Below are 144179 nucleotides of genomic sequence, written 5' to 3' on the forward strand. Positions count from 1 at the left end.
TATCATGTGCTATAAGGTAATAGTTACATTTTTTCTTTAGGCCTGTAAAAATGTTTGTTCTGAAACTGTGAACCCAGTCAGGAGGGATTATCTTGTAACCATCAAGAAGGCCTATCAAAACTAACTGGGCCATTGTCGGACAACACAATACAAAGACTTTGTTAATTGCCTCTTCACATGCATGAAGACGGTAGGTTTCAGAGTAGCAGCCGTGTTAGTCTGTATTCGCAAAAAGAAAAGGAGTACTTGTGGCACCTTAGAGACTAACCAATTTATTTGAGCGTAAGCTTTCGTGAGCTACAGCAAATAAATTGGTGAGTCTCTAAGGTGCCACTAGTACTCCTTTTCTTTTTATGAAGAGGGTAGTACAACAGGCATTGTCCCACTATCTTGAATTCTGGACAAAGGAAATAAAAACATCCGACGAGAAAATTTTTCATCTCTTTTTGCTGTTTGGACTGTCATAAGGCCAGAGCTATGAAACAAAATCAGCGCTCCCCAGGGTCAACCTGGGTTAGTCCTAAAGCCATTCAGAGCTGACAGATTACTAGAACTCTGTCACCTTTTAAAACCATAGACCAGTGTTTCCCAAACTTTTTTGGCCATGGAACACTTTTTAGCCTATTACGGAATACTGAAATATATTTTTGTAGTCGTTTGGTTTTCAGATAAAAAATTGCGTTATTTATGCTCGAATATATTTTATTTTATAAAACAAAGCAAAAACACAAATTTAAAATAAATTGAACTAACAATTTCTAACTGGAAAGCACATATAAAGTAGTACAAAAATCAAGTGCAAGAGTCAAAATTTAATTCTAGATTCTTTCACGGAACACCTATTCACATTGTGTGGAACACCAGCCTTCTGCAGAACACAGTTTGGGAAACGCTGCCATAGACTATAACTCATTTGTGTATATGTGTTTTCTTGCTTTCACTTTATAATACTCCTCTCATTTATTTTTCCTAGTTAATAAATCTTTAGTTAGTTTATTACAGGATTCGCTACAAGCATTGTCTTTGGTGAGAGCTGGGGTATAAATTGACAATGACGTTGGTTAAGTGACTTGTCCCTTGAGATAGGAAGCAACCAACTATAACTAAGTCCAGCTTGCTTGGGTGGCAAGATAGACTGGAGTGTCCAAAGGGACTGACTGTGACGCTGTGGTAAGACTGTTATAGGGCTTCAGGAGTTCACATCTCTTGATGGGTTGGCAAAATCTAATTATAGAACATACAACCAGTCTGGGGGTCTCTGCCCTGCTTCTTGACAGCCTGCCCTGAGGTTGGCACTCACGGTTGAGTGCATGCCACTCGCTAAATGTATTGATTTTTATGCTGTTGTACTAAATGGAAGTTTGAATTTGTTACACACCAAAGATTTTCAGTATAAATAATCCAGGCTGTCTACAGAATATATGGCTGGGATGTGTTCCACATGGATTAAGGCTGCTGAGATAAGTTACATTTTCCCCTGCTGAGATAAGTTACATTCTCCCAGCTGGCACTGGATTCCCTTACCAGAGCACATCACTGAGTTGCACAGATTGTAAGTGTCTCTGGTAGGGAGATATGGTGCGGTGCAGCATGTCTTCGTCATGGCTGATGATATCCCTTTCTGAGGGCAGCAGGCTGTGGCAGACTCGAAAGCTCTCTTGTTTCAGTCCTTGTGATTCAGGAAGCTACTACGAAGCTATACAACAAAATTCACTTGAAATCACCCTGATGAGAGGGCGGTTTTTCTTCATGTGAGAGATGATTCTATGGGAAATTGCGCAGCTACAGCTTTAAGGCTAACCCAAGGGGTGGTGGGTGAGAGTCTGCCTCATTTTACTTCCCGGAAGCAAAGCCTCAGCCCGAGTGGAGGCTCTGCTGTCAGTTTCCAGATGGAGGGAGATGCCTGGAGATGACAATCCAGACAGCCGTTGGTCCTGCTGAAGCTGGGTGTACATTGAGGAATTACCCATATCCAGTGTGCACCAGAGCAGCACTCTGGATAAGCTGGAACAAAGTGTGGGTGCAGGAGGTTGTGACAGGAATTCAGGGGATCCACAGGATCTATGATTATATAGATCCAATAGCCAAAACCTCCATGAAGGGGGTACAGAGGGGCATGGGCACTAGTTGTTATTCCAGCCCATGAGCTTGCAGAGGCGCTGTGCCGTATTGGGGAATTCCATTCCCTTGATGTCTGCCTAGTTCCTTGCCTGAAGTCTGATTACCTGGGCTTTGTGAGGGGAAGAGATTAATTTCACCCTTTGGGACTGTAGTTCCTTGATAAATAATTGGGCTATTGTTTAAAGGTCCTGGGATGCTAGATTCTCCTCTCACATCAGTTTTACCCCAGTGTAACTCCACTGAATTAAATGGAGTTAAATTGGTTTTACATCACTGCAAGTGAGACATGAATCAGGCCTAATATCTTCATGCTCACTGCTTTAGAAAGATTAAATCTTAGGGCTGAGTTTAGTAGTAGCAATCCAGGATTTTATGTTCTCCAAGAGCATGGTGGGGTAGATTGTTTCCCTTGGGTCTATTGTGATTATACTGCCTAGATACCATGGTGAGTGACTCAAAAATATCATAGATAGATGATAAACAAAAGGGTAATTATTCCCTTGTGATCTTAACTATTCATCTAGATTCCTTTCTGTCCTCCTCTGCCCCACAGGATTAATACAGGCATCAGTTGTGTAAAATCACACAGCATCTCTTAGATAATATGGGGAAGAAATAGACAGCTACGGCAATAAAATGTTGTTTTAATTATGGCAATTTTCTGGCCCATATTAATTTATCACACGCTCCAGAGGGCACTTTGTTATGAAGCTATTGCATCCAGCACTTGCCTGCTTTATTGAAAGGTGAAGAAGAAAAAAAGCTCTGAGAGCTGGCAGAGGAATTTTATACCTGTTCTCACAATCTTGATAACTTGCTATCTGTATTGAATGGATACGGAAGCAGCCACTAAAGATCACCAATAGGAGCGTCAGGAGGAGTAACTCTGGCCCATTCCAAAAACAAGGAAAGGGCTCAAACCTCCGCTTCCTGAAAGGGCCCAGGAGCTGAGGTAAGTGAAGAGGGGACCTGAGCCTCTTGATCCCAGCCGCTTCACCCCCACCCCCCATCAGTTTGTCCAGCTCAGCAACATAACGAGTTCCTTCCCAGTGTTATTTCCCTCACAAAGACATCCCTGTTTCTATTCCAGTCATGTTCACCTGCTCCCCAGAATCCTTTGCATTGGCTTTAAGGAACTCCAAAAATTATTCTTAGATGTAGCTGAGAATCAAGGCCTCAGATGCACATGACGCCATGTTGGGCAAGCAGAAGCTCTACAGCTGAAGAAGGGAGGTTTGGGCCTGCATGACTCTGGTGGTCCCAGTACTACATCGCTCAGATGGACAACCCTACTTAACTTATGCCTAAAGCCATCTGCATAAGTATCTTCTCCTCAGTAGTGGTGCCCTTGGGTAAAAATGTCCAATTTTCAGAATCTGCAGTCAGAAAATTACAGGTATAATCTTTCCCACTGATACCCATTAACATCCATAGGAGTCCCCTGTAGCATTTGTTTGAACAATTATGCCTCACTCACCCCTTGTAAGCAATGCTGGCTCATAAGGCTGCATCACCAAAACAGAGTCAAATGATGTTCCATCCCAGTCTGCCTTCTGGCCCTGGGTCTAGTTTGAGGAAGGCTTAAGAAGTAATGAAAGCTTAGCTCACTCCACACTATTAGGTCACATTTACATATCTGACTTCTGGAAATTATTCACTGACCCCTGGAGAGCCCAAGGAAGCTGTAGGGCTGGAGTCACAATTCAAAGGGAAAATTTCACATAACAATTATCCTGAATCATAAAACTACAACACAGTACCAGGGGAGACTAAAACTCTTAGCACACAGAAAATGTAAGATCAGTCACCACCATTTTGTTACCTCTGTTTACAGTCAGCACCTTCCTTACAGCATTTCCCTCCTTCTATTGGGAATGCACTGACACAGAAATCACAGTGCTTCTCAAGGTTCCATTTGGGAACCTTATGGTGTGGAAAAAAAAATCCAGATGTTTACACTATTATTGTCATCCGTTGCTGAGGTCAAAATTAAAAGAGGAAACGGAGACAGAAGAAAGTGACGGAGGAAACGTTCACATTGATTTTATCTGCTTTTCCAACTGTAAATGTTTTTACAAGCAAATCTGTCACACTGTGGGAGTGGGAGATGGTCTGAAAGGAGCCATCAAAGTGAATTGTGTATGGAGAAAAGCAGACAAAAGACCCATTCAAAGAGACTGAGGAACAGAAGAGGAGCCAAGAGACACAGTTTGGGATGGAACAAGGACGTACAAACTTTTGATGCTTATCTAAAACTCCAAAGCTGTTGAGGTTCACTCTCTTCTATTGTGAGCCAGAGAAGTGGCATTGCTATGTAATTCTAGCATGTGACTTGGAGTCAGGCTTCAAATCTCACCTTTGTCTTGATGGGTGTGTCTATAGTGCACGCTATGTCCAGGCTCTGACTCAGGTCTGAGCCCAAGCCTGTGCTTCCATCCACACACAAATCAATCCGACTCAGGTCAGCAAGCACTCAGGACCTGGGTCCTAGAACCCCGCTAGGAGGGTGGATCACAGCTTGAGTCCTGCTATAACTCGGGTCCAAGTCCTGTCATTTTGCAGTGTGGATGCAGATCAAGCTGCAGACCCGTATCAGAAGGTCTTCGTAGTGCAGTATGGCCGTGATAGCCTGTCTGTGATACCCAAGTCCAGCAATTGTAAGCCCAGGTTTACCATGCAATGTGGACATATCCTGGGTGTCTTTGTGCAGGGCATTTTAATCTCTGTTTACTTCATTTTCTCCATCTGTAAAATGGGGCTAATAATTATTTCTAAATTGCTTCACGATCCTCAGCTGAAAGGTGCTATGTTAGTTCAACACATTATTATATGCTTCATAATAAGGAACAATAATGGGAATGCAACCCTGACATCCCAGCCGTACTTCATGTTATGCTGATAGAATATTATCATTTAAAAGGTCAGCACTCTAATCCATGATCGCTATGGTTGCAATGTGCACTCTTCACAAGCTCTTTTGGCAAGCACATTTCTCATGGCAGGGGCTTTTTATTTGCACCCTTTGTGCTATTTAAAGAGCCATGTTTTGCTCCCGAGGTATCTTTATTCCTAGAGAAGAAAAAAAGTGAACAAAGGAATAAAGGTCACAGCACATTTCAGACAATGGCTTAGTACATCTCACTCTCGTGCCCATCTGCACTGTCAATCCACACAGGATACATGTAGCAGCTGGATAATAATTAGGCATTCTGGCTTGGAGGGCAACTTGTAAGTCTGATGGATAGTTCATGGCACTGATTTTCTTCCTTGCTGACACTAACAAAACACGACAGGGAAATAATCAAATGAAGTCAAGAATAAAATCAACGCAACAAGCTGCCGGCAGAGGAGACTCTTCAGCCCTGGACTCCCCTTCAATTACTGAAACACAGAGGTGTCTCCCAAGTACTCAAGGTTGGGTCCCCATCCTGTGAGGAGCTGCGCATTCTCAACTCGCCAAGGCAGTTGAGGGTATTCAGCACCTTCCAGGAGGTGCTCAGCACTGGTAAGGATGGGGCCTTTCCTGGGGAGCACATAACTCTCTCGCTCTCCCCACCACATGCATCTGTGCTTTAGCAGTGAACTCACACCCAGTTCTAGTCATTAGCTTTTTTCAGTTACCTTTAAGTGAACAAATTAAAGGGACATCATGAGAACAGAAATTACAGTGTAAATCAGGGCAAATTCTAGACCTAGAAATGTAACAGAAAAAGCTTTATCTGTGATACCAGTAACAGAAAGATGAAAGAATTTTAAAAATTCTAATTTGTTTTCTTCACTGTTATTGTTTCCTTCCTGCACCTCCCCCACTTACACTTCATTTAACTTGGACAGTAAAACTAAGTGGATCAATTTCATTTCCCAGTCATAATCGGTTTCACTTTTAGGTTTTTCAGCAGCCCTAAGGCAATTCTGATACTCTTTTGAGTTGCAAATGATGTGTGCGAATGTTTAAATGAAACAGAAATGTTCTAAGCAGATTAGGTCTTAGTATACTACATTAGATAATATTTACAACTTACACAGTTCTTCAGAGATATCCAAATTGCTGTATGTTAGCCAATTTGTATAAAACACTGTTTAAAAATCCAAAATCTGAATTGTGGTAATGTCCCTTTAAATATAATGACAGATGTCCTTAATGGTCGACAGAAAAATGTTACACTAAAAAATGTGATGAAAGAAAGAAATACTGAAATACTCTGTACGGGTGTATGAATGAATGAGAAATATTGATCTCCAGTGTCTGCCTCAGAGACAAGGTAAGAGTTCTGCTACTACTGCTAGCTGAAGGAGATTTCAAGTGGCAGAGGGCCGTGTTTTTTGGCACTAAGGCTGAGGCTCTGGGCTCAATTCCCCACATGGGTGGGTGTACAGTTTATACAGAAATTGTCTGTCTGCAGCACATGCATTCACTGCAAGATGATTTTCAATTTTTGCTATTCAGCTAGGTTCATTAATCAAACTGACCCAAAGGTACAATATCTGTTCAAGACTTCTGAAATCTAAATCCCTTAGCTTATGAAAATCTTAACCTCTTTTACTTTTCTTACAATTAGACAGTGATCATGTTCATTTTGTTTCACCCATTCCTTCTTTTAAAGTAGAGGTGCCTCCCACTGCTTGAGGATACCCTCTTACTCCTTTGGCTCCTAGACAAATGGACAATAGTTGGGAGCCCTGAAGGGATACTTTAATACAAGAGGAAAATCCAAATCTGTGTAATTGGTGATGACCTACTAGACAATTCAAGTTCAATAAGACAAGAGCTCATGGGATGGCAAAGAGAGATGGACACCCCTAAAAATATGTATCATCTCAAAAGGATGTGAGAGGATGAGATGAGGGTGGATTTTTTTTTATACATATACAAAGCCAATTGCTGAAGTACATGCCAGATTATGTGCTTAAATTAAAGAGCCAAGATTTTTCTACCACTCATTGTCTGGACAGATGTTGATAACAAATGTATCAATCAAAAGCAAACAACAAATATTGCTAAAGAAACATTGGCATCTACAGCTATTGCAGTGGCTGACTCTGAACTGGCTTCTTTGAGACTGCTGTGCCCCTGGAAGCCAAGTGAGTTTGTTTAAATATGCTGGAGAAAAGCCTACCTATACGTTCTGATGAGGAAAGAAGCCTGCCTTAAATACCACTGCAGTTGTGTTGTAGCTGGGTCTGTCCCAGGATATTAGAGAGACTCTTCTTCAGGTTCATATAAGCTCAGAAGCTTGTCTCCCTGACTAACAGAAGTTGGTCCAGTGAAAGATATTACCTCACCCACCTTTTCTCGTTAAATGTCATTGGTAGGTAGCTCTCCATATGTATTTAAAAACAAGGGCATTATGCCAGTGCAGTTTTGTTATGTGTTTAATGTTAGATAAACTCCACCTCCAATCAGCTGGGAGCTCTTCCCTGATGTCCTTCCTCTTTTATCTGCAGACAATGGGGCAGATTCACTCCTGCTGGCAAAGGGATGTGAAGTGTCCTCCTGACAGACACAGGGGCTGTTGCACTGGATTGGAATCCTATTTCAGGGGGTGGGTGGCAGCTTTAAATTCTGACCAGAGCACCACATGGCAGGAGCCCACTGGTTGGGGTTGCCTGGAGATGCACTGAAGTATCTTTGCCAATATGCCTTCATCCTGACCTGTATCAGTTCTTTTCCAATTGTAGGGTCACCCCCACAGCTCTGTCAAAATTCCTCTATCCCGACCTGCTTTACTCCTAGTTATTTCGGAGAGCCCCCTTCTCACAACTCTGCCAGGGCACCTCAGTACTGCTCGCCAGCATCTCTTGTTTATCCCAGTCCTGGGCCGCTCCAGTCATATAGAACTGAGTGTACTATCATACTGGTTGCCAGAGTATTATCTAAACAGGCTGTTATCCTCCCTTTTTTGCTTCTTGCACATTTATGGCAAGCTCTCGAAAATGCAGATACTCCAACAAGCTTACTGCAGAGATTCCTCTATGTTCCTGGCTCACCTGGACTTGTTCAGTGTTAGCTTATTCCCCTACCTCCATTGCAAAGACATTCTAGGATGTCTTTGGACACTTGTTAAAGCAGACACTTAGTTCACATGAATCCTCAATGATTTGGTTTCTCTCTGGTTCTTCTGTCGAGCTCGAATTCTCCAGGCATTGTGCAAGCACTGGGGTCAGTGTACATGGGGAGGAACCTTCTTTAAGTGAGGAAAACAAGACCAAGCAAACCAAGAAGCATTTGCTGACTGCAATTTTATATTGAGATTTTAAAAGTAAATATTTCCTGTTACTAACAATCAAAATATAACAGATTGGACAAAATGGCAGAGTAGGTTTAGAAAGATGTAGCTATGGACAGGTATCTCTCTGTGAAGTAGATGCCTGGGGTGTCTATTTTCTAGCCTCACTGGTTCTTCTGCTGTCTTTTGCTTGTGCTATTTGAGGTTTTTGGTTTTTCTTCTGCTTCTGCTGCTGCTGCATTGAAAAGATGCACTTCATGGCTGTCAAAGTCTTTAATCTAGTAAGGAAAATACAGAGAGGGTAAAGGGGGTTGAGTTGTCTTGTAGTTTGAGGGAAGGTATCTATAAATCAGATCCTAAATATTTCATATGGGAAAAATAAAGCCCTGTTAGGAAAAGCACAGTTCAGCAATATAAAGATATGATACCTATTAAAACAGCCTCCTCAGAAATGGGCTAACTCATTTAAATGCCCAAGACAGTCCTAATTATGTCTTATTTGACCTGACCCCACACTCCTACTCCACCCATTGGGGCTCTGATTAGAAAACAGGAGAGGACTAGATTAGTCTTAACTGTGGGGGTTGGAGCAAAGTGCAACAAACCAAACCAAAGCGGCAACATAAGGTTGAATTTAGCCCTCTGTTACACCAAAGAAACTCCTGTCAAATCAATTAGTCCCAACTGAGGAGAAGGACATTAGCGTGAACTAGGGATATGTATATTTGAGCCCACAGCATCCACATGGGGGAGTTACAGTGCAGCATTTTGGTGCATGCTGCTATTCACACCTTCACAGTCCAAACTGCAGGGCAGTGTAGCCATGGCCTTAGAGCAGAATTCAGCCTCTATCTAAGGTCTCATTTTACGCTTTGATAGGTTCTTTGGGCTACATTCTGTCCTTTTTATGTATATTCATGGGCAGATTCCCATTGTGTCCAGTGGGAGATTCACAGGCATATGTCAGAGTGGAATCTGACCCACAGAAATTTAGAGTTGGGAGTGGCCTACTGTGTGATAATATTCACCTGTCCATCCAGAACCATTTTCTGGAGTGTACAGTCAATTGCTTTGTCTAGGCTAGTTCTAAACAACTTGAGGGATGGAGTTTCTATCCCAGGCATATTATCCTACAGCCTGAGACCTCACTGTGAAGATACTTTTACTAATAATCACCCTACATGTTATTTTTTCAGTTTCCTCCCACTGCTCCTCGTTAAATCCTATGGGCCACTCTAAACAATTTCTCGCCCTTACCAAGGATTGTGATGATTGCAAAAAGTTCTACATATTTAGGGTGCCTAAAAGTTTAGACAGCACTCCTCTAAAACTTGAACTCTACAGATGAGGGGGATGTTTCTCTAGACACATCACTTAACTTATTAAGGGCTTCAGAGGCACAAAATCAGATTCCCTTCTCCCCCTTATTGTGGAAGTACTAAAAAACTGTGTCATTAATTTAAAAAGAATTAATTTGCAAGTGGCTTTCCACAAGACAATGCTATTTTATTCCTTTTAGAAAAGCATGCTTTTAAATTCCCCGGGAGTGAATGTCCAGTCTGTTGGTCAGTCCTATTTTAATACTGACTACAGTAACTTGACTGATGTAATCAGTACTGACTCATCAGAACAAGAAAATCTAAGAGTCCAACATCTAAGAGGTGATGTCCTGGTCATCTGAAGTACAGGACCAAGGGGCCTCCTCCACTTCTGCGCAGGCTCTCCTCACCCACCCATAGCTCGGTAAATGCATCTCAGCATCATGGCATATAGCCCCACATATCCCCTGTTGCAATCTTCAGAACTCTACACCGGTCTGCCAGTGTGCCTCACACCTGACCTGTTTTACCCCTTGTTAACTCCACTGCTGGGCTTCTCCTAAGCAGAACATATCATTTATGCTAAATGCTGAGGCAGCTGAGTGATGGACAGGTATGGAAATTATGTTGAGACTGCAAATAAAACAAATTTTGGGTTGACTTGAATTTGGGCAATCATAGTTATGGAAGCCACTGATGGAAAATTAATTTGGAACACCAAGATAGCTTGTCAGAGCATTCAGCACCTTTGAAATAGTGGGAAAAACTTCATCAGCCATAACTGATCCCCACATCCACCCTGTCATCAGTACCAGCCATCACAATTCTAGGGTGCACATCATCATAGTATCTGAGATAATTCACTGGCCTAATGCACGAGATAATGTCTCACTCCACTGGTTAGTTCTAGTGATTATGGAACCTCCTACTATTTCACAACTAGAAGGGTTCTCCTTTAGGTAACATGGTTGAAGCCCATGTTTAGGTGCTGAAAGTACCATGAAATCAATGAACTCAGTTCTTCATGCAACGCAACCCCATTGACTTCAATGAGAGCAAGTGAGGGCATAACTGAGCCCAGTGGCAGAATACAGCTTTGTCCTTCCAAAACTCTCATATGTATATGATGCCTCTCACAAGCAAATCTTCTACTGACTTGAGCTCAGTTCCATGGTCACTGTGCTAAAGTCAGCAGCTACCAAGAGGTATCACACTGTGGCATGAGATCCAAATGGAATCAGTGGGTGAAGGGTGAGGCAGAGGAGAGACCCCCATCTAGTCCCTCCTCAGTCCAAACAAGGAGTGTTTAAAAGTTCCTCTTCACTAACATAGGGGTGAAGGCACAAAAACAAATGACATGTTTTCCTGAGGATCTCTGTGCATCACCACATTCCCTACAGCACTTTTAAGGAAAGGTCAGATTACACAGAGTCACCTTTTCCATTAAACTCGCCACTCCCGCTGCAGCAAGTTGTCTCCTGAGTGGAGGGAGAGAAATGGCATCCTAAGCTAAAAAGACACCAATCCTTTCCTTAGCTTCTCTCTGCACCAATTTTAAAAAAAGATGTCGTTTACAATCAGGGTTAGAGAGGAGCTAGCAGAAAGCCCAGGAGGCCTGCAAAATAAGTCACTCCCATGCCTCTTCTTTCTCTAAAGACCAAACCCTTGATTTAAAAAAAGTCTTTAACCGAGGGCAGCTAATAGGGAACACCAGCAGATGTTTCAGCTAATTCCTGGCTTTTTCAGGGGCAGCCTTCCCTGGGACAGCCTTCCCTGGACTTACATCTTTAGCTTTGAGCGGGGAGTATCTTTCCCCTTGGGCACTAAAGAAGGCTCTTCACTAGTTGTCTCCACTGAATCTTGTTGGCTATTCAATTTGTCCTGGTCAGGGTCCTCCACAGGGATAGAACTGCAAAGACAAAAAGAATTGCATTCGGTAATGCCGACTAGCATTTCAAGAGCATCTGTTCAGCATTGCCAGTGGAGAGCCAGAACCACACGTCCAGACCTGAACACAGGAAGTCTAGGGCAAAGCCAGGAGCAGAATCCAGAGTCTGCTGCCTTGACCACAAGATCATCATCTTACATCCTGAAGAATGAGTTTTTATAACTGTTATTACCTAAGCCTAAACAGCCACTAAATATTGGATCTAAAATTATCTAGCCCTTTTCTGAATTCCATCAATAGCCAAATGGAGAAGGGCAACATGGTCTGGTAGACAGAACACTGGACTGGGAATCAGGAGAGCTGAATTTTATTCCCAGCTCTACCACTGACTAGCTGTGTGATCTCAGGTAAGTCACGTCACCTCTCTCTGACCCTGTTTCCCATCCTACCCTTTGTCTGTCTTGTATATTTGGACTGTAAGCAATTTGGGACAGGGATTATGTCTTACTCTGTGTTTGTACTGCACTTACCACAATGGGACCTTGATCTCAGTTGGGGCCTGCAGATGCTACTGTCATATAAATGGTAGCAGTAAAATTCAGAGTTAGTGTGTCCACGTATACACCATTTACTCCAGCATTGTTCTTGTTGCACCCAGTTACACCAGTTCTGAATCTTGCCCACTCTCTATCTGGTTTCTATAAAAGTGAGGGAGATTAAATCTCTGCCAATTTGTTAAACAAAACTGGGCTTCACCATGGAAAATGGCAAAAATTTGCTGCGTGGAATCGAAAGGGAAAAAAGAAAGCTTTCGCCCAAGTTGATATGTTGCCTTGTTCCCAGTGAAGCAACATATTCACTGGTGGAAATGATCCAAAGTTTGTCCTGAATGCTCACAGAGCTGTAGGTGGAATCATGCCCCAGAATAAGCGAATGGTCTTTAAATGCGACATTATTTAAAATGAAACAAACGCACTGTTCCTTATAACCGCTCCTTGCAAGCTGGAACTAAAACCTTACCACCCATTTTGAATTCCCCCTAGACGCTCACAGTGGCTTGTGTGGGAGACACCATTGTTCTGTGGTGCCTGAAGATTTGGGTCCTGTTCCCAGCTGTGCCACTATCTCACCGTATTAGCAAAGGTAAACCTCTCTGAACACCTGAAAAATGGAGACAATTATGTTTATTCGTCCTTGTAAATCACTTTCAGATCTGTGCTGATACGGAGGGCTGCTTATAAGTGCTAGACTTTAGTTCATTTTTGCAGTGTGACTCATGAGAACTAAGCCAGGGCCAGTAGTTTGTGGTCCTAGGGTTACTGTGGTGGTGTGATAGATTTTAGGACGGGGTAGCTGGCACTGTTTATAGAAAAGAGAGCATGGGGGGGAGGGGAATCACATGTAAGAATCAAAGAGAACAAAATGAGACAAAAGTCAAGTTTGGGGCTCATTAAGCTTAACAATTTCCCTTTAAAATGCATTTTTCCTAACTACTTCTTTATACCCTTGCTAGCCCCCAGATAAAGCACACGGCTTTACAAGAAACCGAATTTCCAGAGGGCTGCTAAAGGGTGAAGTGAATAGTGAAACTTCATTACACTAAATGGGGCTGATAGCTTTTGTGTAATGAAGTGATGAGCAGAGTCCATTATGAAATACACCTGTGATCGCATTCTCTTGTTAAGGGAGAATGCATACCTGCAATTCCCTTCTAATAGGTTCTTACTTTGCGTCGTTTATTTTTTCCTAGCTAAATTAATTCATAAGCCTGATTACTCACAATCCCAGCAGGTTCCTGATGTACAGTTTAGCACTAGTACTTGAAACAGACCATCTGGATCATAGGCATCAAACTTTGCCCAAGTAAAGACTGCACTGACAACTCCTCGTAGGCAGCACCCTGTATCAGCAATTAGGCTGGCTGCGTTACAGGACTTCATGGGTCTTAGCTCTGTTGTCCATGATCTGGACACTCGCTGTAGCTTACCCAAACCATTTGTAGCTAAACACAAACCATTAAAAAATTATATGCTATGGTAAATATGGACAGTCACAGACCCATGCACACGTGAACCCTCTTTATAGGGTGAAATCATCAGGAATTTTAAATGGGCACATAAGGGCCTAAAACAGTGGAAGTGATGTGTTTCTATGGGCTTGGGGAGGGAAGGGGAGCAAAGCAGCAGAGAACCTATCTGGGAAACAGTACACCCACTCTGCATGCTGGGAAAGTGATAGCCATGCTGTCTCCTTCCAGGGAAATGGAGCGGGGAGAAATGAATGAGAAATGGCCATGAATGAGAAATGGCCACGTGGTCCAAAGACAATATGGATCTACCTTATGGAGGGGACAGACGAGAACTGCACCCATGCCTATGTAGAGTATAATCTTCACAGGGCAGGACATTTAGTCATTTGCCTCTCTAAAGTATCACGCACTCAGTATTAGACTCCCATAGCCTAACACCCAGCACTAGCCATCAGCGAGCTGGCTGGACACGTATACCAGGCCCTATGATTGACATTGGGATGACGATCCGTCCCTTCAGCTCTGCTGTGCTTTAGCACATTTTCATGCTACTCCTTTAACTGGGGTTTGCTCACTTTTTCAGGACAGGGCTCACACAGAAGACTTACATGGCAGGCGGAGGTCTCATCCAGTTATAAGTAGATGTCTGCACACTATAATGCATTGAAATAAGTCAGGGCTTTCATTCTACTTTGCCACAAGTGGAGTTTCGCTATACCCAAGGTCACTGTGACCCATCTAGCTAAGGTTTTTCTAAGGCACCTTCCACTGTGGTATCATCTCAGCATGTATATAGACAGATTCTGGTGTATGGGGCAAGAGAGAGGGACTGCAGAGTTGCAACTGAAATTGATGAGGAACACATGTCAAAGGAGACTCTGTACCACATTTGGAGAGCTAGACGCTAGCAAAGTGCCCTCAGTATATAACATCATATCAATGGCCTCAGCTATGTAATACAATGGCAGTGCCAAGGGAGGCACATTCATTGAGAGGTGTCCCAATCAGCCTGCTTTATGAGATCCCTGGAAGGAAGATATTGAAAGTTTAGTCCCATTTTTCAGTGAGCTGATATAGTTATCACATGCTGTTTTGCAGGATAGATTGTGGAAAATCACAGCTTGATGGAGGATCTCTGACATTAAGGGTGGAAATGCTTTGGGCTTTATTTTTCACTACTTGCCTCATTTTATCTTGGATTGTTCCTGATAAAACAAAATGAGATTTCTCGTTGAAGTATCCATAAAGGGACTTGCCGCTCAAGCAACAGAAATTGCTTCTATCCAAGGAGAGCCAGCCGTCCACAGGTGAGACCATGCCTTGGAGCTGCTGCCCTTTCCAATTAAGAGGTAACAGCTTCAATTTCCAGTGCTCCAGCTGCCGTGGCCTGTTATTTAGATACTGATGGTATCTTGGGCGTAGTGTAATGAGATGCTTAGCCATGGCGATTCCTGTCAATATGGGCACGGTTAAACTGAGTCCCAGGTTGGGGAAAATGTATTCACATAGGCTTTAGGGTTTTGCTGTTGTCTTCCTGTGCAACATGGGTGTAGGTGGGTATACGTCATGGATACCACCATAGAATAAAACCTTTAATTTCCCGAAGAGCAATATTTTGTATTGCAACTGGCAGGTTTTTCATTATTCTTGTCAGAATTTTTATTAACATTAGTACTGGGTCTTTCCAGCTAACTGCACTGACTGTGTCAATGATCATATTGTGTGCGAGGGTGACTGTACCTCAGGAGACTTATGGGGATACTGCAAAAAGGAGGCTGATGGATCAGCAAGTCTGATACACATTTTAAATGGTCAGCTGTAACCCTGCTTTCAGAGCAGTGGGCAGAGGCTGCCCATTTGGCTCAGATAGGCACATTCTATATGACCTGTTTATTACCAATGCCAGAGTGTGGGGAGCAATTAGCAGTCTTTTACATCTTCTTTTTCTGTTCCTTCTAACAATGTCCACATTATTCAGAAGTTGGAGGCACTGTGATTGAGAGGCGAAGACAAAGGACTGGGAGACAGGAGATCTAGGCTTTGTTCAGAGATTTGCCCCTGACTGGGTTTGGGAAAGTCACTTGGTAATAGAACTGGTTGGAACTATTGGAGGAGGTTGGAGCAGAACTGTTTCAGTTCTGCTGAAAATTCTGACTTTTTGGCCAAAAATCAAAATCTTTCAGATGGAAAATGAAATATTCAGTGTGGAAATGCAGGGGCTGTGCCTCATGAGAGTTACAGTTTGGGTGTCCCATGCTCCCATTCTCCTCTATAGGCCAGGCTCCCTGATCCGACTACATTTCTCATGATGAATCACACCCTTTGCTCGAGGGAAGGCAGTACATCAGGTAAGGCCCATGGCCACAGTGCATCACAGAAGATGAAGTTTAGCTGAAGAGCCCAGCCCAGGGAGGAGAATGGGGACATGTTGCAACTAAACTCCATTCAGTTTTCAGCCAAAAACAACACACTTTTCAGTTTTGGGGTACCTGTTTGATGAAAAAAATCAAACATTTCCAGAGAAAGGTGACACTTCACCAAAAGGTTCATTCTGTCAAAAAACAAATTTTCCATTGAAAAACAGTTTTGACAGAACATTTTTGGCCAACCGTACTAAATCTCTTTACACTGCAGTTTCCCTGAAGAATGGAGATGACACTTTCTCAGTGGAGTAAAGTGCTTTGAAAGCCATGAATGAAAAGCATCCTATAAAGTGTTATAAAGCTGAGGAAATCCTTCATGCCAGCATGGACTCTTGCCATCTGGTATTTGCCTGAGCAAGAAATTGCTCTGTGGTTGCATACTATAGGAGAGGATTTCCTGTGGTTTTAAGCACTAAGATCAGTCAGAACTCAAGTTCTCTAAAGACCTGGATTCAGTTTTCAGTGGGCTGTGCTTTTCAGGGAATATTCCCACAAAATTAATGCTTGAAGTAACATCATTCTCAGGATTCTCCTGTATGGTGCTTTGAAAGTTTCCTCCAGAACACTGAAGAATGGAAGCAACAGTAAAGAAATGCAATACGAAAATGAATGTCAGAAGAAAAGAAAAGCTGGGATCAAATCAACATTGGCTTTATCCAAGAGCCTTTACAAAGCAGAAGTTGTTTTGGTTTGATTTTGGGGGATGTCAGAAAGTTGGGGAACGTATATGGAGGGCTATTCGAACTTCCAGCAACAGGAATAAAGCTCCAAATGACCCACCTATGGACATGGTTTGCGGTCAGTCTTCTTTGTTCCCTCCATTACTCGCTTTAATTTGAAAGCATTTTAACTATTAGCAAAGTTCCAGCCTATGTCACTGCACTCAATTATTCACAGCAATGGACAGAGACATTGACGGACTGCACAAGCATTAATGCAGTTTAGGACTGGGGGCGGCTGGCTCTTTGATAATTTATTACAGCTGATTATGCAGACCAGCAAAAACTCAGGGACTTTACTTACGATAAATGTGCAATGCATAATCCATCACTACCTGAAACATTAACTGGATAACCCAGTTCCTTAGTCTCTGTGGGGTTTAAGGCACCTGTGTTTGCCCGAGACACAGTCTTGTATTGTTTTCTGCATACCCTGTCCTGGGATAAATTTCACTGTAGGTGCATTCAATGCAATAGCAACACTATTGCAATATTCTTAGTGCTAATAAAAACTAATAGGAATAGCACTGAGAAACAGCAGGGACCTCAGACTCTTAAAGCAGCTGAGCAAATCTTATGACTTCTGCATATTTTGCTGCTGTCATGCTGAGCCTTTAAAATAATTACTACTAAATGGCCAGTACTCTAGGAAGCGCGATTCTGTCTTAGATTGTCTATTTGTCTTATGACAAAGCCATGATGTATTCACCATCTTCTTACTCCCACTCTCTGACTTGTTTCAACAAGACAAATATTGATCGCTTGCTATGACTTCTTAGGAATCCAAGCAGGGAGGGTGGGATATGGACCTGTCTTGAAACGTTTCATAAACATTCCATTACCTTTGACCTTTCCTGAAAACTCAGTGCCAGAGATTTGTCTCACTGTCCTTCAGACTGATAGGTTTTCCTTTTTTTTGCCACTTTCTAGCATTCCTTTTCTATGTTGAATGCATCCTATTACACAAGCCTTTGGCTTATTTTCTTGCCCACACCCCAGGCAGTTCACAATGGCACGCCCAGAAGAGAACACAGCTGTGGTGTTTTCCTGTTACTGGCTGAACTTGGTAGCACGGTTCTGTTTTCTTGTTTGTTTTGTAAAAACACACCACCACTGACCTGTGTTAAATCCTTGGGAGACTCCAGCCATTGACTGCGGCCCTTGTTCTTGTCTTGTCTATGACAAGCCATGTTCTAATTATTGGGTTCATGTACAACTTGATGGCCCTGACCTCTCCCCTTCTGCATGGTCCCACATCTCCAATTACTCCCACTACCAAGTCAACTTCAGCACAACTGGAACTGAACTCCTCCACTGTCTCCTTTCTCCATCACCAGATGTGCCATCCTCCATCCCATTACCCATGTTTGGAAGGGCACTGCTATCAGATTTAGCCCTGTTCATATCACTCGCACCTCTAGGCTGTCACCAAACCCTATTCGTTCTTCCACCGCAGCATCTAGCCAATCTGTGCTTTCTTCTCCAGTCTGACAGCTAAAAGACTCGCCATTGGCTGAGCCCTCTTCCCTGTCTCACCTACGTCTGCTGTAGTCTCTACACCATGCTGCAGATCAGGTGTCCACAGCTGAGGCAGGAGGGAAAATTTTGCCTTACATTTCTACATTTTCCACACTACAAACTCCTGGCTTCAGACCAGCAGAAGGGAAGGTGGAAGCCCTTAGGAACAAACAGTTGATCCTCACTCTCGTTTTTGTGAGCCAATCTGACCATGGGAGAGGTTGGGTAAGGAGGAGCCACATTCCACCTCACTATCCCACCCGTCCTTCCTCCCCATTCGTCACATTCTGCAGGGAGAATGAATGCTTGCAGCCACGATGCAATGTTTCTCTGCTTCCTCCCTTATCTCAGCCTCATCCGTCAGTCCGAGTGTAAGATCACGGACAAGCCCCGGTGACGTAAAATGGCTTCCTGATTCCTACAGCTCTGCCGTCCCCATCGCACGGAGACATCTTGTTATCAGCATGCTAATGCCCCACTCCAAGGGGATGCAGTACTGCAACATGGGACTGTCTGGGGCTCTTTAGTGTTCTGCCCTGGGGCTGTGTGAAACATGGTATGGTCTGAAATACAGCAAACAACGCTACTGCGGATCACTCCCTGGGATACAACAGCCCCCAGATATACCTGAGTCTTGTGCCATCATTGTGCCTTCTGCACAGACACCCTCCCCCCCCCAGACATCTGAGCCTCATTGCACTGGGTTAGTGCCTGGCTGTGATTGAAAAGTCCATCCAGATGAGGTTCCTCTACTGTCTTTTTAATGTAATTTAATCTATCCTGTGCCTTTATTTTAAGACTATCGGGCTGGCCCCCCATTTCCCTCCACAGTGCACACAGCCTCACATGTAAGCTCCCAAATCCATTCCAAATGCCAAGGGCTGGGAGCACACTCAGACCCAGAGGACAAATGGGGCCAAATCTACCCCAGGTTTAGGCCCGTTGACATGAATGGACATGGAGCAGGGCCGGATTTGGACCCGAGCGCTTTGTGTTACTCTTGACTGACCATCACCCCCACCCCCAAGTCATACAGTCAAGCAGCACTGACTGGCTCCAGAGTTGGCTGCACTGAGCTCTCCTCCTTTAGAGAGGGGGTTTGCAGAATGTGCATGCTTTGGGTCAGCAGCTTTCCTCACGGCTCTGAGAATGCATTTTATTAAACCTTTATACACAAACACACAGTGAGAATTGCTGTGAAAGTATGATGGTCCCCAGACAAAACTTGATAACTTGCTCTGTCTGCCTTGAGGTCATGCAAAGTCGTGCCACTTTGTGGTGACTCCTACTACATGTAAGCAGCCTGGAAAATGTCTATGGTCCTGGGTTTAAAAGGGCTGGTCAGTTTAGCCCTATACAATATAGAACAGAGGTCTCAAACTTAGTTTACCTTAGGGTCAGTGCCAGTCCTCAAATCCTCCCAGCGGGCCAATAAGGTCACTTCGCTCCCTTGGCCTCACGCAGTCCTGGCTGACTCTGCCCGGCGACTAGTGATGCTGCCTCCATGGCTGACTCTGCCCAGCGACTAGTTATGATACCTCTGTCCCTCTCCCCCGGCCGATGGGAGCTGTGGTGGGGGAAGGGGGAGCAGCACCTGCAGCAGACAGAGCCAGCAGCATGGCTGCATGGGTCTCTCCTCCGGGCGGAGGGGCATGCAAATCTCTCCTGCCCGCTCCCCTCCCGCCCCTCCTCCCCCCAGCTGGCAGCCATGGGGGCCGGATGAAATAACTTTTTAAAAAGTTTCCGTGGGCTGCAGTACGGAGGTTCTTGGGCCGCAGATGGCCCACGGGCTGGGACTTTGAGACCCCAATATAGAACCTGCAGGATTTTCTATGTTATATTCACAGTAACATAGGAACTGCCATATCACATCAGACCCAAGGTCCATCTAATCCAATATTATGTCTCCGGTGATGGGCAACATCAGATGGTTTGGAGGAAGGTGCAGGAAACCTCATAGAAAACAGTTATGGAATAACCTGCCCAAAGAGAAAATGTCTTCCTAAACCTGATGTCCTTACTCAGACAAACATCCGTTGAAGTCAATGGGAATTTTGCTTGGAGCAAGGACTGAATAAAATATCTGGCCCTCAAATTTTAGTACAGATCAGAAATATAAGATGCCAAGAAAGAAGATGAACAACAAAGAAAGAGAAAGAAAGAGAGTGTGTGCACTGACCTTTTCAGTGTTTCAAAGGGAACCTGCAGTTACAGAGGTTTCAATTACCTTAGTCCTTCAAAGGCATAAAAGCTCCTGCAAACAAACCATTAGTGCCCAGCAGTGAAAGGGTCAATCACCCTTGCTGTATCAGTCTACTACACTCGGGAGACAGGTTCCCGTACACAGCGTAGTCTGTGTTTCCTGTCCAAGAGCAGCAAGATTAAAGTGAAAAAGAAAACAAGTTAACACTGTTCCTGGATATTTTTGCTACCCATATTACAGCTGCATTAAAAATAACTTCGGCCTCCATGAACATGACGGTAGAGAACATTACATACCGCAGGAACGAACAGGCATTAGTCAGCGGTGGGGAAGGGTTACTGTAAGAGACTGCAAATGAGTTCAAACCCTTCCTATAGCATACGTGCAGCTAAGGATTTTCTCATCTGGCCTAATAAACTCCCCACACGCAGCACCAATTAACCCTTTGAATGCTAGATGTGCTCTTTGGGGCATCCAGTTTGGCATAGTGCAGCGATTGTGGATGGAATCTTGGCATGTACCTCTCATTGCTAGTTTACAGACCAATGCCCGCGGCATGCACAGCATGAGATATCCCCTTAAAGCACTGGAAAGGCGTTTATTTGGAGTTACCCATTTTAAATAGCAGCTAATGTTTAATGCTTTTCCTCTGGAATCTGTAAGTGCTTTACAAAGGTGATTCAGCATTATTGTCATCATTTTACACATGGGGATTTTATGGAGCAGACATCTCACTGAAAGTAATTGGGCGCCTAAATGCATTAGCTGCTTTTGAAAAGCTACCTTGTGACTTGCCCAGGGTCACACATTAAGAGAGTGGCAGAGTGGGAACTAGTATTGAGATCTCTGCATTAGCAGTACAGGTCCTATCCATTGGGCCATGATGCCTCCCAGTTCAAGTAGGCTGTTACCTCTTGAATATTGCGTTTATTTGATTCATTTGTATATTTATTTCTTTATCGTAGATTTCATTTATTTTATTTTAGTTATAGCCGAGCTGTGGTTTTGATTTGCCTTGCGCACCTTTTGTGCAGCCATTTAATTGGATTTAGAATGGGATTTTCAAAAGTAGACATGTGCCCACTGTAACCAGAGGTGTGACTGCAGCATGTGTGGACATTCGGTTTGGAAGTGAATTAAGATAAACTGAATTAAGGCCACTTTAATTCTGAATAACAGCATCTGTACAAGATCTTAATGCGGTTTGACTAGCCCACTTCAAATTCACACCTTTCGTTGATTTGGATTAACTTTCCTGGTTGTCCCCTGTAGACAAACCCTGACTCAGGAGCACAAATCTCATTGAAAATCAGATTGATAGCTGCTTGAGTACATAGCCAGGGTCCTAGGCAGGCTTGTGCAGCCTATGCTGCCCTGGCTTCGCTGCTATTGTTTGCTAGATCAAAATGACCTCTGGATTTTTCTATGCCTGTGGGGTGGGAGAAGGGGAGCAGGATTTGCCTCTTAAATCAAAGGGGCTCAGAGTAGGGAAATCCTTCCATGCGTCTGGATTGTAGACACTGAAGTCAGGATACTCAATAGCACAACCCAAACCTTTGAGTCAGGTCCCGGAGCTCAGACTCCAGCCTTGCTATAAAACAGAGAGGAGAAGAGTGTTGATACTGAAGCACCCTCAAAGGCCTGGGCTGTGCTTGAGGGAACTAGGTTCCCATCCTGCCTGTATATCTGGCTTTGAATTAAGTGATAAAACTGCCATTTCCTTGGCATCTAATATGTCATGTAAATTGGGCAAACAAGCACACACCTAATGCAGCTTGCATGTGCCAAGCAGTTCCCTTGGGACCTCCGTGGATCACTAAAATACCATGGCTAGAGCACAGAGGCCAGAGTGGTGCAGTGAAGTAGATAACTGCCTGCTGGTTACAATTTAAGGGCTACATTTAAAATATATATATATATATTCTTCAGATATACAGGGGGAAAAACCTGCGAAATGAATGTGAAAATATACACATAGTAGTAAATGTCTCAAGGTGAGTCCAATAAATGCATCTCCCTACCTAAGAGATACACCCTGAAGTATGGGAGAGTTTAAGGGCTTGTCTACACAGGGAATTATTTTGGAATATCTATACCTGATAAACTCCTTGTGTGGATGCTCTTATTCTGGAATGAAAGTGCCTTATTCCAAATCAGTTTAATTCAGAATTCTTCTGGAATAAGAGCATCCACACATGGAGTTAATACGGAATAATTATTTTGCGTTAAATTCACACCCTACCTTAATGTGAATTAAATTCTCACTGGAGACATGCCCTACCTGTCGTATAGTTCAGCTATGTCTCTGAACTACAAGGGGGATAGATCTCAGTTAAGATATAGCTCCCCGCAGAATAGTGGCGGGCCATTAAAAACTGCAGTTTGACTCCCAGCAGTAACTAAATTGAACAGATTCCCATTCCAAAGATAAGGAAACCCTCAAATACCAGAATACAGGTGAACACCTCAGTGTGGCAAAATATCTGTGTCTTGATGGCAGGCTTAGTTGGCAGGAGTAAGGGGTTGTTGAAATGAAATCTCAGGCAATCAAGATGGAGATGTTCAGTTGTGATTAAATCCAATTGGCTTTGAAAAGCTCACCACAAATTTGTAAGGCAGCCCACTGACTTTGTTAACTGAAATGTAACAGCATGGCTACATCTCCTCCACATCCCTCCTAGTACATGCTAGGCCAGATCTTAGGGAGTTGTGTCTGTGCTCTGGGCATGCCCACATAGTAGGGGTGATTGATCAAGCTCTTAGTTATGCCTCTGTCTATCGAGTCACAGTGCTCTGAATTAAGGAGCTTCCAGAAACACGTGAGGGAAGAATATTCCACTTGATCCTACTTTTTTTCTTCCATTATTTTTTCCGTTCATGCTGTTTATTAACTGGAATGGCCGATAATGACCTTATCAATGCCCCCACGCTCTTTATCACAGCCCCCACGATTTCGCCTAGTTAGCCAGGTTCATGTCACAAACAGACCTCAGTGTGACATGGGGCCCTCTTCCCCGCATTTCCTGCTTTACCTAAATTTGAAACTCTCTGGCAGGAAGTGACCCATCTTGCAGTCGAGGCGAGCTTGGCTGATCTGTTTCAGCAGGTCCTTCTTGCTGCAGCCATATCCGTTGAAAACACAGCCCCCGAAGAGCAGCTTCCCTCCAGCGTACATCTGTTGACAAACAGGCAGGAAGAAGAAAGAGGAAAAAAAAAAAACGCTTTACCATAAAAAAAAAATAAAACCAAGCGTGAAAGCTTGGGCCAAATGGCTTCCTTTTCCTGTTTTGCACAGGACTCTTAGATGTTTTCACCCAGTGGTTAGGGCCTCTGAGTGCTGCAAACACACTTTCTGCCTTCAGAGCAGTTAACACCATCAGTGCTGACTGGAATTCAACTTACTTTTGGAGTGGAAAAGTATGGGACTGTCCTCCACACTGTGAAAGCCCTTTTGCCGGCAATGTTTCTATGAACCCGCTGGACATTAGTGACAACTAGACGCTACACTGTGCTTTAGGAATAGAGTAGGGTAGATTGATCGAGAGCAGGACCAGCTCTAGGCACCAGCAAAGCAAGCACGTGCTTGGGGTGGCACAATTCCAGGGGCGGCATTCTGGCCATCCCTTTTTTTTTTTTTGCTTGAGGTGGCAAAAAACCTAGAGCCTGCCCTGGATGTGAGCGTAACATACGTATGGCTGCATGAATTCTGGAGCTATTCAAGGTCGTAAAGCTGGGCAGAGTTTGGTGGTTTCCTGGTCAGGAGTTTTTTTTGGGGGAAACATTGTAGGTTCTGATTTGTGGTGGGTTTACACCCAATGAGTTTTGTTTGAGCCAACCTCAAATCTCAAAACATTCCCTCTTCTTCCTCTGGAACAGCGGTTGTAAGCATCACAGAGGCTGGAGGAGAGGATGGCTGAGCAATTAATAGACGTGTACATGGGACTAATGTGAAGCTGGTGATGTGAGTGTGTCAATACATGACAACTTTTTTCCATTTGCATGCCTCACTTTACTTATAAGTGCTGGCTAGGAATAGAAACAGAAGCATGAACATTCAAGATGGATGCTGTTTATATTATATCAGGTACCTCCTGGGCCCTGTTTTCTTGAGACCTCAAGCCTAATCTTGCAGATCAGAGGATCAAGGAAGCACTAGAGTTTGTGCAAAAATTAAGGGTTATTTACATTTTCTTTTGATCATTTGTTTCAGTCTGTGTGGGTTTATTAACCCCTTCCCCTGGAATTTAAGGCCAAATGAACCCAAATGCTCAAACTGATACCCACTGGAAACAGCTGTGTTTTTCCTGGGTTGGGATGAAAATGCAGCCAACTGAAAAATAGCAAGATTTTGTAGAAAAACTTTTGCAAAAATTCATCAATTTAACTGGGGAAAAAATCAAAATGTGAATGTTTTCAAGCAGCTCTAGAGCTAGATGAAAAATGGGATGTATTTTTCACAAAAAATATACATGAACATTTCACCCTTTTTAATCAATGACAAGTTAACTCTGAAACGTAACTGTTTCACTGCTGACCATTTTAACTGAAACCTCCAGGTAACCGGGGATTGTGGGTAACCTTTTTAGTAATGGGTACCTCTGCTTACATTGCATGGTCTGATCCCTAGTTAGAAACCATGTGAATCCAGAGCTTCCTGGTTTTTCTACTCTAGCTCAGAAATCAGTCCAAAGCTGGGCCCAGATTTGCAACTTTCTGCAAATCTGGGTTCTAAATTCTTCGGTATAAACCCAAGCTGAACCTCTGAGTCTGCTGAGGTTCATCAGTCTCTACTACAGGGAGTCTTCTGGCCCTCTCTGCCGTTTCTTCATGCCACTCCTGTGATGTATATGTGTCAAAAAGGGGTGAAATGGGCCTGTGGAGAATTCCCCCAGGAAGGGGGTGACATAGGTAGTCCTAGAGCACTCCTGTGCAGCCCCCAGCACAAGGGGCTGGCTGAGGGCAGGAAGGGAGAAGTGCCTAGAGTATGGAGTACTTCATTTGTTGTGGAATACAGAACAGCCTAGCGGTGGCTGATGGCAACTACCATCAGTTAGAGCAGCCTTAGGATCCGCTCTAGCTTACATTGGGGGCCAAATCCCTATCCTCAAAGTAGCCTGGAATATCAGAGGTGAAGAGTTATCACAAAGCTACCTTTGCACCCACCTCTCCTGGGCTGAGCCTCCTGCTAGGCACAGCACGGTCCTTCAACTTCCACCTTCTACTTACAGCAGGATACATTCTGCAGCAGCTTTTGTGTCGTTCAGGATTTGCAATGAATAGATATATACCTGATCCATATGAAATCTTAATATAGCCTTGACAGCCCTAAAAACTCTGTTCCCTGATTGGGGCAGTGCAGAAGAAGATGCATTACCATTCAATACTGTGCATTCTATTTTTTCCATAGTGTCATTTGCACATAGAATCATAAGGGAAAGAGATGATTTCAAGCCAAGACTTAATGGAGGAGAAGTGATTCAGTGGAACACAGCCCAGGGGTAGCACAAATGAAGGAGCCACCCTGCTCCAGCTGTAGACCACCGTGGGGAGGAGATCTGGAATGAAGGTGGCAAAGACAGGTGGAGAAGTGAGATGGCAAGTGGATGTGGGGGACAACATGTGTGGAGACCTGTGGAGTAGAGTGAGTCAGTGGATATGAGATCAGAGCAGCAGGGTGGAGACTGAAGGAGCATAACGATTAGGGGAGTGATAATTAGGGGGAACAGGGTGGGATAGGAAGACGTGAGGTCAGAGCAATAGGATGGAGACAGAGAGTAGGTGGATATATGCAGGGTGTGACAAAAGGAGTGGAGTGAATGGGTGGAGGGCCGGGAAAGGGGAGTAGAAGGATGAGAGATCAGGATGGTGGGGCACAGAATGCAGGGAGATATGGAAAGTGCATGGTCAATTGTCAGTGGTGGTTACTGGATCACACACTTGCTCTATTTGTACATCTGTGTGAGGAAGAAAAGGGTTGTTTCAAAGCTGAAGCTCACTGATTGCCTCACAAGTTACTCTCTCTTCTAGTCAAAGTGCCGTGTGTGGGCAACTGGCCTGAGTTCTGAACGCCAGCAGCTCCCTCTGGTGTTATCTGATTAATCTCTCTGAACTGCGAGGAGCAGCAGCAGAGGGTGTAGAAAGGCACTGAAAGCCAGCACTGGTGTTAGGATTGCTACCAGCACTTTCATATCTTCTCACAAAAGGAAAGCCAGAAGGGCTGCGTGTTTAGAAGACCAAATACATCAGGCATCTAACTACAGGATCTGGAAAAGGAGCAGGTGTGTCTGAAACCAAAGTGCAATATACCCATTTACTTGAAAAACTTTCAAGCTGAATTGCTGTGTTCCTATCCTGCCTACCCACACTTTACAATTGGGTAGATGTTTCCATGTTCATTTGAACAAAGCTAATGCGCCACTCGATGTCTCCTGACATAGTTATAGATACATATCCTGATTTCTCCCATTAGATCTACCCTCTGTGTGAAAGAGGTGGGAGACATAGGGGGGTTGGGAGTTGAAATATCTTCCACATTGCAGGGTGGCCTTTCTAAATTGGAATCAGTCTCAATGTGCCCAAGTATTTTGCATCTCTGGCTGCTGTATTCATCAACTTCTGGAGCACAGGGGACTGCAGGCACTGAGGGAATGCAGTAGTGTTGAATGAATTAGCTTATTACCTTGAGGCTGGAGCAACTCTGTCTAATTTGGCCTGTCCCCAGTGACCACCTGCAAGCTACAGATGAGTGAACATGTAGCAGCCTGTCTGCTAAAAGGAGCAAGCCAACCAGAGTGCTTAATGTCCCCAATGTATGATCTATGTTGGCTGCCCATCAGACCCTGCACAATGTTCCAGAGTCTGTTTCTTAGCTTCTAAGCCCTGGAAAGGGGAAGGACCATGTTATCCCCAGCACCATCTCCTTTTCCACTTTTAATTGCAACAACTGCGTTCCACAGGAATGTTACGGATGATAGAGTTCAGGTTCACCATCGAAGGAGGCAACAGCAGGGCCTCGTTGTTGGAAGGCTCATAGCAAACAACGTCATTTTCACCAGTTATCAGGTTAAGTCCAACTCTTTGCATCTACAGATCCCGCAGCAAACCTCAGCTAGTTTAGCAGACATTCAATTAACAGCTGTGTTGAAGCAGCCCCAACAACAGTCTGGTAGCTTCAACAGGGGATGGAGGATGAGGACTCCTGGATTCTATTCCTAGCTCATTCGGTGACATTGTGTGTGCTTCTGGCAGAAGGGACTTAGCAGGAAAAACAACTAATAGGAAGGTGCTAAGAAAAATAATCAAGATTCCCTACTTAATTTTATATGTTATGGGACAATTCCTCAGCAGGTGTAAATCTGGGTAGCTCCATGTAAACCAAAGGAGGCAATGAAGCTACACCAATGGACACCTGCTGAGGATCTGACCCTATCAATCTATTTACTCATAAGCCCCTTTCAGGGCAATATTTAATTTCCCAGCCCACCTGCAGGCAAAGCAACAGTTCAGTAAAATGACTGCAGCTATTAGACATTTAAAAGTCCCTTCCACTTCTGTGGAGACAGCACGATCTGAGGAAGGTTTGTCTGGTCTTTTGGAGCCACACTCTTATTGTCCAGCCAGGACTGCATTCCTTACAAGTGTGTTGGCTATTCACAAACAAAATGCCAACATACCGTTTGTTCAGGAAGTCTTCAGTGTAAGAATTCTTCTAAGTACGGGATAGTCACAATATGATAATCACACTACAGAATTGGTCACCTAAGTTGCAGGGGCCTGTTTCTAGCCCTGACAGACATTTCAAGATGGCCACCTGAGCACTCCTATAGTGAACCTTCATGCAAACACAGTCACACAGGTGTCCGCAGATAAACCCTCTCTACCCCCAAATCTGTACTCAGGGCATTACCTGAGTGCTTTTGCTGTGCACAAACAGGAAAAGAAATGGCTTGCATGCATGTAGGAGTGTTTGTGGGAAAGGGATGTGCATGATGTGGAATGGAACTTAATTTAGATGTCACCAAATTATTTACAATAACCTCAGGGCAGTGTTTGTCCAGCTCTGCTCCAACTGATATTTCTTTGCTGTGGGGCTAGGCAGGAGAATTCTTCAAGTGATTAACGAACTATTAAGCTCAGTGCTAATTACACTGGGGGTACAAGCAGTGCTTAATTTATGCCAAGGCTTGCCAGGGCTGAGCCCCGGCATCTCTGGGCTTGGCTGTTCATAGCCCCGGCACCTCCGGGCTCAGCTGTTCATAGCCCCGGCACCTCTGGGCTTGCTGTGTCAGTTTTGAAAGTAAAAAAAAAATTGCTTGAGCCTCAAGTACCTAATTGCTTGAATCCCGACACCTCTTTCATTACACATTAAGCACTAGGTACAAGGGTCAGGAGGCCTACCCTAAGGAGAATGAAGGAGATGTCAGGCAGTAACAGCATCTCAGGACCAATCTCATTTCTGCAAACATCACAAAAGACAATTGGGTGGTTTCCATCACACTAGTACCTAGTAGAGCACAGATCAACAAGCAGCACTGTGCAAGAGGTTCGGTAAGGTAAAGCGCCATTATCAGTCCGTAAGAGTCAGTCTCTCTGTAACTGTCATGGAAGAGGAAGGGGAATCAGGAAGGGTCATTTGGAGTGGAATGGCCAACGTCAGCTTCATCTGTTGAAATCTCCTCGACAAAGAACTCCTCCCTGGGCGAGAGCCTTACAATTTTGCTTTCTACTCCAGCTCTCTGCATTAGCTCAGCTCAGTTATTCAGCAGAGCACATAATACACACCAACGCAGTGGCTGTTAAGAGGCATTTACACATTTTCAAACAGTGGCATTTGTCCAGGAAGAAATCACAACATGCAGCCCAGCCGAGCAGACCAATGGACCTTTCCTAGACACTCCTCTCCCCGCTCCTGCCACCACCCACACAGGGCTTTTTAAATCCTCCCAAGGGATTTGGTGCATTTCATGGGGTCAGACATGGGCATGTGCGGGATCTGTTTACTGCTGGCAGCAAAGATAAAAAAATGTGTGGGGCAGGGACAAGGGTGTGGGAGCTGGGCTTAGTGGCATGATGAGAATTGGTGCAATGTGTCACATGGAGGGGAGATTAAACAGGCATAGCAAGAGCTATTGTACATCTGCCTACTCAAGCACAATTGGAATAACTGGCACTTATTCAGCAGCTGTCATTCCGGGCTATCAAAGCACTTTACAAAACGGCAAATTAATATTATCGTGTCCATTTTACAGATGGAGAAGCTGAGGCACAGAGAAGTTAAGTGACTTGCCCAAAGACATACAGTGAGTCAGTAGCAAAGCTGCAGTGAGACTCCAGGTTGCCTTATTTTCATGCTGTTTCCTTGGCGAGGCTCAGTTTTTCTATATTTCTGTCTCCCTCAGCTATCCCTAGTTTTCTTTTCAAAACTGTAATCCTCCCCCCTCCCTTGTGCTTTAAAGTTACTCATGTCAAACAATGATCAAAATCTTATTTTAATAACTACACTTAAACAAATCTGTCATTAAAATTTCATCCCTTCATCTAGGTCCTTCCTTTGGAAAAACTTTAGCAGTAAATTCTTGGTTCCACAAATCAAAGTCCTTTCAAACAAAACCATTTCATGAAGTTCAAATGCTTCTGCAATGACCTCTGTTTTGACCATAACATCTTATTTGCCTGTACATCCAGACTGTATGTTAACAATAAGCTTAAGTGTGTTGCAGAGGTCAGCCGATGGATTCTGGTTGCTAAATGGAATGAATAATAGCCTTATAACCATTCCAATCCCTGGTCTTGTCTGTCCAGTGAGACAAGAGTGTTACACTTCCACAGTCAGAGATTTACAGGGCTGTAAAAGAGCCATTCTAGAACACAGTAGGGCATTCATTAAAAGGCTCTCTTATACAGCCTTATCTGACTTGGCGCCTCTTTCAATGAACCCAAATAAAAACCTGTGTGAGCCAGGACTCCCAAGAAGGGAACTGTACTTCCATGGAAATAGCCCTTCCCAAAGCAGTGGAATGTCTAGCCGTTCAATAGCACGGTATTTCTTCTGTACAAAACGTGGGCCTTTGGCAAGTGGGTTCTAGTCCCAGCTCTGCCACTGACTCAGTGTGCAGTATGGGAAAAGCCCTTAATGCCTTCCTGCCTCTGTTTCCCAAGCTGTTAAATGGAGATGGTGCTTATTTCACAGAGCAGCTTGAAAGACTGGATTCATTGTAAATTGTGTGATCTTTGGATAGACAGTGCCATGTACCAGCAGAGACTGGGTGAGGACAGGGTTTTGGCTGGATATCAGAGAGGGCTGGTGAAATTATTCAGTCATCAGATGATTAGGAATAGCCAACATACTGACACTGACTGGCATATTTTTGGAGTAGAACAGCTGAAGAGTCTATACTAATAGAAATTCATTGAGTGCTTACATATTGAAGGCAAAATCCTGAAGTCCTTATTTGGTTAAAACTCTCATTGAAGTGAACAAGAGGTTTGACCCACAGGGATTATCTAGAATATCTGATGAATACTTATTTATTCAGTGAGGTAGCTGTTACTGTTAGGGTTGAGATGGCTGTGTCTATTATTTGTAGGGTGTTTTAATCATAAGTGAGTGCTCATTAGGGTTACTTATTTCACTTTAGACATGTGCTTAAATGTTAGGCTAGATGGGGGCTATATAGGCACAATATTACCACATAGACAGCTTGACCCTGCAACACTAGATGGGAGTTTTGCCATTGACTTCAGTGGGAGCAGAATCAGAGTGAGTATTTCACAATAAAATCCATTACTCGGGTGAGACAGGGCCACTTGTGGTCACTAAAAGCCCTTTAGAAACTTTTCATAATATAAGGGTGCCAACCCCAGCGTCCTAGCCAAATTCCAGTGTGGGTAACATTCTGCCACCCTAAACTGCTACTGCGGTTTCATCCAGATATGTTATTCTTCAGTTCCTATCCTAAAGTGTTCAGTAGTCTTGCTGGGCTGGGTAGTCTTGCTCTGATGCACACCACCCCAGAAGTGGCTTCATTTCAGGGAGGGGTAAAGTGAGTCCTGACATAGATTGTACGTCACTGTAAGTTTGTGCTCAGACAGCCTAAGACAAAAGGTGCTGGATGAAGCTGAATAGCTATTGTATTGGTAAAAACAAAATAAGGAAGACTTCTACAGCCAAACAGGAATATGACTGGTGACCAAACCGAAAAGTGCCTTCTGTTCTTCAGTTGTAGACACTCTCCTGTCACACATTCACCTCCTGATTTGGTAATGCATATGGATAATGAACGGAGACAAGATGTGCACTGGAGGAACATATACAGCATGGCCTTGGGTTTCTCTTAGAGGCATTGGATTCAGCCTTCTTCAAATTTTGGGGGAAATTCATGGTTTGGGCCCACCTTTATAAGATGGATTTGAACTGTATGACATTAGATCTGAATCCACCCAAATGTGGGGAAGTTTGGATCAGGATCCATATCGAAATATTGCAACTTCGGCCCATCTCAACTTTTTGTAAAGGAACTTCTCTCCTGCCTTAAACCACCATCCTTCCTAGAGGTAATGTGATTCATAATCAACAAATAGATGTTTTAATGAGTCAGTGACTCTTTCTCCTTCAGATCAGGCTGGTACTCAGCCTCAATTACAATGGAGCTGGCTGGCAGGCAGCACTATGTATAATGTAGTCACCCATGAGTACCATACATCATAGAGACATAGTGTTCTGACTGAGTCACTGAGCCAAAGGTTCAGGGTCCTTCCAAGTGGCAAAACTTCCAGACTTACCAGCACCATTCCCGGAGTGACAGCATGCTTCCGCACAAGCAGAGGTGGCAGGGGGGGCTTTTTTCTCATGACACTGTCCATACTGTACCTCAGCAAGCGGTAAGGGTCACACCTGCACTAGAGATGGACAAACACATTCATTCTTTCTAGGTAACAGATGTGTAGCCACATGGCTTAATGCACTAATGGAAGGGGCTAATACCACAGTGATGAGCACAGTATAAAAACTTGAATAGAATAAAATAGGTCTTTGGGAACTCTAGTGGGGGGTCTCAGCTAAAAAATAAAGCCCTAATGTTGGTTGTTATAATTTTAAAATGGAATGTGTTAGAATCACTGAAATTGACGATGGAGAAGAATGTAAGTGATTTTTGTCAATCCCAACGAGGAAAAGCTATTGCTCCTTAGCAATATTTGTGAGGGACATATCCAGTCTAGTTTTAGATGATACAAGTGACATAGCACTAGTTAACAGGGGTCACCAAAATATTTTATCTGTGAAGGTTTCGATAGAAATGAGTTGCTGCACTGCATTTGTTGGAGCAGAAGAGGTTGACATCTGTCTATTTTAGGGTTTTCTACTGCTGCACATCACCATAGTATTTGAGCGCCTTCCATATAAAATCAATAGGAACAATCAAAGTCCCAGCTGGACTTCCTGGAGTCTCTGGCACTTCTCCCTTTTCAAGGTGTGGGGAGGAGTTGGGGTTTTGATTTTTTGTGGGGGTTGGTGTTTAGGAGTACAGTGTTATGAAATTACAGTCTAATTACTCTGCCACATTTGTGGCCAGATGCAAGGTTGTTTTGGATCAGGCCCTTGAAGCACTGCAGCAAGAGGTATGTCATTTATATAGCCTTAGCGGTACACAAAATGCTCTTTGATTGTTTCATTTATTTCTTCTCACTGACTGTGACACTTTGCCAGATAAGCTAAAGAATGCTGGGAGTTGCAGACTTGACACAGAGTCGTGTATATACAGGACTGTAACCACGTCTGGAACTCAGGCCAGCATTTAATTGTAGGACTGTGTATAAAAATGGTTGGAAATACAATTCTCAAATTCTTACATATATGCTGGCTCTGAGCTCTGACACTGCTATACCATTTCACTGTCACTGTTGAGTGAAACTTGCTTGGTTTTATTATTAATCCAGTCTGGAAAGACTTTCACCACAAAGTGTTAACTCAGTAATTAATCTGATACTCTCATTTGAGTAGAACCTATCTTCTGAATATGTATAATACGGATGTAGCAACATCCTCAATATTTGAACTGGACTGGAGACACTGATGTATAGTTTGAGTCTCTCTCTTTAAGGGCTGTTTTTCTTATAATTGCCATATAATTGCACATGCAGCTGGTTCTGAGACATCAATAGTGACCCCTAGTGAGATTAAAATAATTGCACTTGCAGTTGTTTCTACTAGAACAGCAGCACATCCTGGTGGCTAGTTTGCAAAATGTGGGTGCAGTCATTATTAAGCTTTATCTTTTAAATAAAGATAACAAAGATAAAGGTAGCAATCAGAATGACATCTTGTGTTGGATAGACATCTTTTCTGCCTGGTCTATGCATGTTATCACACCAGTGACATTCTGTAGCTCAGTGGTAAGCAGAAAGCCTCATATTTATCATTTCAAGGGGAAATGATCAAGTAGTTTAGGGACAAATTTTATAACTTAACAGTGACTTAATGAACGTGGAGTCTGAACTCCCCCACTCATCGCTAGTAATGGTTCCTCAGCGCCCAAGGTCAAAGTTGGAGCACATTAGTGGACAGCATGAGAAAACTTGAACTGCTGCTGCTGTGTGTTGTAGCTGCTCCATGAAGAGTTCTTCCGTCTCAGATTCATAGATTGCAAGGCCAGAAGGGGCCACTGTGACCATCTCGTCTGACCTCCTGCATAACACAGGCCATAGATCTTCCCCAAAATAATCCCCAAGACTGTCAGTCTAATACTATTCACTAGTGCACTCACTCTCTGATTAAGTGAGCTGTAGCTCACAAAAGCTTATGCTCATCTCTAAGGTGCCACAAGTCCTCCTTTTCTTTTTGCGGATACAGACTAACGCGGCTGCTACTCTGAAATCTGAACGTTATGTTTCTTGAAAAGCACGAGGCAGTCCCCCTATGCTGTGGGTCGCCTACGTGTGTTTTCTGTCCTCCGATCCTTCTCCCCAACCACAATTTACCTGAACACAAGGGGATGGGCGGCCATGCTGTTTTTCCATGTACAGGCTTTGTAACATCCATTCCAAGAAGGGAGAATAGGAAGGGTTTTGGGATGACAAGACAAAGATCACCAGGATCTGATCGGACTTTCTGGGGGCTGAAATAAACTTGTCAAACTCCAAGTCAGTAACAAATGGAATTTTCACGACGCACTTGCAGCCCAGGCCAGTGTCCTGTTTGGAGAGCAGCCTCCGGAGCACAACTGGGCAGTCAGCAATAGATGATGCCCAGGTACTGGCAGGGCGTGCCCCTGCAGCTGAAATAGTTTTAACTCTGCAAGGCATATAAAGTTCAGTTTAGATACATACATACCAGAAGTACATAATATACAGTAGCTATTTATTGTAATCCAAGAACGTAGTTAAATACAGGTCACTTTGTTACCATGATTTCAGGCAGAGGCTCCAGTATGCCTAAGACATGGAAATCTGACCCTTTAAAAAGTTGAGTCGGCTTGCATGTATGTCATAAATATAAAGGGAAGGGTAAACCCCTTTAAAATACCTCCTGGCCAGAGGAAAAATCCTCTCACCTGTAAAGGGTTAAGAAGCTAAAGGTAACCTCGCTGGCACCTGACCAAAATGACCAATGAGGAGACAAGATACTTTCAAAAGCTGGGAGGAGGGAGAAAAACAAAGGGTCTGTGTCTCTCTGTATGCTGCTTTGCCGGGGATAGACCAGGAATGGAGTCTTAGAACTTTTAGTAAGTAATCTAGCTAGGCATGCGTTAGATTATGATTTCTTTAAATGGCTGAGAAAAGAATTGTGCTGAATAGAATAACTATTTCTGTCTGTGTGTTTTTTTTGTAACTTAAGGTTTTGCCTAGAGGGATTCTCTATGTTTTGAATCTAATTACCCTGTAAGGTACCTACCATCCTGATTTTACAGGGGTGATTCCTTTACTCCTATTTACTTCTATTTCTATTAAAAGTCTTCTTGTAAAAAAACTGAATGCTTTTTCATTGTTCTCCGATCCAAGGGTTTGGGTCTGTGGTCACCTATGCAAATTGGTGAGGATTTTTACCAAACCTTTCCCAGGAAGTGGGGTGCAAGGGTTGGGAGGATTTTGGGGGGAAAGATGTGTCCAAACTACGTTTCCCAGTAAACCCAGTTAGAGTTTGGTGGTGGCAGTGGTTATTCCAAGGACAAAAGATAAAATTAATTTGTATCTTGGGGAAGTTTTAACCTAAGCTGGTAAAAGTAAGCTTAGGAGGTTTTCATGCAGGTCCCCACATCTGTACCTTAGAGTTCAGAGTGGGGGAGGAACCTTGACAATGTAAAATAGAGAAAGGCTTAAAAAAACCCACCAAAAAACCCATTCAGTTGAACCTCCCAAATTTTGCAGAAGGCTTTGAACCTGCATCCAGACCCTGATTTTGCAACTTGGGGCTGTCTCAACTTAAAAAGCATCATATTCCCTAACATCAAAGGAAAGTGGCTCTTTGAGAGGCAGAAGATGCAAAACTTCTCTCCCACTAACAGTTGTGTTCATTCAGGAATGTATGACAGAGGGGAAGAATCCTCCAACAGATGCAGACAAACCCTTGGAAACTAATACTCGGGCATCAGGTCAGATTGAGCTGGTTCACAAAGGCTTGATCCTACACTCTTTGAAGTCAGTGGTGAAGCTCCCATTGATTCTACTAATGCAGGATCAGGGCCTATACCAGCACTCTTTTGATGGCCCTTTACCAGTTCTTGTGGAACCTAAGCTTTATCTTACAGGAATATTCAATTTCTAGGGCTTGTGGTGGTGCAGATATTCTGACCCATCAAACAAACTGGGCAAATGTTAAATGTTCTCTGTAGGATGTGATCATAAAACTCTCTTCAGTCTTCCTGTGTATAGAGATTTATGGAGATTTCATCTACCCACTGAGGAATAAATGTACTACGCACTTAGGAATTCTAGTGGGAACTGCAGCAGGAATAGTGGAGCAGGTTGAAAAAGAAGGCAAGATGATGCCATTATATTATGTAAAAGGCCAGCTCCTCGGGTAGTGTATGTCAGCAGAGTTCCATTGAACCCATTAGAGCTATGCTGATGAACACCAACTAAGGATCTGGATCAAAGAATCCAGTTTAATCCTGCCAGCTGCCTGCTTACCTCATTCACCACACAACTATTTCCTTTATGATCAAAATAAACTGTGAACCCAAAATTTCAGTGACACTGTGTCCTCTCCCCAACCAGGAAGAGTGTAGGCATCACCAAGCAAACCTTGGTGCAGGCTTTGGTTGGGTCACGGTATCCAAGTGACTGAAAGGTTTCCTTTGATCCACGGGTCTGCGAGAAGGCTTGGGAGGAATCCTTTGGTCAATTGGTCTGCTAGGAGGTTTTTGAGGCCTTTTAATTTCTGAAGCTATTGGAGCACGTTCGTTCACTCTTTTAGCCCAGGCTTGAGATGACGGTTCCTTCCTTTTAAATTTGACATACTTTGCTCCTTCTAGAATTGGATATTCTATAGGAATCATACCTGCCAAATAAAAAACAACACTTAAGGATGTGCTTGTTTAGAGAATTTTCTTTAGCTCAAGTTGAAGGGGATGGTTTGGGCTTTTGGTTTGAAAGGCCCCAAGAGTTTTATGCCTGCAAAAATTCATACAACCAGAGTGACTGTTTAGCTGTTGACCTATGAAATCTAACCAGCCCTGGAAGCACTATGCCTGCACTCCCCTCTTTCTGACAGGTTGTGCATGATTGGCCTTGCCCTGGCTGCACATATTGGATGCTCTTAAGTCACTTTTTAAAATTAGTGCATCTTGTTCACTCAGCCTTGAGTTCCATGATAGTTTGATGAAGCAAAAATGGGATATGTTCACCTGGGACTGGAAGACAACTTGAACAAGGTTCCCAAAGGTGAATGGGACACTGAGTAACTTGTTGATTCATGTACCTTTCCAAGTGTATGTAGGTATTCTGGAGTTACTCAGTCTACCTCTAACTTGTATGGCTTTATTCAAATTTTCTATTAGGTCTTCTAGTTCACCCCCTTCAAATCTGCTGTTCAACATATCCATTGATATTTCAGTATTAAATGACTTCAAATATTTTAATCAAAGTAACTTCAGCTCTAGTGCTGGGTGAAATTTTCTGGATGAAAAAAATCATTCCTTGCAAAATTCAGTGTCAGTCAAATGTATTCACGAATTCAGGTCAGATAGGGATAATAGTTTTGGCTCCAAAAAAGAAAAGATGTTCAAAAAATCAAAACATTTTGATACGTTCCATTTTGGAAATGTAACTTTTAGTTTTGAAACAATATTTTGTTTCGAAATTTAACAAATTAAAAAAAGGATAAAGACACCCAAAAACAGAACCAAAGAACTGGGGGCGGGAGGGGGAATCATTTCAGGTCTAACAAAACGTTTCATTTGACCCAAAAAAAGATTTTTTCAGGTTTTTTCTTTCAGCAAAAACCTCCAAAACATTTCCATTTGGGGTCAATCCAAGTTGATTTTTTTTGGTTCAGCCACTAAACCAGAAATCAATTATTTGCTCTGCTTTATTCAGTACCCACATCGTTCTTTCCCTTCAACTCATTCCTTTGAGCCCATCTCTTCCAGAAAACCTTTCTGCAATTCTCTCTCCCAACCTCTCCAGTACTTTGACCTTACATCATCATCCTTGCATTAATATGTGTTGGAGCTAAACTGTAAATCCCTTGGCGGAGACATCAGAACTTATTATACATATGTACAGGAGTAACCACTCTGTTGACACTCAGCAAAAAATACGATACCTGAAGCTATCAAAATGGCATTTATAAATTGTTTCACTGTCTTCTGAAATCGCTTCTTAATCTCTTCCAAGGCTCTCTCCAGTTGTTCCTTCTCTTCACCATCACTTGCCTTTGCACGTATCTTTAAAGAGTGAAAGGAGAAACCCAACCATTGTTAGTTAAGATTAGAATCACGTTTCCAGCACTGCAAACTTTGAATGACATTATGATTGAGGGGAGGCTGGTGCAGTCCTGTTAGAGACCTGTTCCGTTGATAACAGTCTTACTTCCTAGTTATGATCCAAGGTCCTGTGTTCAAGTCTCACAGAAAGAGTGGATCTTTTACCCACTTAACTGGTAGCCCATCCCAGGATGAGGATGAGTAGGTGATGATTTCACTTTCCCTTGTCTTCTCTTTTAATCCCTGTCCTCTGTTGATAATAGTTCAGTATTAGGTAGCAGAAATATGATATCGGAGCTAAATCACCTAATGACATCCCTCCTGTGTTGTTCCTCTTTCCTTTCCAATGGAAACGTGACATCAAAAATAAGTTAGCCAAATAATCAATCTCCCTCTTTTCTCCAATGCCTTTGCATCTTGAAACCCTATGGATGGAAATGCCTTAAAATTCTCACAGCTCTTTAGAATTTATAAACTAAATTTTTGATTCAGTTTTATTTTAGGGCCATGAACAGCTAGAGAAAAATGCAGTTTGAAAGGCCACTCTCTCCTGCAGATTGGTTGAGAATGGTAGAAGGACCTTTATACACACAAGTGCAGACAGATAGGGAGGTTGTGGAATCTACATCACTGGAGGTTTTTAAGAACAGGTCAGATAGACACCTATCAGGGATGGTCTAGATAATACTTAGTCCTGCCTCAGTGAAGGGGGCTGGACTAGATGACCTATTGAGGTCCCTTCCAGTCCTACATTTCTATGTTTCTATGAAATGAAAAGGACAAATCCAACATCAAGGTTTCAGTGTTGAGCAAATGGTGTCATGAGGCTGTGAAGGCTCCTCCTGGCTACTGCTGTTCTCGATCTCAGAGGTGAGGAGGCCCTGGTTTATCACTTCACACCTGACTGTATCTCATACTCACTGCTTTGAGGAAGGAGCCTTGAAAGTCTGGGGATTTCTGTAGTCTTCCTGTCTGAGCTTCTCCTGGCTTCTACTACTGTTTCCTACATGGGAAGGAAACTGGCATCTACAGGGCCTGGTGTTACATGTGCATCCTCTGGGTACACAGTAAGAGGGATGAGCTGTACCTGATGCTGGGTGCTTTGGGGAAGGAGCCCTTAGCATCTAGGATTTCCATAATTCACCCCTATGAACACTTTCTGGTTGTTTCCATGTGAAGGAGGGAAAGGGTGGTCTCTGGGTCTAGTGGGAAGAGAGTTTGGTTTATTGTTGGATTTTATTAATTAATATATATTGGTTAAGACATATAAAGATGTAGGTCTGATATTGTTACTTATTACTGTTTTTCATAAAATAGTTTATTTAGAACAATAAACCAAAAACTCTTAAAAAAATAGAGGCACTATGCATACGGCATAAATGTGTATATACTTTCTTTCCTACCGAGTATTAAGCACTACAGTGAGAGGTGAAATAGAAAAATTTGACAGAGTTGGATACAGAGAAAAGGAAAGTGATGTACAGAACTGAAAGAGTGATCTTGTTTTAAATGGAAATTTAAATGGGATAAAAGATGGAGGTAAATATTCCTACAGGCTGATTATTGTATTTATTTGTAGTGAGAGACGTCTTGAAGGATATAATTATGGAAAGGGAAAGTGGAGTAGAAATGTGTCCATTTTAAACAAAGTAAATTGAAGTTTTCAGGTGAACTTTAGAGAGGATTTAACTCAGACAGAGGGCAATGAAGTTACCCTACAGTGCTGTACAAAGTGAGAATGACCACTAACTATGAAGAGTTTGTGGTATGTAAAAGAAGAGACCAAGTCCACAGAGAATCAAATAAGTGGAGGGATTATTTTTGAGAGAGAGCTGGACAAATGTAAGAGTGGGATTGTATGACAGCGTCGCTTGTGATGGTGGAGGGCAGGGCTTGGCAGCCGTGAGGGTCCCTTCTGGTTCATGTGGGATATTCCTAAAATTTCCTGCTTCAAGCCTTCAGCCAGTCACCTGCAGAGATCAGGAATGGATCTTGCCCTCCTGTCCCCCCGCCCCCCGCAATGTGTTCTGGGTTTTTTGTCTCCTTCCTACAAAGCATCAGAGATGATCACAGCTGGAGATGAGAACTTGGACAGGATGAACCAGTGCTCTGAGGTGGCACCGTGCATTCTCTCTCTCTATCTCTCTCTCTCATGCTTCACTGGCTTGTTCTTGCTCACATGCTCAGGGTCTAATCATAGAATCATAGAATATCAGGATTGGAAGGGACCTCAGGAGGTCATCTAGTCCAAGGCCCTGCTCAAAAGCAGGACCAATCTCCAATTAAATCATCCCAGCCAGGCCTTTGTCAAGCCTGACCTTAAAAACTTCTAAGGAAGAAGATTCCACTACCTCCCTAGGCAACGCATTCCAGTGTTTCACCACCCTCCTAGTGAAAAAGTTTTTCCTAATATCCAACCTAAATCTCCCCCACTGCAACTTGAGACCATTACTCCTTGTCCTGTCCTCTTCTACCACTGAGAATAGTCTAGAACCATCCTCTCTGGAACCACCTCTCAGGTAGTTGAAAGCAGCTATCAAATCCCCCCTCATTCTTCTCTTCTGCAGACTAAACAATCCCAGTTCCCTCAGCCTCTCCTCATAACTCATGTGTTCCAGACCCCTAATCATTTTTGTTGCCCTTCGCTGGACTCTCTCCAATTTATCCACATCCTTCTTGTAGTGTGGGGCCCAAAACTGGACACAGTACTCCAGATGAGGCCTCACCAATGTCGAATAGAGGGGGACGATCACGTCCCTCGATCTGCTCGCTATGCCCCTACTTATACATCCCAAAATGCCATTGGCCTTCTTGGCAACAAGGGCACACTGCTGACTCATATCCAGCTTCTCGTCCACTGTCACCCCTAGGTCCTTTTCCGCAGAACTGCTGCCTAGCCATTCGGTCCCTACTCTGTAGCTGTGCATTGGGTTCTTCCGTCCTAAGTGCAGGACCCTGCACATATCCTTATTGAACCTCATCAGATTTCTTTTGGCCCAATCCTCCAATTTGTCTAGGTCCCTCTGTATCCTATCCCTGCCCTCCAGCGTATCTACCACTCCTCCCAGTTTAGTATCATCCGCAAATTTGCTAATGATTGTCATATACGCATTTGGGAAGGGATTTTCCCCCCAGGTCAGATTGGCAGTGACATTGAGGGTTTTTTTGGCCTTCCCCTGCAGTGTGTGGATGTTGCTTGCTTGCCAGGATCCTTTGGGTACATCTCATCTAAACAATTTGCTGCCATTGAGGGGCCTCAGGCATTGGTGCACCTGTCCTTCCTGTTCTCTGTCTGTGACACATAATAGTCTAGTCTTCTGTGGGCTGTAATATTTTGAGCTAATTTCAGTTGTTGGGTTTAGTAAGCAGGTGCTGGGTGGTGTTGGTGGCCTGTGATATACAGGAGGTCAGACTAGATGATCTGGTGGTCCCTTCTGGCCTTAAATTCTATGACCTCCTACAGCATAACAGTTCCATATTGACTCAGCACTGACCTATGAAGAATGTTTCCTACTGAATGCAAACTCTCCTTGACAATAGTGAGAATAGATTTTTAAATATTTCATAGAAATTTATATATTTCAGTGAAACTTGCATTTTCAAACATGGAGAGCAAGAACATTTTGAAAGCTATCCAGAATGTCTAGCATCTACATATATGTGATTTAAATTGGCCAGATCCCTAATTAGTGTAAACTGAAGTCACTGGAGCAACACTAATTTACACCTGAAGATCTGGCCCGTTCTCAGATACTAGAAAAATGAAGCTAGCATTCCACACCAAATCTAAAGTTCTTAAAGGACACTACAATCAGGCCCAAAATTTAGACAAGCTTTTACAAATCTATCACCACTAAAAAATGCTTCCAAGATTTTACCCTCTCTTAATTCAATGGTAACATTCATTTTCCCATCATTTTCCCCTGCAGTCCTGCCTTTTCAGCACTGAAAACCTGAAAATGAAGTCGACCATATCACTGAGAGGGCATGTCACTGAGAGGGAAATGCAAAAAGTAAAGAAAAGATTTTAAAAGGAAATGGGATTTCAAACATTCTTTCAGCTTAAATTGGCTAAGAGGTTAGCAGCAAGTAAAGACATGTATTTATTTGCCACATACTGTTTGGTTTTGAAGTTGACAGATTTCCTCTCTGTATGATGAATAAACCTTTTATTTTATTTTATCTGTCTTCTAAAAGTGAAAACAGTAAAAACAAAAATGCCAGCTGGGAGGATGATGAATTCTAAGTATAAAGTCTGGCCCAATTAATACCAAATGGTGGAGAAATATGTCACTCAGGCAGCCTATGAAGGCAGCCTCTGGGCTAATAAAGCATTTTAATTGAAAGACTGTCTTTCTATAAAAGTGCATCCACAATATAAATATTTAGGGAAGGACCTGGGAATGATTCTTAAAAGAGAGGGTTGTCTCCAAGGCAGGTTTCAATGTAGTTCCTAGGGGTTACTTTTCAAAGGTCAATGGGAGCCTTGGGAAGCAATTTAAAAACATCCAGTCTTAAAACAGGGGGATGTATTGTTTATCTACTTTCCTTAAATGTAATGTTTGCTTTTGCTGATAAGTCAAAACCTGAGGTAAAAGCATTTGCAAGCAAAACAGCACTATACTGTAATGCCTGGGGCTCAGGGGGCAATTCACTCCAGTACAGAGGTCCCATGCAAGGTTTATTCCTGCTGACTACTTACTTATGTACCATAAAAGCCCCACTCAGCCAGACCCTTAACACAGGATTTCAAGTGCTTAAGGCTTGGCACTAGCCCCCTTGTCCTGGAGTAAATGTCACCACTAGTGCATAGGAAGGGTGGGTGAAGCATAACCCACGGTTTAGCTACACCCCTCAGATGAGGAAACTAGGCTGGAAATTGGAAGAAAACCACCCTTTCATGTGAATTCTAGCATTTCTGGTTGCAAGTCAGTGGGAAATATTGCTGATTATTCTTAATATTTGTATTATAGTAATACCCACAGTGCAATAAGTACCTTCCATACCATCCCTGCCTGAAAAGCTCACAGTCTAAGACTTAAAAATGTAAAGAATGTCTCTGATAACAGCCCGTAGTTTAGAAATAGGTCATTCATGCCTCACTATGGGCCTGATCCTGCATTTTTTGCACACCTAAGGCCAGATCTTCAGCTCCCTCCTGCAGTCCCTCCCTCTGCTCCTTTGCACTGCTTCAGCAGCACACTGTAATCAGAAAGCCAAGGTAAGGAGAAGCCATGGGTGGAACAGAACTGGTACAATGATTCTACACCCATCCTCTTCTCAATCCCTACGTAGAGGGCAGCAAGGTCAGGGAACGATGGCGCAAGTGGTGCAAGAACAACCCAGGGGGGCTCTGTTGTAGCTGACCACAGCTTGGTGTGGCCATGGGGGATCAGATACCAGGTCAGTCACTGGACTGGGGGCACAGAGGTAGCAAAAAGTTATCTTTGTCCCTTTCTCAGTTGCACTAGGTGCAGCACCAGTACGGTTTGATGGTTCATTGGGCATTTGAGATATATAAGGAATGCAGGATCAGGCTCGATACTGAATCGTTTCTGCTTCTGGTCCACTTCAAAAACAAGAAATGCAAAGTCACATGCAAAACAATAGCTCAAAATATTAACTGAACTTATCTAAAACTAGAGTAGATACCATTAAAACCTCAACATTTGCCTCTCTAGTCCCCTGCAATGATTATGGTCCTGATTTAGTTGGGGATTGGTCCTGCTTTGAGCAGGGGGTTGGACTAGATGACCTCCTGAGGTCCCTTCCAACCCTGATATTCTATGATTCTATGGTACCTTCCTATTCTTAGGAGCGGAAATAGCTCCTTAGTAATTGCACTGTGTCCCATGGTGACATGCACCTTTGTAAAGCCTGAGAGAGGAAGAGATGAACAAATACTGAGAGTTTTAATGACTTCCACTGTACAAAACAAGTTTTATGTTTGGTTCAAGTTTAGGATCTGTCCTTATTTTATCACTCTAGTAAATAGGCTTGACTAGGTCAGTGAAAATAGCAATATTTTAGCCATATTTCACATACTATGGTTGGTTAATGGATTTAAAACTGGCTAGCAATTAGTGGGGCACCCATCAGCCATCCTCCTGGGTGTAATTCATATATATATTACTGCTGCTTACCCATTTTTCAGCTTTGGGTGTGTGTGCACATGGAGTTCTTGACAAAGACATATTGATGGTCTCATTCAAACAGGAAAAAGAAAGAGTAATGGAATTTTGACCAAGTACCTTCAGTTTTAGCTGTTCATTTATCTGAGGAAGATAATGGACAGGGTAAATTATGCCTTCATTTTTGCTGCCACCATTTTCCTACTACATACTACTCCAAGAGATTTGTATCCATCTTTCCACCTGATAGCTTCCCAGGTCTGTGAAACACCTCTAACACATTTTGCCAGAGTTTATGCCTCCTTGGAGCAAAACTGAGTTCATTTGTTAATCAGGGGCAGGTTTCTATATTGAAAACATGCAGAAATTCAAATGATTTTGATGGGAAATCTCTCTTCTGTCAAAACTGTGACTAAAAGGAAATACAGGGGGTTCTGAAAATGAAGTGATGTATGAGAAACTCCTCAAAGTTAAATTCTGTGAATTTGTCACAGCCCCACAGGATTGCGATTTCCGACTTGTATGGTTGCTTCATTCAGACCAGAAGTTGAGGGTGCTCAAAACAACATCTCACAGGATTTGGGCTTTAGTCTGCAGTATTCCAGGAGAACACCCTCAAACAGAAACAATTAGCATCCTGGGGTAATTAATTCTTGGGAGATAGCCTGGCGTCAGCTACATTTTCTTCAGTGAGCACAAACCAGTGAAGCTTCTGGTTCATAAATCTTCAGTCCATTCAACCTGTCCTATCTGAGTTAGCATTAAACAATTCAGCTGAGATTTTTAGAGCCACCTAAGTGATTTGGATGCCAAATTTCCATAAACAGTAATCAGAATTAGGCACCCATATCTCTTAGGAGACTTTGAAAATTTCAGCCTTCATTTAAGAAGGTCTCCTCAGTCTGATGGCACACAGCTTCTTTTCGAACTGATAATGCCGCAGACCCATCTTTTTCAAGAAGCTATAGCCGGAAACTGAGATGATAAGTTACATCTTTCCAAGGCCATATTATTGCAGGTTTGATACTTTAGAAATAATCTGCAGATTGAGACTGGGTGCCAAAGTAGTATCAGAGGGAATAGGCAGAAATAAAATACAACGCATCTACCACCATCACATCGAACAGAAGAACTCAGACAGGATCAAAAGTGTTCCTGGTGCAAAACCACACTACACAGACAGCTATTCTGAAGTCTGGGAATGTTCATAATTTTTGACTCTATTAGGTCTGTGAATATTGGCACTTAGCAAGAGTTCAGTTTTGTACCTGAAATTCTAAAGACTGAAAAGTCTGGGTCTTTGAAGCCCAACTCCACTTGTGAGTAAAATATCCATCTCTGTCCCTGACTGCTCCTCCTTCAAGATCCATCATCAATGCAAGTGAACAGCTGGGCAGGACAGAAGGGGAAATACTAGTTAGACTTTGTGTTGATTGGCTGGACTGATCCTAATAAACATCCAACACTCAGGGGAGAATTCTCAACTAAGATCTTTACACTCTTACGGAGAATCACATAAACCCAGTGCAACCCTGAGCACCACTACTCGAACAGATTTGCTCTGTTCTGCTCCCCTTCCCTTTCATGCACATTGCTCAGCTCTCTGATGACCTTTTCCACCTGAGCTATGGCATGCACTGTAACCATCAGTTACACCCGCTGGGATTAAACTCTTACAGGCACCATTAATAAGCACCAATACCATTCTGTGCAAAGGTTAAGGGTCAGGAGAATTAATTGTCTTTCTTCCAGAAAGAATGATGGGGATGATAAGCATAAACAGTAAGTAATAGGTCAGGGTGAGATTCTATCACGGGTATTTTTAGTAAAAGTCAGGGGCAGGTTGCAAGCAATAAATAAAAAATTGCACGGAAGCCTGTGACCCGTCCCTGACTTTCACTAAAAATACCCTCTGGGTAGAAACACAGCACTCCCAGGGCTTGCAGCTGCTCCAGCTCCACCACTGCTCCTGCGGCAGGGCTGACCACTGCTGCTTCAGCCCCAGACAAAGCGGTCCCCACTGGTCTGCAGGCTGGGGACCGCTGCTCTGGCAGCCCCAGGACTGACCGCGGCCGCTGTTCTGGCAGCGGCTGTTCAGTGACCCCAGGCTGACCACCGGTCAGCTATTCGGCGTGGCTTCCATGGCAGATTCCTATCCTTAGTTATAGGAGACTCTTTTTTATAGTATATTCAGTTATTATTAATGAGAAGGAACCATTTGATTGGAGTTGAGACCTCTGGGTTGTGTTCCTTTGTTCATTATCAATTAGCAATGTGAATCTTTTAACTTCTCTGTGCCTTCAGTCTACCCATCTGTAAAATAGAGATGATAATGTCTACCTCACAGTGTTCAGAGACTTGCTTAGGTAATATTTGTAAAGTATGCTGGTGTCCTTAGCTGGAAAAGCACTCCAGGAGCCTAGAGTCTTATGCACAACCCAAATGGACGCAATACAGAATTACCAAGAACCCAGTCTTGCAAACACTTGAGTGCATGAGTAAATTTATGCATGAGTTGTCAATGGGATTGTTGCGCACGTGAATAAGGTTACTTGGGTGCCTACGTGTTTGCAGGATTCAGGCCTAAACTGATGAGAACACAACAAAAACCCCACCTACTAATTCATTAAAATGTCCTTGCACACCTCTTCTTGAACTGATATGGCAACATTGCCTAATGAATGTCCAAAGCAAAAGATGGGGAAAGGCCTGCAAGGGCCTTGAAAGTAAAGACAAGCAGCATCTGTTTGATACAATAGAGAAGGGGGTCTGGATCCAAGTCTGGGGCTGCTAGGTGCTATGGGAATACAAATAAATAGACAATAATAAAGTATGAAAAACCATAATCCAAGAGCACTGGCAAGTCCTCATACCTTAGAAATTAAATGTTACCGTTTAGAAAGATTTCTCCCCCTTGCCCCATTGACACCACCCCTCTGGATGATTTCAAACCCCTAGGGTTGCAATGTGTCAGCTCTGTGTTCTGACAGGGTTGCACCTGTAATAGAAAGTCATTGCATGCACTAGGTATCAATAGGCTTTATGTAATGCACGGGTTATAATGTTAGCTGCAAATATTTTAAGCTCTCTCACAACATGTGCTCTTCTGTTTTAGAGCTATGGTTATTGTTTCTTTCAGTCTGCTTTTGATACATGACACTGTATCATGTACTGCTCCGTCCACTGTTTCCACCACCATCTACACCAGTACAATAAGCCACCATTTCCGGTTGTTGGGGACTCAGTCAATCACTTATATTAGATCCCCCGGCCTGATTTTCAGAGGTGTTGAATTCCCACATTTCCCAGGATTTAATGGGAGCTGCTCAACAGCTCTGGAAAACGGGCATCAGTACTTTGCCCCTCCCCCCTACCCCATGAATTATCTACACTATAGAAGTAGGTTAAAATCCACTCACCTGGCTTTGAAGGAATAATGCACACATGCCTGGTAGTCAGCTATAAAAGAGGCCAGAAGAGCTAGACTTGGAGCATTATTAAAGAGAAGGGTGATTGTTTTTCCCACACAGCACATGGGGAACTGGCAAGCAGCAATATTTCCTGTTGGGTAACTTATACATACTGTCAAGTACTGTCAACACTTACATATAAGGTCTCAGAGTAGCAGCCGTGTTAGTCTGTGTCCGCAGAAAGAAAAGGAGGACTTGTGGCACCTTCAAGATTAACAAATTTATTAGAGCATAAGCTTTTGTGAGCTACAGCTCACTTCATTGGCATGCATCCGATGAAGTGAGCTGTAGCTCACAAAAGCTTATGCTCTAATAAATGTGTTAGTCTCTAAGGTGCCACAAGTCCTCCTTTTCCTTTTACTTACATATAAGAGACCTTCTGGGATGCTCTGTCCAACTGCATCTTGCCACATTAGAAGAAGCACCAACTCCAGTTCTTGCATTTGGACCTCACAGTGCCCAAGACATTTTTGGCCTCCCAAGGCAACCATATTTGTTTTGTTCCCTTCCTCCCCCACCATCACACTAGCCCCATTTCCTGAAACTCACAGTACCTAACAGTACCCTGGCAGAAGCATAAGTTCTGTACCACAGAATAGCCTCTAAGGGAATACCTTTGTCCTACATCTCTGGAACCAGCTCCATTCACATGGCTACTAGAACCAGAGTTTGACAATATTCAGGGCACAGTACAAGATCTATGATTTTTGGCTATGTCATAAATATAAAGGGAAGGGTAACCACCTTTCTGTATACAGTGCTTTAAAATCCCTCCTGGCCAGAGGCAACATCCTGTTACCTGTAAAGGTTAAGAAGCTCAGCTAACCTGGCTGGCACCTGACCCAAAGGACCAATAAGGGGACAAGATACTTTCAAATCTTGGGTGGGGGTGGGGAGGAAGGCTTTTGTTTTGTGCTTTTTAAGTGGTAGTTCTCTCTTGGGACTGAGAGAGGCCAGAGAGAAATCCATCTTCTCCAACCCATCCTAATCCAAGTCTCCAATATTGCAACCAGTATAGGTAAGCCAGGCAAGGTGGATTAGTTTATCTTTTGTTTTATGTGAATTTTCCCTGTGTTAAGAGGGAGGTTTATTCCTGTTTTCGCTAACTTTAAGGTTTTGCCCAGAGGGGGATCCTCTGTGTTTTGAATCTAAATACCCTGTAAAGTATTTTCCATCCTGATTTTACAGAGATGATTTTTACCGTTCTTTTAATAAAACCCTTCTTTTAAGAACCTGACTTATTTTTCCATTGTTCCAAGATCCAGGCGTTTGGGTCTTTGATGATTGTGTAACCAATTGGTTAGGATACTATTCTCAAGCCTCCCCAGGAAAGGGGGTGTGCGGCTTGGGAGGATATTTGGGGGGGAAGACATCTCCAAGTGGTCTCTTTCCCTGTTCTTTGTTTAAAACGCTTGGTGGAGGCAGCATACTGTTCAAGGACAAGGCAAAGTTTGTGCCTTGGGGAAGTTTTTAACCTAAGCTGGTAAGAATAAGCTTTGGGGTCTTTCATGCGGATCCCCACATCTGCACCCTAGAGTTCAGAGTGGGGAAGGAACCCTGACAGTTTGATCAAACTTTTGTAATATCAAGGAACAAGGACATTTTCTTAGGAAGCAAGGCATTCGTTAAAATGTCTTTTGCAATTGGCAGCTTTACTGATGAACAGCACCAGTATAGATTACTAAAATAAATAATAAGTGTGGTGTCTGTAGTTAGGAAGCTGTAATGCCTTTTCTCATGTACTTCAAATTTCTCAGGACCGTGTTTATGTGTAGAGACAGTAGCCATTGTGTTCTCATGGTTGAGGCAGATGAGAGCTAGATGAAGATCTTTGGTCAAAACTATTTTTCGACAAAAAATTTGATAATGTGAAAATTTGTGCAGAGTGTCTGCCTCCTTGAAAATGGTTGATTTTTCATCAGAAAACAAAACACCTGAAAATTTCCAGTCAAAAATCTACATGTTTTTGGTCCTGAACATTTTTGGGTGTTTGACAGCGTGTTTGCCAAAAAATTTGGGGGGTTAAGCTTTTCAAAAAAGTCAAAATTTTGGAATGACCATTTTGACAAGAATGATTTTTTAAAAATGTTAATGAAAATTGTGGATGTGTTTTAAAAAATCATTTTCCAACCAGTTCTGCTGCAGACTATCACAAAGAGGGTGACATACACACATACACCATGGAAACTTTACTTTTGTTCTTTCTTGATGCTTTTCTGATGCTAAAATAAGTCACTCAGCCTGAAAGGTAAGTGGGTGAGTATTTGTGTGTAGAAAAACATAAGAGCAATTCCTCCGTCTAGAAATAACTATCAGCTACAAAGTTACTGCTGTGCTACCAATTACTCCCATTATATAGCATCTTGGCATAGTGGCAAACACCCGATCCTGGTTGCAAATACTTCCAAAACGCCTTTCCATCCTTAGTATTGATGATATGTGCATTTTGCTAAACTATTAGAGATTAGGTTGAATTACAGACAGCTGAATAAAGATTGTCTGACTGAGCACAGGGTCTGTCTCTCACTCGAGCGCCAGTTCTTTAAGGGCTTAATTCACTGACATCGTCACAACCAACACTGCAGCAATTGATTCTATTAACCAAAGTGAGGAGCTAGAAACAGAATAAAAAAAGGAAGAATGTCGCCAAATGAGCCCTTTGTGTTTTATATTAGAAAGCATTTATATTAGAAAGGTATTAGAAAGCAGAGACTGGATAAAATGTGATGAATGGATTCATTTAAACTAGAGAAATGATACGAATTTTTTGACTAGCTGCTTTAAATTCTTAATTCCCAGTTCAGTCAAAAGGTCAAACTGAACATGAGCTCTTGTGAAACAACCACAAATTGAACTGCAATGGAGCTCCTTTGGAGAAAGGTAGTGGGCAGAAATTGCCTGAGAGATGGAGGGAAGGAGTCAAGAGTAGTTCAGACAGCACCCTCGTCCCCCCCTTGCCTTTTAACAGACTGGAACTGAAAGTTTAATTTATGAAAATTTAATTATGCTGGGAAAGACGCTGCATGTCTCCCCACTATCCCCAACAATTTCAGGGTCTTTTGGGGGATGGACGGGGTTATTAATTACGAATGACAGCTGAATGCCAACGTTTCCAGCTATGCTAGGCAAAGGGGTTTTCAGTGAAAATCACTGGCCTACAATTAGCATTGGGAAAACTTGCCCGGGTAGCACGAAAAATGGATTCAAAACTTGGTGTGTTCTTTGAACCTGAACTGGAATTATCTGGGGATTCAAAACAGCTTGGTTACATTTCTAAACGTACAAAAGCGCATGCTTAGATTGTTAGCACTTTCGGGCAGGGACCATCTTTTTGTTCTGTGTTTGTACAGCACCTAGCACAAAGGGGTCCTGCTCCATGCCTGGGGCTCCCAGGTGCTACTACCGTATGAATAATAATAACTTCCGTGTCTTTGAACTTCCTGATCATAATTGGGACCAGAAGCAAAAGGGACAAAATCTAACTTAATCTATTCCATCTATTTAACCTAAATGTATACATCACCCTAATCATCCTGGCAGCTGAGCACTAACACTGGTTGCACTACCAATTTGAGAGAGTCTACCAGTTATAATAGAAATCTCTCTCTGGCCAGTAAAATCTTTCAAATGAATAGAAACATTTTAAGTGTGACCATTGTAAATGTCGCAAAAGGGGCTTTTCTTATGGTCTTTCCAGCCCAGGAAAAAGCCCTAGAAATCACCTGCTCCCATGAGATTCACATCACAGTTTGGCAGGCCAATGATGTCTGGATGCCTTAGGTGAGGTTTGGCTGAGTAATCCGAGTTTCTTAGTGCTTGGTAAACCAAACCTTTGAGTCTTCTGGTGTTCACCCATCCCTAGCAATGGTTCATGTAAGGACCAGATGGGCGACAGGGGATGGATCACTTGATGATTACCTGTTCTGTTCATTCCTTCTGAAGCACCTGGCATTGGCCACTGTCGGAAGACAGGGTACTGGGCTAGATGGATCATTGGTCTGACCTAGTCTAGCCGATCTTATGTTCACATGGCAAAAGCAAATGACCTTCTCCATTCCCACTGACCTCAATCAGCGTGAGATTAGGTTCTAAATGCAGGACTTCATCCAGCAGTCAGGTGAGAACCAAAGCAAATACTATACAATGCTTTTATAGACAATGCTTCCACTTTTTGTTTCAGTGTGGCTTGAGCACACCTTTTGTTAGAACCCATTGGCTGGCTCTCTGATCTCTAGGATCAAGACAAATGCAAGTAGGAACAAATGCAGGGGGAAAGAGTTAGTTTCAATTGAGGGAATAGGAAAGGTTAATCTGTCATTGGGTGCTCACAGGAAATCAGATCAAAGTAGTCTCCAGGAATCCACTGAGCTTCAAAGCACCTGGAGAACTCATCTTCTCTCTCAACTATGTTATCCTGGGTTGTTATGTGGTACAAGGGTGTGTTATAGGCAGGAATGTGTACGTGTGTGTCTAACTAAATCTGATCACTTTCCAGTCTGAATTTTCTCTTAGCCCATGAAAAAGCACTGTTCTCCTTTCGCTTCAAGACACATTGGAAGGCAGTCAACCTTAGCGTCTATTAATCTTGCCACTATAAATCCTCCCCTCCCAGTCCCTCACCAAAAAATATCTAACTCATGGATGAGCACTATTTTCCCCTAGGATATACCAGGGGTTGATTTCTCCTTAGAATGAGCATTCAGTAACTATCTACAATATTTTGTTCCTCTTTGGACATCCGTAGGGAACTAACCCGAAAGCCTGGCTCCCTCAGCAACTCTTTCTTTGTGCCATGTTCTGTACATTTTGATATTTCACCAAGGAAAGGCAATGGTACTTGTGTCGCTACTATGTGGTTCAGGGGGATTAGTATCGGGGGAGCCTATGTTAATCTAGGGCCTGATATTGCGTGACCAGTTTATGGCTGTGGAGTGGCACAGAAGAAGCATCTCCCTGTAAATCCTGTTATAAACCACCCTATTCCCTTGGTTTCAATAGAAGGATACAAAATAAATGCTGTCCCATCAGGAAAGGCAAAATAGAGCTTTGGTGGTTTAGGCTTGCGTTCTGTTGGCGGTGGGACCAGCTGCCCACTTTTCCTAGAGGAGATGGACGGTGACCCGAGCACAGTGGCATAGTTTTGCACTATTAGGGGTTTGGTATGGCCCTTTGCTTTCATTGCAGCCTTCTCTTCCTCTCTAAAGTGAATAGGAATAAAGAAGCTGTCTGTCTCTGAAACATTCCAAACTCATGAGGCCAGGGGGTGAGGCCCTCAGCTGGCATGAACAGGTGTGGCTCTATTGATTTCATTAATTTATACCAGCTGAGGGTCTGGCCCTCTGCATTTATTTTGAGATTACTACTGTACAAGTCAGGCTTTTTTTTTTTTTTTTTTGGGGGGGTGGGGGAACACCTTTGTCAAGAAAGGGCCCTGCCCACTTTTCTTTTTAGAGAATCTTATTAATTTTTTTCTCTCTCTCACTCTCTGTTTTAAAGTAGTGAGTTTACTGCTTCTGAAAGGTACTGGATGAAAAGAAATGCATCCACAAAACAAGTAACACACAATGAGATACAGTGCAAGCTACTGCCGAGCCTCTCCACTCGCTGACGTGCTTCATCCCTGACCTGGGTCGGGGGGACATCTCTAGAAGTGAGAGGGATGCTCTTTCAGTCAGTTCTTGGCCTCTCTATTGGGACTACCACGAAGGGCATCCTTCAGTGCCAATTTTCTGTCATGTGGATATCTAGCCAATGGGACCCAGATGTGAGACTGGTCACCAACTAGCCATCCGATGGTAACAACTACCAGCCTGTCAGTGAAAAGTTCATTCCTCACTAGCAATTCTCTGAGCCACCCATTCCTTCTTCTTTTTATAGCACTTTATTTGCTAGAGTTTTTATTTTCTTTTTAACCCCCCCAGTGATGTAATACTCTATACATCTTGAAGATAATATTCTATTCCCCTACTGAGTTCAACCCCTTCCATTTACTAATACTGATCATTTCCCCCTCTTTACATTTCTAATAGTTGTTTTTAGATCCTATCTTCTTGTGGTCAGGAAAGATCAAAGGGAACATTTCTCACAAATAGGAGCCTAAACCATAGCATCCTCATTAAATTCCAGTTTGGGTAATTACAGATTGTGTCATCATAAATTCCCCCTGCAGTTTCAATTTAAAAACTAACCTTTTGCTTCCCCTCCTCTGACACTGTTGTGGGACGCAAATTGGATATTATGTTCTGCTCCAGAGATGGCTGAAATCTCTGTGGTCTTTAAAGCACTTTGGGGTATCTCAGGATGACAGGCACTAGTTATATATATATCTATCATAAATTGTTGTCAAAAGTTATCTTCCAGAGAACCTTGCTGGCATTCTAGTCTTTCAATTCAAGTCAGCTACCTGGGAGGGAGGGCCTATAGCTTCATGGCCAATACAGATGTGCTCAGAGTGTTTATTTCTATGCCAGATAAACAAACACAACTCTTTAAAATGCATATTTCCTTGAAACCTGAAGTTAATCAGACAAGAGAAACCTATCAGCCAAAAACAGTTTTCGAGATATGAGCCCTCATGCTTCATTGTAAACCAGCCACTAACTGAGAGGAATTAGGAAGAAACTTTTGTGGGTAGATTATTCCATAATTGTCCCTTATGGGGTTGCCTTCTGATCAAAAATCTATTGCTGGCCACTGCTGGAGACATGATATTGAACAAGACTGACCATAAATCTGATCTGGCATGGACTTTTCTATGTTTCTATCCCACCACTTTAGTCTTTTTCCCACCCATGTCTTAGGCTTTAGCCTTGGCCATTGGAGATGCTTACATATGTCGGCACATTTCTCTGAGCTTCTGCCTGGCTTCAGGGCATGGGTCATGCTGATGGTCAACATTTATCACTTCCTGCATAGGTTTGAATTTAGAGGAACCTGCAAAAGTAAATGTTAAGACAAGGCTAAAAGCAGCTAGTCTCCTAAACAGTCCCTCTTATTGCCCTTGCCCTGAGAATCTTATCTGTGCAAAGGGATGGGGGAGCTGAGATTACATTAACCCCCTTTTCACCATGGACAAGTTGTACCTGTCTGAAAATTATATTAATTTCCGCTCTAAAAAATAATAAGAAGCAATAGCTTGTCTCTGAATAGCCATAGTACCCTTTTCAGACCCTGCTCCATCACATCTACAAACCACTGTAATTTTAAAGCCATCTGAAAAATGGGGATATTTTTCATGAAAATATTCTCCCCTTTTTCATCAGGAAATTTCTGAGCAGTTGTAACTGTAATGGAATAAAGCAGAAGTCAGTATATGCAACACATACATGGGAACAGTAGAAGGGATTTCGGGAAGGAGCCTTGAAGGGAAAAAAGCAGAATACCAAAATGGAACACAGTTCTACATTCATCTGAATAAAAAGATCCTGAAGATTGCTTGTTTGGGGGCAGGGAGAAAAGATGATCCAGGAGTTAGGATGCTAGCCGGGAAATCAGGAGATGTGGGGTCCATTACTTGCTCTGCTACAGATCTCCTGTATGAGCTTGGACAAGTCACTTAGCCTTTCTGTGCCTTACTTCTCCATCGGTAAAATGGAGAGAATAGCACTGACCTATCTCACAGGGGCATTGGGTGGGTAAATAAATGTGTTAAAAAAGATTGTAAGGCACTTAGGTACATATATGGCTCTCGTTACTACACTAAGATAGATAGTTCAGTCAAAACTTCACCCAGGCTGTCTAGCATCTCCCATCGTTTGCTGGTATATTTGCCTGTGTAGTTGGGAGTGACGCTGATATTAATAATGTAGATGAGGGATCCCCCACCCTGCCTGTCACAAACTCCTATATGGGCCTTTCTTTTGGCTGAGGGTAAAGCACTTGCTATTCACGGTGAGGGTGAGGCGTTCCCTAGGAATCACACTTACCTGGGGCCTTTGGTAGTTTGTTTTCCTTTGAAGCGAGTGAGAAGGTGAGGCAGGACACAGAGACTTGGTGTATTAGTTGGATGGTGGAGGAAATAGGGATGGGCTTGCAGGTGCTGGCTGACACTGGGATTAAGCAGAAACTGGGGTTTAGAAGTTAAAACCAACCAAGAACTTTCAAATGAAAATAGCTATGGAAATAAAGACAAACGCCTCAGTTGTGTCACAAGTCTTGTTAGCCTGGTTTATAAACCTGGGGCCAGAGGAAGAGAGGAAAGATGTTCCTGGGATTAAAGCACTGGACTGGGACTCAGGAGATCTGGGCTCAATTCCCTACTTTTCATAGCCTTTTGCATGACCTTGGGCAAGTCACTCAATCTCTTTTTGCCTCATCTGTAAAATGGGGTTATGATTATAATTTCTTCTCCATGCCCTTTGTTTGTCTTGTCTATGTAGCCTGGGAGCTCTTCTTTGTTCACAACTTAGTACAGTAGCATCCCACACTTGTTTGGAGCCCTTAATAATAATGAATTTAGTACAGTGAAGAGTACTAAAGAGGTGGGAAATCTATTTATTGTGGACAGAGGAGGGCGCTAGAACTGAGGAATCCTGGGTTCTTTCCCAAGCTCTGCCATTAATTTTCTGTCAGGTAATATCTCAGTGCCTCAGGCCCCCTTCTCTGTAAAATGGATACCTTCATGGAGTATTGTGAGAATTCATTAGCATGTGTAAAGCCCTTTGGGGCTTTTGAGATCCTTGTAAGAAAAGGCCCACTTATACAGGCAAACTATTAAGTTTATTTATTTTATTTTCCATAAGAAGGATACAATTGTATCACAGCCTTCAAAAACATGGATACTGTTTTCTACCCCCACCTCTTTTTTTGGGTGCTTGTGCCATTAATTCAGTTGCCTCCTCCTGGTTCTTGGGACATAGCAGCTGACCTGCCTCCAAAAACTTTCTGGTAACCTCATCGGAACTACATCCTGAGGGAAAAAAAATCATGTAGAAAAAAATTAGAGGTCTCTCCCTGTTAATGCCATCTTCTATCAATAAATCAGTTTCTCCCTAAGATAACAAGTGCATAGAAGTGTTAATATGCTGTCTCCTCCAGAGCTGATGGTGTCATTTGAAAAGTTTGACGTATCAGATCAGTTTAACTGAGGCAGTACAGAGAATGGTCTCTCTCAGATGCTTAGCTGTTGGGTCTTGCTCACATGCTTGGGATCACCATTTTAGGGAGTGGGAATGAAGTTTTCCCCAGGTCAGATTGGCAGGAACCTTGGAGAGTGGGGGTTTCACCTTCCTCTAGCATGCTGGATGGGGGGTTGCTTACTAGGCTCATCTGGGCACATTCACCACATCGGTTCTCTGCCATTGCAGGGGCCTCAGGCATTGATGCACCTAGCTCCCTCCCATTCTCTGCCTGTGGCACACAATAGTTTACTCTCCAGAGGGCTATAAGACTTCAGTCTAATCCAGGAGATTGGGCTCAGTGCAAGAGTAACTAGGTGTGGGTAGTGGTCTGATGTGCAGGAGGTCAGATTAGATGATCTGTGGGTCCCGTCTGGCCTTAAGCTCTATGACTGACAACTATGTAGGAAGTTACCTGAATTGCCATATCCGCTCAAAGGCATTGAACAGATGTAGAGATAACTGGGTTGAATGACTATCTAAGGGCCTCTCCATGCTAGGGTCACAGGCACACTTGCTACAGTCATATTTCAACATGGTTAATGGGAGTAAGGGGTTACCATAAAGATTCTAGCACAGTTTTCCAGGCCAGGGGCAGGTTCTATTGTGGTGTTCTGTCGGTGTAGCGAAAGAAAACTTACGTAATTACATTACTCAGGTGTCCTTACCAGTAACAGAATCAATCATCACCTTCATCTTCAGCTTGAGGAGTTCGCTCAGCAGGTGGACTGACCTTCGCTGGAACTTGAGGAGTATTTGTTGATTTTCTGCTGAAGGAGACAGATAGCTGGGCTCTGGCATTGTGCTTTTGGGGATAGATTTCGTCCCCGTATGGCTCTTGTAGGTCGTGCTAGAGAAAGATGATTCCATGATGGGGACTAAATAGACCACAGGACAGTATTCTCCAGTGATGGCTTTCCTTTCTGTCGTTACTGTTAGCTCCTCCCATGTGAACTCGAAGAGGTTCTTGACCCCTCGTGGCACATGGATGTTCATTTTATGGCACAATGCAAGCAGCTGGATGATTTGAGCCAGCATTTCCGGTGCTGCCACTTTAAACTTTTCATACAACTTGGCATCACTCCTTTTGGCACTCATATCACCCATGTAGCTATTACACTTGTGGGTATTTCATTTGATGTGATCTATGGGAAAACAGATGATGAAACAAAATCTATCTTCCATCATAGGCCTATGCTGCAGACAAGGTGACCAAAAGGAATATGTTCCACTGGAATAATAGTAAAAAGTGCTAGTAATGGTTACATTTGAATAATAATAATAGTTTACAGTCTAAGGTATTAATTGATCTGGGTGGACTGTGAAGTGGATTAGCTTTGCAAACTAACTAAACTGATGTACAAATGGATCGCTTCCCCCAGTATTGAAATGAAGCCACCTCTGTTGGAACGTGGCAGTTATTTAACAGCACACAGCAATACCACACAGGAATTTCAGACTGTTTTCTTGTTGTTTCAAGCATGCCCTGGTGTGCATGAGTATACAATTTAAGCTGAAAACATCAAAATGAGGGATGGGGTAAAGCATGGGAGAGAACAAAGGGTAGAAAGGTGAAAGATAATAAAAGATATCTATAATTGCGATGTACTTGTCTCATTTTGACTTTTTAAAATTAATGTATTCAAATTTATGGACAGTGGGCCAAATCCTGATACACTGGAGCTACTCTGGATTTGGCATCTAAAAATTAATGTTTTGCATGCTACAAGTATCTTAGATAAATCAGTTTGACTTACATTAGTATTAATGAGAACAGAATCTAGTGCCATGTCTCAGCTGAAGGACAAAGTGAAAGAGAATATCATATGCAGCTGAAACAGCAAAGGGAATTTAAGTGTAAATGAGATCTAAAAACCATTTTCTGAATACATATCACTTGTGGTACCAACTCTCAGAGGCTGTCAAACCGCAGTGCTTGTCATAAACATACAGACCACTTCTACAGATGATTTTGACAACCCCTGTTCTGTATACATGAGGCTACACCAGGTTCTCTTAATTGAGTATATGAGTATTTGTTTGGCCAGTACTATGTATTTGATGCCTGATCTGTGTGTGCATATTTAGATCAATTGAAAAATAGGGTTTGATTTCATAAAGTTGAGGTATGCAACTGTAGGTGCAAAATGCATGCACAGCTGTGTCCCTAATTTGCATAGACAGCTGCTATCCCAACATATAGCTGTTTCACGCACAAGTGTATTTAATTAGCTAATTGCATGCACAAATACTTGTGTGTAGTCATAGTACTGGCATTTGAAATATTGGGTGCACACTTGGGTGCTAAACTATCTGATGCATTGAATATCATTTATTTATTTTTAGGCCTGTTTTTCAAAGTTATTACCTTCTGCCAGCTTTTGGCGGTGCAGGAAGTAAGATGGCTGCTGTAGTTCCTGCTGCACAGCTATGCACCTCACAGAATCGGCTCCCACAGTTAGGTACTCTTGTTGGCAGCCCCAGCAAAGACGCTGAGAACGGTATGGGTCCTGGAGAGTGAATTACAGATACAGAAGTGGGCAAGGAGGCTAAGAATAACAGAAGAGGAGGAGGAGGAGGAGGAGATAAAGCCTTTAGGCCATTAAGAAGCAAAGAAGCACACCTCTTCAGCATGAACATGCCTACCTTACCACTTTGATAACAGCAGAGTCCAGGGCAAAGACTAGGTTTCAAGAGACTAAAATGCAACTGATTATAAGGTCACCATCACCTTGCACTTTCCCATTAATTAATTAGTGAATTTATAAAGGTGGCTATTGCAAAGTACATCTGTGCCACAAATCAAGCCATTGAGTGAGTTAGTGGCAGAGCACAAGTCTGGTCTCCTGTCTAGACCAGGCTACCATCATGCAACTAAAGATATTTTAAACTTTCCAGAGTGGTAGCCCTTTTATTCTAAATATAGTTGCAAGTACCTCAGTGTGGAAGATCAATTACATTTAGGTTAATTAGGAAAAGGAAGCAAATTTTCTTAATTACAAAGTAAACTTTCAGCTGGAACTAATGAAGCGTCACACTAATTTTTATGAAAGTTCAAATTTCTATGGCTGGCTAAGGGCTAGCTAATCCAGACATCGGCATGCAAATTGGCTCCTGATAAATTTTTACATTCATTTTAATTTCTGTTCTGCCATGTTTACTATATAAGATGGGAAATCAGTACCCTTTGCCTTCAGTTATTCTACTTTATTCCAAGTCTAGCTTTTTAGGCACGTTTTCAGAACCAAACCCAGGACATTACAGTTCCCAAGTCACATATACCCAAAAAACAGAAAGGTCCAGAAAACAGGAAGTCTGAGTGGAATGGGGGTGGTGGAAAGCTTAATGTCAGTGATTAAAATGGGAGGCAAAATAGGAACATAGAACAGGAACTGATGTGAATAGAGTTCAAAGGAAACAATAACGAACAACTTGTTATTCAAGTTGAGCCCAAAATTTAAAACATTCTGGCTGCTGTTTTGCAGGAGTCTGCTCAGATCCAATTAAATCTCTGTTTCTACTCCAAATAATGCAGACCCGGGAGACAAGAGACCTGAGTTCAAGGCTCTGCTCCGCCAAAGACGTGTTGTGACCTTGAATGATAGACATAGTGTGCTATAATTTCACTTCATCTGTAAAGTGGGGACAGCAAAACTCCCCTACTTCAGAACAGGGATGCGAGTCTTGATTCCTGAATATTTGCAAAGTGTTGAGATCTTAGGAGGAAAGTAGTAGTGGAAACATATTACCCAGAAAGATGATAAAAACTTGCATGCAGGAATTGCGTCACCCATTGTAGAAATGCAGCCACTTCTGGTGTGGAATCCAAAGGCAGTGTAAAAGTGTATAGCAACACAGCACACCAGCTTAGGACAATAAATAAATGCTAGTGTGGTGTTTAAACTATGCAGGCTGTCTCATCCTGGAATTTGAGTAGGATTCCATGATTAACATCCTAATGAGCCACATCGCTTGGGTCATTTAAAGCTGAATTGGACAAAGTACTGAAGTCTGAGCTGGTGGAAGACGAATGGACTAGATGACATACTGCTGCAGGTCTATTACAGCAGTCACGTCGACTTTCCCACTTTAAAAGAATATTAAATGTCCAACACACAAGGTATTTTGCTACTTTCTAGCTGCCATATCTTTCTGTGGGCTCAGCTTATACCTTTAGGCTAGGATTTTTAAAGAGGCCCCGGGGAGTTAGGTACCTAAATCCCACTAAAATTTAGCAAGAGTTGGGTGCCTGGCACCTTTAAAAACCCACCCTTTATTCCTAATTGCGCAAGGTATTTAGGGCCAGATTGTGATATATGTGCAGAAAAATCCACTAGTGAGCTCACATGCACAAGTCCAATACCAAATTATTCAAGACATTCAGACAAGGAAATCTGCACTGGGCCTCTAGACATCATGTTTATTAGCTCTAATTGCGTCTTGTGTTTTAACCAGGCCATAACCCTTTTCCAGCCTGGGTGATTTGCTCACTTAGCTGCAACCAACTGTTGGTTTTCCTAACCGGTTTTATTTGGCACTCCGGATGTGGTTTTGATCAGAACACAAGTCTAGTACAAATACTAAGTACAATTTAGCATCTAGTTAATGAACACCAGAGATTTTATTTTTCAGTAAGTAATGACAAAACACAGCTTCAAAATGGGAACCAACAGTAGATTAGAACTTTTTGCAGTAAAGTATCTTGAATTTCTTACCTTGATCATTTAAGATGCATCAAACCCACAGCTTTAAATGCAGCCTACTCTTGATTAAAGAAACCCAACCCCCTAAAAGGTAATCCGAACACGAATGTTGCTACTATAAGCTATATTAGTTGCCAAAGAGAACAGAACAGGGTACTTGCTCCAAGTTCTACATTCTAAAACTTGAACATTTACATGTCACAATAGGTCAGAACCCTATAGTATAAACCACTTGCTTTTTACACAGCATTGCTCACCTATGTTTCAAAACTACTCTGGCCCAAAATTTAAGAGGAATTTAAGAATGTGCACAATGGGCTTAGGCTTCAATTGATTCTGCGAGGGGAGAAGAGTCCTCCCCATATTTTGATTGGTAAATTGACAAGCAGTAAATTAGGGGAAAAGAGAGCCTCAGTATTATATAGGAGTACAGTGTTAGCGTGGCTTAGTGGCCAGAACATAGGACTGGGAATCAGGAACTCCCAAATCCTTATCCTCCTCTGCTGGTGGTTCTTTGTGGCCTTGAACATATCACATAACCGGTCTCAATTTCCCTTCTCATAAAATGGAGATGATAATATTTACTTCCCTACCTCCTGAAGGTGTTTAGTTAATATTTGTAAAGGACTTTGACACTTGAATCTCTGATCAAAAGCCAATTGTGTTTTTCAACAGATTCCACTGCCATACATTCTAGCTACCATTACATTCTTTAAATGATATGTCAACATTTCTAGGCTAACAAACCATTCTCCCGTCCCTCATACACTGAAGCTGTTTATTTATAAGAGGAATCTAGGTTATTTATTCCAGGGGCACAGTGCTGGGGACATCGTATAGCTGAGCTATTTGCTACATGAGTTCAAAAATGCATTAGTTCCTAAAGTTTGCAAGATTTAACCTCAGCATAATGTCTGCAAATTCCACAACTAATGGCACTCCATTGAGACTGCCCTGCCCGTTCCACGTTCAGCTCTGGGTTCCATCTGCAGGTGTCGTTCTTGAATGCAGCTGCCTAAATGTAGAGAGGGCTGCGTACTAGCCCAGAGATCCTGAGCTATACATTGTTCAGTGTAGCATTTGGGATAATTGTTATGGGTTCTATAATAGTCTGTCAATATACTGGAGATGCATACAGGTAATTCCTCAAATGCTACTGGGAAGGGAATGGTACATAAATTGTCCACATGGATGAAAACAACTGCAGTGAGTTGTTACTAGCAAGTAAATACTAGGCTGCCATCTGGTGGGCACTAACTTTGACGCATGAACCAGAGAGATCAGAGCTGAAAAACATCCATTTTTGTTGTGCCACCTTATCACTATAAAAAAAGTTAAAAAATTTGACTGTCAGTAAAAGTGGCCAGATTTAGAACGTTTTCCTCTCATTTTACTTCAGTGTAAACTGGCTAATTGTTTTGAGTTCTTTAGAAAGAAATCCATGGTTATGTGTTTTTGTTTTGCAGGAAGGAGAGAGGTGACTGGATGGCCCAAACAATTATTATCAAAACAGTTCGCTTCTAGTTTGCTGCTTCAAATTCTTTCACACTGGGAGAAACTCAGAGGATGAAAGGGATAGGGGGATGGACGTCCCCTCTGAACCCTTAAAAATGGGTCCCGGTCAGGGTTGAAACATCAGAGAGGAAGGCATAGAAGTTTGCACTGTTAGCTGAACTGTACACACTGGGTGGATTAAACTTTTCAATCTGCAGCACCTTTTACAAGCACTAAATCTATTTAACAGAAATATGAAACCAAAGTTACTTTGGCACTCCTGACTCTATTGGTAAAATGGGGATACTCTTATTTACCAACCTTTGCAAAGCACTCTGAGACTCTAGGATGAAAAGCACTATTACAAGAATAAAACATTGACTGTCTCCATGCCCACTGCAGTGTCTGCTGCCGTGCTTATCACTTTGCCACTGTCACTTAACCTTATAAATACTATCAATTTGGGAAATTTCATTTCAAAATTTACTCTTCTATCTTGGTGTCCTTGTATAAGCTTTCAAAATACAAACTCCAATGATCCAAATTGCCCCCTGAAATCAGAATTTATTTTTTCTAAATATCAACCACCGCCCACTGTCTATTTAGCTAACTGAAGTGTAGCAGTAGCGTGCACATCAATTTGGTTACACTACAACTATTGCAATAGCATATAAAAGTAATGTCAGTATGTTGGTAAATGGGTTTTGTATTTAACACTCGACGGTTTAATTAGCAAATAGGGGTAACTGGCTGCATGTTGTTTCTTTAGAAGTATTTGACCATATTATCAATGGACTTGATTTTCAGTTTGTCAGAGTATTCTCAATTTGACACTTCTTAGAAGTTAGCTCTTATAACAACATCCCTTTTTTTTTGGGCAGGAGGGAGAGGAAGTGTCACAGAAAAAAGGACTAAAACAAGCTTTATCTAGTTAAAATAACATCTCTATTTGTAAATTTCAAAATAGGGGCAAAATGCAGGACAATAACAAAGAATAGGGTTAGAGAGTAAAGAATAAGTGTCAAATTCCACAATCAAATACCACCATCAAAACTTATCCTTTTAATACAATACAGGACTGATGGAGCAAATGCGTGGCTGTTGTGTGATACAGTTCAGACAGCCTTACTTCACATAACAGATTTCTTTAATTAATAAGATATCTACTTACAGGAACCTTATTTCCCCCAAAGCTGGGGAAAACAATAGGTGAATGCTAAGAATATAATTCTATTTCACTTATTTAAGTTAAGATTCTTGCTTATGCTTTTGATAAGCTCAAGTCATTTGTTTGTAGTAAGACAACATGTCATCTAGACTTTGGTAAACTGGTTGTTGTTCCTCTGAGCTGTTGCAGTAATTCTGCATCGATGGAAACTGCTTGTTCTGTGTTGACTCCTGTCCCAGTTTCTCAGGAGAGGATCCAAGCTTGTTCCAACTCTGGCTTTGGTAGTTATTGGCTTTCTTTTGACAAACGAAGTAATTGGAAGGTGGTGCAAATTCTGGATCTCGTTCATCTGCACGTTTCTTTGACCATTGTCCAAAAGTAAACTCTATTAGATAGGAAAAACATGGTAACAAACAAATTTTACTTAAAGATCATTTATGTTCCCTTCCTGTGAAGGAATTTCTCCTTCAACGTTTAACAGAAATGGAAAACTGAATTGCTTGAAATAATCTGCAACAGAGCCTTTCACTTAATTTCCTCTGTATTAAGTTGACACTCCACTTGCTTCAAACCTCAGGAACCAAATCACTTAAAATTTTAAAGACAACTTTTACCCTTTATCTTAAAGAATGTTGGTTATTTTAAGAAGAAAGTTGCTAGTTATAAGGGGAAGCCCACCTTCTAAATGAGATCAAAGCAGTAAGAACCCAAAAATATTAAAAAATGACAATTATGCTCGGGTAGTCAACAATGTCAGAATGTGCTATACCCTCCGGTGGTAGACATTTTAACTTCTGTTACTGTCAATCATTTCCCATGACAAATTTTTAAAAGTAGCTACAAAATGATGTGACAACAGCTCAAGTTCACAATAAATACGTTTTATTTTGAAGATGAACTGAACAGCTTTTGACCCCATGTACAGTGGTACAGGAACCTGTCAACTGATTATAAGCTCCTGGGGGCAGGTGCTGTGGGTTTGTACAACATATAGCAAAAAGGGGCTCTAGTTCTGAAGACGGCTTTTTTACACTACTCCAATACAAATATTAACTGTAGCAAACAGAAGTTTCGAAACAGAGCAAGAAACTGCACATCTTACACTGTACAAATTGATTTACAAATCACTGATTTGTAACTATTTTTTCGAATTTTATTTGTAATTTAGGTCTATGCACTATATGTAGAGCAGTGGTTCTCAACAAGGGGGCCACGAGCAGGTTTCAGGGGGTCCGCCACGCAGGGCTGGCATTAAACTTGCTGGGGCTCAGGGCAGAAAGTCAAAGCCTCACCGCCTGGGGCTGAAGCCAAAGCCTGAGCAACTTAGCTTTGCAGGGCCCCCTGTGGCATGAGGCCCCGAGCAACTGCCCTGTTTGCTACCCCTAACGCCGGCCCTGGCTTTTATATGCAGATAAACCAGTTGCTGTAGCACAGGTGGGCAGTGGGGTTTTTACAGCCTGCTGCAGGAGCTTCAAAAGAAAAAGGTTGAGAACCCTTGACCTAGACCATCCCTGACAGGTGTTTGTCGAACCTGCTCCTTAAAACCTCCACGGACAGAGATTCCACAAGCGCCCGAGGTAATTTGTTCCAGTGCTTAAATATCCTTACACTTAGGAAATTTTTCCTAATGTCTAACCTAAATCTCCCCTATTGCAATTTAAGCCCATTACTTCTTGCATCTAGGAGTCCCGGTCATAGCTCATGTCCCCATTGTAGTAGGTGCTGTACAAACACAGACTAAAAAAAAAAAGATGACCCCCACAAGTATGAGCGCAGGGGGCTTGACTAACATTTTTTTCCCAAGTTATAGAGGGTGACAAAGTTTTTGTCAGAGTGCCAGAGGTCCTTACAATCTAACCACAAAGACAGAGCAAAGAATAATGACAAAAGATCATGTTGGCTAAGGGCAGGAAGGTGGGAGATGCACAGATAATCAGTAGGAGGGGAATACTGTAGACGGTACATGATTATATACGTCATCTGTTTTTATTTTATTTAACAACCAGGTGCCAGAATGTGAAGCGAGAGGCCTGAATGCTCTAAAGGAGTTAAGTACCTAATTCCCTAATTTAGGTACCTAAGACCTAGTTTTGGCTCCTGTGCGATGCACAAAGCTGCTGCCTAAACTTCTGTGACAGGAGGTATAAACACTGAACCGGTAAGGAAGGGGTTAAAGAGCTGCTGTGGGCAAGGCTGGCCCCACTCCTCCGGCCCTATAAATCATGTCAAGGGTGGAATAAAGGGCTTAAAACCAGGAAGTTCCCAACAGGTTCTGGGCAGGTCTGGGAGAGAGCAGATGGCTGCTCTACAGTTCCCGAAGATGACTTCTGGAAGCCTTCCGGGAACAGCTCAGGGAGCCCCTCACCTTTTGCCTACAAGGAGACAACAACCCTGGGGTACTGGCCACATACAATAGAATCAGCAAGTCCCAAGGTGAGCCTAACAGGCAGTTGGTGGCGTTACCCCCTTCTGGGGTTAGGGAATCTGAGACCATACACAACGGACTTGGGGAATGGGAGCCAAGAGTCACTTCAACATAAAAGGACTGGAACACAATTCGTATCATAGGGACCCCTACCTAGGCAGATGGGAGAGCCCTAAGGATTTTTCAGTGCCAGCCCAGTAGGAGGGGCCTGTCAACAGCCTGAGAACTGTGACACCCCTGTAGGCACCTAAACTCACTGTCTAAATTTTCAGGACAACTGTCCCTAGGCACCTATGTTTCTGCCTCTGGCCATGTGCACACTGCCTCCCTCTAGGTATCTCCCACCTATGCCCCAGAGTGATTCAAAAACCAAGGGAAGATAGGCATTTGCCCACTTAAGTTGTGTGCAGGGCCTGATCTGGTAGACATGAGGGTGGTGCAGCCCACCTTATAAATTTTAGCCCAGTGGTTAGAGCACTTGCTTGGGATGTGGGAGTCCCAAGTTCAATTTCCTCCCTTAGGCAGAGAGGGAGAAAGGAGTTGAACAAGGGTCTCCCACCTCTCAGGAGAGCACTCTAATCACTGCACTGTGGGATATTCTGATGTGGGGCTCACTGGCTCCCCTATTGAAGCTGTTTCACTGTGGATAAATAATGGAATGATTAGAGCAGGGGGAGCAGACCTGGAGTCTCTTACCTCCCGGGTGGGTGTCTTAACCACTAGGCTACAGAGTCTCTCTCTCTTGCTCTGTGGCTCAATGACTATTTAAGTATTTATCTACAGCGGAACAGTCACTGGGCGCGAGAGAGAGCGAGAGCGAGCACATGTACAAATGTATACAGCCCTCTTGTCAGCATTCCCCCCGGGCTAGGTTAGACAGCTCTCCATCTAGTGTGTTGCCTTTTGTGAATCACAGTTTAAGGCAGAGGTGGGCAAACTATGGCCCGCGGGCCACATCCAGCCCTCAGGACCCTCCTGCCCAGCCCCTGAGCTCCTGGCCCAGGAGGCTCGCCCCCGGCCCCTCCCCTGCTGTTCCCCTTCCCACGCAGCCTCAGCTCAGGGGTAGGGGGGTGGGCTGTGAGCTCCTGGGGCAGCGCAGCTGCAGAGCCCAGCCTGTCCTAGTGCAGCCGCACCGCCAGCCACCAGTGCTCCAGGCAGCGAGGTAAGAGGGCAGGGGGCGTTGGATATAGGGCAGGGGAGTTTGGGGTGGTGGTCAGGGGCCGGGGGTGGGGGCAGGGTCCTGGGAGGGCAGTCAGGAAGGATAGGAGAGATTGAATGGGGAGGCCGGGGGCAGTCAGGGAAGGGGGGTCCAGGGGCGGCCAGGGGACAGGGGGTGGTGGATGGGGCAGGAGTCCTGGGGGGGTGGCCATCAGGAGGCGAGACGCATGGGGAGTTGGATAGGGGTCGGGGGCTGGCCTACACCTTGCTGTTTTGGGAGGCACAGCCTCCCCTAACCGGCCCTCCATACAATTTTGGAAACCCGATTTGGCCCTCAGGCCAAAAAGTTTGCCCACCCCTGGTCTAAGGTGCCTAAGTGCCTAACTCAGGCTTTGTAAATCCCAGTGTTGTTCCAGTGGTTTTCTAGTGCCTAGAGGTCAGGCGTTGTGTCACAATGTTCCTTCGGTGCTCTCAGGCCAGAGTACCTGAGATTAGATTAATGGCAGGGAGTGAGATGAAAGGAGTGAGTTTTGGGAAAGGATCTGAAGGACAGCAAAGTCACTTGGCATTCAGGAAAAGGAAGATGCTTCCATGTGTAACCACAGCATGAATAAAGGCATGGGAAGAGCGGAGGGCACTTGTACATTAATGATTGAGATATAAAGTTACTTCCTTCCTTCCTAGAGCACTTCTGTTCACTTCTCTGAAAAAGTTTGGCCAGTTAAACTAAGTTACCCTCATGTGCTGTAGTGGGGTTGATGTCACCTCATAATCAGAAGGCCAAAAGTCAAATATCACTTTTATTCAGTATAAATTAATATGGTGGTCTTAACTACATCACTTAACTCTTGACAATTTGATACAAATTGCTGTAGCCACATATTTAACTACACCTCATTAGGAGGGAGGGCCCTCACTTCAGTTCCAAATTTACTACTTTCTATTACACAAACACTTACACTTCTCTTGCATTAAGTTCAAACTGCTTGTCTACACCTTTAAGGATCTGCCCAACGCTGCCTACATCTCTCTCACTGTTTCCTCTTTTTCCCCTTTTCTTATCTTCTTACATGCACCTTTTTTCACAAGAATCATGGAACAGCCTCCACTTGCTGTATGCCAAGAGCCTTTCTGCTTTTCCCTCAAATCCTTCCCTCAAAATTCACTTTGACCATGAAGCAATTTAGGGAAAGTGACCTCGCACTACTCCATCTGCCTCCATGGTGTCTGTTTATGTAATTTAGTGCAATACTCTACCTACTCATACATTTAGAGTTTAGGCTCTTCTGTGTGACAAATCCTGCCCATCTATACCACATCGTATAAAGTTACAGCAATTATTTTGCATATCAGGATAGGTTACAAACTAAAATAATTCACACTTCAACCTTCCTCCATCAGTATCTTTGTATGGAACCCAATAACCTGTGTCAATGGTAAAACTAGGATATGTTACAGCAGCTGCTCATGTCATGGTCAAGGCTGTCAATCTCTTTCTAGGCTCACCATAAAGTAATGACAATGTAAATTTGACAGGGAAAGGGAAAGTATATTTCTTTACTTTTCAGCTTTATCATGTATAAAAATGACAGTAGTGCTGAGCCCATTAAAAAACAGTGTTTTTGACTATACCATGCTACGTTTATAGTTCAGTTTTCTTACCTTTTCCTTTATCCCACTCTCGAACATAGGGCACACCAGCCTTTGTATCTTTTCTCTCCTGAATGATGACCTCCACTTTTCTACTTTCTGCAACTCTTGGAGCCACAGGGGCTTCTGGTTCAGCTGGTAGTGGTCCAATAACTGCTTCCTCTTCTTTTGAAAAAGGAAAAAGAAATTTGTTAACAGGATAAAGGTTTATTTTTCAAATATCATAGGATACATGACAAGAGCTACTCCACATTCACACTGATAACGTCTACAGCAGTTATCTAATCAGAATGAAATACATCTGACTGGGGAGGTGTTGTTTGTTTGTTTTTAATTTACTGTGTATTAGTTCAGAAGCCATAGTGGATAAGCCAGATAATCTAGAAATGAATCCACAACCCTTCATTAGCTTTTGAGTGTAAAAGAAGAGACTGCTGGAAACGTATTACCTAATAACATACCTAGGAATAGGCTGAGTGGTCTACTGATGATGGGAAATTAGGGAACAGTGAAAATAACACTTGCATGTATCTCCGCTTCAGTGATCTTAGAAAAAAGTTGTGTTCTTATTCTTCTCTGTAAGAATAATACTTAACACTGATATACTACTGTTCTGCATTTCCAAAGCACTTTACATTTAAGCACTCTCTCATTACTGGGTGGTGGAAAGTACTAATTCTATTTGACAGATGAGGAAGCAGATAGCGTGACTCAATACCATAGATGGAGCCAGTGTAGAGCTGGGATTCGAACTCAAAAATTTATGTCTGCAAGTTGTGAAATGAGGCCACATTCCCTTTATATGATTTCTGACATTCACCTTTTTCAGAGCTTGTAACTTGAGTGTTGCCCCTAATTTGAATTTCATCCACCCAAAAACTCTTAATTTGAGTGTGGTGGCTGTCCCATCAGAGGGTCTAGGCTAAAGCCTGAGTTGGTACAACTTAGCCACTAACACAACCACTCTGTGTAGCTTGAATGTGATTCCACAGTGTGGCCACTCTCACTCAAGTGGAGCTAATTTAAGTGTAGATAACTCAATTTAAGTCTGCAGTGAAGACATAATCTCATCATGCTCACCCACAGACTGCTGTTACTAGAGGGTACTACAATGCTTTTTTGTACCACCAAGTTACAAATAAGCTTTGGAATGTGTCCATTTGTACATACTGAACCTTTTACTTAAAACAACTCTCACAAAAATCACATGGCAGAAGGGGTTTTTTTGCATACATAAATTAAGCTATAGGCTTAATAGAAAATGTATGTTGTGCACAGTCATTTGAATAAGGATTCTGGCCCTTAATTACCACCTACAATCATTTTAATTTTATGAATATACAGTATCTGACATTCCTGACAAGATAGCTCTGCACAAATTGCTTGTATTTCTTCATACCTCAGTTAATTGGCTATCTTTAAAATCACCATTTAAATACATGCAATTCTAGCTTAGAATGACCTGCATATTCTTCCTGGCATGTGTGAACCTAAAAGGCAGTACAATGCACACATCACAACACTTGCCTCTCCACGGGAAGCACTATTTTTAGTATATATGATTTTATACCTATGTGCAATTAATTTAAACTGTTAATTTTTTCAAAGCCATATAATTTAATATATTCAAAATATATAATGTTGGTATTCAAACACAGATATTTCATCTGAGCAAAATATTTTTTCCACGATACTGAGGGAGAATGATTGTTTTAAAACAAAGATACTTGTTACAGACCATACCTTCATTTTCCAGTTTGTTTGCCTCTTCCTCTAGTCCATCGTCTCTTAGTCTCTTTATCTTTCTTGCTTTAAGTTTAGAAAGCCTTGTTTTCAGAACTGCCTTTCGTTTTTCCTTTAAATGTTCACGTTTAGTCCTTTGGTCTGTGGTCTTAACAGTAACCAAAAATGTTCATTAGTTAATCCTGCATTTGGTTATAATGAACTGTGCATCTCCTTCAATTATCCCCAGAAATGAACTGAATATCAGCTGCATTGTCTCAATGGGGAGGAAAATGACCCCATTCCTTGAATCCAAACTTGCACACACTACCAGGCATAATACTTACTGCCATTGGTTTAAGCTGTGAGCACGGTACAGTAAAATTTGGCTAAGTATGCCAAACAAAACATGTCTCTGTTCTAAGTAGCTTGCTATAGAGAGGCATGAGGAAGAGATGTAAAGATACTTATTTCACATATAAGATGAAAACTTCAAGAGAGTAGAAGAAACAGGTTTTTCACTGAAGCTACACCTAACCTCAACTCAAAAGAAATCCATGAATCAAAAGCCAAAATGGGGGAAGGGGTTTATTTTAGGATTTCAACACTTGTTTTATGTATGTAACTTTGTACCTGTTCCTGCAACCCTTCCCCTATACTGATGGGATAAAAGCATTCTTAATATTATATTATACTCAGAAATTAATACAAAATGTAATAATGAAAAGTAGTTCTTCAACTTTAAGGGCCAAATTCCAGTGGGTAGGAGCCATGGCTGTGTATTTATCAAGGCTGCACATGTGCAATTATTGCAACTGTACATGCAAGTGGCTATTCTGAAGTCTAGATACCCATCTGTTGACACAACTACAGTAAATATATGTACAAGGCAACACTTTCTTGCATGCAGACCTCGGGTTACTTCCATTGAAAATTTATTTCTAAATATTTTGCCTTTCGGCATCAAGATCGTGAGTGGACAATTACAGGTGTCCATGCTCTGCAGTTCAACACCTTACACAAGTAGTTTTGGTTTTGCTACTATTTTCCAACACATTTACTACCCGGTATACAGTGCAAAGGTTCCAAAATAATATATAAAGATAGGGAGCCAAGGCTGGTCCCAGCACAGGCTAAGGATCTACTTTTAGCTTCATACCTGCTCTCTCAGCATTTCCAAAGTCTCCATTTGCTTATTTCTCTGTGCTCTATCACGAGCAAAGGCAAAGTAGCCAACGCCTAGTTGTCTGGCCTCTGAAAGGAACAATTTTCAACAGTTGGTTTCATCAGATTTACAGCTGCAGCAACCTTGAAATCACCAGGGTGTAAGTTATTGGAGAAAGACTCATTAGGTCATCCGGCCCATTGCCCTGCCTGCCAATAGCATTAGAGGGTTATGGCCAGTCTAGTTTTAATTGACTCACGTGATGACGCTTCCCAGCAACTTTTCTTAGGAGACTAGGAGGTTTTTTCCTGATTTATTTTTTCAGTCAGGAGATGAATGCATGCTATTCCTTTGTAAATTAAGTGGCTATTTCTAACACAGTTTAACAAGGTGAAAATATATTTATACTGGAGTAGTTTTTATACTTAGAGGTAAATTACACCTTCTTCCTCTACAAACCATCCTACAGTGAAGATAAGCCATACAAAGGAACGAATATAAACCGTTTTCTCTAATGTCCTCATAATGTATGGGTCCCACAGGTTTCTTTAGGGCCTCTTCTTCCTCTCTTTCCCATTGCTGCCGCTGAAGTTCTCGTCTCATATCTTCAGACGATAGAGTCTTCACCTCAATGCCTTGTCTAGTGAAAAACAAAACCCAAACAAAGTGTAAAGGTTCTTTAGTATTGAACAATGGAAGTATGACAACGGCTAAGCCATTTTTAATTACTCATCAGGAGCGTGGACTTGGTTTGCAGAAAGCTAATGGAAGGCGCCAAGATACTACAGCCGTGAGCACAGTATGAGAATTTATAGTACATTGCAGAATAGAAGAGGGAGGAAAGGATACGATACCACATCTGGCAAAGCACAGTAAACTAATTCTAATTAAAGATCCTTAAGAAGAAGTTGATACCATTTTCATAGGCATTGTGAAGTCACTAATAACTGAAAATAGAATAAGTGGGAGATGACCAGTGCTCAACAGAATAGTCACCAAAAGCAGAATAACAGCAACACTTTCACCATTGTGAAGTGGATACAAAAACGTGAACAGCATTTATTTGTTTAAGGTAAAAAATGAAACATTTAAATGAGCAACATCAGCAGCTGAGGGGGAAAATACTTTTATGTTTTTCCTTGGGAGGCAGAAACGGTTCTCTCCCCCATTATCTAGCTAAGTTAGATCAAAATATGATTGCAGACCACTTATCCAGGTGAACACAGAGAATGTACTTCCTAAGCAATTTTATATTCTTCATTCTGTTTCGAACTATAAAGAACAGGCTGTAAAATTTTCAAGAAGGAACGCTTACAACTCAATAATATAAGTGCTCAATTATGGCACATTTTGTTCCAATATAATTTTCATTTCTGCCATTAGTTTTATCAGAATTGCTATAATTAACTACACAACTGGAGTTCTAACAAATTCACTCAGAATGTCATGTATTGGACTTTATTAAAAACCTTAAAATCAGATCATCCAGGACAAAAAATATTGATCTGCCGGGATTCTTTAGGTTTAAGGCACATTAAAATACAACTTCTATAGAAGGACCATAACTTTTAAAAAAATAAGTCAAGTTCCCGATAGGCTGCTAAATTAATTTAATAGACCTTTGTTTGTGGGGCTAATATGAGCCAATGCTCTACAATGAAGTTTTTGGATTTCATTAGCATTTTCCATCAGAATCTGAGCTTTAATAGTTTATAAAAATTCTGTGTATTAAGTTTGGCATACATGGCCTCAACTCAGGTACCATTTAAAGTGTGAATATGCCACACACTTTTCAGAGGATTAATTCAGTTGCCAGTGAAATAAAATAGCTTAGGACAAATGCATGTGTTCACAAAGGAAGTTTTGATAAAACCATACAAAAGATTGTGACACTCTAAACACACTGAATAAGGATGGATAGAAGTTGATGATTTTAAAAACAGAAAAGATTTTTTTAATTTAAATTAAATACAGGTTTATTTTTTAAAAATAAAAATTTGAAATTTGATTTTTTTAAAATCTAATTTATCCAATGTTAAGGTCCAAACTATTAAAATCATTTAGATTAAATACAAAAAATAATATTAAGCAGTACATGTTTGCTGCTAAATTTTAAAGAAAGTCAGACTATGGAACTGGACCCAGAGTTTGCTGAAGTGCTAAACTAGTTTTTGACATCAGCACTCTCTTCTACAGGGGCAGAGAGAATAGTTTCTTTATTTCAGTTTTTTCAACTAGTTCAGTTCAATGACAAGCTAATTTAAAAATAAAAAAATCAAATGGAGTTGAAAAAGCAGGAAAGCTTGTTTTTCTCTCCCAATCTATGAATAAAAACAGATCTGTTAGTCTTTAAGGTGCCACTGGACTCGTTGTTGTTTTTGTGCATAGACAGTGTATCTTCCTAGTTACCAAACAGCAGCACCAAATTCAGTGTAAAGGCTGATTTGCTAAGCATCATGTTTTAATGGTTACCAACAGTGATGAGTGGTGTGTATGTGTGTTGCCTTCCTGCTGCCTTTTAACATAATTTAAAAGTACAAATGCAAAACCATGATTCAAATTGGTGATTTAAATCAAGGTTTCCTGCTTGGTGATTTAAATCATTATTAGAATTGGTGATTTAAATCAATCCATCATGCACTGACTATTCTCCTCTTCTTTTTTTGGATACATTGGACCAAATTCTGCAGTTACACCAAAGTCAAAAGACTTTGATGGCTTCGATTAAGTTAATCTCGTTATACAACTCTGCCAAGTGTGTGTACAAACTCTCTTCCTGCCATAAAACACGTCTATGAAATCCTGTGGGAGAAAATACTTTCCTTAGAGAAGCCATACCTTTTCCCCTGAAGTTCTTTATCCATTTTAAGCAGATTTGGCAAATCCTTCTTCATACAGCGTCTAGATCGGCCCAAGGAATCCACATAATCAACCCTGTAATCAAAGTAACAAGAATTTCTCACAATTTATATTCTCAGATTTACAGAACTCTTATCCAAAGGATACAAGTAACTGAATACTTTCCATAGAGAATATTCACATTCAGGGTGCTAAAGTTACCACCATCCTAACAGTTAACAAGCCTAGTGTAACAATTTAAAGGACACATTTTTAACAGGGTTTGTAACAGATACATCACATTGATATATTTTATTCAATCTCATTTTGAGACAGCTGTCTTCCTTCATGATAAGACAGTTTGAAAACTGTTTACAAGTTATGATGTCACGTAGCTCCCAAGTCAAAATAAAATTGAAAGCATAATATCTGCTTCCTGTGGTGAACATAATGATGCAGCACTGACTTCTCACACAAATATTAAATTGCTATAGTATAATGCAATTATCAGTCTGTGGCTCATTTACTAAGAGCTTCAGTGATCATTCAAGTGGTTTAACAAAAGCCTAGTAAATCAAGCAGAATGTTGTTCCTTTGAAGGTCCCTTTACATAGTGTACTTTGTGTAAAGCTATTTATCATAGTGAATGCTCCACTTAAAACTGTGAGGAGACTGAGAAACAGAGGTACTTATTGTTCACCAATGCTACAAAGAGTTCTTTAGCATCAAGTAGTTCTAGTGATACCATTTTAGGAAACTCAAGACATACAGCCAACAAAGTATTGCTGACCCAGAGTATAAAATAGTCCCCAAATACTAAACTTTTAAAGATTTATTCTGTCATTAAGTTATGCTTTTAAAATAAACATTAAGGGCACTGAGGGTATGTCTACATTGCAATTAGATACCCATGGCTGGCCCGTGCCAACTGACACAGGTTTGCAGGGCTTGGGCTAAGGGGCTGTTTAACTGTGTTGCAGACATTCAGGCTCGGGCTGGAGCCTGCCCTCTAGGACCCTGCAAGGGGAGAGGGTTCCAGAGTGCGGTCTCCAGTTCGAGCCCAAACTTCTGCACTGCAATTAAACAACCTTTTAGCCCGAGCCCAAGTCAGCTGCCACGGACCACCTGGTGGGTCTAACTGCAGTGCAGACATACCCTTAGAGCTTAGTATTAGTGCCATTTATTTTTACCAAGTAAACAATACGAAAATTGAAAAAAATATTTCTATCTGTGACCTATGGTCCAAGAGTATATACATAGCTGGAGAATAATTAGTAGTATATATTAATCCTATGGTAGTGCCCAAAGGCTTCCAATCAGATTGGAGCCCCATAGTGCTGAGACAATGTTCCTGGGGGCTTATCAGTAAATAATTAGAATTGTCTTTTTCATTTTACTGAGGTGGGGTGAAGACAAGTATTGAAAAAGTATATGGAAGGTGAACAGATTGGCTTACATTTCTGATATTTAAACTTGATAAGGGCACAGAATAACTTGACAGTTTCACCTTAGACCTAGTAGTATACCAGTAGCACATATTTCTTTCTGATTCTTCACCATGGGCACACTCCCCTTGTACGCTGTAAGAAACAAAATGACTATCTCCTACCTTAAAACTAATAAATTGAAAAACTGGAATGCTATTTTTCAGACTAGTTATTGTTGTTCAAACCTGATTACCAGGAGTAAAACCTCCATCTGCCTACACTGTTTTCTTTATGAACAGACAGGAAAAAAAAATACCTAGCTAGCTAGGTTTCATAATTATTTACCGTGTCTTTGCTGAAAGATTATTGGCCGCCTGGAACTTAACTACAGAAGGGTTTTTATGGATAGTTTAAAACTCTGGAGCTTAAAGAAATGCTGGTAACGCACTGTCTTCCTCCATATAGAGAAAATCTGTACATTCAGTAATGCCAGAAACCCAAAACTACTGCTGCTTTGAAAGTCATGAGATCAGAGGAAATAATTACTTCAAAGGGGGCAGAGTTATTTCAATAAAAATTAGTCTAGTTAAAGAATGCTTCCATGCAGGACACACCAGATGTACAGTCTGCATCGATAGGAGGATCAGAACTCCCATAACTTCAGCAGGAAAATGTATGAGCCCTTTTAATATCATTCTTATTCATAGCACATTTTCTTGATCAATACATCTCAAAACCCTGGGTACTTAAAACAGCATCTATTGTGGGCCATCCGTTTAAAATACATTGTTGTGGAAGGGAATGTTACTTGCAAATTTGCTAGCAGTTTGAGAAACTTTGAACTTCTGGGTCTCTTTCTGGAAGATTGAAGGTTTTCCCCTTTCAATCTAAAAAGGCTCAGTTTAAATTTGTTACCTTAAGCACTAGGTAAGAATGATTTAGCTCTCATACAGCCCAGCCTCCCCCACACACTGAAACTCCTAGAATTCCCAAGTCCAGCTGCACTAAGCAAGTTAATGTTGCTGAGAGATGAGAAAGTAAGGGAAAATAATGTGTTCCATAAGGCACATAAATTACATATTCTAATACCTATTGCATTCACCTCTTTTACAGAATAGCATTAAAAGAAAAATAACTGGTAGATTACCTAATTTAACATTTTGTCTCAGTGATCTTAAATGTAAAAAACAAAACAAAACAAAACAAAAACCCCAAGAAGCTAAATTTTTACTATTTGACTTTCAAACAACTGCATAGGTACCAGATCGCAAAATCTTGTCTGTGAATAGGAATGGCGTCTAAACTCCCCATTCCTCACTTTGAAAATGTAACCCTATTTTAAAAAGTAGATCAATCTACATAATCTGGTCTATATAATGGAAGCCTTTCCCTGAACTAGTTCATAAAGATCAATAATGCCTATGTGGTTATCCATTCCAAAGGAAAGAGTATCTTCACACGATTACAATGCTCTTAGTTTTGACAGAAGAAGAGAGACTATAATTGCATTTAGATAAAACTAAACTAAAAATTTTACACAGATTTTAAAAAACAAATTAATCTTAAACTATACACAAATAACCTATTCTACCTGGAGTCTTTCCTGCAGGGTAAGAAGACAAATGTGAAAAAAGTGCTTCTTAAAGGGAAAATGTTATAATCACAAGTGATGGACTGGTATCAGTCAGAATGATTCCTTATTCAAGATGTTTTTTAAACTAGACTAAATGCATACGAGATTATCAAAAAATAAAAACAGATTTGTCAGACTTGTTCTGTCCATACAGTATTACCAACCATTCTTCACTGGGGTCTTTTGGGGGTGGTATTTCTATTTCAGGTAGTGTCTTCTCTTCATCTTCCTCCTGTTCTGATGTCTTTCTAGCAGCTTCACTCTCGCACAGATCTTTTATTTCTCTCCGTTTGTCTATGATCTTCTGAGCGAAATCCACAAGGTACAAATCCTCAGTTTCTTCATCTAGGGCAGAAAAATCAATTCTTAGATAACAGACATCAAAAGAACACAACTGAGCAAGAAATCAATATGGAATAGCCAGAATCATAGCTGCCAACAATGCCCTTGACTATACTATTAGACAATACTTTAATCTCATCTACTGTCAAGAAAATTCAGCTATATGGGATGATTCGCATTTCTGTATGTAAACTTCATTTGTTTAAAGCAATTAATTACATATACCCCAGAAAAGAGTTCACAGCAACTGTGCTGACACCTTCTTTAAAAAAAAATAAAAAATCTTTATGCTAATTAACAGCTACAATACTAATTCAAGTCCTAACATGAAAATGAAACTGGCAGTAACGTGAGTGTTAGGATAACCTTCTTTCTACCATTCGGAAAAACAGATTTAAAATTGCTAATTTTATTTTAGAGAGAGAATAAAATAGTTCTTTGACAAACTGTGAATATGAAAGAGATGAATGGGTACAGCAGGCTACCACATTCAATAGTTCAGTTTCCAATGATGGTGTTCATAGAGGACAATTACTTAAGACTGAGTGTAACATGAGGATGCATTTTGCACGTAGAATGCACCTAAGCAGTCACTTGAGTTCTCTTTCCAAAAGGGAGAAGAATGATGAGAGTACATTTTATACGATGGATCTTGCACATCGAAACTAGCAAAGAGATAGCACTGAAGGATTAAACTGAATTTGAGCCTTTCTGCTATTAATTGTCACATCACACAAAGGACTGGATGTGTGCTGAGAGGAAAGTGGAAGCATGTATATAGATTGGAGATTGTCAAAGCTGGGAAGTGAGAAGTCAGACCCTACTAGCTACTGGCATTCACACATGGACCAGCCAGTCACCTCCTCTCTTTCCCAGGTTAAACTCTTCATATAGTGAAAAGGAAGCATGCAGAAGCACAGATAAAAGCCAAGGATGTCAACATGACAAAGTAACTTTAGTTTTCTAGAGTTCTATACTAAGAAACCAGAATATATTTCTCTCACTTGATGATCAAACCAAATGATTCTCATATTTCTTTCCTAGGCTGGACTGTCCTTCAAGAAGTAATATTCTTTCCTTAGCACTGGCTTTTCTTTTTCAGCAAAAATAATGGTTATCAATTAGTTTGTATGCTGTGCCTCCAAAAACCGTATTTAGTGTAAAAGCTACATTTATTAACAGAAGTACTGTATTTTATAGCATAACAGCTGTCAACTATGAGACTGTTCAGGTGGCCAGCTTCTAGAGTGACCAAATAAAAGCAAGATTTTTAAAATATATACTGGTTTTAGGCAGGTTTTGTTCACCTGGAAAGTCTCCTTTTGTCATCTTCTCATACAGCTTTGCTTTCTCTTCCAGCTTCTGCCTAAAGAAAAAGCAGGTTATATTTACAGTATGATTCCAAATACACCACAAACAGAATAGTCTTTCATTATTTAGGCTGCAATGGAATAAATGACAATAATGTTTGATATTTTCCCTTACAGATGAACAGCAAGAGTTTTTAACCAAACAATGGCTTGGGGACACTGCAGGAAAAGCACCATTTTTCTTATACTGCTGAAGGTATCAGTGAAGTTATCAACTGTAGTAAGTGGAATCGTAGAACCCAGAATTCAGATCTTAAGAGCTAAGCAAAGGAGGAATTTTGTTTTAAACTGTAACTGACATTTCTAAGAACACAGATTCCTGATTAGTCTGTATTGTGAACAATTTTTAAGTAATATAGTTCACCTTCAATGAAATGATCAAATAGGTAGCAACATATAAATGTAAGTATTGTACATCTCTGTAATTACAATTGTCTAGATGAAATACCAAGATAAACTGTATATCAGCCCAGAACCTCTCTATGGTAATTACTTTCAGGCAACAAGATATGGAGCACAGCGTAAAAGGCATGAGATACTATGTCTCAGAAAACACCATCTAAATCAGTGGTGGGCAACCTGCGGGCCACACGCGGCTCATCAGGGTAATCCGCTGGCGGGCCGCGATACAGTGTTTACATTGACTGCCCGCAGCTCCCAGTGGCCACAGTTCACTGTTCCCAGCCAATGAGAGCTGTGGGAAGCGGCAGCCAGCACGTCCCTGCAGCCTGTGCTGCTTCCCGCAGCTCCCATTGGCCGGGAACGGTGAACTGCGGCCACTGGGAGCTGCAGGCGGCTGTGCCTGCAGACGGTCAATGTAAACACTGTCTTGCGGCCCGCCAGCAGATTACCCTGACAGGCCACATGTGGCCCGTGGGCCGCAGGTTGCCCCCCACTGATCTAAATGGACACAGAAACCAGAGAGAATACCTTAAAACTAGCTCCTGGAATGGTTTACACCTATGTATTCATAAGAGATGGGGAATTTATTGCAGAGAACCAGCAGATGTCACATTTCCAATGCATATTTTAATTAAACAACTAACCGACTCAGGTCACTGACCTGTAATTTTCCTCAAAAACATATACATATACATACATACATATATAAATAGGTAAGAGACAGTTTTCTGCAAAAATTATAGAAAAGTATTCTTTGGAGCACAAAATACTGATTGTGGTGTTTGTATCCATGCTTTTACCGATATGGAAGAAAATGCTTTAAAAGAAAATCTATACTCTGTCAAATTTCTGTGGATACAATCATTGAAGTGTAGATGTCTCAACGTGCAGCAAGTGGAGAGACATTAACAAGCAATGAACTAGTTGCAGCCCAGTAAAAACTGAATAGTTGCCACTTTTACCTGCATTCTGCTATTTGTATGATTTCTTTTATGCAATTTGTTACAAGTGTAAAGAAATTCTAGCAAGCGTTTGTTCCTCTTATTTATTTGTATTGCTGTAACTTAAAAATTACCTCGCTTTCTCTAACGTTTGATCTTCTTCTATCTTCTGCTCAACATCTTTCTCAGCTCGACTTGAAACCCCTGTGTTCTGCTTAGTCCAAATGCTTGGTTTCTGTGGAACATATGTTTTTAAAACACAGGATTTCAACCTTATTTGACCATTAAAAAAAAAAAGAAAAGAAAAAAAAAAAGAAAGGCTCTAGAGTTATTTATCTGCTTAAACATTCTTCATATAATCCTGCTGCTGTGTTGTGGAAAGTAGCAGGTGCGTCTTAAATTTATGACAGCACAGGAAGGAGAACCAACAAAGGGGTTAACATGAGTTTATGATTTTTTTATTTAAAAATTTGGAACACAAGTTTTATTCTTGAGCAGCTATAAATAAAGATAATAGTTGCTTACTGGACATATTACTAAAAGGAAAGCAAATCTAAGAATAATTCATATTTTTTCTTGGAAGTGAAGATTATCAGGAAGAATGATGCCAAAGACTTAGTGTGAGGAGTACTGATTCAAGTATAGTGTACAGTATCTCTTATATTCTAAGAGAACTTGTGTTCTTAATTAGATAAGGTCAACAAAAATAACTTTTATAAAACTAGTCACTGACATTTTCATACAGAATTACATAGCCAATTATGGGATTGATATTTTTCAGTGTTATAACCTATTAATTTCTTCAAAATGGCACATAATTCTGATCTTTTTGCATAGTTCTTCCAGATGTTTATTTCTAGTTCTACACATAACATAGTAACAAGTCTGATTTTTTGCATGTAAAGGCAAAAATGCTGCATGGTCTTCAAACACAGCAATAATACTACAGTCTACTACAAGACAGCCACAAGATCACACAAATTCATTTGGTCTGAATGTTAAAACGAAGTCTGAATGGGACTGAAAAGTCAGGTTTATGCAATATGTTATTTTAGGAAAAAGAACAGAGGTTTTAGTGCAGTAGAGACTGAAGTATAAGATTGCAGTGCATCTGATATTATTTCCCCCCATATAAATGAATAGGAGCTGATGGCCGGGCATTTTCCAGGAAGGTTCACTGACTCTGGAAAGTGCTTTCCTAGTCCAACTGATCATGGATTTATCAAAATTCAAAGCTCATTTTTTTCTTGCTGGCATTTAAGGAGGTTGGGGCTCATTTAGATTAAGAGATTATTTAAATACAGCTTTGCAGTATAATTGAATGTTTAGTTTTGATTTTTGTGAGAGAGACTCAACTAGAAATGAGTCAATAGAAATTTGATAAATAAAGCCATCACAACTTTTGTCCTACAACTGTAAACGAAACACTGTATTAATAACTTTTTACATTTTCTAATGGCTTGTTCTTCAATTCTGGGCAATGCCTAGAAAAACAAAGAAAAACAGAAAAATAATGAGTAATGATGGATATTTTATTTCTACCTTGTTTGTTGTTTGGGGTTTTACAGAGACTCCAGCATCTTTCAGAAGTTTTTCCTTCTTGAATTCTTCTTGCTTTCGGAAGAGTTCAGCCTTTAAATCTACCAACTACATCAGCCACCATAAAAAACGACAAAAGTCATTTTAACAAAATAATTAGGAAATTTCTAGAATCTTATGTGAGAAATCAAGAGTTTACTTACACATGTAATAAAATAAACTGATTGCTTTTCTGATGTAGAAAATAGGAGCAGTGATTTGAACAGGAAGAACTTTGTGACATTTGCAGCAATATGTAATCCAAAATAATGAGACAGAACATAATTTATGATTAGGTGGTTAGATAAGTTAATTAAAAGCTTGCATTTATATTACTGATCCTTCACTCCATAATGGAAAATCTGCAGGAACAAAATGGGCATAATCCCATACAAAGTTTTCAGCAACCACCTTTGAGCCAAAGACTGTAATAAACTAACAACAGTTTGTTTTTAATTTAAAAAGTAACCCCTAAGGAGATTTGCTGGCAAGCAAAGCTTTTTTTTTTAAATTATTATTATTATTATAAAAAGGAACTAGCTGATAGACATAAGTCTTTATAAAAAGTACCTTCTTCCCTGCTGCTTTTAGACTTTCTTTTTTATACATATGAATATGTAACTCCCATTGGTATTAATCATCACCACAAATGTTAATTATCAAGACCCACATTCTCAAAGGTATTTAGGTACCTAGCACCCATTGACTTAAATGAGAGTTAGGTGTCTAAATACCTTTGAGAATCTGGGCCCAAGAAACTTCACTCAGCAGGTTCAACTTTTGAACAATTGCCTGCAGGAATATGGGAGTCCCTTTTAAAAACAAAACAAAACCCTCAAACAACCAAAAAACCATTTATGATCTGATGGCTTCTTCAGCCAGTCCTCCAGTAAACTGATTTCTACAAGAAATGTAACCAGGCTGTTGGTTGTCCTTGGTATTAAATGTTTCAGAGTAGCAGCTGTGTTAGTCTGTATCTGCAAAAAGAAAAGGAGGACTTGTGGCACTTTAGAGACTAACAAATTCTATGAATGCAGCCGATGAAGTGAGCTGTAGCTCACGAAAGCTTATGCTCAAATAAATTTGTTAGTCTCTAAGGTGCCACAAGTCCTCCTTTTCTTGGTATTAAAATTTGCCACAAACACAATGATGCTAACCAACCAAGCTTTTCCCAAACTGTCAGAAGTACTGATGCAAAAGTTCATTAAATGTATGTTTTGGATACAACCCTATTTATTTTCATTGCTGTGTTTCAATTAAATTGCTAGATTATCCTGACACACAAAACGCTGATAGAACATTAATAGAAGAAATAATGGAGTGAAACTATCTAAGACTTCAATGAATCAATGAAAGATGCTTAGACTATAAACAAAAGTATACCACAGAAAATAAACAAACAGCAAAATGCCACCTTATTTCAGGTTATGTTTAAGTCCTGACAACCTCTTAGGTATGAATGAAGTTACCTACTGCTTTCATGTTTGGGACTTTTACAGAAACTTAATCTCCCATGAAGGATGCTCCATAAACAAATGTTTAATAGGAATGTCCCACTTAACCAATCTTAATTCCATTTAAGCACACCCTTAACAGCAAGGGAATATATCAAGTTATGGGAAATCAATGAACTGTACCCTAATGCCCACAGAAGGCATTTCCAATGACAGTCAGAGACTATGCATCTTCACAAAACCTCCTTCTGCCTCCAAAAAAAAAAATAAAAAATCAGGAAATACATTCACATTCTTCTCCTTCACAAAATACTCAGGCTATATTTAGGGTTTGTGACATTAGCAAATTCAATACTGACATAGATGCACAAGTTAAGTGTTCAGTGTGCTGTGTTTGAAGGGGGAAGTGTAAGGTCACGGCTACAACTGCCATGCCAAAGCACAGCAGCATCCCTCAGAAAGACACACTTTGAGATAAGAAAAGGAGCACTTGTGGCACCTTAGAGACTAACCAATTTATTGTGCCACAAGTACTCCTTTTCTTTTTGCGAATATAGACTAACATGACTGCTACTCTGAAACCTGACACTTTGAGATATTGAGAGACACTTTGAGATAAAGTATTTTTTTCACATTAGGGTTTATTTTTTATTAATAGGGTTGAGGTGTTAGGGGTGAGGCAAGAGACAATACCCCATGTTTACTCCATGGCATTTTATTTTCTCATGAAGGTTGGAGAAAGACTATTCTTAGATGCTGTTGAACCTTCTGTATTTAGACCAGCCCAAGGATTATATAACTTTGTGGCTATGTAACGGGGCACACAGACCATTTTACAGCTCTTAAGGGAACTCTCATTGTCCAGTAACACCTCATCCCTGTTTCAAACAAACACACTCAATAGGTAGAGGCAAAGAAAGATCACCAGCTGGAATATACAAGGCACAGCTGTTTCTCCAGACCAACTCTGCATGGGGTGTAAAGTAGCTGTGTTCTTACCCAGACCCTATCAGGATGAAGAGATGAGTGCTGCAATTCTCATATATATCCTCTCAGAAAGAGGAGTTACCTGGGTAGGAGGAAAGAATTCCTAGAGGGCTCTTAAAAACTGGGTCAGTACAAGTTTTGCTTAATTTAATTTGTGTTGCATGTAAGTGTGATTACCAACTACAATAAAATAGCTCAGAAATACAAAATCATTTAAATGATCTGTAATGAACTACAAACCAACTGAATAAAAACCCAAGGGAACTTTCCAGGAGGAACTAAAACTGATGTGAAGGGGCTTCTGTTGTTCTCGCATGAACCTTGAACATCTTATAAATGGTTCTAAAATCGTTTACTGTTGCTGTAGTACATGAGAAAGTAGGAGCTTTTAATATTTGTCCTACTAGACACCCCCCTGTCCCCCACTAATGTTTGCATCTTGGTAACACCCTACGGTGTCATCTTATGATGCACCACACCACTTTAATCTCTCTTTCTGTCTTCACATAGCAGAATCACTGCATCTACTGACTCCAGCCAGGTGGAGGCTGGCCATTCACATACCCTGGCCAAAAGGGGATGAGCTGGTGCTGTACAGCCACAACATGATGGCATTTCCTGCACTGTGCAGAACCTTGGCTCTGATGCGTTCACACCGCTAGGAGGAGCGAGGCCTTGAGACAGGCTTGTAGGGCCATGAGCAGCTAGACCAGTGGTTCCCAAACTTTAACAACCTGTGAACCCCTTTCACTAAAATGTCAACTCTTGTGAACCCCCCTCCTAAAAATGACTAGTCCCAGGGATTTTCTCCTTTACTTGAGTATAAATTACAAAAGGAGTGATCTTGGAAATATAAAATTTGTTTTTATTACATGCTTATTACACGCTAGTATCTATCATTACAGTATTTTTATTACATTATGAAAACAGCAACACTCTTCCAAGATCTCATTTTGTAGCTTGTATCACTTTGAATAAGCCTGTTATAAGACAAGGCTCCTATGTTTCATCAAGGAGCATCACATGTGAAATGGCACGAAGGTATTTAAGAAGCCAGCTCAGAGTTCCTCCTGCACAAGCATTCAGGTCTTGAGCGGTCCAGGCAAACAACGCACATTACAACAAAGTTTAAACTTGTTCTTCATAATAATTTTAAAAATACTAGCTGCTTATTTAATTTTAAAAACGGCAAAAAAAATATCCACCTCCCTTTCCATTTCTTATAAGGCGTCTTGACATTTAAATCTCCTCAGGGTGACAGTGATGCTTGCTTTGATCTGCTTAGCTCTTGGAAGCCCAGGGGCTGCGGGCGGCTGGCCCCGGCTCCCCGGAGTCCCTAGGGACAGCTCTGCCCGCCATTAGGGAACTTTCCCCGAGAACCCCCTGTGACATCTCACGAACCCCAGTTTGGGAACCACTGAGCGAGACCAAGCTGCCCTGCTCGCCCCAGGGGGCGGGTTTCTGCAGCACCTCGGGGGAGGAGAGCGACTACAGTCTCCCCCCGGCTCCAGTCCCCAGCTGGGGGAGGAAGCCGGGGGTGGGGGGATCTGTCTGGGGAACGGAGTCGGGGCGGGGGCGCAGCAGGAACCAGTCTAGGGCATGGGGCTATCGGGGAGGGAAGAGGCTAGAGACCTACCCAGGAGACACAGGGAGAGACCCGCCCGGCTGCCCCCACCCTGGCCAGCAGCACTCACCGAGGCGACTGTGACCTCCAGGGGCTTCTTCCTACGGTCCATGGCGCCTCTGCGCCGGGACAGGGGAAGCGGATTACGAAGCACGGACCTGGCCCATAGACGGCCCACAGCCCGGCCCCGCCATCTTGCCGTAAAGCGCAGCTGAGCTCAGACCGCCTGTATGATTGCGACAGTGCCGTGAAGCGCGAACGCGAGGGGCGGCTGTTTCTCCGGCGCCATCAGGGGGAGGTCAGCGCGGGTGGCAGGTGCGGCGGGCGCTGGCACGGCCTAGGCCCACACGGTGGTAGGGAGCAGCCCTCAGCGCCGCCGCCGCCGCCGCCTTGTGGAGGGATCCGCCACGGTCCTGCGGCTGCTCTCGAACTGCGTCCCCCCGGGCAGAGCCACCCAAGCGCCGCAGGCCGCGCTCGAAGGGCGGGAGAGAGTCGCCGGGGTCCCGGTCCCGGCGCTGCGCCCTCGCTACGGTAACCGGGCCGCGGGGCCCCCCGAGAAACCCCCGCTTTCCTCAGCCCGCTGTAGGCTACTGCCGGTGCAGCAGGCCGGGAACCAGGCGCTAACTCCAGCCTGGGGCCGCCGGGAGCCGCGCCCAGAAACCAGGGCACAGGGGCTGCCCACTGAGATCATGAGATTCGTGCTCTTTACATTGAGGGCTCTTTATTTGCCTCTGGGTTTTGAGCCCGTAGCCGTCAGAGGGGCCATTCTCAAGTTTCTCTCCGCAGCCTGGAAGGCAAGACACTTACTTTTTTTAAAAAAATGAAATCTCAGATCTGAAAAATCACTTAAAGCCAGGGCTTGGGGCTCAGAGAAAAAAGATCAAACATTGTGAGAGAGGCAAACGGATGGGGGTGAGGCAGGGTTGTATGATTTTTCTTTTTGTCCCTCATTAGCTAATAATCCAGTGCCTTTGTTGCAGTGGCCACTCATGCATGTAACAAGTGTAATGAGTGATATTTAACATCCATATTTTGACTTTACCTGCAAAGTGTATATTCTATATACAATATATTTTAACTCCCTGATCTATACATGTGGTGAAGTGCCCCACAGGAAATTACACTGCCTGAATTACAGTATACATGATTTCCAATATGTAAGAATGAAATGCTGTGTTAGCGTAATGATAATCCCCTAAATGAGTCAGACATATTGCTGTCCACTAAAAAAATCAGTAAATCCCTATTGTGTGCAGCATAAGAGGAAAAAGAGTAATTTAAAGGGACACTGACAATTTGAAATCTAGTCAATTTCAAAAGAATGGAGTCATGTTCCTATATTGCCCCTCCTCCTGAGTCTCCATGCCAATTTGGGAGCTTTAGTTTTTTTCCTTCCTAATTAAAAAAATGACTTGTCTCTTCCTTTTTGTTGCATGAGACCTTATAGTCCTTTTGGGTGAAGATTTTTTTTTTCTTAATTAACTGAAACTCTTCAGAAAAAATCCTAGTTCTACCATATATTGATTACCAAAGCCCTGATCCTGTAGTGGGCTCTGTTAGGATGGAACATTGGGCCTGAATCAAGCCCTATTAACTTAATTGCTTCAATGGGGATCTTTGTGGGTGCACCCCTGGAGTCCCACTGTGGCCATGAAGTAATGGGACTCAGTGCAGGTCAAAGTGTCTGAATTCACAGAACTCGATTTGGGCCTAAACCGGGGATTAGGCATTAGTTTTGCAATACCTACACTTAAATGCAACAACAGAAGACTATCTATACCCCCACAGCAGTCAATATGTGAGTGACTGTGAGAAATAAGTGAGATTTAAAATGTCTCATTGAACCAGACTACAACAACCTTTCACACAGTGGTTCTCAACCAGGGGTACATCAACTCTTCTAGATATTTGCTTAGTTTTACAACTGGCTACATAAAAGGCATTAGCAAGTCAGTACAAACTAACAGTTCATACAGACAATGACTTGTTTATACTGTTCTATATACTATACACTGAAATGCAAGTACAATGTTTATAGTCCAGTTGATTTTTTTAATCAATTATATGGTAAAAATGAGTCAGTATTTTTCAGTAATAGTGTGGTATGACTCTTGTGTATTTTTATATCCGATTTTGTAAATAAATACTTTTTAAGTGAGGTGAAACTTGGGGGTATGCAAGACAAAACGGACTCCTGAAAGGGGTACTGTACAGTAGACTGGAAAGGTTGAGAGGCACTGCTTTAACACAAAGCTTTAAAATCTGTCTAAGAAATACTCCCATTTTGGATTATCTCCCTCCCTCCCTAAGAGTGAGCTTTTTTGACTATCCTTTCGAATAGCCACAGAGCCAGCTCTGCCCTTTGTCTTGTTCAAATAGTTAAATCAAGTTACATTTGTCTGTGTGTCTTTTTGGAGAAAGAAAAAACTGAGGTCCCATCTGCTCTAGTCTGTTTGGCCATGAAGGATGCCATGGCCTTTCACGTAAGAGTGGGGGTTGCCCACTGGTATTTATGGATGCTCAACATCTATCAGGAATCTGGCTGTTTTTAAAGGTTGGCAATACAGTACAACCTGAATTAGTGGAATGTCAGGAAGGGGTGGAGTGCGGGGCAGTATGGAGAATAAGTTTGAATAATCAACGTTTTTAGTTAATTGAAAATTCCTTCAATGTAACTAGTAATGTTGGGAGACAAAGCTGTTTCATATGACAAGGCATTTTAGGTAGTCTAGGTTCTGCTGTATCTATAATATTTTTTTTCTTTCGAGAGCCCAAGGGTCATGGTTGTGGGGAATACAAATAGTTTTTTCCTTTTTTGATCCTGTGATGGTCACCTTTGAGGCAAACACACACAAAGCATGAGCAAAGGCTCTATGGCTAGGGTCTGTAACCAACTTGTATGCTCTGTGGATCAGCACAGAGGGGAACCTATAAAGCACATTCACCAGTGGATTACAATCTCTGAGCTGTGATGAGTAAGGGATCTGATACCTAATAAATCGTGTATTTGGAGTTCCAGCTATAACCCACGGAAGTCAAATGGGTTCTTTCCATTAACTTAGTGGCTTTTGGGTCAGGCCCAGAGTGGACAGACCTACAAATGGACGTGGCCAGAGGAAAGGAAGAAGAACTCTGATAGTTCTCAGTTGGCTTGATTCCAATTCGCTTACTTGTGTTGAGTAGCTCCTTACTCCACTCATGTTCCCACTGAAGAAATGGGACCATTTGTGGCAGTAGATGTTACTCAGTGTGAGTAGACGAATAGGAATTTGTTCTAGTGTTAGAAAAGGAACGTGTAAATCTCATTACAGTGGAACAAAAACAATTAAGATACTAGAATGTTGTGGCCTTTATTACGTATGACAGTTATCATTAAACATTACATCGAGAATTTAAATCTGATGTCTCCAGCATTTGTGTTTGGATCTGGGAATTTGGTTCAGGCCCATACCTATTTAAGTGTATTTATGGGAAAAATCAACAAATCATCCTATTTTTTTAGATACTTGGGAATTTAATACAGTATGTCTGTATTCTAAGAGATAAGTGAATAAACATGGACTTCTGAAAGAGCAAATACTGGGGAATATGAAATAAAGTGAATAAGGCTGACCGGACTCGCTTATGATTTATTAACAGAAAACTAAAGTTGTGGGGACAGAAGCAGAAGATTGTAGATGATATCATGGCCATAAAGTTGGCCTCCTTCAGGCTTTGGGGGAGGAAGAAAAGTGAGCATTGCTGGAAAGTAGGGGAAAAAGCACAATTCCCTTCCTCCCCCCCCCCCCCCACTTCTCATTTCAGTAAAATATAACTGTTACAAATCACACCAGGACATGTATATACATGCACCCCAAATTGTTAAATTGTTAAAGATAAATTGCTGTAAACCTGAACTCAGTGCAGGTTCTGACTTCTTAGTAACCTGTCCATCTCCCCACCTCTTTTCTGGAAGGTGGAATTCTCTACTTGAGGTCCCCTAACTTGCAGTGCAATGTGTCGCTTACATAGAAATCCTCAAATGATCTACTCGCAGATGCCATTATCATGCAAACTTCTAAGCCTTACATAACTCTCTTAGGAAAGGAGCTACAGAAGAACTGAATCCAGGTGAAACTGCAGGAGGAATTTAGTTAGTTACCTAAAATGAAACTTTGGCCAGGACTCCAGCGCTCACACACCTGCTCTTGCAAAAAGTGCAGTGGAATCTTCAATACTGGGAGTGGAAAAGGCCTTGGTTTGCTATCTCTGCAATATGTTGTGGAGCAAGTCAATCAATTTCATTCTTTTATAGTGTATAATTTATGGAGTCCAGCTATGAGAGAACCATTAGCCAGTATTCCCTTCCTCAGTTAACATCAGGAAGACCAACAGTAATGAAAACTTACGCAGATATGTGATTGTTGAGCACACAATGGCTGCAGGATTGGTCTGCACACAAGTACTGTTTTAGGTGTGTGATTCATTGCTCCGTAATGTGCATTCAGACAGATGATTTAAAAAGCACTCTATAAATGTCAGTTCAATAGTCCCATTCTTACTGTCTAAGAACTGACAAGCTTTTACACATGGTTTCATCAAGAAGGCTTGATGTTAACTCCAACCTATTGGAGACTGTCTTAGTTTAGTCTCTGGCATACAAGCAGTTTATCAAGGGTTTTCACTTGTATATGGTGCTGGGGGAACGGGGGGGTGGGGGGGGACTAAAATAAGAACAGCTCTGTGAACTTTTGTGAAGCAAAATCAGATGAACCGGATTAATTCAAACAACCGTGGTGATTAATTTTTCAATTTCAATGTAGCTGTCTTCTGCTTAACATAGAATTTCTTATCAGAAATGTGAAGTCTAAATAAACCAGCTTTTATAATCTGACTGATAGCCATGAATCCCTTAGGAATAATTGATTCAGTATGTCTCATTAGTATGCTGTTCATTTTAGCATAAAAGAGGCCTAATTGTGTTTACTTCCACATAGCTGCATCAACACAGGAGCTTGTTTATTATTTTTGGTGAAGATTATGCTCATAGTGGATCATATTAAAGGAAATTTAAAAATAGTGGAAGCTAAGGAGTTTCAGCACCTTGCAGGATTTGGCCCAGAATCCTGCGTTATCTTAAAATGGGCCATATGCAAAGTTGGGGGTTTTTTGTGTATCAACTAAAATTAGAATATGTGGCTTTAAAAAAATAAGTTGTAATTTTGATGGATTTTGCTATTTCAAGACTGATGCTTATACCACAGCCGCTAGGAACAGCAAAGCCTCAAAATACAATAAAACCTGTCTACTTTGCATCTTTACCTGTCCGTAACTTTAACCTTAAGCATGTTTTTTTTTTAAAGCAAACCCACACTTTATAAACTCAAGGTCTCTGGTCTGGCACACCACCTTCTCCCACAACATCTCATCTCATGTATCACACACAATTTCTTTTAGGTGAGAGAAATTCTGCATGGAATTTTCAAGCTTTTTTCCCATTCATGTTCAGGTTGCTCTTAGGAAGCAATCTGTGCCATGTCAACGTGCACCTTTTAAAAGTGGGTATGACACTCCGGGGTGCAATCCAGACCAGTGAGGGGCTGTGAGCCTGTGTCACCACTTGCCCTGCAACCTGGGGTGCCTTCCTATGCTTTTCTGCTGTAGCTCCTACCCTGGGCTCTCCACAAACAGCTGAACAGCATGGAGGTTGCACCCTGAGTGTCTATATGGCTGCAGCTCTGACCCCAGCAGCCTATCAGCAAACACCAGCCACACTCTGGCGTCCAGCAGCCTTGGGTACTACTTACAGCGTGAGCCCAAACCACTCAGAGTCCCGGACTTCCCCCCCAAAAGCCTGTGTTTTGCACTCTCCAGCCTTCTCCTGAACAGATATTAGGCCTTTTGCCCCTTTAAGGAGATCAACATATAACAGTCTGCTACCTTAAAGGGAGTTACCCAAACAATTCACAACACTAGATTAGTTTCAATTAAAGAAAACAAGTTTATTTAACTACAGAGAGCTAGATTTTAAGTGAGTACAAGTAAGGAGGCATTAAAGTCAGAAATGTTTACAAGAAAAATGAAGATAAACTTTTTAAACCTAAACTAGCTTTGGTTCAGAGCGAAGACCGTTTCTATATTTTCAACTGTGTCAAACTGAAAATAAAATATTATCTGCAGAAGAACATAGGTTCTGAATGAGAATGACTGTAGGTTTATTATACACTACTACTTTTGTTGTCTGAGTCTAGAAAGTCAAAACCTCTGTTCAGGAGTAGCACATAAGCACTGTGTGTCTGTAATCTCTCCCTGGTAGATAAGTGCCGCTCTGAACCTTCAGCACTAGGGTTAGAGGATGCTGCTATGGAATCCTTTAGTTTCTTTTTGCTTGTAGACTATTTGGTGAGCAGACAAGTATGTTATAGTTCCCAAGTTTAGTGCTAAATTGAAATGAGTTGTCTTAACTAGCCTTGAATTTCTTTTTTTAACTAGAAACTGCATTTTACATACAAGTTTACAATGCACTTAGTTAAGATAACCACAGTATAGGTCCTAAGTCTCTCTCTACATATGAGAGAGGGCAACTTTTTATTCAGAAGGACCCTGAAGCACTTTATAAAATATACAGCAGTGAACTGTATTTCTCCACCACTGCAACGCAGCTAGAAAGCAACAGTTTAACAGTGTGCAACAATTTTGATAGGAAATGAGAATTCTATATGGTGGTATAGAAACCAAAGGAAGAATGTAATTCAACTGTAATTTTTTTTACTAAACTTGTGTTGACATCCTTTAATCTTTTATTTTTAATACTTTTTTTGGTGGATTCTTTGGTGAACATTGGGATATTGATCTCTACTCAAGAAAGCACTTAAACATGTTTTTAAGTCTCATTGGAGTCAAAGGTCCTTAACTTTAAGCCTGGGCTTATGTCCTCGCTCACATGCTTTCATCCCCTGGGCCCAGAAGAAGCAGGGAAAAATATCACAATACACCACTATATATTTTGTTTTAAAATTAGATTTAAAACACTTTTCACTCCACTGATAAGCATTCTCTAAGCAATTCAAATATTTTGTATCATGTACCCCTTTATTCTGCTATCATCTGTGACTTTTGTACCACAGGAATTAAAGGTTCACCTGCCCTTTAAGGAACTGCTCAACTTCTTGAAACTTGCCCGTCTATCTGTCCTTCCTCTCTCCAGCCATCTGTTTCTTTTGCTTTGGACAGGTGACGTTGCTCCATCCCTGCAGCAAAATTTGGTCTGGGTGCTTCACAATCAGGTTTTCACATACACCAGAGAATTTTCATGCCTTTGCAAGCACTGATGGAACTACCTGCACATCAATGTCTAGCCCTATAAATGAAGCTGGCTTTCCAATTCCAGCTGCACATCTACAAGCCACTTTACAGACTTGCAGTTCTCTGTCTCTCCTGCGCTGGGATGCCAGGCTGGAGGAAAAGCCTTATTCTTTGTCTGCAGAGAATGCCGCATTGAAGTAAGGCTGAAGAGGAATACTACCAACTAAGTGGAGATTCTAATGCTTTGTAATCTTGGAGCAGCAATGGGAAAAGAGGATCCAGTGTTCCTTTTTTATCTATGAACGATTCAGCCAACTCCAAATCTCTCTTCCAAAGCCTTTGCCTACTCAGTGTTAAAAATATAATTCTGATGGAGCTTTATTTAAAAAAAAAAAAAATGGGGGCAGCACAAAATTTCTTCCAATCAAATGATCTTTCCAAAGAAATCCTTGGTTAAACCCAATTCCAATCTCCATTATGCTGGTGTAAATCCAGAGGAATTCTATGATCACTCCTGTTATACCAGTGTCCCTAAAATCAGAACCTGGCCTAAAAATGTAGCTTTAAACTGTTCAAGTGTACATGTTAAGGGGCAGCTACAGGATGATATCAAATGGCTGGGAACTTTTAACTAAGATCATCAATCATGATCTGATTTTCTTTTAAAGAAATCTTTGGAGTACTGATTGTGGCAGGTAGAGAAGCACATGCTGCCTTTCACTGTGGATGTTTCTTTCCAAAGATGCTGTTTTCTAACCTCCGAGTTTAAACCCTGTTATTTTACATTCCTCCAGTGACATCCTCAGGGTGATGTTACGAGCTGTATCTATAGCACCGGCACTGCCTGTGACATGATTCTCTCTATATCCCACTGGTGTTTGATAGAATTATTTTTATACCAGAAGGTTCATGGCAACATCCCCCACAGGGTGGCAAGAATCTGGCTCCTATGGAATGTTTCTTGGCCTCTTTCGATGGGACACTATTCGGAATTTACTAGCTCTAGTACAATGCCTCTGAATTGCTATTAGGGCATTTAAAAATATAAACCGCTGAGAAGTGATACAGCTATATTGAACTTAAATGGGTGCATGGGCAAGATTTCGGTTCATTGCAAAGTAGCAGATTCTGTTCTGGGCAAAGTAGCCTGAGGTCATTTTTTGCTTTTGAGGCTGGAAATTCCTTTTAAAATACATGCAGTGCACTTAAAAACAAACAAACAAACAAAAAACACCCCTACTTAAAATATTTTTTTCTGTTGCCATGTCAGTTTTGTCAACAATTGTTGACATGGGCTTTGATGGCTCATGCATAAAGCCAAGTATTCTGCACAATTTCTGCTTATGGAGGGTTTAGTTCTTGATGCTCAGTAAAGAGGAGGTGGACTGGCCGAATGTATGATGTGATTCCTTGATGCACAGAAGTGATTAAATCAGGGTATTTGCCAGAGAAATACTGTGCCCACAAGATTACCTGTCGTCCTCCCCATGCTAGCAAGAATGGCTAACTGGCAACTATTATTTGGCTCAAGAACTTGCTGTTAACCTGTATGTTTCTACATTAGAAAACATTTTTAGAAATGTAGGACTTTTCATAGTGGATCAAATCATTGATTGGTCTAGTTTGGGATCATCTCTACATCAGAGGTAAATAGCTGATCACTTAGAATAACATGCCCCTTTGTCTCCCTCTTCCCTTCCAACATCCATGCATCCTGAAATTTAAAGTGGCTAGGTATATTGTTTGAGTCTTGATCTGCTCATTTCTTATTGCTCATGTAAACATTTTCTCAATTAGACATTTTATAGCCCATTTTGGGAAGGGGGAGGAATTATGTTTGGAGTCAAAGCAACTGATAGTCTTTTTTTGAACACTTACTGTTGAGATTATCAAGTAAATAAAGTAAAATTTACCTAGGAGAAAAAAAAAAGGCCAGCTGTAGGTGGTCAAAGGCATATTACTGGTTTCCATCTGCAGTAACAGCATGGAGGTTAATCACCCCCTTTGGTAACTTGCTCTCTCTCAGTACAGTAGATGGCAGTACAGGCCTGTTAGATCCACACAGCACACCAGTGCTTGTGATCACTCTTAGCAGAATTTACTCTACATACATGAGAACATCTCTACCTTCCCATAGTCCATCCTCTCTCAAACTGCTACATTATGAGAAATACATGGCTTTAATCTTTTATTTCCATAGTACTATAGAAATGAAATAATGCTGGAAGTATGGCAAGTGAAGAACTCAAATGTGAGAGGGACTAACTGGTTCGGATGATGCGCTACAGTGCCTTTACTATAGGTCACCACTGCCAATCCAGCAGTCGTTACCCTCTGAGGGTTGTTTGGTAGCCTATGTGAAATGAGCCAGTGATCGGAAGACAAGTGCTTATATCTCCAATCACCCCCATGATTGGTAGCAATTGACACCCTTGTCACCATCACAACTGACACTGGCAGTCTCCGCTGCAAGGCTAAGGACCAAAGAGGCATGGAAACTGAATTTCTCTCTCCCTCACAGGGGTGGGAAGCTAGCATTGCTCCTGCCTGAGCTATTCCTTTTCTGTCATTGGCTTGGAGCACTCCTATCTCCAGGACTGGTTTCAGAGTAACAGCCGTGTTAGTCTGTATTCGCAAAAAGAAAAGGAGGACTTGTGGCACCTTAGAGACTAACCAATTTATTTGAGCATAAGCTTTCATGAGCTAGAGCTCACGTCATCGGATGCATACTGTGGAAAGTGTAGAAGATCTTTTTATACACACAAAGCATGAAAAAATACCTCCTCCCACCCCACTCTCCTGCTGGTAATAGCTTATCTAAAGTGATCACTCTCCTTACAATGTGTATGATAATCAAGTTGGGCCATTTCCAGCACAAATCCAGGTTTTCCCTCCCCACCCCACCCCCCACAAACCCACTCTCCTGCTGGTAATAGCTTATCTAAAGTGACCACTCTCCTCAGATGGTCTTGTTAAACCCTGGATTTGTGCTGGAAATGGCCACAAGTCTCTAAGGTGCCACAAGTACTCCTGATCTCCAGGACTGTCACTCCAGCACTAAATTGGCTTAAAATAAAAACCCAGAAGGCACAAAAATGTGTCTATGTAGCTGGCTGGCAAAGGAAATTCGAAGTAGGATTATTAATACCCTCTTAGGAATTGAAGTAAGGAACGAAACTGACCCAGGCTCTATGCCCCTGGGGAGCTTACAAGTGTATGTTGCATGTTATCAGCCCAATACAAAGGAGCAGAATGGGACAGAATTGTCATATTTCAGAGGGGATGAAAATTACGTTGGGTTAAGGTCCATGCTGGATCAATGCTAAGAAATTCCTCTACTAAACTGAGGATCCACAAAGACTTTAAAGTCCAATATTTTGCAGAACATCCAAGCAGGATATCATGCTAAGTGTCAGTAGAAGGCTGGGGGTAACCTCCATTTTCTTGCTCCATCATAGCACTTTGTTTTCACTCCGGTTGGGTTGTGAAATATTAGAACGTGAAATCACATCTCTGATTACTGTTTTGCTTCCCTTCCCCCCTGAGACACACACATTTCAAATATGATTTTAGTCATTCTCTTGAGAACTAACTTCAAGCTCCCCCACCACCATTTTGAATTGGTTTGATGTGTTCATATAAAATTCTAACCATTAGTGAGATAGAGAGCTAAAATCATGTCAGAATGAAAGGGGTGCACAAGTACTGACCCATCAGTGCATATAATTTCCTAACTAGTACATTTTTCTTACCGCTTCTGGACTGGCAATCAGAAAAAGAAAAGTATCTTAGTGGATTGGGGCATTGATGCCTAAACCCCAGCTACAGAGTGTGTCTGTGTGTGTCTCTCTCTCACTGATCTAATGACTATTTATCCACAGTGGAAAAGTCACTGGGCACATGCACATGAGAGAGACTCTGTAGCCTGGTGGTAAGGGCACCTGCCTGGGAGATGGGAGACCTAGGGTCCTGCCCCCTGAGTCAATCATTCTTGAATTAATCATCCACAGTGGAACAGCTCCAACAGGAGAGACACTGAGAGCCCCGCATCAGAATACCCCACAGGACAGTGGTAAAAGCACTCTCCTGAAAGGTTTTGAGCAGGGTCTCCCACCTTTCTCCCACTCGGGCAGAAATTAACCTGGCTCTCCCTCATCCCAGCTGAGTGCTCTAACCAGTGGGCTAAAAGTTATAAGGTGCATGGCACCACCTCCTTCTCCTGTAGTTGTGTGCAGATGCCTAACCTCATTTGTACAAGCGATTTCTGAGGCTTTTGAGCCCCCAGACTCCAGGAGACAGGTGCCTGTTCGTGGATTGTTAAGCAGAGATAGGTGCCTCCCTGCAGCCTGGCTCAGGTGCTTCTCTCAAAGAGAGAGGTGAGGCTTAAGAAATTGCTCTCTTGTCAGCATCTCCCATGGCTAGTTTAGGCGTTTCTGTCTAGAGTGTTGGCTTTTGTGGATTGCATTCTAAGGCCCCTCTCTCTCTCTCCATTCTTTGGACAGGAAGCCTAAGCGCTTAACTCCGGCTTTGGGGAGCACAGTGAGTGTTCCTGTGATTCTTCTTCAGTGTTATGACGCCTGTGTCCCTTTGTGGATCCGAAACAGTGTTTTAATATCTGCTGTTAAGAGGTGGCTGCCTTTATATAAGATCTGAAGTTGCTTACTGTGAAGTGTATGGTAAATACACTAATCATTATCACTCCGATGTTCAGTAGGCAGAGTGACCAGGGTGTCTCTTGTCCTCACCACTGAGGTTTTTAATGAAGTCTCAGGAAGGAGACTGTATGTTTTCAACATGGCAGGCCTGGGCTGTTAGTAAGGAGACCTAGGAGCAGCTCCAAATTGCATCACCATGTGTAAGTGTCACAGGCATTAGAAGGCTCCCAGGAGATGATAGAGATCCAGCTGAGGAACTTCTTTACTTGCAGGGCTGGCAGCCAAGAGACATGTGCCAATTGGGAGAGTGGCTAGGCAGGCGTGGAACAGACATGTACTCAGCAAGGGCTTATTCCCCCTCAAGTGAAAATGTTTATAAAGCTGAGATCAAGCCAAAAACTCATGTACTAACTGGAAACTCTCCCAGACTGGGGTTCAGCCAAATCATAGAGCTGAAGGCCAGAGGGGCCACCAGATCATCTAGCCTGACCTCCTGTATATCCTCCTGTGTGGAGTGCTGACTTCTCATATGCAATGGCCCTCGCTTTTGCATTTAGCTGATTTATGGAACTTCCCCTGAGCACCAGCCCAAGGAGAAGCTGGGTTGAGATTAAACCCTTATGTAGTAGGTAGCAGTTAGTGCTGCTGAACCTTGTAAAAATGTTCACTGCTGGAGGCAATGCTGTATAATTGTACAGGGAACTTGGCAACTGTGGTACAACTTAAAATGGGTTTGTTTTACAATGGATATAATTGCACCCATCAGCCAGGGCCAAATGTAGAATGGTGTAAGCAGGTGCAACTTCTTTCCTGTCACCATGTCTGAATGTGAGGTTGCGAGGTGGATGGGGGAGAGAAGAGGAGGAGTTAATAGAGAAGAAGGAAGGAAAACAAAGGGGATATTGAAAGGACTGTTGGGGAGGAGAGACGGGGATATTGGAGATAACATCCAATCCATAAGAATTGAAAAAAATACCCAGAATTGTAGCAGAAGTTTTATTCTCCCCAAAGAGCTTCCATCCCACTACAAGAGAACATGGAGGTTTTCAAAAGACAAATGGGTGCTAACACCACTATTCTTTATTCCCAGTAAAGAAGTAGCCTTTGAATATACTGCTGGCTGAACTCTGGCTGGTTTAGCAACACACAAAGTTGTGCATTAGCTCCACTGTATTTCCATGAGGAAGATGTCGACTGGCAACCTTGTGACTGTTCCAAACAGAAACAACTGGGCCAGTAGCTGTTGTCCCCTATGTGATACAATTACCAGCAAACGTTAATGGTGTTAAGCAATTGTGTCAGCAACTAGTGCTTCAAGCACTTCGCTGACTACTTGGAATAGGAAACTTTATAGACTAACATGGTCAGTCACCTCAGTGTATTGAATTACTAGAATCTGCCTCAGCAGACCTGAAATCAATACACAGCAGCTGCAATAGAGCTGTGTGCACAACACTATTATAAACAATACAGTGTTGGGAGGAAAAAAGACCATCCTCTCTGGCTTGCTTAAACACTGATGTGTTTGAGTAAGCACTGACCAAGACACAGGCTCCTCTGGCTCTGCCCTGCTCTCCGCCATAGTCCTACAGGCCCATAACCTTTCGTGTCACTGGATAATTGGAAGTAAGAAGTGTGGAACTTCTGCAATGCTGTACTGCAGTCGTCAGCTGTCAGGGGTGGTGGGGGAAAAGATTACATTGAAGTGGGAAACAGCACTGCAGAACAAATCCTGTAAGACTCTCTTATTGATCCCAGGGTGTATCCTGATGGAATGGCTCAGCAGAATCCAAACAGCTGTGCCGCTGTAAGGTCTGTAGTGTAGACATAGCATGTCTGTAGACATGTTTAAAGACCCCATCAGTCCTGGCCACAAGTGCTGATCAACTACAGACAGCCCGTGTGATAATGAAAGGAAGTTGAGCTGACAGAGTGTCTTTCAGAAATAAGCAAAGATGTCTGGTGAAAAAACAATCAACCCACTCTGACTTTCACTGTGTTTTGACCCTGGCTGGCAGGCAGCCTTGTTTCTTCAACAGCAAGAAACTTTTTGGGTCCTTATCTTGCAAGATCTCCATGGCATGGACACACTGGAGAATACCCATGAACTGATCTTAGCCCTTTGTTGCTGGTGCTGTAGTTCCCATGTACAGCAGGAGTGTGTGTAATAACTTACCTCTTGCTGAAGGCAAATTAACTGTTGCTGTGCCTCCTGGAAACACAGCTGGCAAATGGATGTGTTTCCACTTCCATCCTGTAGGAACAAAGAGTGGTGATGATTATATCCTGATCCTGCTTCGGTTGCATGGGGACAAATTTCTTGAACCCACAGTGTTTCCTGTGGTTTTTTGTGGGTGCTTCTGAACAAAGTTTATACTTGTGCATAAACTCTTGGTAATGTAAGGTGATTCTGTACTTTTCACAAGTATCTTGGATGGGTAAGGTTTTCTCAGCCACAGTTGAAAGGGATAGTGGCTGATCACTCTTAGGCCCAAAATGTAGATTTGGTTTAAAAAAAAAAAAAAGCTTCCATAGGAATGTCTTCATTAAACTACTCTTTAAAATTCCGGCAAACCCTCTAAGCATTCCCCAGCAGTGTTTGCAACCCAAGCATTACAGCAGTGTGATTGTGTATGAAAACCTAACAATGAAACATAGGCTTGATCTACACTTAAAACTTACACCAGCATAGCTCTATTGATCACGGGTGTGAAAAATCCTCACTCCCTACCAACACTGCTACGCCAGTAAAAACCCGCAGTGTAGATGCAGCTATGTTGAGAGAAGACTCAGGGAGGTGGTGTTTCTACACTGGCAGCAAAGCTCCCTCACTTGGTGTAAACTGCATCTACACTAGGGGGCTCTGCCAGAACAGTATCTGCAGCATAGACATAGCCCCACGCTATACAAATGTGAAACTGACTAGTGTATTATTATTGTCCATACTGAGTGAAGTGCAAAATGTAAATAAGCTGCACCAGTAAGTACATTTTGTATCAATCTTGCATGTTGTCAGTAACAAAATGAAGGTGATTTGATATTTACAGTGATTTTTAATCTGGTAGTATTACCTTTAAAGGTATGTGATTTACACAGCAAATGTGAATCACTGCTTTAGATGAACCAGTTAGTATTTTCAAGGCACAGCCCCACATAGGAGGGAGTTGTAACGGTAGCCACGAAAAAACCCCCTGATTCCGACCCCCCTGTTCTCTAACAAGGGTATTAACCTTTTGTAACCAGACCCCTTTAAAATATACACAGAATTGATTCTGAGACAAGCCTTGGAAGGTTTTGACAAAGAGGAAGGAGCTGGGAATTCCACTGAGATGCCTCTTAACAGACCTCATATATGCTGATGACATCATACTCTTTGGTACCACCACTGATGCAATGCAGCAAATGTTGCAGTCTTTGAAAACAGTTCGTGAGGAATATGGACTATTTCTGAATGCTACGAAACAAAATGCAGGACAGTGACATGACTAACAAAAGCAAGATGCATGCAGACATCACGATTAACGGACAAGCTGTAGAGGCAGTAGATGAATTTAATTATCTTGATCATATATATCCAATCAACGAGGCTGTTCCAAAGAAATCAGAAGAAGTAGGGATAACTTCTCAGCTATGGCCTTCTTTAAGAAAGTGTCGGGGGGAAAATGTGGCGTCTTGAAATGTATGAAGGTGCAATTAGTGAAAAGCCTCTCTTTTCCCTCCTCCCCTCCCATAGTGATTTATGGATTTGAATCATGGGAAGTTAATGGTGCTGACAAGAAGAAAATTGAAAGCTTTGAAATGTGGCGCTGGTGAAGACTCCTGCATATCTCTTGGACAGAAAAAAATATGAATGCTGATGTTTGAAATATTATGGGAGGGAAGCAGACCCTGATGTTGGAGATCAACAGTTGCAATCTTTTATACTTTGGTCACATTATGTGTAGAAATGGAAATAACCTAGTGAAAGTTTATCATTGAAGGAGTGGTAGAGGGTCATTGTAGTATGGAATGACCATCAAGGAGATGGATGGATAGATGATTTGCAGAAGATCACTGGAAGGTCAGTTGCTGAGTGCTTGAAGTTATCAATGGATCGTGAAGGCTTCTGAAAATTCTGCTATGATGTTACCAATATTTGGACTTACTTACTTTTAACAATGACTCATTTCACGTGGCTGGGGCCTGGAAATAAACATTTACTTAATACAGTAGAGTGGAGGCAGATTGCTACACAACAAACTTCTGGAGAGATCCTGCTTTACTCAGACACAAAGCTTCCTGGAGCTCCGGGTAACATGACTAATCTACCACTCTGTAAAGATGCAGAGTGCACTTCCTCTGCATCCCCACCCAGGGCCAGCTGAACTAGCCAGTGTAGGAGGGGACTCTGTTGGCTCTTAATTTCACTAAGTGCAAGGACCAGATTACATCCAGTCCCTCTTGCAAGGACCTCTGGCAGAAACAATTGTTCATATTCTCTTCCTCCTCTGCAGGTCTGGCCACAAACTATTCCAAAGTGAGTAACATTTTGTAAACATCTATATTATCAGCATATGTGCTTATGCCTCTAATCACCATGGTATCTGAGCACCTCACAATCTTCAGTGCATTCATCCTCACAACACCCTTGTGAGGTAGGACAGTGCTATTGTCCCCATTGTACAGATAGGGAACTGAAGCACAGAGAGGTTAAGTGAGTTGCCCATAGCTATGCAGGAAGTCTGTGGAAGAGCACACATTTGAACCTGGGTCTCCTAGGTCCCAGGCTAATGCCATACCCACGTGGCTGTCCTTCCTTTTCTTTACAATGGTGTCCCAACCAGGACTGGGCCTCTGTTATACTAGCCACTGTACAACCATAGAGTTAGGCAAGGCCCCTTCCTCAAAAAACCTAGTTTGTATTAGTATTTACACATTAAAATCTGAGTTTGTATAATGTTTACTGACAAGCTATACTTGAATTATGTGTGAATCAATGTAAATACTAATTTACAGTGACTGCATAATTCACATGCAATATCTTGCCATCGCTTTGTTTGCAAGACTCCCACAGAGTCAATAGGAAGTTTACATCAAAACAATGACAGGAGATGGCCCTACATAAAAGTTTTCCCTGGATGTATTTACAATACACTGTTTGCCCAGCAAGCCACTTAGTGAAAGATAAAAAAATAAACTGAATGAAAGAGATTAAGCCCAGTAGTGAGAGAGAGAGTCTGGAAATAATTATCCAAGTATGTTTCCTTTCTGCGGAATTAAACAAAACTAAGATTGTAGCATTGTGCTGGCTTCGTTTCTAACTATATGTTGTATAGCAGCAGCAGCAGCTCACTAAGTGAGGTAAAGCCTCCACATATAGACACATAAGCCTGCTCAAAATGAAATGCACCTTGGGTTGTTGCCTCAGCAGTCCCTCCCATTTCCCAGGAGGGCTGTCCAGGAACGCCTGTCAACAGTGGGGTAACATGGCTTAGAGGACAGGGAGGTTTGCTTGGAGGGAATACCAAAAAGTACTTATTTAAAACAAGTCAACAAGAGGGGTAGGAAGAATGCCCCACCAGTCGCTAAGTTGGGACCAAACAGCCAGGCAAACAAGCACTCCTACCTAACTCATGAAGCTCAGTGTGAGATGTATACAATCCGCACGCCTCCAAATTTCCATTTGCCTGAAAAATCCCTCTCTGACCAGTTGGTGGCGGTTGCCAGTGAAAGGATAGAACCTTCTACCACCAGGCTGGGGCACTGATTCAGAGGGAAGATTGGCGAGGAAAAGCCAGAATGCAGCAAAAATGTTAGTGGCTCAATAGGTAGCAGTTTCCTCTTCAAACAAGGACCCATTGATTTCAGGGGAACAGTGTTATGCTCACATTGGATGCTCTTGAAACTCCCAGCCTAGTAGCATTGGTACTTTAATTATAATTACTAGGGCACATACAATTTGTAAAATTCATGTGGCAATATTTTCAACTCGAACTCTGCCTATTTATTTATTTCCTTGGCACTCAACTGTTTAAAAAGGTAGACACTTGTCATCTTCATGTTCACCCTTTCAAACAGCACATTTCTGAAAACTCTCATTGACTTCAGATTTCAGAGTAACAGCCGTGTTAGTCTGTATTCGCAAAAAGAAAAGGAGTACTTGTGGCACCTTAGAGACTAACCAATTTATTTGAGCATGAGCTTTCGTGAGCTACAGCTCACTTCATCAGATGTATACCGTGGAAACTGCAGCAGACTTTATATATACACAGAGAATATGAAACAATACCTCCTCCCACCCCACTGTCCTGCTGGTAATAGCTTATCTAAAGTAATCGTCAGGTTAGGCCATTTCCAGCACAAATCCAGGTTTTCTCACCCTCCACCCCCCCACACAAATTCACTCTCCTGCTGGTGATAGCCCATCCAAAGTGACAACTCTTTACACAATGTGCATGATAATGAAGTTAGGCCATTTCCTGCACAAATCCAGGTTCTCTCACTCCCTCACCCCCCTCCAAAAACCATCCCCATACACACACAGACTCACTCTCCTGCTGGTAATAGCTCGTCCAAACTGACCACTCTCCAAGTTTAAATCCAAGTTAAACCAGAACATCTGGGGGGAGGGGGGGGGTAGGAAAAAACAAGAGGAAATAGGCTACCTTGCATAATGACTTAGCCACTCCCAGTCTCTATTTAAGCCTAAATTAATAGTATCCAATTTGCAAATGAATTCCAATTCAGCAGTTTCTCGCTGGAGTCTGGATTTGAAGTTTTTTTGTTTTAAGATAGCGACCTTCATGTCTGTGATTGCGTGACCAGAGAGATTGAAGTGTTCTCCGACTGGTTTATGAATGTTATAATTCTTGACATCTGATTTGTGTCCATTTATTCTTTTACGTAGAGACTGTCCAGTTTGACCAATGTACATGGCAGAGGGGCATTGCTGGCACATGATGGCATAAATCACATTGGTGGATGTGCAGGTGAACGAGCCTCTGATAGTGTGGCTGATGTTATTAGGCCCTGTGATGGTGTCCCCTGAATAGATATGTGGGCACAATTGGCAACGGGCTTTGTTGCAAGGATAAGTTCCTGGGTTAGTGGTTCTGTTGTGTGGTATGTGGTTGTTGGTGAGTATTTGCTTCAGGTTGCGGGGCTGTCTGTAGGCAAGGACTGGCCTGTCTCCCAAGATTTGTGAGAGTGTTGGGTCATCCTTTAGGATAGGTTGTAGATCCTTAATAATGCGTTGGAGGGGTTTTAGTTGGGGGCTGAAGGTGACGGCTAGTGGCGTTCTGTTATTTTCTTTGTTAGGCCTGTCCTGTAGTAGGTAACTTCTGGGAACTCTTCTGGCCCTATCAATCTGTTTCTTTACTTCCGCAGGTGGGTACTGTAGTTGTAAGAAAGCTTGACAGAGATCTTGTAGGTGTTTGTCTCTGTCTGAGGGGTTGGAGCAAATGCGGTTGTATCGCAGAGCTTGGCTGTAGACGATGGATCGTGTGGTGTGGTCAGGGTGAAAGCTGGAGGCATGCAGGTAGGAATAGCGGTCAGTAGGTTTCCGGTATAGGGTGGTGTTTATGTGACCATTGTTTATTAGCACTGTAGTGTCCAGGAAGTGGATCTCTTGTGTGGACTGGACCAGGCTGAGGTTGATGGTGGGATGGAAATTGTTGAAATCATGGTGGAATTCCTCAAGGGCTTCTTTTCCATGGGTCCAGATGATGAAGATGTCATCAATATAGCGCAAGTAGAGTAGGGGCTTTAGGGGATGAGAGCTGAGGAAGCGTTGTTCTAAATCAGCCATAAAAATGTTGGCATATTGTGGGGCCATGCGGGTACCCATAGCAGTGCCGCTGATCTGAAGGTATACATTGTCCCCAAATAGTTAGGTTACTATGTCCCCATAGCGCTGCAGCTGTCCCAACCAGCCAAAGAGGGCCAGAGGGGAAGCTCTTTGTAACACAAACTGGCTGATCTACTGCACCCTACCCTCTGGGGTCTGAGTGAAAATTTGGTCCATAATCTTATAAGGTTACACCTTCCATTACACACAGTAAAATAGCTACCACCATGAGGGCGGAGATATACATGGAGACCTACCACTGCTTGTAAAAGGTCTGACGAAGACCAAACAGAGTGCCAGTCACTACTAAGAAATGTTGCCCTCAGGAAATTAAAAACATGAACATGGTGGCATACGCAATAGATGTCTCCTTTATAACTGCATGTTCAAGAACGAACAAAACTCTGACATCCTAAAAAAAATAATCACAGAGGTAGTTTTCAACCACCCCCAGATTTTTTAAATACTTGTGAATAGTCATTACAATTGGGGGGGGAAAAACAAAAACAACTTTGGTCCAAGTCATGCAACTTTACTTACATGAACAGTTTCAAATATTTAGTCCTACTCACAAGAGCAATGTGTCACATACAGGCATGTTAGCAGGCCTGGGACATAGGTGCAGAACCAGGGCTTTAGAGACAAGTTTTGGATGTGCCTTCACTGCAAAGTGAAGGTGCTACGGTAGTCCAGGTAGGCACACCTGGACTGACTTTAATTAAGCTAGCACAGGTAACAATAAGAGACATGGCAACATAGGCTAGCAACCAGAGTATGTACTCAGGATCCCTGATGGGCTCATGCTTGGGTTGCTAGCCTGTGTTACTACATCTTTGCTACTATAGTTTCCTGTGCTAACTTCTAACTTGTTTAAAGCTAGCATGGGTATTCCTACTTGTGCTGCAATCACACCTTTGTGGTAAAGACACACACAACATGTCAGGTTAAAGGGATACATTCCATTTAGTTATATATCAAACTTCTTTCCCTATGTTACTAATAACTTCTTAGTTTAGGAGGTGAAAGAATTTTTAGAGTCCTATTTACTGGTCACTCTTTCAAAAGAAAAGGAGTACTTGTGGCACCTTAGAGACTAACAAATCTATTTGAGCATAAGCTTTCCTGAGCTACAGCTCACTTCATCGGATGCATTCAGTGGAAAATACAGTGGGGAGATTTATATACACAGAGAACATGAAACAATGGGTGTTACCACACACACTGTAAGAAGAGTGATCAGGTAAGATGAGCTATTACCGGTGGGGGTGGGGATGGCCCACCTTGATTATCACTACAAAAGGTTTTTTCTCCTGCTGGTAATAGCTCACCTTACCTGATCACTCCCCTTACAGTGTGTATGGTAACACCCATTGTTTCATGTTCTCTGTGTATATAAATCTCCCCACTGTATTTTCCACTGAATGCATCAGATGAAGTGAGCTGTAGCTCACGAAAGCTTGTGGCACCTTAGAGACTAACCAATTTATTTGAGCATAAGTCCTCCTTTTCTTTTTGCGAATACAGACTAACACAGCTGCTACTCTGAAAACTGGTCATCTTTGTGCTCCTCATTTACTCCTTGCATTTCGTTCAGCTTGGACAGTGAAATCGACTGAAACACTTTTGTTTATGGACAGTTTCACTTTTAGGGTTTGAGTTTCAGACATTCCAGGAAACGCTTATGTTCAAAATCAATTATATTAATTAATCATGCAAATATTTATCTTGGTCTCAGGTTTTCATTATAAAATGTAAATGTTGAACAATATTTAATGGGACACCATCAACTTAAAATCAACCTGACTGATTTTTAACTTCTCATTGTTACAAGTAATGCCTCAGATTAGAGAAAAAGAGACCAGAAAAATATTTTTCTTCAAAAGATCTGTTTGATTTGTGCATTTGATAACATATGGTAAAACAGACCCCCCCCCTTCACCCCCTCCCCCGTTGTTTATGTGGGTTTTCACACTGCTGCAGGGGGGAGAAAATAATGGGAAACATAAGAAAATGTGGAGGTAATGCCAGGAAAATGAGCAGGCGAGAGAACTAAGAAGCCGGAGTCGTTCCTTTAACTCCTTTTAACTCACTTATTCAAGTAGACTAGATTGCAAGCTGACCTTGTGCATTGAAATGGTTTGATCAGAGAGAAAATACCTAATTACAATACTGTGTGATGGGGTGTTGGTTTTGGGGCTGACACCTCTGGAGTCTGGCGGGGGCTGAATAATTCGCCGTGTGCGATCTTCTACGACCTGACGGTACGCACCTGCCATGGGGCCGAGGAGGCAGCAGCCCCATTTGTGCTCAGCAGATTGGGGGGGCTGGGTGTGTTCCCCCCTTTTCCCCCCTCTCAGTTGCCAAACAAGCCAGGCGCTGATACAACTATCAAAGCACAACTCGGAGGCATGGCTCCCTTGCGAGCTGCGCCTGGTGCCATCGGGCTCAGTGTAGCCTCTCTGGCCGCGGAGACAAGTGGTTTCAGGCCCACCCTCGCAGCTCCCGTTTAGACCCACATGGTCCATGCGCTTCCCACGGAGAGACCACAGCGCTCTTTGTCTCTTCCTCCCTGCCCCGGCTCCCCTGGGAATTCTTCGGGGAGCACCTTCCTGCGATGCCCGGGGCCCCCCAAATTAACCCCCCTGCAAGGGGCGGAAGAAAATCACGCCCACCCCGGGGGGGAAAGGCTCCTCCGGCTGCTCTTACCTGCTCAGCTGTGGGAAACAGTGACTCGGATCCAGCCTGGAGCCGGACTGTACTACCTCGGGCACCTCCTGCCGGGAATTGCAGCCACCCCAGGCCTGGTGGCCGGCGGCGAGGCTCTCCCTGCAGGACAGCCGCCCCGGGGGCCCGTTACCGGCCCGCAGCTTGCGCTCCCCCAGCCAGAGGCTTCGCCGAGGGAGGGAGGAAATGAACTATTGCGTCGCTCCCCCTGGCTTCTGCTGCCACTTAGTACGATCCCCCACCCCACGCTGGGAACCGCAGCTCCCGCGGCTACAGTAAAAAGCCTCAGCAGAGCCCCAGTCCCGTGCCGTGGGCCAGGAGAGGATCGCTTAAAGCAGCCCTAGCCAGCGGCAGGGCGAGGTGTTTTCTTTGCTGCCTCTGTTAGTCCTGCCCCCCCCCCTACTGCCCCCCCCCCCCCAGTCCTTGTTCCTGCACAAGGACTGATGGAGCACATCGCACATCAATGTCTAGCCTTGTAAAGCCCTCGGTCTCGCCGCTGCTCGCTGCGCTGTACCCACGGCACTTCTGGAGTGGGGGTGGGGGCCCTGTCCAGACTTGCCGAAGAAGGAAAAAAAAGGCCCCCTCGCCTCATCAGCAGGTTGCTGCGGTGCCGGGATGCCAGGCTGGAGGAAGAATCTGACCCTGTGTCTGCAGAGAATGCAGGAGGAAGGTAAGGCTGGCGACAGAGCGAGGGGGGAATGCCACGCGGGTGGGGGGATATTGCACTGCCCTGAGAAACTGCCTTGGAGTTTTTCGTGGGGTATGTGTGTGTGTATGTGGGGGGTCTGTTTCTTTGGCTCCGGAGGGATGCTTGAAAATGCAGCCTCTCTTTTGAGGCCCCTGTTTGAACTGTGTGTTTACAAACAATTGTTCTGGTAGGGTTTCCTCTCCCCCCCAAGAATACAAATCACTTTGAGCCCTGTTTGGTGTTGACCTGTTTGCAAGGAACAGCTGCATAAATCAGATGGCTGATGCACTGGCGGAAGGGGTGAAATACACCAAATGCCAATAAACTTTAAAGCAGCACCTCTGTCCTCCATCCATCATTCTGGGTGTAAGATTGTAGCTGATGCTCATTTACTTGTGTTGGGAAAAGATATGAGAAAGGGGAAATTGAATATTTATTTTTGGCAGTAGAGTAGCATGCAGCATCTTGCATGTAACTTTCTAAAGCTGCTGCTGCTTCTTCCAAATGGCAATTATTTTTGGTGCTTAACTTCAAACAGGGATTTGGGTCTTGTGAATTTCACTGTGGTCCTGCAAGCTTACTACTACTCATATTGTCTTTCGTACTATTACTCACAGCATCTGGGAAATGTGTTCTACAGTGTGATGTTAAATTAATGTTGGATCTGCAGCTCATAAAAGTTGGACGGAAACTCCCACAAGGTGGCAGAACCTAAAGAATGTTTAAAATCTTACACACCAGTTTATTTTGGTTCATGGGGAGTATGTATGAATGGGGATGATAGTAGTCGGGACAGTACCTATGTCAGAAATGGGGTATAATTCTGTCTTGATCCCATGACAGTGGTTTTAGGGAGTTAACCTGACACAAGCTTTTGGGATCAGAGATGAGCAGGAATTCCTTTTCTGGTTGCCTTTGCAGCTTCTCCTTTCAATGCAGCCCCTCAGCTCCTTTGCTACAGTTGGCTAGCAGTGAGTTGCGTTGCAATGCCAAGCAGGGCTTAAGAATGATTTAAAGCATTACAGTTGCACCAAGTGAGTAATGGAAAAAGCAGAGACTTTTCAACCCTGTTGGTTACCAGACACAGAAACAAATTTCACTGTTACCTGCTTTGTGCTGTGTCAGGTTTGGATAGTTAAGCTGGTATATTCAGTGAGTCTTTTTTCTGAGGCTGCTTATCTCTTTCTTGCACTCTGTTTCAAGATAACAGCATATATATATATATTTTTAACCGCTTGAGTCCATTGCTTCCACTTGGACTCCAGGCTCGTTAAACTGAGAACTTAAATTCTGCTGAAAATTAGAGATTTTATTCTATTAAAAAGCATCTTTTTCAACAAATCCAGTGTCTTCAGACTAGTCCTTTAATGCAGTCACCGTGGGATGCAGTGCTATGTAACACTGTCCTGCAGTAATACATATGGGTGCTCTTGCACCAGTGGAGGTTTGGAGGTCAGTAATTCTTAAACAGTATTTACAGTACTGAGCTCCTGAAGTACTAGCTGCATTGTTTTAGCGTGATTGGATTTATTACTTTCTATGACTTTCACAGATATTTAATGGTTCTTCCCTTCTGTGTTTTTGGAATTGACTTCCCCGCTCCTCTTGCACACAGCACTGCAGTGGGTTTCTTACCTGAGTATGCTGGTACATTATCCACATTCTTATAGGCTGTTTACCAGATTCTCATGTAACAGTCATTGCCCTTAGTTCCTTGCACAGCTCAAGAGCAGTTTGCCTTTGGAAGTTATGACTTAACTACTGTCTGATTAACCATGTGAAAAAAGAAATCTTGCAGGATAGGGAGCATCGCAAGCTGGTTTGATGTTTAGAGGACAAGCTATATGTATGGCAATGGACACAGTGAGGGCATGCAGGGAAGAGATTTTCTTCCCTTTTCTACCAGGTATTTTCTTTTTTTACAATGCTAAGTAGTCAGCTGTTCATATTTCAGTGTGAGACTCTGTTGCCCTTCAACGGGGAAAACAAATATGGACCCATTTAAAATTCTGTACTACTAATATTTTAACAGACACAGTACAATGTATAACTAAGCTCCAGAGAAAGTTTCACATCTTGTCTTGTTCAACAGCATCCTGAAAACAGTATTTTGTTCAGATTTTTTTTTTTTTGTCAAGCCAAACTCCAATCATCCTATTAATAATATTCTTTTCCAGTTATCCTTTTTCCAAACACATTATCTCTGGCTGTTGTCTCTTTGTGATTGTTCAAATGTGGCATTTTCAGTTCAGCCATCCCACAACTAGGAGAGACAGCACTGTAAGAGCTACTCACACTCACCACACGGTGTATAAATTTTGTACACAGACCATAGGCCTGAGTTTCCGAAGTAAATGTTCTGCTAGTCATCTAAAGGAGTATATTTCAGCCTATGCAAATGAGTGGTACATTTTGGTTACTCCATATTGCTGCAATGGGCATCACTTGCTACTTTCAGCCATTCTACACAAGAGTGGGTGCTTCATTAATCGAGGAAGGTGTTCAAAGGGTCAAGAGCATTAAGTAACATATTTAAAATACATAAAAGTCATATGGGCTGTGCTGAAGTGTGGCATTCATTCATATTTTAAGCATAAACCAACTACAGGTATTTTCTTCATACATTTGGTTTGCTGTTAAAAGTCTATGGTTTGGAGTGTATGATCACAGGAGAAAGCACAAAACCGTTGTGATCATGAATAAATTCTCTTTCGCCATCAAAAAAGTGTTCCATGGTATGTACAATTGTTGGGTTTTTTTTTAATTTGGAGGAGGAATTGACATTAATGACTTAAAAAAAAGTTGAATATTGCCTGTAAGATTCCATGTTACCCCTACCCCCAACACACATGCTATGTAAACAGCCTTTTTCTTTCCAAGTCAAGGACCAGTTACTGTGACTACTTCCTAATTCACATGAATAGGTCCATCAGCACCATTATGGGCCAGCTCCAAAGCACATTGAAGTCAATGGAAAGACTCCCATTAACTTCAGTGGCTTTGGGTCAGGTCATATTGCATAAGTACTGCTCAGCTGACTGCAGGATCTGGCTTGAAGACTGGAAATTCTCTGGTAAGGCAGCCACACAAACAAATCTACCTTGCCTGCGTGCTTTATAATCATGTCCTTAATTACACACTTTGTACTCACGCTTTATAATCATGTCCTTAATTACAGTATCACACAGTAAGATACAATTCTCTTATTATAGTTTATTATATTGGATTATTTGCCAAATAGTACCACATAAATTATAAACTGATAAAGGTTGGAGCAATGTTGTGGGTCACTGAGTTTCTAACAATCATGAAAACTCAAGAATGGCAGAACGAAATATATCATGTTCATTCTATTTATCACTGATTAGTTGTCAGGCTACTTCTTGCAGTCCTGTTGGAGAGAACTATCCTGCTGATTTCAGTAGCTTGTGATTGAAGCCTCTGCAAAGACTGCAGGTTATGGCCCACAATGCCTGTAAGTAGGATTTAACAACCTGATGCTGCAGTTCATAATGGGAATTTAGGTTGAGAAAGGACTGCAGGACTGGGCCCTTATTCATGGTTTTCTCAGGATGTCAGTAGTGGAAAAAATAAAGGCCACATTCTGATTTCAGGGTTGTGCACACATGTGGGTGAGTGGGAGAGTTCCGACTGTAAGCAACCAAGGGCAGAGTGTTGCCATATAGCCATAGGGCTAAGTCTTCTCTACTGAACAAGAGAATAAGACATTTTTGTTGTAGCAAGTATGGGTAATATAATATCTACCTGTGTAGTCACTCTAATATCTAGACAGCATTACACAGTCCTTAGATGTAATTCATATACTACTGGGGACAAGTATAGGGTTGATTGTAAAGGTCTAGGTCATTAATATAGGGCCAAATCATGAAATCTTTACTGTGGAAAAACTCCCGCTGGCTTCAATGACATTTTGTTTGAGTAAGGACTTCAAGGTTTGGCCTATAATTTGTGCACTACAAAGCCCAGTGTGGTGATTTTTTTTCCTCCTTGGAATACTACAGGACGAGTGATAAAGGGGAATTATAAAATCTAAAGTGAGTTACTGATTCCTCACATGTGAATCGACTGGGGAAGATAAAAGAATAAATTTGTAACAAGTTAAAGCTGTTCTTGAAAAGTCAAAATGTTACAGGATTATGTTGCTGCTGTTTATTTCCATCCATTGCATCTAGCCAGTTTATGTAGCTCCATGCTGGTTACCTAGGAAACAGCTGTAGCAGTGTACGATGTAATTTTATTGGCTGTGTGGTCACGCTGATTGTCAGGGTTGTGGGCAGAGGTTTCCCATGGTAGATCCGTGCATGTGCAGCCCAGGAAAAGGAAATGCTCAATGATGTGTTTTGATTTGTAAGATGAAAGAAAAAACATGGAAATTATGGGATAAAATTTTACTTACATACCTTGCAGTGGGATAATCCATGCTAAATATCAATGGGTTAAACGTGACACAGTAAGTGGGAATCTGGAAGTAGTTTTCAACAAGGGGAGTTTTCCATGATTTTGATGGAAGTGTTTAAATTTACATTTGAAATGTAACAGCATCTATACGTTGAAGATCTCAGCAGCTGCTGCTGCTGTGCTATAAAAATCTAGTCCAGATTCTGCCCTCAGTTACATCCATAAATGATGGCAGTTTTTTTCAGAGCTGTGAAACAATATGATTCTGTCTCGAACTGGGGTTCTATCTATGTAAGCTAACATCTCAGAGTGCAATGCCCCAGTAAGTCAAGGATGGGGAATTTGTGAATCTCACAATTAATTTATCATAAAATATGCAGATTTTTGAGGGACTTCATAAAAATGGCATTTGTATATGTGTATATAAATATGTAGTACGTGAGAATGTAAGACAGAATACAATATCAAAAGAATCCTGCAAATGGAAAAGAACTTGCATTATTTTTTAATGTGCTTGTTCATTTACCCCTGAAGGCCCCAATACTGCAAACTCTTACGCACATGCTTAACTTGAAATCAGTTGTACTATTCACCTGCTTAAATTAGTGTGGGTAGGATCAGGACCTAACTCAGTAACTCACAATACGTCTCCTGCTTATTATTGAGAATTAGCAAAGTTTTACTATACTTGCATTTAAATAGCAGGCTGATGCTATGCAGTTTTAGCATGGTACCTTGCTTTGAAGAATCCCCATGTTTGAATTTACAGCAATGTGGTTTACTACCTTATTGGCATCTTTTTAGTAAAGAAGTTCTGCTGGATTGCAGTTGTTACAAATAGTAAGTGTCTGGGTGCTGAAAAGACTTTATGGCTGTCTCTATATACAGTGTGTCTTCTAATATATTTCTAGATACCAGCATCTAACTTTACAGTGCATCTAAGCTTTGCCAGAGATGAGGAGCTGCACACATGGTGCTTAGGAATTTATGGGCCGCAGTTTGTTGGCAATACTAATTATACAGGCCACTGCTTTTAAACAAAATGTTCAAATAGAGGTTCTGACCTCCAACAACGTATGGTAGGAAATTAGAATGGCTTTAACTCTGTGGTAGTAATGCTTAAAGGACAATGTTCATTCATCAAACTGATAGGACAGTCAGAGCAAATCCTACTAGACTGTGATGGGTTCTTTTTCCTTCATTAAAATGTTGGTGTGGATTCAGCACCACTTAAAATGAGGGACAAACAGCTGTGACCATCAGTGTGTTTTGGGTAAGCGCTCCCTGGGACCCCTCCCATCCCATCCCACCCCCACCCCCCCAACTCTCTGTCACGCTGTGGCTGTGTCAAGTGTGGTGTTTGGTCCCTGACTTAGCCATTACAATCAACCCTTATGGGAAATTCTTTAATAGGGATGAAACATGGGATTCTGAAAAATGGCTCTAAAAACCTATAGAATTTGATTTTAAAAAATAAGATAGTTTATAACAGCCTTTTTGAACAAGGCTACAGAATTGTCCAACATAGCTATAAGTTCGTATTCATTTGGACGGGCTATTATACAGGTCTTTTGAGAAAAGAGGCTTTTCATGAGCAGTGATAAAATGATAATACTGGTGCAATACTCTGTGCAGTGGCATAGTGATGGCTGCAATGACTTGGCACTATCGGACTTCAGAGACCTCCACTCTGCTCGTGCCATACTGCGGCAGTTGCAATCAGTGGAGACACTCAAGCTGGTTCAACCTTCATTTCGAAGAGAGGAGGCCGGGGGAAGAGTACTCTCCATGAGGGTCCTTCAGCTTTGGAAGCTACTCTCCCTGCTCTTGGGTTCCTGGGTCTGTTGGCTCTCAGAGCATGCTGCAAGGAGGGTAAAACTCTGAAAAAGCTTATGGGGAGTGAGGGGCTTCTTGATGGGGGCTGAGAATTTTGTGGGATTGGAGAATTTTGCTAGTGGGAAATGGTGTGTGTGGAGGAGTGGATTGAACATTGTTTACATAATTTATATCAGAGTTTCCAGTAGTTGCTTTTTTATAAATAGAAATTAATAACAGTAATCTAGCGTGGGTGCTCTGCAAATATGCCATGCTTCTCGCTGCTGGCACCCTGCCTTTTCCATTCCTGGGCTTGTTCTGAGATGCTGCTGCTTATCATGCCAAATTACCACAAAGTTGCGGGCAGCTTATATAATGTGGCCCAATATCCAGATGAGCCTGAGAGGACTTCAATGCTAATTTTCACTGGCACGCTAGTGGTGTCCAAACCTGCTCTTGGAGGGAAGGATGACTCACGGGATAGATTCCTGTTCCTAGTGCCATTCACTTGTAGCTCAGAGTTTCAAATTCAGATCAGCATGTTAGGGACAAAACCACCTGAAGGCTGTCTGTAGCCTTAGTTCTTTAAGTCTGGCTCTCAGTGGAGAGGCCACTGGGGTGGGAAAAAACAGGCACTGCCATTCATTGCTCATATTATACTTGTTTTGTGGGTGGATAGAGCCCTTCAGTTCCTAAGGGCTTACCAACATGGGGAAATTTCCTGGCATAGCTATACTACAATAGCTATAATAAAGCAGAGTATTTATATTGGAATGAAATCACTTTTTTATTCTAGTATTGAGTGTCCACACAGAGACTCATACTAGTATAATTATAATGGGATAATTATTCTTGTGTAGCTACGCCAGGGAATTTCCCCATATAGACATGTCCTAAAACTGTCAACCAGGCAGTTTTTAGAGCATTAAATTCACTTAAACAGAGCCCTGGTCTTTAGAGGTTAAAGTCCAGTACGGTAACTCGTGACTGCAGCTCTAGTTCTTGAGCTTTAAATGTTCCCATATGTGATGTTAGGAAAGGTGACTTGGCATATCCAGCAAATCATTGGGTTGGTTGTGGGGGAAGGAAAACTTATTTACTATAATCTTCCCTTAGTGGGTACAAACAACCGGCATGAATGAAATGAGAGAATGTGCAAAAGAGGAGAATAACCCCTGAATCATTAAGGGCCATTTTTTTCATATGAACTGAGCAACTCCAGTTCCCACTGACTTCCAGTGGAGTTGCAGACACTAAGGCCATGTCTACACTACCAGCTAAATCGGCACTGCTGAGATCAATGCAGCAGTATCGATTTAGCGGGTTTGGTGAAGACACGCTAAGTCGATGGCAGAGCACTCTCCCGTTGATGTCTGTACTCCACCTCCCTGAGAGGCAGAAGCTATATCAATGGGAAAGCGTCTCCTGTCAACATAGTGCAGTATAGACACTGCTGTCTGTAAGTCGACCTAATTTCCGTTAACTTCAGTTATGTAACTGAACTAGCATATCTTAGATCGACTTACAGCGTTAGTGTAGACCAGCCCTTAGTGTAACCCATGCCTGCTGGGTGTGGTGCTCTGTCCCCCTCTAATGGCACCTAAACCACCTGAAGATTGATGAGTTTGCTACAGCCTTGGCTAAGAGGCCTGTGGCATTTAGCTCATACAGTAGAAGCTCATGCATTCGCTCCAGAGGTCCCAGGTTCAATCTTGCCTACCAAGAACCATGGTTTGTTGGCGTTATATTAGCACTTCTGAAAATCAGGCCTTGGTTGTCTGTAGACTGTGTTTCTCTCTCACCAACAGAAGTTGGTCCATAAAAGATATTACCTCACTCACCTGATTTCTCTAATATCTTGGGACCACCATGGTTATAACAACACTGCATATGCGTCTTCGACCCATGCTGGGGAAAAATACAGATCTTAATTACACCAATGTAAATCAGGAATAACTTTCCTGAAATTAATATAGCTATTGTGGATTTACATCAGTATAACTGAGATCAGAGTGAGTCCCAGCCTTGACTGACAGTTATGAAGAGAAAAACTGTAAGGGAATAGATTCCACACTGGTACACTGGTCCTTATAGAGGATGATAGGTTCTCTTCTTTCTGGCGCTTAAGTCAGCTGAATCTCACGCTGTGATAAAACAGTTTCTATTCAAAGGATTTCTATTTTGTCCAATTATTTTTGATGTTCCTGTGGACTTGTTCCATAGAAAGAAAGAGTAATGAAGCTTTTTGTTTTAGAATTCATGTGTAATAATTTTTCCAGTCATCTTGCTTTGTCAGGGGAGTGAGCTACCTCTCCCATCCTTTTATTCCTGGAATATGAAGTAATTTATATAGAACAAAAGAAACATACACAGTTTGTAAGTTCATAATTATTTCCATTTTATCTACTTTTCCCCCTCTCATTAACGTTAGATATTCTTGGCATCCAGTAACTACTGGCTCTGATTTTTCCAGCCAGAACTGTCTTTGGCTCAGACTAAATTCACTGATTCCAATGACAGTGTTGAAAATGTTGCCTTCCAGCGGCGAATTCATTCAATCGAACATGCTTTCCGCTGACATGTTCAGCGTCAGGTGAGCCTGCACTGCATTTAAGCAGAAGGGGCTACTATGTGCTGTTTGAGTTCAAGGGAATGTTAGGGATCAGAATTCGATTAAATCCGTGCATTATGTGGAAGATGTCATTGACCCTGCCAACTTAATTGCTCCTTTCTGGTGAACAGAGGGCAAAGATAATACAGCAGAAGACACTCTCTGAAGCTGCAAAATAAATTCAGTTGCTCAGTCTTCAAGTTGTTGTGTTGTCCTGTTAAATAAGGTACATTTTCTGTCAAACTATTCTACTGCTATAGTGACCAAAGCATTACAGAGCTTCATTTTAGCAGTTATATTAACCTTGGTGTGCTCTTGGTTGCAGACGTTAGAAGATACCCTATATATTTATTTGGATTATAGATGCTGTCACCTTCTCTGCTAATGTGATGCTTTTAGTCATTTGAGTGACACTTCATTTCATCTGCACAAGGAAATAAGGGTCTCAGCTAATGTCTGAACACTGCCTGTGTAATGAAAAGGGGAGGAACTGCTCCCTACATGGAATAATTAATTAGAATCATAGGACTGGAAGGGACCTCGAGAGGTCATCTAGTCCAGTGCAGGTCTAAATATTCATTTAGACTATCCCTCTTTTTTCAATCTCTCCTCATAGGTCATGTTTTCTAGACCTTTAATCATTTTTGCTGTTCTTCTCTGGACTTTCTCCAATTTGTCCACATCTTTCCTGAAATGTGACACCCAGAACTGGACACAATACTCCAGCTGAGGCCTAATTAGCACAGAGTAGAGCGGAAGAATTACTTCTCGTGTCTTGCTTACAACACTCCTGCTGATAGATCCCAGAATTATCATTGTTTTTTTGCAACAGCGTTACATTGTTGATGTATTTATTTAGCTTGTGAGCCGCTCTAACCCCCGGATTCCCTTCCCGCAGTTCTCCTTCCTGGGCACTCATTTCCCCTTCTGTATGTTCAGCTTTTGGAGACCCATGGGAGATTTCAACTTGGGTCCTCTGGGAGATGAGTTTGGGGGGAGCCTCAGCACAGTTTCTCAGATCTCTGTCAACATTTGTCCACGCTGACTTTTTGGAGCAAGGAGGACTATATGGTTATGCAGCATCTAGTGCAGTGAGGCCCCTGTTTGGGTTGAGGCCTCTTCCACAATATGGATAGATGATGATAATAATCATTGCAACACCACATAGTTCAGCACCGTTGGCAGCGTTTGCCCAGCAAAATCCTAGCAATGGAAGATTAGACCATTGTATGACACAGGGGAAGGCAGAATGGTAGAGTTGGATGTGGGGAATCTTGTGGAGGGCTTTCCTCCCTGTCTGTCTGTCTCTAGGGAAGCTTTCAGAGCTTTAGCAAAACTATCAAGCAAAAGGGAGTGAAACAAGGTGTCAGTGAGTGCAGCAAGTGTCATTCGAGATGGAAAGTTCCTGTTAGGTACTTAGGGTGTGTCTGCACTGCAAAACCCTTCCCCCTGCGGCAGCAAGTTTCAGAGCCCTGGTCAACTGACTAAGGCTTGTGGGGCTTCCACTACACGGCTAAAAATAGTGGTGTAATTGTTCCCGCTCAGGCTCTGAGACCTACCCCATCTCGACAGGTTTCAGAGCCCGGGCTCCAGCCCAAGTGGGAACATCTGCACTGCTGTTTTCAGCTGTATAACATGAGGCCTGTGAGCCCAGGTCAGTTGAGCCAGGCTCTGAGAATTGCTGCTGTGAGATATATAGATTTTGCAGTGTTGATGTACTCTTTGTCCACACATACCTGGCCAGGGTAGGATCATTCCTGGAACCCTGCAGGAGTAAGCACTGCCTGTGTTATCCTTCGAAAATTCACTGTGTTGTCTGGGTGCCCGGAATGAGTCCCCAGGTTCTCTGCTGAGTCGCCCAACTGAGGTCCTTTGACAATTGCCATGCACACGAATCTGCCTCAGTTTCCTTGTCACTATTTTACGGGGGGGAGGGTTTGCAGGTTAATTAGTTAATGATTGTAGGTGGCAATATCTGTGCTAGGGATTAGCACCTTAATAGGGGTCCCTGCTAAAATTTATTTTATATTCAGATTAAATTTTGCTTGCTTAATTTAATCTCATAACCTGAAACAGTGGTCCTCCTTCTTGCATGCCCAAATGTGCCCCCAACATCCACATGAACTGCCCACACCCCTGCTTGTACAGGGGGTAGGCATTGACTACAGGAGCCATCATCCTTGTGATAGAGCAGTTGGAGGAAACCATATGGAGCTCTCCTCCCTTCAGGACCCCTTTTTGTGGGTTTTCCTTTAAGAAATGGTAATTTCCCACTTCAAGCAGGCCTACTTAGCTATCTATCTTCAGTGGGGGCATGAGGGACAAACTCTTGGGTCAAATGTCATGAGTTCTTACAGCAGCAAGATGCTCTATAGCCAGATAAATAACTGTTCATGTGGTCCTGATGTCCATGGAGAGAAGCAGCCGTGTTAGTCTGTATCCGCAAAAAGAAAAGGAGTACTTGTGGCACCTTAGAGACTAACACATTTATTTGAGCATAAGCTTTCGTGAGCTACAGCTCACTTCATAAATTTGTTAGTCTCTAAGGTGCCACAAGTCCTCTTTTTCTTTTTCCATGGAGAGAGCTTGTCTGAGTGCAGGAGAGCTCACCACTGTATGGAATTAATTCATAACACCATACTATGCTCTGAGTGACCATGATGGTGAGTAGGAACCTGCGGTACATCAGTATGGCCCTAGTCACTAGCCTTCTCTTCTATGCTGTGATTACCTGGAAGGTTAAAGAGCACTGTCTTGCTCATTAGCAGTGTGGTTTCGAGGCAGTAATGAAAGCAACGTTCTTTTCTTTTCTTTTCTTTTCTTTTCCTCGATTACATCCAGGTTTCTATTTTTAAAAAAAAAAAAATTTTAAACTCACCATCACGTCATGCAGTCACTCACAGCAACACTTGCATTCTTCACTTGGCTTCTGATTTCTGTTGATGGCTGGGCTCCTTGTCAACCTACAGGATGATTTTAAATAAGGAACAGTCTTTTGATCAATTGAAAGATCCAGGCTTGGAAGAGCAAATCTTAGAGCTAATGCTCTGTCCCAAGAAATATGAGTGAATCTCCAACAGAGTTGTTTGCATTGAGAGAAGATGAAAGACAAGAGCCGCTTTAACTCCTTAATGCAGAAATCAATAGCAGTTGCTGGAAAGTGAATGAGGATTAGAGAAATATTTTGGCTTTTCGGCCCTTTTTTAAACCAGCATTTGCAGCCAGCTTTTGGCTAAGTGAACAGTTTAAACTGCTGATAAACACAGGAGCCATGGTATCTAGATCCCCCGGCTCCTTTTGAGTGAGTTGGAGGCTGCACGTTGTGCCCCAGTGTGAGGTAGGAGAGCGCTGTGCTGCTTAGGCACCATCCTTCAAATGAAACTTAAATTCAGGCCCACTGCAAATCCTGTGATATTGTTCAGACAAGTGGAGGTATTAATCCTGATGGTGTGGGCCAATTCTATTGTGAGTAATTATATTCTGTCTCCCCTGCGATTTCAGTTGGATATGGTGTCCTCCTTCATTTCCCAACCTAAATACTCGTAAAGTGCTGCCAGGATCTGTTAAATAGCTTCTGTGTTCCACCCCAGAACCGGCTGCATTTCAGTAGTGGACAAAGTGATCCCTAAGTAGCAGGGGCATTTGAGTTAGTAGCTTAGCACAGGGGATTGGGAGTCAGGTCTCCAAGGTTCCATTCCTGGCTTTGCCACTGACTGGCACTGGAGGAGGGTAGCAATGAACAAAAAAAAAGGCATGGCTTGATTTTCCAAGATGTGTAGAATCCATGTCTCCCACTGAAATTAGTGGGAACTAGTGGCAACTCTGAGAATCAGGTCACTAACTTTTTTCTGCCTCAATTTTCTCATCTGTAGAAGAGGGATAATGGCAGTCTTTGAAACGAACTCTGATCAAAGCAGCTATATAAGTGCAGTGTATTATTAAGGGTGTAATTTCATTACTGCATTTTATCGCTGTGCACAAAATGCTTGTAGCTGCATTGAACTTTTAGAACAGAGTGGCCAGAGTGCAGTAGATAGTAAATTATGTTATTGGGGTAACAAATATTTTAGAATAACTACATGAGTTGCAGGAGTGGGAGCAAGCAGGTCCTTCTCCAGGTATTCAGCAATTTTGATGCTATCTTTATTAAATCAATAAAACACTTTTAGAACCCATCAAATAAAAAGAGCAGAGTTTGATCCTGCCACAGGATTAAGTTTTGCCAACACATTAACACAACTTTTACTGTCTCCGGTGGAAGTTACACATGGGGATGTGAAGGGCAGAACTTGGCCCATAGAATCAAAGAGAACTATTAGACTATAGTGTCTATCTCTTTCTCCACCTCACTCTCCATCCCGCCTGTGTAGGATTGAGACACCCCATTGTACCCAGAGTTTGCAGTTTGTATTTTTCTTTTTCAGAAGGTCCTGAGAACAAAGGGCCACCTTGTCTATCATTTTACTGAGCAAACAATTTTTAGTGCCCTAAAAGTTGCAATCGATGTCACCAGTTTACCCTCTAAGTGTCTGTATTTTGGGCGCCTGACATAAATATCCCATTTCCAACTATTCTGTCAAGCAATCAACTCCTGACAAATCAGGGGCTGTTAACAACTTTTCTGACCAAACCATAACTCTAGTTGCACAACTGCCTTGGGGTTTAAATTTGTCATCTGCAGTGCTTTCTCTTAGCCTGTACTATCTGAGTTTCAGACATCCTGTGCAAGGATGATCAGTTGTTTCTTATTTATGTTTCTTTCTTTTCTCCCCCGCTCCCATGTGCTGTCAAGGATGCTCAGTATTTATGGAGATGTTTTTTGAACGTCCATTATAATTTTGCTTTTGACACTCCCTGTCCCACTTTGATTGCATTGTCTGTTAGCTCCTCCAACATCACCATATTTATGAGGGAAGTTGGCAGGGAGCCGAGCCCAGAGTGGGAAGATAAGATCTACATTGAAGAAATCAGGCAGTAGCTGGAGCTCTCCTCCTTGCTTCCTAAGACTGACTATTGGATTGTAGGTCAAAGGTTTATCCACTGAAATATTTCCCTTGTAGCCCTCACCAGGAGCATAGCTGCCAAGAAGCGAGCATACCATGGCCTCTTAAATAGAATCTGAGCATACTCAATGGACCTGCATATAAATCTCCCTTGCTCTGCCACTCCAGATGCCACCCTAAGCGAGAAAGCAGCTTACGGTGGCGTGCCTGGGCAGTGAGTTTAGCTCTTGCCAAGGCTCAGGCACTGCACAGTAGTAATTCAGGGCAGACAAAACTGCAGCAAATGGCATCTACTTTATGGCTTTAAATAATTAAAAGAAGAAATTATGCCTTCAGCAAGGGAGCAATTTGTGTCATTCTTTGCCATCCATCTGCTCTCCCAAATGCTAACTCCTATACAACATTATTGTCCAGAGCAGCTGTGGCCTACCATATATGGGGCCTGGGCTGGCAGGAGTAAGAAGCACAATAAAAGGAGTGTTGCCTAGTGGTTGGAGCCTAGTGGGTGAGGTAATATCTTTTATTGAACCAAGTTCTGTTGGTGAGAGAGACAAGTTGTCAAGCTGCACAGAGTTCTTCGTCAGGTCTGGGAAAGGTGCTCTTAGTGTCAAGGCTAGATACAAGGTGGAACAGATTGTTTAGAGTAAGCAGTTAGAATATATGTTAACGGACCATTCCTCTCCAGGGGGTTAGTGGGTTACAGATTGTTGTATTACGCCAAAAATACAGCATCTTTATTAAGACCATGATTTTTAGTGTCTAGCAAAGTTATGAATTTAAGCTCCTACGCTTGTCTTTGAAGGTATTGTGCAGGTTTCCTTTGGGGGTGAGGACTGAAATATCAGATATTGAGTGAGCACTGTGCGAAAAGTATTTAGCCACAGGTGATATGGTGTTTTTGTCATCTATCAGTTTTCTGCCTGAGTTCATTCAAGAGCGTTGTGATTGTTTCTTGATCTCTGGCATGTGAGGAATTGGTCCCTGGGAACATGTGGGTAAGCATTAAGTGAGTAAAAGTCAGAATTACTTTGGGGGGGGGCGGGAGGGAGGGATTTGGTAGGGTTTTAAAAAATGTTTTCCCTGTTTTTCACTAGTCGGACTTCTGGATGTATTGGAGTTTGTTGAGTTTAGGGTGGTCAATCAAAACAGTTTTGCAGCTAAATGTGACATGTTTGAAATTGTGACTGCTTTTGCTGAATGTGAAATTGCCAAATTCGTTATGTAAAATTTGGCTCAGCTCCAGCCAGTGTCATTCCCATTTTGCGTGGTGGGGGATAAGAAGCCGAGAGGCAAAGTGACTTGCCCAAGGTCACAAAATAAGTCAGTGGCAGAGTCAGAGAAAGAGTCAGGTTTCCTGAATCCCAGCCCTTTGCATGACTCACAGCTGTCTCCCACTGGAGCTTACGTCCACTGTTGTGTCTGATCACAGGTGGGCGAGCACCACAGTAGAGGAGACTAATCTGGTGTGTGCTTTCAGTGTCAGGAAGATGGTAAAACACCAACCTGCTGGGATAATGTTATTTCAGGGGATCATTGATTTCTTTTAGTATGGGGAAAGTGGGTTAAAATAAGGAGCTGTTGGAAAAGGAACAACCCCCTCGCGCTGTCATTAAATGCCAGTAATGGATTAACCTGAATGAGGGCTGCTGAAAGGGGAATTAGAGATGCTCCTTTACACCAGCCATTGCTCTTGACCAGTGGTTCTCAACCTTGGCCCACAATGTGTTATGTGGGCCACAGGTTGAGAACCACAGCACCCCCCCCACAAGCTCCCCACCGTCCCCATGCCTAGTGCCCCACGCCCAGAGACCCTTCCACAGAGTGGGGCCAGGAGCAGAGGCCTGGGCATGGGGCCGGGTAGCCGGGATCTGTACCCCGCACCGCAGGGCTGGACCCAGCACCCCGCACTGCGGAGCCAGGCAGCCAGGACCCACCGCGTGGGGTTGAGCAACCTAAAACCTGGGGGAGCTGCAGCCCCACCACAAACCCCTAGTTCCCAACGTCTCCCACCCCCTCACTGCCCAGAGTGTGCCACCTCCCCACAAACCTGCCCAGAGAGCCACTCTCCCACACCCTGCCCCACTGCGACACTCACCACGCCCCCACTGGCAGGAGCGCTCCAACAGGCTGCCAGACGCTGTCTCCCCCTCAGCCAGCCCCGCCCCCTTTCAGACCAGAGCCGCAAATTTTGAATTTTTTCTTTTAGCACACAGCTAGGCCGCAGCTGTGTGCTAACTGGGCCGCGGGTTGAGAACCGCTGCTCTTGACTGTATGCCATGCTTCTACCTACTGTACTCTGGGCAGAAGCAGGCGGCTTCAAGAGTCATCAGCATCAAGGAAACAAATCCTGATGCCACTATATGACTGGGAGGCAAAACTGAGGATACATGCTCTATATTTAGGGCTCATTGCAGCCCTTCTCTGGAACAGCTGGTCTCCCACGCCGCGTTCTGTCTGTACAGTCTTTGTAATGAAGGACAGGCAGCCAGGGCAAAGCCTTGGTACTGGGGAAGTCCCACCAGTGAGCTACTTGTCTGGGAATGTTTGAATTACCCCCGTGGTTTTAATTTGACAAATCCCTTGGTGTCTCTCTCTGTTTCCAACTTATGTCCTTGCCCTTCTGCCCCTCGCCACCATAGCATCAGTGCTGGGTGCCCGACTGCGTTCAGAGCATGGAGTGAGCACGAAGAGTGCTCAAGCAAGAACGGAGACAGCAGAGGTGGAGGGGTGTGCTGGTAATTCTGGGAAGCATCTGAAGGCTGGTGCAGAAGCATTTACCAGCAGCACGAGGCATGAGAGGAGCAGTAATTGAAAGCTGGGCAAAAGGTTAATGTCAGAGTTTATTAATAAAAATGGAGATGAGGCAGATTCCTCATGGGCAAAGGGATCTCAAGAGACAATGTAAATAGGACTCAGTTGTGAGGATCCTGTCCTGTGGAAGATGCAGACATCCAAGAAGAGCTCAGACAGGCTTGTTACGCAGAGAAACCACATTCTTACTGCTTCCCAGGGGCTACGTTTTTTTTCTCAGGTTAATGCAGCATAAGGTTCCCTCAGCTTCCTTCTCAGGCATAGGGTGTTAGTGTCCTGGTTTCAGCTGGGTTAATTACATTGGGCCATGTCACCCCCTTGACCTCCGCTGCTGACACACTGGAAGTGGGTGGTATGGTTGGGGTGGGGGGTGGTCGGGGGGGGGTGGATGTAGTGGAGGAGTTTGCTTGCTGCCTTTGCACTCTTGTCTCCATCTTCCCTTTTCCCCCAGATAAGTCCTTCTGAGGGGGCATCATGGATAAGGAGGAGTGAGCAAGAAGGGGGCAGGTGGACAGCTACTGGCTGGCTTCTTACCCTGTCAAGCTCCCCCTGATAACCTGGGGGAACTTTAGCAGATAAATTATTGCATGAAATTACCTGATATCCCCAAAGAGGGTGTAGAGCCAGTGCAGAGGAACAAGGGATCTGTAGATCTCAGGGAATCCACTGATTTGGTGCTACTAAATGCTTGCTACATCTGCAGGGTGGACAGGGAAATGGCAGAGGGGCCACGGCCTCTGTCCCTCTTGGGCAAAGCAAAGTGTTTCCTGTACTTTGAGATGTTCACTTCCTGTTTCAAACTGCTGAGTAGTATTCCTGGTTCTGCTTCGTATAAATGGTAATCTGTTTTACAGCATGTTTCCTCTTCAGAGTGCTTTGCAGCCTGTTTAAACAGTCAGCATGTAACACCCCAGACCAGGACACATTATGTAGTGGAAAATGAAGTGATCCACATACACCAAGGAAATGTTATCTAGTGGATAGGACAGGAGCCTGTGAGGCTGAATCTATGTTTGAGCAGCATCTTGTGATATTTATTTGAATTGAAAGCACGCTGTAAATGTGAAACATTATTATTAATTGGTTTGTAAAATGCTCTGGGTCCTTTTCTATGAGAAGTGCTAAATAAATGTAAATCAGTGTGAGATAAAAGTGAGCACATTTAAATAATTCAGACCAGTTCTCCTGGTTTGGGATTAACATGCATCCTGTGCTTATTTGCTGCTGTTCTCTGTTTTATCTCACTGTTAAAATCCTAAACCATCTTGCACCTTCATCACTGTCACCTTCTCCTGCCTCCAGATTCCTGATCTTGTTAACAAAGGAGGAGTCTGCTCCCAGAGAATCCTTCACAGGTTCTCCACGCTGAGTCCAGTGTATGTTGAGACATGACTTTGGGAGATCAGTCAGTGCTATAGTTTATGTACATGCCCGTGAACTGTAGATATGATCAATAAAGCTTATAGTTTATTTACTTCGCCTCTGAGTCTCCGTGCCTTGATTTAAGGAGTTCCCCAATAACTAGGGAAATAATGTGGTTAACTGAGTTAATTAGAATGTAAGATCTTTGGAATGGGGAATCTGTCTTTCTGTGTGCGTTCTCTAGCATCTAGAACACATTTGGTCACAATAAAATAAGAATGTTTCCTTCTTATACACATAATCTGTTTTATTCCCATTTTCAATATAAATGCTTAGTTGCTTTACAGCCAATGAGCACCAATTTCTACACAGAGGCTACAGGAGCATGACATTTCCTGGAGTTTTAAAACTTTTTGGTGATAGAAATGAAAAGAGCATTATTAGTATTTCAAAGGCTTAGCTGGCTCATCTTGATGTGTTCCAGATCCCTGTCTTGTTTTCCAACAGGTTCTTGCTAAACGATTATTGTACACTTAGCAAAAAGTCTGTCACACTGGCCTAAGAGTTTAGGTAATAGTAATTACATTTCCGCTTGCCATTCAGCAAGGTACTCTAGGAAATAATATATTATACTCTCAATAAATCCATTCCCTGGCATCCATTTTTTTTTTAGCAAAATAAGTAAACAGCTCTATCCCTGTCTACAATGGTAATTTATTCTGGGTGTATAAAGTGAAATCTAGCAAGGAGGTATTCCTCTGGAGCATGTATTTCTTCTAATTTATGGCTTGGCTTCTGTTCCAAGTGAACTGGAGACTTAAACCTCCCATTATGGGTCTGTAATTTATGTTTTCAGAATTTTACAATTGTTATCTTTTAGTGTTTTTATGAAGCCCTGCGTGGAGGTGTTTGGATAAGGTTGTATTTTAAATGTTGGCCACAGGGAGTAAAATTGAGGTTATAAATTACCAGAAACATACTCTCTCAACATGTTGCTCGTTGTCATATTAACTACATGTGCCTGTCTGAGAAATTAAAAGGAATGTGTAGATTATATCAGAGCCCTTGAGCTTGGTCTACAACTCATACAGGCTGTTGAATAAACTGGTGCTAGCAGTTCCCAATTTTCTTCCTGGTTTTAATAGTTACTTTTAAAAATTTGGTACTTCAGTTGTCCTGCTCAGCTTTCTCCGGATGGGGGATGTGTATTGTACCTAACGTTGTGGGGGGGTGGGAGGGATGTATGTTTGGTTGTTTGTTTGATTTAAGAAAAGAATCCCAAATATAATGCGGTTTTTGGAACCAAAGGATCAGAAATGTTCCCATATTGAAACACTGAGATTTCCATATGGTGGTTCTAGCCTGCTTCCTAGCTATGAAATCCTTTTGATTTTTCTCTCCCCTCCATGGAAATGAAGACCATCATCTACAAGGAAGCATTCACTCTTTCTCAACCTCATGATTAATGTTAACCAGTCTACTGCGGGTCCCTAATCCTCTTGACCAAGGATGCTCAGTTTGATCCATTTCCCATCTGACCTGACACCATAAACCTTCATGCTCATTCTTGACCAAAACACACACTTGATCCTTCCTCCCAGATGCCAGCAATCCTCCCCATCAAGAAGTCCAACTCAACTCCTTCCTCTGCCACCATGACCAAAACACTCACTTTAGCTCTCCCTTTCCAGCTATTGGAAACTCTCCCAAATTTTCTACCCCAGCCAAGGAAGCCTAGCAGATCTGAACCTACCAAATAAAGAAAATTCTGTATCTGAATCTGGTGCTACATAATCATATTATAATGGATAAACCTTTCAAGTTTGGCTCAGGTAAACACATGAACATTCAGATGCCTCTAGAAACCTTCTCCACAATATCCAAACCTCTCCGGTCTACAAAACTGGATTGGAAATCTTGAAAGCTCATCTCTTCTCTGTCTAGTTATGGCTGGAAACAGCAGTTTGTCTCAAGCAATTTAAAAATTAAATTCTGTTTTAATATTGGGTGAAGTCTCAAATATGTTCTTAATTTGTCTAAACCAGTTCTACCATCTTATATTGAGATACAGAAGCTATTAGCTTTTCCCTTTGGCTTGACTGAATTTCATTGGTATAGCTGATCAAAAACTGGAAAAAAAGTGTTGTGAAAAATTTCAGTATATCCATGTTGTTCCCGTTTCTCAGGGTACAACTGTCCAGTCTCCACTTTTTTTTCTGGAAAATGTTGAGCATAAATTTTTGATGAAAACATTCTTGAAATTGACCTCCATAATTTGTTTCCAGTTTTCAGTCAAATTTTCCTGGAAAAACTTGGTTTTCAGTAAAAGAAAAAATTCAAGAATGTTTTTCATTTAAATTTTGTAAATAAAAAAATGGGAAAAAAAGTTTTCAAAAGCACTCTTTTTTGCAGGGATGAGAGGAAGACCACGCTGTAATTGAAAAAACTTTTCATTGAAAAAATTGGAACCAAGTCTGTTTATTAGAGTGTGGAACATACAGCCTGCCCTCCGTGATAGGTATGAAGTCTGAAGCATTTCAAAGTTGCCTAACTGGTCAGTAGCCAAACTCCATGAAACCAAGTCCAGGTTTCCTGACCCTGGCTTTGAGTGTCATGCTGTTATAACAAAGAAGCTAGTCTTCGGCTTTTCCGGCACATTTGTGTGATTCACCCCTTTTGCCCATTGATGTCTGCATTTACAGACACCAGCTGCCACTTGAATGTAAGACTTTTTCTCCACGTCTACCCTGCATGATGTGTCAGTAATCTTACCGCCAACAATGGCAAATTTATGGCACTGAGATTAGACCAGTGGTTCCCAAACTAGGGCCGCCGTTTGTTCAGGGAAAGTCCCTGGCGGGCTGGGCCAGTTTGTTTACCTGCCACATCAGTAGGTTCGGGGGGGAGGGATAGCTCAGTGATTTGAGCATTGGCCTGCTAAACCCAAGGTTGTGAGTTCAATCCTTGAGGGGGCCATTTAGGGATCTGGGGCAAAAATTGGGGATTGGCCCTGCTTTAAGCAGGGGCTTGGACTAGATGACCTTCTGAGGTTCCTTCCAACCCTGATATTCTATGATTCTAAGCCATCAAAGCCAAATCAGGCCTATTAGTTTTCAGATCCAGTGATCTTCCAGAACCGGTTGATTTAGCAGCCAGAGATTCCTTGAGCAGCAGCAATGTCAGTTCTGCCTCGACATCAGTAGGTTCGGCCAATCGCAGCTCCCATGGGCCACGGTTTGCCGCTTCAGGCCAATGGGGGCTGCGGGAAGTGGTGGCCAGCACATCCCTTGGCCCGCGCCGCTTCCTGTAGCTCCCATTGGCCAAGAGCGGCGAATCACGGCCACTGGGAGCTGCGATTGGCTGAACCTGCGGATGCGGCAGGTAAACACCAGCCTGGCCTGCCAGGGGCTTTCCCTGAACAAACGGCATCCCTAGTTTGGGAACCACTGGATTAGACTGAGGGCAGCAAAGTTTGTGCAGGTACTGCAGCCTGACCTTGTAGAGCTGTGTGTCAGTCCCCTTGAATGGATACAGAATCAGTGTGATCTTGTGGAGGAGAGAGAGGGATGAGGTGAAGGGGTGTGGGGTGCAATCATTGATTATCTGTCGAGCTTGGCAGCAAATGTCAATCATTTTTCACCAGTTTTCTGAACAGCCAGTGATAGTGGGCTCTCAGTGGTGAGCCAACTCTGCCTATTTCCATGAGGATGTGCAAGCTGAATGTCTGTTTCTTTTCCTCCCTCTCCCAGCTTAGAAAGACCATTGAGGGTGAGGGGCATAGAGATAAGAGTACAGGAGCAAGTACAAACATTTCAGGCTCTAATTTAGAACACCCCTCCTTGGTACTTATAGCCTCCCATGGACTTGCTCCAGCTAGCTTGTCTCTCTGATTTCCTCCCTGACTATCTAGCTGTGACTTGCACTTCCAGCCCCATCACACAACATCACTGATGTTGGTGTAAGAGCTTCTCCTCTAAAGCACTTGCCATCCAGAATAGCCTTCCTGCATCTCTCTGCCTTATCATCTCGTTGCTGTTTCAAATGTCAGTTGAAAATCTTTCTCCCTTGCTTATTTCCTATGCCTCTTAATTTCTTTCTCCCTTCTGATTATCCATTTAACTGTGCAGCTATATGATTTAGCTTCCTAAATAGTGTCGAGGTACGGTGTGCTTGACAGATACTACACAAGAGGAAGTTGTATGGGAAGATGTTATTTGACGGCTGGAGCTCAGAGCAGGAGTGGGTGAGCTCAAGACACTTGGCGTGCCTGCTCTAAGGAACCTGTGACCATTTCAGGCTATCGTTTCTGTAAGACCCACAGGGGATATAAAGCTATGTTGTACCACACAGGGAGACCAGAAGCTGTTTTCTAGACCTTAAGAATCACATTCTTCAGATTACACTCCGAGCCTTATGCTTGTGGAATTGCATCCAGCCAGACCTCACAAGATACTGTGTAATTATCAGTTCTTCCCCTGCCCCATTTTTAACAATTGATGGAGTGGAAGTATTTTCAGAAAATAAGTATCCTTTTGTATTTATCCTGAAACTTTAGCCATATCCATCCTTACATCTGTCTGCTAAAGCACACACACATACAGTACCTTCACTAGAACGTGGGAGGTTCAGCTCTGAGAACACAAGTTTGCCTCACGCGAGCAAAAGGCAAATCTCCATTGCAATTGATAGTATTGGGGCTTACAGCCTCCTATGATGAATGTGGGGGTGCTCAATAATGACTATGGATCTGTGCTCCAAAAATCTGCTGTATCGGAGTTCTGAGGTGGTACGTTGGAATGTCAAGGAAGCAGACCGTTCCAGGATGTCCCCCACAGCCAGGAGACCTGTGATTGCCACAAGCCATTAAGGGTGAGTGGATCTAACTGGGAAATGATGGAGCAACATTGGGCATTCTCTGAGATGGCCTAGCTGGCTGACTGGGAGAAACTGGTGTGAGGTAAAAGGAAGACTTCATACCTAGGCCCTGTAACAAAAGCCATTGAGCAATATGTTACCTGGGCTCAAACAAACATGGAGAGGGTGGGGCTTTGGGAAAAGAGAGTCTTCCCTAGGAGAGGTAAATCACAATGTCTGGAAGGGAAATGCACACCTGTCTGGGTCCCAAGAGCTGTGGGGCCTCCTAAAAGAATGTAAACTGGGAGCATCCTGTTCCTGTGTAACTAGAGAGGGAAACCCATCTAATGTAACTTGTAGGGAAGCCTAAGATTAGATAAGATTAAATATATGTGTAAACTGTCTGTTGTTTTGAAACCATTTTCTCTGATGCTTTGTTTGTTTCTCTGTTGTTTGCTAATAAACATACCTGTTATAAGAAGGCGGATGGTCACTTCTATGTCACTGGTCACAGGCTCCTGAGGGGAAGAGAAGCAGGTGTCCAAATTGGACCTGCATAGGAATACGTGATTTGCATACATGGGATGTTGTACCCAGATCCCAGTCTAGGAGTGGAGCAGTTGCACCAAGACGGGTAACAGCACAAGGCCTAACAGCGGAGGGGGTGCATTCAGAGAGACCAGAGAAGGGGCAAAAATGAAATCACAACACCTCCTTATTAGTTGGCCACCAATAAAGGTAGTAGTCAGAATTCAGTGGGAGTAGAGCTTGAGCAGTTCTGTGCCGAGTGGTACAAACACACCAACTAGCATATTATAGCCTGCTGTACTAAACCAGGCTGTATTTACCAAGCTTTTTGCAGGATAATCTCAGAAGCCATGTACTTCTGAAAGTGACTAGGAGAGAGAGAGAGAGAGAGAGAAAATGAATGAGGCTGATTTAGCAGCACAAATTGTAATGTTGTCTGGATTTACCAGTGGCTTGCTGCTGCCTTTTTTTTCTCTTTTCATACCAATATTACCAACTGTATCATCTAAATCCCTCCTCCCACCCCACCACCTCCTTCCAAAGGATCAAAATGCACTGTGGTTTCTTCTGTCCATAATTCCTCCAACGTAATGCAGGCAGCCGTTTAATTAGAAATAAAAATTGATTAGTGTGATCCCCAGTGAATCTTTTAGAGTTTTGGCAGCAACGGTATATCATAGGCATGCAGTTGTTTACTAAAGGAGAGAGAAAGTGTTATTCCCTTTAAAGATAGATCAGTGCCATTCCTGGCTATTGATCTATGCAACCTTAACAGGAGGCTGCTATATTAAAAAAAAAAAAAAGGCCCCTGCACCAAGGAGCAAGCGTGAATGGTAGCCTCTCAATGCTGCTGAGGACATATGTTTGGTGCAGCCGGTTGAATAATTTGGGAGAGGAGTTAAGGTTTGGGGTTTCTTCCCCTCCTCCCCCTTCTTTCTCTGTCTCTTGTATGATGTGCGTCCTATGTAACGTTTATATTGTGGTAGCACTGAGAGGCCTTGTGTAGGTCAGGGCCTCATTGTCCACGCAGACAGTAAATGACAGTCCCTGCCCTCCAGTTCTTATGTGTATAGATAAATAGAATATAGCGAGAGTGCAATTTTTTAATGGTTTATACTTATGAAAATATATATAGCCCCTCTCCGGCCCAATGCCCCACTGGCCTGGGCAAGCACAATGCCACTGCACGTAGCAACATTGGTTTCAATTTGCATTTGGACCATTAGGGTCACGCTAAACAGGTTAATCTGAATCCATACTGGAGCAATGTGCACTCAAGATGACTCAGGAGGTGTTTGCCCTACTCTGTTGTGTTTTATTCTAGGATCTCAACATGCTATGCATCCCTCACCCATAACATCTTCAGAGGTTGGTAAGTCTTTTTATCCTCATTTTACAGATGAGGAAACTGGAGGTACAGAAGTAAAGTGACTTGCCTAGGAAAGGGCGTATCTAGGGACTGTATGCCAGATGCTTCCCTCTGGATAGCATGTGATAATGTATAGTATTAGATCTCTACACATCATATGTGGCAGGTGACTAGGAATGACATAATGATTAACCACCCTCCCTATTTCACATACTCCTCCGGGCTGAAGCTGAGTTTGCCTCTTCCTTTGTAATTAAAGCTGGTTTGTCAGGGATTCAAACCCAAATCTCTCGCTTTATAGCAGCGTTACCCACTGGGTATGACAAGTCCCCTTTCTGTGCCCAATCCAAAGAGGATATGAGTGCGTTACAGCCCCAATTGAAGAGCTTTAGCTGAAGCTGGAGCAGCTCATGCTTTCAGCTCTGCAGGTGCCCAGATCAATCCCCAGTGTTGGTCAAGATGGTGGCCATTACAGCACCAGGTACAGTGATACATGTGGCATACTATACCTTGGGGGAGCATTTGTAACCCCCATATTCCTCATTTTTATATAATCATGATCTTATATATAAAGACCTGTAAGGTATCAGGGGAAATGTTATGATCTGCTGAAAGTCATTTCTCTAGCCAAATATGTGTATCATTAATGCATATGAAATTATGAGAATTGTGTTGTATGGTTGTCACTAAAACGTGCTGTAAGTTGGGGAATCAGCCAGATATTAGCTCCCCAGAGGCCAATGCAAGAAAAGCAACCAAAACCTGAGTGGGGTGTTAAACAACCCATCAACAACCATTGTCCAGCAAGGGAGCTACAATGCAATGACTCACCTGCATGAGGCCTCACCAGGGAAATTGCTCAGCCTTGCCTGGAGACTCAGCAATACCCCGAGACATGCCTGGACTTGTGCTCCCTAAACACATGGGACTGAGGTTATAAAACAGACACAGTAGCCACATGCAGGGCCTTTCTCCTGCCCCCACCTACGTTGCAGCAACAAAGACACTGAGAAGAGTACTGAAGACTCCAACAGAGGAGACTGGCCCAGATTTAAGGGACAAATACGTATATTAAGGACTGCAGTATCCAATGGGGTGAGAAAAACTGCTTAGTCTAATTATTGCCCAGTCTAATAGGGTTGAGAGTTTTGACTGCGTGTTTATATTTCATTTCTTTTGGTAACTAACTCTGACTTTTTGCCTATCACTTGATATCACTTAAAATCTATCTTTTATAGTCAATAACTTTGTTTTACTGTTTATCTTTACCAGTGAGTTTGTATGAAGTGTGTGGCAAATCTGCTCAGGTTTTGCAAAGGCTAGTGTATATCCACTTTCCATTGATGTAGTGGTGAACCAATTAATAAATTTGCATGGCCCACTTTGAGCACTGCAAGACAGTGTACTACTGGGGTACAATGCTGGTAGCTGGGGGGGATCTGGTTGGTGCCTCTTTGTGTGATTCATGAGTGGCTCTGGGAGCATTCATGCAATCTAGCTAGCTGTGGGGCTCCACATGTGGTTGTGATGAGTGATCACAGCGCCTGGAGGGGCTTGCTGCTGGTCACTAGCAAGGCATTGTCAGAGACAGCCCAAGCTGGAGAGAGTTCAGGGGGCACAGCGGTTCCACAGTCCCAGGCTGCACCCTGGGGATCCCGTCACAATACATTAACTTCTTCATTCGAGTGATTGAAATAACCATGACCAGTGTTGGAGATAAGTTAGTTGTTTTGTTCAGCATCCCTGGCTTTAACCCACCTGAAAATGGGAGAGAATACATTTCTGTTCTACATTGCCAGAGTGGTGGGATGATCAAGATGCCAGAATAGATTTCCAGTTTTAATTTCCTGGGTTTCATGACTTATTTTCCCTGTTTTGAATATACATGGGGTTTGTTTGGTTTCACCCAAGTCACAGTAACGTAGTCCCTTGGGAGATGATTCAGTAGCCCAAAAGCAAATGTTCCTGAGTAGCACTGAACCATCAGTCTTTAGCTAATAGCTTTGCTAACTGCACAAGACTACACCTTAGTGCTCTTTATGGGGAGGTCAGTAGACAGTGAAGTAGACGCCTGAAGGAAGTGGAAACTCCATTGATTTAGATATTCAACATATGGCTGGACAAGTAGAGTGGATGGAACCAAGAGCCTTTCCTTTCACCCCCTTAGACAGGTGCTAGCCACAATTTCAGTTCCTGTGTTATCCCGAGCATAAAATCTGCTCCCTTTTAGCCACACTGAAATGGGTCAAGGAAGAGATTAGCCCATGGCTGTGCCCCTTCCACTCCTTCACCAAGCAGCATTACTGCCCTGATGCACAAACCCTTTAAGAATTCCCACTGGGTTGATGCAGTTATTAACTGACAACTACAGTCTCTGATTCGGTAGTCAAAGTGATGTAGTGATTTGCCAAAGGTCACAGAGTGATTTGTTGTATCAGGTCAGACATTTGGTCCATGAACCCCGACATCCTGCAGTATCTAATGTCTGATGTAGCTAAAGTTATTATGTCATTATATAAAGCAGTGGTATGCCCTTGTCTAGAATAGTATGTACAGTGATCCCTCCCCAAAAGGATATTGCAGAATTCGAGAGCATTCAGAGAAGTACAAGAATGATGAGAGGTCTGGAAAAACTCTCCTGTGAAGAAAAGTTGAACAGATTGGGAATGTTGACCTTGGAAAGGAGACGAACCCCAGTGGGGCTGATAAAAGTATATAAAATAACAAATGATTATAGAGAAAGTAGGTCAGGGCATCTAGTCTTCCTGTCACATGACACAAAAACAAGGGGACTGAAAGGTGACATTCAAAACTGATTAAAGGGAATAGTTTTTCATTCAACACATAATCAGACTGTTGAACTCACTACCACAGAACGTCATTAAGGCCAAGAACCTAGCAAGATTCCACTGGGGATTGGATGTTTACATGGGTAAGAAGAGAGAGCTATAATAGGTTTCCGAGTAGCAGCCATGCTAGTCTGTATCTGCAAAAAGAAAAGGAGTACTTGTGGCACCTTAGAGACTAACAAATTTATTTGAGCATAAGCTTTTGTGAGCTACAGTTCACTTCATCGGATGCATTCAGTTGAAAATACAGTGGGGAGATTTATATACACAGAGAATATGAAACAATGGGTGTTACCATACACACTGTAACGAGAGTGATCAGGTAAGGTGAGCTATTACCAGCAGGAGAGCGGGAGGGGGGGAACCTTTTGTAGTGATAATCAAGGTGGGCCATTTCCAGCAGTTCCAAACAAGAACATCTGAGGAACAGTGTGTGTGTGGGGGGGGAATAAAAATGGGGAAATAGTTTTACTTTGTGTAATGACCTACCCACTCCCAGTCTTTATTCAAGCCTAAGTTAATTGTATCCAGTTTGCAAATTAATTCCAATTCAGCAGTCTCTCCTTGGAGTCTGTTTTTGAAGATTTTTTGTTGAAGAATTGCCACTTTTAGGTCTGTAATCGAGTGACCAAAGAGATTGAAATGTTCTCTGACTGGTTTTTGAATGTTATAATTCTTGATGTCTGATTTGTGTCCATTTATTCTTTTACATAGAGCCTGTCCAGTGTGGCCAATGTATGTGGCAGAGGGGCATTGCTAGCACATGATGGCATATATCACATTGATAGTTCATGCAAACAAAGAGTTTTGGAAGGGATAAAAAACCCTCATGCTTCAATGCTTAAAACAATTTCAAACTATTAGGGACTAGGGTGAGACCTTCATAGGGGGCAGATTATCCTGCAGGATACTAACACCTTCCTCTAAAGCATCTGGTGCTGGCAGATACAGGACAGGGGAAAAGGTGGAGCATGGGTCTGATCCAGTATACTACTTCATCTGATGCTTCAGAGGAAGTCAACTCCTTGTTATATGGCCTGATCATGCACCATAGCGGATTGTGTAATGTTGTAATCAGCTGCCACAGGAAAAATTCCTCCAGTATTCTGTCAGGTGGTTGGCTTACATCCTGAAGCATGAGATTTGATTTGTCCTAATCACCATAACTAAAACTGTTGTCAGCAATCATAAAATTATCCATCCAAAGTTACATGATCTCTGACAGTAACAGTCATTAAGAGCTGCACAAGAGAAGTGATTTGCAGTGCACAACAACAATGAACTTTAGTGGTGCTACCAATGCATAAACTATGCTGTATATTCTTTAGTGCCACCTGGCACATTTTCTATTATCTATTGACACATAGACACAAAACACTCCTGTAACAGTAGAGACACTCCAGGTTGCCTACCCAGTGCATAAAGTAATGGAGGAGCCTCCTAGATTTCATCTGTAATGAGGAGCCCCCCGGCCTCTTATTCTTTTTCAGAAGTCAGATAATAGCAAACCTCATATCTTTCATCACAATTTTTTTTCTTCCCGTGAACTGATGTATGACACCAGATAGAGCAGTTAACAGCAGTTTTGATTCAGACCATAGAGATATGGTCCCTTGCTACTCCTGGTGTGGAGCCATTTGCAATAACATTGATAGGATTTGAAAAATGGAGTTGCTAAATGCGGCAACAAAGCAATCCTGTGCATTGTGTCTTTTTCTGCCAGATACCCGTAATGATAAGAGAGATAGAGATCTGGTTTTTTGTTTTGTTTTTCTGTCTGTCTTTTTAAAACAGAGACACTAGATGGCTCAAGAGATTAGTAATGGGAAACATGGCCTTCCACCTCTCAGAGCCCGATCAAGCTCCCATTAAAGTCAGTGAAAAGACTCCCATTGATCTCAGTGGGAGTTGGCTCTGGACCTATTACACCAGTTCAAATCCAGCCCAAGTGAGAAGTGTCACAGATAGGTTCATCATCTGACAGCTGATTCCTATTTAGTTCCAAATGGACAAGTATCCACATCTGCAGGCCCCCTTTGCATCACCGCAATGGCAGTGAAAAGTCAGTGAGCCTGTTCTCTCTCTCTAGCTCAGCCGCAGCTACTTTGCAGTCAACGTGGCAATAAGTCCAGCTCAGATGAGGAGAAAGTGACTGGACTCTATGAGGTGGTGGTAGTGGTGGAATTACGATGATCTCAGCTATGTGGCTAATATTAGAAGAGGAATGTCTCTCACAGTTGCACACAGAGAATGATGAACCAGCCAGCTGCTGAGTCTTTATATAAAATGATTAAAACAAACAAACAATTCCTCCAGACCTTAGATAATAGTGTGTGTGAGGTTATTTTTAGGCAGAAATAAAGGAGGATCATGGAACAAAAAGTATCCATTGTAAGAGAGAATTTGGAAATTTGTAAACATACCTAAACAACCAACCCCACCCACAACCTTTCATATAAATACAGAATTAAGATAGTTTACAGTATTTGATTATATATAGCCTCTAGATAACATATACTGATACCTAGCACTTATATTGCATTTTGTGTCAAAGCCCTTTACAAAGGTGGGGGCACATTTGATGGATGGGGACACTGAGATGTGAAATGACTTGCCCAAGGTCACAGAGCAAGTCAATGATGGAGTAGGACTAGAAGCTCAATATTCTGCCTCCCACTCCTATGCCCTATTTCCTGGGACACACTGCAACCTCTCTAAATAGAGTGGAGACCCTCTGCAAGTGAACACTTTGCAATGAAGGGTCTGTGGGTTTTCCTACCAAGAGGTTCTGCTTCCTGTGTAGAGGAATCTTGGAGGATCTGTGGGGAATGTCCAGCTGGAGGCACAGTGTCCTGCAGAGCGGGATCTGGTGTTGAATCTCTGTCTCACTTGTTTTGTACCCATCTGCCATGGGGTCTGTACACCCCAAGGTGGTTTGGCAGCCAAAGGATTAATGAAGCAACTGCCTGATTGCTCAGCCAGAGCTGATTGGCGGCCTCACAGCACCTGTGAGGTTAAAAGGGCTGCAAGGCAGGAGGGCAGCAGAGAGAGGATCCCTCCAGCGGAGTGGTGAGAAGCTGCCAGACAAACCAGCACTCCAGAGATGGAGAAGCTGGGCAAGACACTGAGGAAGCCTACAGAGGAGGAGAGGTAGAAAGTAGCTCAGGGAGCAGCAAGGCATAGAGAAGGACTGGTTCTGGCTGTTCCAAGCAAGGGCCCAAAGGTGGGACCCAGTGGAGTGGGTCAGCGTGGGTTCCCCTTCCTAGGACAGCCAGGCACTTTTGGAGACACTCCTAAACCCAGGAGACTCAGAGGCTATTGAAGACCCAACAAGGATGGCTCGGGTCATAACAAGGATTTGACAAATGCAGAACTAGTGACATAAGGGGGATGGAGCCAGGTTGGTGTTATTCCCCATCTCGCCACAATGGGGCACTAACAAACAAAGGCCCCATATTAAAGTAATTCCCCACTTAACATCCTCATGCTTAATGTTTCAATCTTATGTCCCTGCTCAATTACAGAACATGTTCCATTTAAAGTTGTGCAATGCTCCGCTATAATGTCATTTGGCTGGCTGCTTAGTGCACAGCTGGCAGCCCCCCATCAGCTTAACCCCTGCAGCGCCTCCCACCTGACGGCAGACCCCATGGATCAGTGCCTTCCCCCGCCTCCTGCCCGTGGCAATCAGCTGGCTTGCGGTGTTCAGGAGGGAGGGGGGAGGAGCGAGGACTCAGCACGCAGGCTCCCCCTCCCTCCCCTGCCTCTTGAACGCTGCAAACCAGCTGATTGCCATAGGCAGGAGGCAGGAGAAGGAGGGGGAGGCTGCGTGCTGAGTCCTCGCTCCTTCCTCCTGTCTCCTGCCAGCGGCAATCAGCTGGCTTGCGGCGTTCAGGGGGCAGAGGAGGGAGGGGGAGCCTGCGTACTGTGTCCTCACTCCTCCCCCTCCCTCCTGCCTCCAGAACGCTGCAGGCCATCTGATTGCCATGGGCAGGAGGCAGGGGAGGGAGGAGCAAGGACGCGGTGTGCAAAGTAAACGGGGAGGAGGGGGGAGAAGAAGAAGCGGGTTAAGGGTGGGGGTTTGGGGGAAGGGGTGGAGTGGGCGGGCCAAAGGTTGAGCCCCCCGCCCCTGGTGCTTGCGGAGTAGGGGAAGCTGCCGCTGCTGCTGCGCAACGTGCTTCTCCTAGCCTACAGCACCTTCAGCCTCCTTGCTTGCCTCAGTGTCTCTAGTGCCAGTGGGCTGTGCCTGTGTGGGGTAGGGCGGGGGCACCTCCCAACTGTAGTACTGTACTGTAAGGCAAAAAAATTTTTCCCTTGAACCTAACCCCCCCATTTACATTCATTCTTATGGGGAAATTGGATTCGCTTAACATCGTTTCACTTAAAGTCGCATTTTTCAGGAACATAACTACAACGTTAAGTGGGGAGTTACTGTATACCAAATCCTCCACATTCTCACATTCCCCAGAGGTCAGCCTTGAAATTACTCTTCCCTGGAGGAAAGAGTATTCTTGAGGCTCTGTGGCATCCACATCAGTGCTTAGAAAGCTATACTGGCCAATATAGCACCAGGGAAACCATGACAGTTTCACCCTTGCTAGACATAAGCCACTAAACTTTTGCTGCTAGGTTGTCCATTTGAATACAGGTTAGCAGAGGCCAAAAATTGTTACTATCTTATTCTGTTTGGTGGTCCATGTAAAATGAATTAGTTCTTATCTCAGCCCAGCTCTCAGGAGACTGGCCTCCACTTCACTAAAGCTACCATTTTGTTTGATCACACTCTACAGAGAGGCCAGAGAGTGAATGGGCCTTGGAGACTGCGGTTCCTGCCATGTGAAGGACTTCACTTTATAGGACTGGCATACACAGACGGGGAGACTGTAGAAGTAGCTTGTATGGATAGCAACCATTGAGAGTGGATAGATAGAAGATTTCAGCCTCTAGGGTTGTCAACTCAGAACCTCACTATGGCCCCTCCCTTATCTGAGGGGGTGGGCCTTTAGTTCTGTGTGGGCTCCACCCACCTTTCCAGGATTCAAATAGGTCAGCACCTCTCACTGTGACCCGTGGGCGGCATGTGAACTGTTGGCTGGGGGAGGCTAGTTTCCAGCCCCACGCCTTCCGCTCGAGGTCCCGTCCCTTCTGCGTCCCCCTGCTGGAGCCCAGAGTCCCTCCACCCCATCTGCCAGGACCCACCCCAGTCTAGAGCCCCAGCCCCAGAGCGCCGGGAGGGCGGGCGGTGCGGCCTGAGCCAGGGCCATAGCACAGGGGGAGCCAGAAAGCAGGAAGCAGGCGGGGGGGGGGGCCTAGGGATGGACCATGAGTGGGGCTCCACCTGGCTGTTTGGGGAAGCACAGCCTCCCCCAGCCTATGATGCCTGCCACCCATGCTGTGGTCCCTCTCTCGTCTGAAGGGGGCGAGTCTTTATTTATTTTGGTGGTCTTTTCCCACCAACCCAGAACTGAAATGGGTCAGCACCTCTTATCAGCATGAAATTCACCTGGAATGAACAAAAATGAAATAGCCCTTGTCCACCTGCAGAATACAAAAGAGGGAGGAAAGTTAAGTTGTTCCCAGCACATAGTTATGATTTAGTATATTTAAAAGACTTCTTTGACTATGTGCTATGATGCATATATAAATTCAACACATGTTAATAACCAATCCGTATTTACACTTTCCTTGTTCTCCACCATTCATACAAAGTGAGGTGCTTCTAGTGCATGAGAAGATGAGTTTTAAATTAATTTCCTCCACTGGAATTGCTGCTGTATGAAAAAGATACGCAGTACTACCCCCTTGCAACAGTTGCCTGTGGAAGGCTTGGGTCTCATTGTCCGCAGGCTATGTGTGTTTTCTCTTGTACTGAAAATTTCACAGTACTAAAAGCCTCCAATTAGAATTACATGTGCATTCAGAGCGGCGAATTAACTTGAGGTTGATTATTTAATGCTCACAAAACCACAGCACTTTTCATCATCCCAACAAATATCAACACTTTCCCAGTTCGGTTTGCAGCTGTGTGGTGCATGCTTTCTGAAATCATGATCTTCAGCTAGCATGCCTCGTACCAATCAAAACGAGAAATGTCAGCCGTTTTATCAGTGCTGTTTGGCAAATATTTTTAAAAATCATGGATAAAATGAATTATGTGTGAACAGAAAATAAAATAAAACCCCAACCAAGGAGGTAAGTGACAGGGATGGATTCTTG

The 144179-nt window shown here is 42.6% G+C and overlaps 2 protein-coding genes across 3 annotated transcripts; both read right to left on the reverse strand.

The window, feature by feature from the left end:
• Positions 1-8354: 8354 nt before the first annotated feature.
• C7H3orf20 (chromosome 7 C3orf20 homolog) lies at positions 8355-58183 on the reverse strand. The gene is made up of 14 exons (XM_077821447.1): positions 57754-58183; positions 55895-56017; positions 54800-54902; positions 52976-53167; positions 47919-48071; positions 45768-45888; positions 44512-44643; positions 38209-38329; positions 36676-36942; positions 34425-34720; positions 32229-32345; positions 23480-23622; positions 11451-11576; positions 8355-8626 (listed from the first exon to the last, which is right to left on the reverse strand). The coding sequence occupies exons 1-14, from the start codon at positions 58181-58183 to the stop codon at positions 8500-8502; spliced, it is 2451 nt and encodes an 816-aa protein (XP_077677573.1). The 3' UTR covers positions 8355-8499.
• Positions 58184-61682: 3499 nt separating this feature from the next.
• On the reverse strand, positions 61683-87386 carry CCDC174 (coiled-coil domain containing 174). 2 transcript variants are annotated; one of them, XM_077821065.1, is made up of 11 exons: positions 87237-87386; positions 83066-83170; positions 81658-81758; positions 80118-80176; positions 78633-78813; positions 75409-75504; positions 73074-73210; positions 72565-72659; positions 71427-71574; positions 69696-69845; positions 61683-64835 (listed from the first exon to the last, which is right to left on the reverse strand). In XM_077821065.1, exons 1-11 carry the CDS (start codon positions 87276-87278, stop codon positions 64561-64563), a joined length of 1389 nt encoding a protein of 462 aa, XP_077677191.1. In that variant the 5' UTR covers positions 87279-87386; the 3' UTR covers positions 61683-64560. The 2 variants fall into 2 exon arrangements, with proteins under 2 accessions (XP_077677191.1, XP_077677190.1); XM_077821064.1 differs by having other exon boundaries at positions 69696-69848.
• Positions 87387-144179: the final 56793 nt, after the last annotated feature.

Source organism: Eretmochelys imbricata, chromosome 7 (genome assembly GCF_965152235.1).
Source record: "Eretmochelys imbricata isolate rEreImb1 chromosome 7, rEreImb1.hap1, whole genome shotgun sequence".
Lineage (NCBI taxonomy): Eukaryota > Metazoa > Chordata > Testudines > Cheloniidae > Eretmochelys > Eretmochelys imbricata.

What these genes read in the sequence shown, in the direction of transcription:
- C7H3orf20 (XM_077821447.1), bottom strand. Translation starts at nt 58,183, where the DNA reads ATGAGTGCCAAAAGGAGTGATGCCAAGTTGTATGAAAAGTTTAAAGTG. An exon ending in CAAACTACCAAAGGCCCCAG is followed by an intron (nt 54,903 to 55,894) that starts GTAAGTGTGATT and finishes TTACTTTTGCAG; the next exon opens with GTTCCTCTAAATTCAAACCT. An exon ending in GCCCATCCCCTTGTGTTCAG is followed by an intron (nt 32,346 to 34,424) that starts GTAAATTGTGGT and finishes GTCCATCTCTAG; the next exon opens with TGCAGGTGTGACCCTTACCG.
- CCDC174 (XM_077821064.1), bottom strand. Translation starts at nt 87,278, where the DNA reads ATGGACCGTAGGAAGAAGCCCCTGGAGGTCACAGTCGCCTCG. An exon ending in AAAGAACTTCAGGGGAAAAG is followed by an intron (nt 73,211 to 75,408) that starts GTATGGCTTCTC and finishes GTTTTTCACTAG; the next exon opens with ACAAGGCATTGAGGTGAAGA. An exon ending in AAACAAACTGGAAAATGAAG is followed by an intron (nt 69,849 to 71,426) that starts GTATGGTCTGTA and finishes CTTTTTCAAAAG; the next exon opens with AAGAGGAAGCAGTTATTGGA.